The sequence below is a fragment of the Lichenostomus cassidix genome, chromosome 4 (assembly GCF_008360975.1).
Source record: "Lichenostomus cassidix isolate B80296 chromosome 4, HeHo_3.0, whole genome shotgun sequence".
Taxonomy (NCBI): Eukaryota; Metazoa; Chordata; class Aves; order Passeriformes; family Meliphagidae; genus Lichenostomus; species Lichenostomus cassidix.
The window spans coordinates 65,371,930-65,498,761 of record NC_139484.1 but is presented as its reverse complement, the minus strand read 5'-3'; the positions used below and the strand labels follow the sequence as shown (position 1 = coordinate 65,498,761).

The window sequence follows — 126,832 nt, the reverse complement described above, 5'->3', positions numbered from 1 at the left end:
TGCACACTTAGCTTTCTTTGGAGTTTTCATGCATTAAGCACTGCTGAGGCCTTACTTGGGCTCTGCTCCAACTTTTAATAATGAAAATGCATCTTGAGTAATTATCTACCACCTAATATAATTAACTTCCCAATACCATATGTGGCTAATCATAACATTAAGGGTCTATATTGTATGACTGAAAGCTCCTTTCTAGTCCTACATTCCTAATGAGTACAATGCCATTTCTCTTATGATCATGCTTTCTATTTGCAGTAAGAAACATAAAACTGGTATTTCCTGGAGAAACTGAAATCCAACTGAATCTACCAAAGCTACCAGTCAGATACAAGGAGTCTGCTGTCCTCAGCCACATCTTTCCCACTGAAGCTTGATAGTAAATGTTGGTAGCTGGTCATTTGTTACCGATGGGATCTTACTGAAACCATTTCACCTGAAGGCTTTTATTTATTTGAAGTCTGTCTTTTAAGCTCTTCTAGGTACTTGTGAGCCTCACAAAGTCAAATTATGCTGGACACCACACCTGATAAGACTTTAACAGTTCTACACATTTTGGGAGGGGATGGGTACAGAGGGGAAAATTCAGATTGAGTGCAAGCACCATAGTACTCTAAGTTGGAAGTGCCAAATCCCACGAGATCTGCTCTGATCTCACCAATAACAATCAGATTATGAATAAGAAGTAAATCTGCTATCTTTACACTCTGTACAAAGGACACCTGATGCTTTTCATGTTGTCTCCAATCCTTGGGAAAGAGCAGGCTGCAGACTGTATAAACTATCCCAATTACATGCAGCTTTACATTATTTTATACATTATCATATGAAAAATCAGACAAAAAGGCCTGCCTTACCAGATTATCAAGCATTCGCATAAGAGCTTCAAACTCCTGTTCTCCAATCTGCCATTTTGGATGGGAGACAGTACCCTCACCTGCTGGAGACTCAGGGGAACGAGACTTGGCTTTATACTTCCCAGGATCAAGAAGCACTAAGTTGTCAGGTCCACCTGCACTGGCCAGGGTACGTACCTTAAAAACAAACCATCTTTAAGCTTCTTGTGGGAGATAGGGTGAAAACAACCAGAAAACCCCCAAAAACTTGGCACAAACCCAGAAGAAATCTACTTCATTTTAAAGCTAGATAAATTAATATGCTTGTAAATTAATATGCTTGTATAAAAGTTGTCTTAAGTCTTTGAAAATACCTGTTTTAATGGGCAGCATATATAAAATTGATGGTTTTGATATAATATGGGAATATTGTCAGTGAAACCAATATTTTGGATGTACTCCCACAACACAGTGATATCACCCATCATTGTGTTAGTTTAGATCAGGTTTAACCAGTAAAGTATGCAATTATTAATCTGTTTGGAGGTTAATATAGCAGACTGTATTATTACAAAACATATTAAAGTTCTTACTTGGATCTCACAGGCAAGCACTAGGTTATGAATATAGTAGAAAGCTTCCTCAACAGTCTCTCCAACTGATACTAAACCATGGTTTCTGAGAATAAGGACCTAAAGAGACATTGAAAGAAATTTAACAGCAGTATTAATGCCAAATATTTTCTTGCTCTTGATTAAAGAACATTTGCTACTGATTAAAGAACATACCTGTCACACACACACTGCCCCCCCTCCTTTTTTTTTTAATTTTAGATGTAAATACTGACCTTGCTTTTAGGTCCCAAATTTTTCTGAATAACCACCTTTTCTTCATCATCCACTAAAATACCATGGTAGTCATGATAAGCTACTTCCCCTAGAGAAAGTGCTTCAGGTGAAATTGGCAAGAGACCACATTTCATTGCAGAAACCTGAGAAATATTAAAACAGACTTAATTTCTTGCAACAGAAAAGTGAAAAATACACTGTTGAGAATTATAATAAAAATATATTTTTATGTATTGTATTAATCAATCTCTACAGATGCATACATTGTGGTCTTATACTCCCATCCTTAAAGCCTCTATTTTTGATAACTTTTGAACTGGATACAAAAGTCACATTCATTTTGGGTTTGTCTTCACATGGCTATTTTTCTATGACAGCAACATCAATATAAAAAGACTCAGGAAAAAAACCCCAAAAAACTACCAAAACCCCAAATCAACTGCATCCTTCATTCCTTTCACTCCATTTAGTTATTACCCCCCCTGCTCCCATGTCAAAAGAAGAACTTCTGTGACATAGATAATTCTGCAGCACTGCAGGTGAAGTTAAAGAATATTTTTTAAAAGCTACTCTAGAACTCACAATTTTAGGAATTTGATCATTTATCCTTAAAATGATTGTATTAATCTGATTAATCAATTCATAAAAAAAACAAAAAACATCAGAATGTGAACACTGAGAGTCATTCTCTCAAAACTTTCCAGAGAGCTAGAACTGACTTGTAATCAGTTACGCCAAAGAGAGATATTGGGAAAGTTTCAAATATTTAATCAAAACTTGATAAACTGTACTTTACAAAACCACTAAAATATGCTCAAGCTTTTATGACTCACTGTCAAAAGATCTAGCCTTTTGTGGTAAAGGACACACATATATGAAATCCATATTTTCCATTGATAGAACTCAATTTACTATCTGATCATTCAGGTAACAACCCAATAAGGAGGATCTGACTGATTCAAACAGAGCCATATTTGAAGACAGACTTAAGGGCTTCCTGCTCTCCAAAAGGGAAGCAAATCTATGATTAAGGGGAGCCACCTATTTTCCCTTTGGGAGGGGTGGAGAAACAGGACAGATTACAAACCCAGACACAAGCTTACCGCTGCTCCTGCCGGTGTGTGGATATGGACAATGCATTTGACATCAGGTCGAGCTGCATAAATTGCAGAGTGCAATGTAAAACCAGCTTGGTTTACTCCCAAGTTAGTGCTTCCACGATCAACCACATCTCCCTGAATATTGATTTTAACCTGCGAATAAAAATAATTATTTTCATTATCAAGAGTCAAAAAATTTGATTTAATTCAGCATCTACCCCTGAGGCTCTAAAACGAGGTGTCATCATTTATATCTGAAATGCCTACATTTTCCCTCAACAAGCTGGACTCAACAGCCAGCAGCTTTCAAGAGCATGATGTGATTCACTGTCCAAATGACCCAGCTCCTCTTTACAGGTAGATCAACTGGAGGACACCTGGTGGTGAACATGGGCAAAGAAATCTCTCTGAGATACCACAGCAGTACCAAAACCTGTCATGTTCAATAAAATTATTCTAAACATATTACACAAGAGTAAAATATTCTCTAGGATAGAATTTAAAGTGACATCTATATTCATATATATATATATATATGAATATTTTACAGCTATGAAAATTAGCAATTGCTTACCAGACTAGATGCAGTGACTTCACTATAGAGGAGTCCAAAAGGTACAATAAGGAAGTGCTCTTGCTCAGAATTTACTCTGGCCTAAGGATAAAACAAGAGTAAGACTTACTAAGAAAATTTTATTAAAGCATACAAGAAGAGCCCAAACCATTAAAGTTACTTTACATCCTGATTATGGAATGAGCAAGTATGCCTACAACACACAGTATGACTTTCATATATGCTACAACAGCTAATCAATGCCCAGCACAGTTAATTAACTCATGTTGAACAGAAACAGATGGCAGGTATATGCCAGAGTCCTTCAGATTGGTGGAATTGAATAACCCCTTACAGTCTGTTATAATGACAATTCACCCTCTAAGGATAAAAGGTATAATACTGAGAGAAAGGGGGAAAAGAGGTAATTTTTTTTTAGTTGAATGAGTTTACACTTCAACTGTATTTCTAGCCTAGTAAGACATAAGGTATGAAATGGAAGGCTGTAAGAAAACACAAGAATTTGGCCCACAGATCTACAACATCTTGATGCTGCAAAGGGTTTCATCACTGGTGCTGCTTCCTGTGAGACATCTGTGAGCAGTACAGCACACTTGCAGATTTTCCACCAAGTATTCTGACCTTCACTTATGTTTTTGCTCTCTAGTCTCATTCACACAATCAGGAGTTTATTATACAAAAATAATTTTGGCTTCAAAGCATTCACATCTTGGGATGTATCTCTTAAAAGTCTTTCCAATGGAAAGTACAGGACATCTAGGTAATTAAGATGTTTCTTGATGGTGAATTAATAGGCTTCCTAAGTTTTACTGGACACATGAGACAACTCCCTACTTTGCTATGAGTCTACCCAGTGTTTGGGTAGTTTGTGTTGTGGGTTTGGGTTTTTTGTTTGGTTGTTGTTTGGGTTTTTTTAATTAAAAGTTATTTATGAGTTTTGCATTTCCCTGAGATGCAGCTACTTTATGCTGCTTCTACCTCATGTTTTCTACTAGTTGTAACATTAAATACACATATACCTTGCTATAGCTCTACTGCAGGGAAAAAAAAATTCTAAAATAAGTAGCTGTGCAGTCATGCAAAATCTTCTAGCACAGATCTAGTTTCCTTTACAACCAGCTGGGAGATGCTACAGCATAAGAGCCTTAAACTAAAGCAGTGAGTTGAAGTTAACCTATATTTTTATGAATCACCAAAGTAGCTCTCCATTACAGAAGTGTAAATTATCTACAAAAATCTCTTCCTTATTTATGCAAGACAAAGAACAGGTATTATTCAAAATGCCCCAAAAGCTAATAAGAAAGCTCACATGGAAGACAACCAAGCAGCAAGACTCACAAACCACTTTGCTTTAGGATTAGATCCAATAAACAGCTCATGCCCTCAAAGCAAAACCAAGACCTGGTGAATGATGTGTACCTTCTGTAAACCTTTAATCTCAAATTCTGCCTGACCCTGAAGGCACCCAAGTTTACTCTGTATTATTGCACTTGACATGAAAACCCTGGAGGTACCCAAGTGTACTCAACATTATTATACTTGGCATGAAAGCTCTTGATGCTCTGTAATTCTGCTTCTGCATCAGGACTGCACCAGTCTGAGCAATTCTACATACAGTAACTATCAGTGCTTGATAAAGATTCAAAAAAAGCAACAATATTCCACCCAGCTAGCTCACTGATATGCCCAGATAGGAATTGTGAGGGTATGAGAGTACATGCCATTCTCCTCTAACACACAGGCTTATGACCCTCACAGAAGGTTGATGTACCTTTTCTCTTACTTCACAAGTGCACTGGCACAAGCTTTTAACTTGAATGCAATCGCCCAGTAATTACAGCATTTACTCAAAAAAAATGAAAACCTGGAGTCAAACTCCAGCACTGCATGAAGTAGTAGCATTCACCACATTCCAAAGGGGTGTCTTTGTACTACTAAGTAAACATAACCTTGTTCTATATCAGCTTCCAAAGATAAATTATATCTTTCAGCCACCTTTCAGAATGCTGTTCACTGGAAGAGTTTGTAAAATACAGAACTGTGACTTGGGACTGCTGCATACAAACCAAGAGCTTTCCAGTACCTCTGCCATTCAGAAGTGTCTAAAACATTTTCAGAATGTCATTTTCAAAGTGCTTTGATTGTCTTCCACCTCAACTTGTACCACCTCTACTGGTGTATTCCTTGTGCTCCTCCCCAAAGAAAGCAAACTTGAGGCATTCCACCCCAACCACATGCCCTTGCCTCAACCCCTCCTCTTGATATGCTGCTCTTCATCACATATATGTTTTTATCTAAATGTACAAACCCTCCCAGGGCTGAACTTCACACTAGAAAGCCATTTCCAAACCTGCTTGCCTAGTAATCTTTTTGTTGCATTAATGTCCCTTTTACAAAATCAATTCTCCTGTCACGTCTGAAAAATCTGGGGGTGGCACAGAGTTGTTTACAAGAACCATTATGTTGGATATGTTCCCTTACAAAAGGAACCGAACGATCTAACCAATACTGCCTTGATCCTATGCCTACACATATAATTTATCATGTTCATCTGTTCACAAATAGTATGCATTGAACCTTCAAAAAGCAGTGAAAATAAGATTATCATATTTCATTCCAACTGCAACTACAAGAGCTGAAAATACATAAAGGACAACCTCTACTATGTAGAATAAAAAACAATTCAGCTCTGTTAGGACAACAATTGACAGGGCTACACACCACAGCTGTGAGTTTACTCATGAGAATCATGTTGATCATTCTTCTGGCGTATAAAACCTCCTTGATTTGACCTCCTTGTCATTATTTTTATGGATGCCAGTGATTACTCAGTCACAAGGAAAATGGTTGGCACGCTGCATTAAGCCCAGAGCTTGCTCATGTTCAGAAATACTATGGCTTCTTTATCAAAAAGGCTGGTACCTGAACTATAAAATTCAACTGAATGACTAAGATATTTTAGTACTTAGCAAAAAAAAGTAAGAAAACTAAGAAATTACCTTGTAGAATAATAAATACAATTATTCAAAGCATTTGAGACACTAAAAGACTGAGTCTTTCAGGAGTCTTAACTTCATCCTAAGAATTTTCATGTACACTCTCTTAAGACTCTATTCAGACTGTGGTAGCTGACATCCAAGCTGAGATGCAATGACAAATCTCTTCACTATTATACTGCTTTCAATACCACTTTGCTCTTCTCACACACAAAGAGAAAATGACACATAGGGGAGGGAAGCAAATCTCTTGTATGTTAAAACAATTGGTTCAGTTATCTGTTGATTCAATACTCACTGTTATATGATTGTAAATAAGCTGAGACCAGCCAAAGAGATCCGCTAATCTGTAGAAAGCTGCCAATTTACATCGTAACAACTTCTCCCCTTTTTCATAAGCGATGGAATCTGACCCTCTCAGATCATTCACTGGTGTTACCATGCCAAGACCTGAGGAGGAGAAGAGGTTAAAAAAAAGCACAAGGCAGGTTGCATTCAGCATCAGCTCAAGCCTAGCAACACACACCACTATTACACTGGTTATTCTGACTGGATTATAAGAACATATTAACCTAAGAAATAGATAGCAAATTTTCATTCCTGTAATGTAGTAATTTATATAACACAAATATGATGACAGTCTTGAGCCAGGTTATTTAGCTTTGGTAGACTCAGCATTCATTTCCTTCCCTACTATAAATTAGCACTAAGGTGAGAGTGCATTCCTTAGCAAAATATTTTTACCTCTCTCAAACTAATGACTGTTTGTAAAATACCTCTTCATTGTTAAAAGAAAAATGTAGCACCAAATACTCCACTTTTTGAGCTACAAGTTTTCCTGACAAGGAGAATTACACAGCTACAAAGATGCACACAGGTTCATTTAAGGAAAAATTAAGTACAAGCTAGAGAGAGAAAGATTATTGTAAATAATACAAATACTGTAGTTCTAGTTACAGTGCAATTAGAAATGTGGTTAAAAGTAACTGTGAAAAAGCAGAACCAGGCCATGACACAGTCAAAACTAAAGATATATTTTATAGCAAAGGCAAGGATTTATGTTATCTTAACACAAAACCTGTGTGTACATGCATTCACACATTCTGGCTTTTGTTTTCCTTCTTTGCTTGGCTTGCTGATGTTTCTTGTCTAAAGCTTCACGGTAGAAAGCTGCAAACAGTATTTCAATGACAAAAATAATTTGTTTCTAAAGACCTTCACTGTTACCAGACTACTAATGAGTGTTAATTTCCTGCAGACAAACCATGTGGTAATTAGCAATATTTAAATATTTAAGATTTTTAATAGCACTGACTTATCAGGCTTATTTTTCAATTAAGACACCATCCTTAAAATAGCTTTTGATATAAATTATATACATGAATCACATTGCATACCACTGTAGCATTTAGAAACTAATAAATTCATTTCATGTGTTCAGCGTTTGTGTGAGCAGAACAGGATAGCATTTGAACTTCATAGTACTTTTTATTTCATTCACACTGCCTTTATTTTAAACCTTTCAAGAAAAGAAAAAAGGAGTTCAGCCCTGATGACTGAAGGCACTCACTCATGTTTAACGCAGCCATTCCGCCTTGAGGTGCCGCAGGGTAGACATTTGGTACGTGTGTTGTCATGAAATCCGCAATCTGCTGTAAAGCCAATAAACCCGTGGGGTTCTTCCCCTTCTTAAACTGTTCCTGGATCATGGATTCCAATTCTTCACAAAAGGCCTAGTAACAAGACATTGCATGTTGTAATGCATGTTTAAATGAACTTCAGCCTTTCATACACAGCTTCTTTTTAGCACTTTGAGGGAACCATCCTACACCTCTACTGAAAAACACCTCAGGGCAGAATTACTGGGTGCGTAACGTAACTCCAAAATTGCTCTCTAGAGCTCTAATGATATGAGTCACTTGGGGATTTTTTATGGAAATTCCAGCATTCTCTCTTCAAGTAACACTAAAAGTCTTTGAGCCTGCTAATGTGAATTTCTGGAAGGAAGAGAATGTACAATTGACTTGAACACAAAATGTGAAAGGCAAATTAGCAGAACCAGAAAAGAAAATTTGTCACTGTGGCTCACAGTGAACAGGGAGCCAAGAAGGCATCCAGGAACACAGAAAACAATGAACAATAAATTTTTAAAACCTGTTTAGATGAGGGGCTGTTTACATTCTTTCCTGGGGTTTTTTTGTGGTTTGTTTGGTTTTTTTAAAATATATTTTAACTTGGAAGGAAGAACACAAGAGAGTTTTTACTATTGCTGATAGCTCCTGCTTTTAACAAGAACACTGGAATTTGTACCAAAAGAGAAGTACTGTAATCATTAAGTAATTACTTTCTAAACAAGTGATTTATTAATATTTTCATCAGTCAAATGGGTTGACTCAATAGAAAAATTGTGAACATACCACCACATCCCTATTTCAAATGAAGTTATGTCATGTAATGTTTTGCATCTAAAGTCACCCACTAGTTATTACAAAAGGAACAAATGTCATGAGAGAAATTTTGTTTGTGTACTTTTTGCCCAAGGGAACATCTTCAATATTAAATGTCAATCATTCATACTTCATTATTGTGCACCTTTTCAGAAAGAGATATATAAAGCTATTTCATATGCCCAAATCCCAAAAGACAAACTGAGTACAGGCCAGACCTGCCTTGCATAAGCTACTTTCTAAAAATGTTGCATTTAAATGAATACGTGAAACCAGTGAAAAAATGTCTTACAAGGACTCAATGGAAAATATGAAAAAAAATGTTGATGATTATACAGAATTCTGAAAGCCAGACTGAAGAGCTCCTTCGTGAGTAGATCATAAAAATTCAAACAGATAGCGTGAGAAAAAAAAAAAAATCAGGAAAGGCCAACAAGAAAAAAGAACTGGATCTAAGATGCCACAAACTTCTCCAATTCTGTACTGATAGTGAAAATAAAGGTATAAAATTTGTCATTTTAAAGATTAAGCATTTTCTTTTCTTACTGGGCTTTGAAGAATCATGGAGACTCTCTTCTTCTGTTCCATCATGTTAAAATCCTGGCGAAGGTCAGGTGCCATATTTCTCTCTCTCAAATATTCTGGATTATTTTCATCAACTCGATCAAAATACCTCTCTTTATGAGGAGCTGTTGTTGGAGGTGGTGAAGTCACCACCCCCACACCAGAGTCACCATTCATAGCACAGTTTTAAGGAACCTATGAAGCAGGATGGAGAAGAGAAATAATTATGACATTCATATGTGTTTCTACTTTCAGAGTAATAGTTCAAATCCATCTAAAATTAGTATGTCTTCTCAAACATAAAAACTGTGTTTGTGCAACTGGATAGCAATGTTCTAGAGTAGGAAAAAGGATTTTTATATACAAGATATACAGAAAAGCAGATTAACATATATGAAAAGTCCAATATGCTACACAAATTAATGCAACACAAAACTAATATGGGAGCTCTGATGAAAGTAATTTCTTTAAGCCGTCTGGCCAGCCTGATTTTCAGAAGCATAGAAGTCCTTCAAACCTTCTCAGAGACAATGACAGAATGTCCAGACATGAGGTCTAAACTCATTGGTCTGGGGCTTTGGCCTTTTCATTTTTCTTAAAAAGTTAAAGCAGACATACAAAAAATAATATTGAATAAATCAGAAATTAAATAATCACTGGAATTAGTATCTTACACATGTCCATTAATATGAAGAATCAGCCCCACCAAAACATGCTTGGACTGCCAACAGATTTCTGGATACAAACTCAGAAATCCTGACTTGCAACCCGAGGTGTGCTTTCCACATTTATTTTAGGTCCATTTAATAACATGCACACCACTACATTAGCATGTGGTTTTTGGAATCTGGAAAGCACAGACACACACAGCCCCCACTCCCTGGCCAGGGTTCCTTTCAGTTTTACATGTTGTAGTCAGCAACTGCCTGTATCCACCAGAAAGACTGAAAGCTCAGCCGGTATTGCTCATACACACCTCCTCCTTCCACTCACAAGAATTCCTTTGTGTAACATTATCCCAGTTTTCTGGGCACAGAATTACAACCCTCATTCCAAAATTCTTCTCAGAAGAATTCTGAAGTCTTCCACTGATAAAGACAGTTCAATAAAGCCACCCTTGCAACACTTTGAGCCTCCAGTTCCTGGTCATCTGACATATCAAATTACAACTAAGTAGAAAAGACTGTATATATATTAATTTAAGTAATCACTCATCATCCACATCTTCAATTAGTAAGCTTTTACATATGTCTCTATTCTTTTGCTGGTTTTAGATTTTAGTCTTAGGGACTCATCTCAAACTGCTTTTAATTTGCTTAGTAATTTATTTGCATGCTTATTAGCTAAAACCACTTCAGATGTGGATGCACACAGAAAAGGCAAGTTTACATAAATTTTGAAATGCAGATTATGTTAAACAAAATCGTTGTGATGAAGAAAATTATCTACTTCAAGACTTCAGAATTAGCAGATTTCATCCTCTTTAGTTCTTACATTAGGAAAGAAGCTTTAAAATCCAACCCATTTCTTATATCAGAATGAACAAACCACTGAACTGAGACAGCTGAACACAATAAGCAAAATAAAGTATTTTCCTCGACTCAGCAGAATAGTATACTACAATGAAAATCTATGTTAGCACTTAAATGCTCAATCATTTCCACCCACTGAGTTACTAAATAAACACACAAAGACACCTCTGCAGTGTTTAAAATATTTCATTTCAAAGTTTAGACTTTAAACATAGTTGATTATTTTCTTCTCCCGAGCTCATATGCACACCTTTTTTTTTTTCAATTGCTTGCTTTCCTTCACCCACGGAGAAATAGAGGGTAAAGCATGAAGAAATAATGCTTTTATCTGCAAGGAAAATCTTTTAAGGTATTATACCTAGGAAATTTTAAGCAAGTGAAGTTACAGCAAAGTAGACACCTCCCCATTGGCAGCTTCAGATGCCTAATACACTCCTTCTAAGTTCTCTTCCTCCACCCAACCTCCAGCCTGCACCATTTGCCATTTCCTTCCTTGAAAATGCTTTTGAAGGCCCACTAACACCTTTTACAACCTTCTGAGCTCTATCAGCTATACTACTGCCTCTACATCCAGGGCTTTGTTGAAAAACAAGTTTGCAGACCCAAACATGTGCCTTACTCTCTTACAGTAACAGCTCACTTGGCCCAATCAAAGTCTTAACTTCACCAGTCTCTGCTTATCAAAAAAATCAGGGAGTTTAGAAATAGCACAAGGCCAACTCCACAAATGAAGATAACTAGAATGGCTCAAGCAGTTCAGACTTTATACTGCACTCTGCTGAGCACAGCCACAAATGTGTCTTTACTTCAAAGCAAAGCATAGCAAAACTAAGAAGTTTGAGCTTACCACCAGCAGAGAACAGCAGCCCCATTCCTGCATGCTCAGGCTATGTTTAAGTGTCATGTTGTGTATGTGTATGCACAGTCTGATTTAAATTAAACTGTAGACATATCTGCAAATGTAATTTTGCATTTAATTATTTACACTAATTCCATCTTACTTTCAGAGTACCTAAACGTATTTCCAAATGAATGACACATATAATTACTTCACTGTTTCCTACTCATATTGGAGAGAAGCTGGTCCCTAACAGCCTGCACAGGCAACATTAAAATATGATCACAGTGCCTTGTTGAAGTTGCATTACTCCACCATCCAAGTACACAATGGCATTCAAGGTCTTGGGAAGATATTACGACTTCAGCACTGTGTAGTGGCAATAATCTCACATAAAAATAAATGCTTAACATTCAGTGATCATTTTACATGTAAGGTTAAATATCTGTTTCATAGCTCAGTTTTGCAGACACCCAAAATTAATGGCATCCCCCCAGCAAGGTCTAATAATTAACTGTTTTAACATAACTGTAATGGTAATTGTTTTAATGGCTGTCAGCTACTGACATTAAAGGGATTGACTTTTGAACTAGAAGCAGACATTCTTGACAACACTTTGCAAAGCCACTGAAATATATTTACGAGTTTCCTTGAAAGACCCTTTGGGAGTAAAGCATGATGAACTCTCCAGTAAGAGCTTCAGTAATATGAATACCAATAAATTAATAAAAGGAATCTGAACACACCATGGGGAATGGTCAGTGGTTCTACAAACTGGAAGGTTACACTGAAAATCATAACAGGCTGCCTAGGCAGTAAAAAAAAAAAAAAAAATTAAACAAAATTAAGACTGTCTTCACACCCACAACACTTCAGTACAGACAGTTTCTCTCTGATGCAGTGCACTACAGCCCCCACGTAAGATAAGCTGTAATGCTAAAGGACTTTCTGCCATGATAAGTGTTTCTATGAGAGAGCCTGTTCTAACACAACTGTGTCAGAAAAAGCCACACCCTTAACTGAAAAAGCCACGGCTGGAAAATGTAAGTGCACAGAAAAAAAAGCTTATGCCAGAAGCAGTTATTGTCAAATATAGACAGACAGAGCAAACAGCATCTATTACTATGGGGAGCTAAGAAAAATAAACAGCTGTGATAAAATTCAAACAGCACCTTACAGTACCAGAAACAATGACATCCATTCTTTTAACATCCATATACACAAACACTGTGGTGGCCAATGGACCAGCACACCAAACTAGAGGCAGCAGCCAACTCACAGCACAACCTATTTATCACAGGGCATGTGGATGTGTGAGCAACTGCTGTAAACAGGTTGTTTATGAAATGCTTTAAGGAAACCATGTTTATAAAATTTATAGCTCATTGACAGACACTGAGCACTGTTTACAAAAATCATTCTGAAACTGGTATTAGTATTTCAGGTTACTTTTATTATTTAAAATCCCCTTCCTCCCCATTCTTTTCTAACCCAACAGTTTCATTAAAGGATTCATCTAAGAGGAATGTAACAGAGTTTTGCTACAGAGTTTAGTTTAAACAAAAGAATAAAATTCTAGAACAGAAAGACTATAAAATTTTTCACATTAACATCTATGAAGAAGAAAAATCTCAATTTTTAAAATAAACTTGCATTCCTCAGTACTCAGATGATACAAATAGAGTCAAAGAAATTTAAACAGGTAAGACAGTGAATAATAATCAATAACAATTGACAATAAATTAAGGGTACATGAAAACCCCACCCTTAAATCTGAAAAGTTATATAATTGAAAACCCCAGTATTGATTTGGGCTGGGATCTTATTGTAGATAACAAACATATTTAAAACTTCAGTATTAACTCATTTTGGTACATGAAAGTTGGGACAGATGTAAGTACTTATGCCTTTGATAGCATATTGATTCAGTGTTTCTCACCAAACCCTCATAATGAATATTATGTGAACATTGGGAGGATTTAAAATGCCTCACAATATATACACTAACAGAAACCAGCTAACTACATTTCTTTAAAAAAAAAAAAAGTTTTGCAATCATCTAAAGATTGGTTTTGTTTTGCAATAAGTTGTAATGGGTTATTTTTTGCTGCTCCACACCCTGAGGAAATTGTTTTTAACTTGGGCTGCAGTCAATGGAATCTGAGCTAAAGGCTCCCTGCCACCAAAGGATGAGCACAGCTCTCCTCACCAACACAGCTTTAAGTCTGATGAGGCCAAGTCAGAATAAAAATACATTCTGAGAAGCAGGAAGAAGGTTGTGACAAGGTGACAAGGAAACAAAAAAGACTTCTAAAAGAATTCAAAATACACCACCACGTCACAAGACAGCAAATGCAAAAAAACCATACAACAATTTGAGGCTTGTTTTAAGTTTAGGAGAGTTATCTGATCAAAACCTTACAAGAGCAAGTTATTTGAGAAAGAAGAAAAAAAACCAAAACAAAACCCCCAAACCTGCTCACTTCCTGGTAGCATACAGTTTGTTTGTACAAAATGTCATGTGAGCAGAACACCTGTATGGGACCTTGTGCCAAATCTGTAAATTAAACGAGCGGCAAACTTTACAACTGCTGATACATTCCCAGTCACCAGCAACAAAGATCAGGAGAACTCAGTTCCAGAATATGTCACTTTTGAGACCTATTTAGACAATGATATAGTAATTTCCATATATTTCCAATAAAATCTATTTTTTTCTGACAGTTCTTTCAAAAAGTTATCTCCACTCACACCAGAACTATGCCACTAAGTCTAACAGAGGTGAAAACAGATTTGACAAGAAGTTACGGGGAAGGGACAAGGAGGTAGCAAAACAACATAACTCATTTTCTTTCCTGTTGTGCAACCAGCAGTCTTTGAGGAGTAGAAGTTACCTAAAAATCTCATGCAAGTGACAAGTCAGGCAGTATACAGGTAGGGGGAGGGAAGCGAGCTTTGTTTTGGATGCAAACACAACAGGACAGGGAAAATAATGCAAAATAGTAATTTTATGGCCCAGGAAAGACTCAGGGGACTGCAGAAAGCTACACAGCTGAAATTATTTCATGAGGAAGTTATGAAGTGATAGGAGGGAGGAAGAGGAAGGGAAAGAGTCAGGCAGTACTGGTGTGGGGCAGAAGAAACCCAAGAGGTATGTGAGCTACTGCAAATAGAGTGAAAATTAAATTGGTGTGGAGATAACTAAGGAAGTGAGGAAGCAGAACATCTATCTGCAGATAAAAAGGTTTCATTATCACTTGGTGTTTGCAAAAAATTTAAAAGATTGCACTGCTAGCACTTCACTCAATATTCTGATCTCTCCTGTATTTTTTCTGATTTTCCCTTACTTTAGAATAACATTTGCCAAACTTTCTCCTTAAAAAAAATTAATATAACTTTATAATAGGGAAATTATTTATTATTTGCACTACAATTTCCATCATCTTCAGTGACAGCATTTTGGCACCGATGACACTGGATTTGTTCTTGCCATTTCAAATGTTTCCAACTGAACTTTTAAAAGGAAAAGCTGGCTTTATCTTAGGAGGTCAAAGAACAAAGAAAGTAAATCATGACTGTACTACTTACTAGACAACGTACTCTATATAACGAACAATTATATTATTTTTTAGCAAATGTTCTCAAACTTATGCATCTTCAGAATTTCCTATGCTCTTTGTTTTCAAACAGGAAGAGACTATTTCACGAACAAAAACAGTTATTTATCTTATATTGAATGCAGGCACAATCACTTTTTAACAGAGACAAAGCAAGTTAAATATGGGACTCTAAAATTTAGCGAAATCCAACAATAAGTTTATCTGGCCAAAAGTATTGCATTTTATATTTGTAATATCATGCTTTAGTGTCTATGACAATAGTTTAAGAAGCAAATTGTGTTAGAGAACAAGAAAACAAAAATGGACCAATTCTATTTGAAATCCACAGAGTAATTATTCCGATTTTCACCTTCTCTAAAACACTGAAATCAGATGCCTAGCACAGTGGGAAGTGAGTGATCTCAAGGTTACATAAAAACCAGGCTTTCTAAACTGCATGTTAAGGGAACATTTAAGGAGCCCCCATGATAACTATGTCAGGTTGTAAAACAATGTAATTACTGTCTAGCTTTCCCAAAGTGAAATGAAGCAGGTGGCTGGGAAAAGCCACAGCAGTTTCACAGCAGACAAATCATTCCAGACCAATCCCATCACCTGCAACAAAGTAACAGCTTCTGTCCACATAGGGAGAGCAGCAGATACTGTTTAACAAACTTCAGCAAACCATTTGACACTGTTTCCCACAGCCTACTCCTGGACAAACCAGCAAGATATTGGATGGTGGCCTCCAAAATGGGCAGCAAACTGGCCCACAGGGTGCACTGCGCTTGTCAATGGCTTTAACTCAGGCTGACAGCCTGTCACAAGGAAAAGGGCCCCCAAAAATGATGATGGGACCCACACTTTTCAGCATCACCACAAAAAACCTGGATGAGAGGTCTGAGAGCACCATGACCAGGTTTGCTGATGACACCACACTGGGTGTGAGGTGGATGTGCCAGAAGGGAAAGCCATCTCACAGACCAGGACAGGCTGGAAGAGTGAGCTGGCAAGAAGAGCGTGGAGTTTGACAGAGACAAGCACAAGGTTCTGCAGCAGTGAGGACACCAAAGAGCCTGGCACAGGCTGGGATCCCTCGCTGAGGGGGACCTGGGGGTCCTGGTGCCCAACAGGCTGAACTGGAGTGAGCAGAGAAGCTGCTGCAGCAATGAAGGCAAATCAGATGCTGGGATGCTCCCACAGAGGCATCAGCAGCAGAGATGAGAGATGTGACCATCCCAAACTAGCAAGAGCTTGTCAGGCCACACCTGGAGTGCTCCTGTGTCCAGTTGTGGTCCCCAGAGTTCAAGAATACGAACAGACGGACTGAAGAGGGTCAAAACAAAAGCCATGAAGATGATCAAAGATTGTAGAACCTACTCTATGAGGAAAGGCTAAAGGAGTTAGGTACTTTCTCCCTGAAGAAGAAAATGCCTGGGAGGGCTTCGTCACACTTTTCCAGTATTTAAAGGCTGGCTACAAAATGGATGGAGGCTCTCTCTTCACAAGGAGCCACATGGAGAGGACACCAGGCAACGAGTGCAGTTTGCACCAGAAAAGGTTTCATCTTGATAATAGAAAAGACATCTTTTAAACTGAGAACAATCACTAGAATGACCTCCCTGGGAAAATGGTGGAATCCCCATCAACTGGAGGTATTCAAGAAAACAACTGGGCAGCGTATTGGATAATCCCATCTAGGCTCCATTTTCCACAACAGGTTGGTTCAGATGACCTTTTGAGATTCCTTTTAACCTGGGCTGTTGTATGCTTTATGATTCTACCTAGCATAAGCCCACCTAAGACTTACACCAGAATTTAGGTGGGTAGATTCAGCTGGGATATTTGTTAAAGATAGCTGTCTAAATTCTGCAGAAGTTTCAGTATATATGGGTCAGAATTCTTAATTCAGTCCTTGCAAACAAAAGAGGAGAAAAGCCAGCATTAAAATCAATAATAAAGCTAAAATACAGAGAGATTATTTCCCTCCTCTTAATAAAGGATTTAAAAGGCCAAAAGTATCAAACTTTTAGGAACAGTAATCATTCAACTCTCCTCCCTGACCTGGAAAAGCATTGTATCCCTGAGATCGGACACTGCAGGAAGCTGAGAATGACGCACGAGGAGGAACAAGGCAGCACACTGTGCAATTCCTCCCCTCACTGGAAAGTGCAGTGGCAGCCCATGCTCACCATTGATACAATTTTCATGTTAAACCCTAACATGATTTATTAATTAATGATGGAAAGATCAAATTTCCAACTAACAGCTCATTCCAATTAAAAATAGCTAATTAAAATTACATTAAATTAAAATAGCTAATTAAAAATTAAAAATTGGTAAGGTAACCAAATCTACAAAAAAACTAAGATTAAAAACAAACAATTGAAAAAAAAAAATCCTCTTTAAACTATTAACTTATATCTTCTATTGACAAGGCCCCTGGTTTCTTCCCAGCCTTTTAACTTCTCTTCCCCTCTTCCAATCCTTTCTCCAATTTTCCTGTGAAGCAGTTTACACAACAAAAAACTGAACTGCCATTTCTAGCCTCAAAAGATTTTGCGAAAAACTAATGGTTTCAAACCTACTTATTAACTCAACAGCAAAATTACCTTGCTTTCACTTCTTTGACTCAGTGACTTAATCTGCTAGTTCCATACACTTCTCATACAGCATTTCTGGAAGTGTTCAGTACATAAATTCATGAAGGATTAGGGGAAGTGATAATAGAAAACATAACAAAATGTCACACAGTTCATAAAACACAAAAACTCTCTACATAAACATCTTAAAACACAGACACCTTAAGCTTTTCTGCCGAAACTCTAAGAGCTTCACAAATATATCACAAAATTTGCATGTAAATGACAAAAAAGAAATTTCACCAGTGTATTTTGCATTTCTTCAGGCACAGTGTCCAAGTATGAATTCTGCCAACTCATCATATACTTTGCCATTGTTTCTTATCACAGGAGCACCAATGGTGATTACAGCAGGGGAGACACATTTCCTTTCCACTACTTCAGTGTCTATTAGCCCCAGAAATAATTTCTTTAGAGTTCAGTGAAAAAGAGGGGCTTCAGTGTTATGGTTCAGAGCAGTATCATGGTGTCAATTTATTTTCTGAAGCTATTCCAACACTGAGATTAAAACCTGCACACTGAACCTCAACTTAAAGAGCCCTCCAAATGGGCCCTCATAATTACACCACCAGATACCACTGAAGCTGATTTGCCTGCAATTTTATTTCAGAAGTATGATTCCCAATTCAAATCAGTTTCATGATACTGTGGTTTTTACTTAATAATAGCACAATATCACAAAACTCAATTTAACACAGCTAATGCAAAGGAGTACAAATGGAGACAAAAATTATGCCAGAATTCTGCTCAATGCTGAAAAGGGAAAATTAGAAGCAAATTCAAGAGCTGTCATAGATCACTACATAGGAATTGCAAAGATTATGCTATGACCAAGTTTTCTAGTGTAATAGTAAAATAAAAGAAAAACACAAGTAGAAAAATAACCTTCCCTAGCTTTAAAAATACCCCACTACTAGAATATTATTTCTGGTTTTCATTCAATAATATTCAATTTCATTCAATAATAGACATGAAATACCACAGTTCATGGAAGGGCTACAAAACGGATCTGGAGAGTAGAAGTGTAACTTGTAGGATCAGCAGCTTGACATACTCAGTGAACCAGAAAGATTATCTGTTCACAGAGGTGACAGGGCCTTTCAGTCCTGCTAACGAAAGTATGGAGACATTTAACACTAGGGAGTGAATAACATACACACTTGCCCTTGAATAGAGAGGGAAATTTCCTAACCAAGTATATACAATATTGAGTCAACAACGTTGCTTTAAAAATCTTCATAAAACACAAGTTTTAACACAACTTCCAGAATACCTTCTACTATCTGTCTGCAGTGAGATCAGAGTCTGCTCTGCCCTGCCCTTCCTTTTTAGGCTTTGGGAAAAATAAGTTCCACAAGCACAATATGTTCATGTTATTTGCAGCTTCCAATGCATTTCCAGTTTTCCAACACCTTTTTTTTTTATAGCACCTTCCTCTGCTGGTAGGTTGGTGACAGCTGGAGACTGAATTTCAGACTCAGAGACAGAACCAAAAATCCTCTTTAATCCTTCTCCTACGCTCAGGTCAAACTGATCAGACTTGCTATCAGAACAAATTTTCTGTCACAACAGGTAGAATATCTCCTACTATTTTTTAAACAATCTTCAGCAGCACAAAATGCAAAATTCTGAATCATTTAGGCATACCTTACCTGAGAAATTTCAGCTACAAAACTTACAAAATTTCTAAAATATCTTCGTGGGTCTCACTGGCTTCTTTGATGCATTTAGCAGTTCACTCCATGGAAACTGGCTTGCTCAGGTTAGTGTTTTTTAAACATAAGTTTAACAACCTGTAGAATAAAAAGGGTTGCACTGGAGATGCCCTCACTCTATGCCTTATTGTCAATTTGTTGAACAGTAAACATTGGTGCCAAGTATTTTTCCAGCCTGCTTTACAGGCAGGCTGGAATTAACAATAAAATTGTTAACAATTTTTAAATGGTGACAATAAAATTCACCATTGATGTCACAGAGGCTCAGCTACACACTGAACAGCACTGCACAAGAGTGAGTCACATCACTAATTTACACTTTTATCCTCTACTTGTGTGGAAATTAGCTGAGACCAAGACAACACAAATTTTCACACTATTACAATTCATGGATGGTGGCAGCAGTACCAGAAAATAAGTGGATATTTATTTTTGCCATTAGGGTCACAAGTCCATACAAATAAAGAGGTTTAACCCAAATACTGCTTATTTTTAGTTTTCTGTGAACCCAGATGCACTTCCCAAGCCTCACACCAAACACATCAATAAGCCACTGCCCTGAGATTTTTGAATACAGGTCAAACCAGATCACCAGCTTTCCAAGGACAGGGCCCCAGCTTTATCCAAGAAGTAAAGCTTGATCAGCATGTCTGACCCAAAAATGAACACTGGCCTTAAACTGAAGTTACAAAAGCTGCTAGACTTCTAATTCCAAGACTGGATTTATAAAAAACATGAAAGTACACGCAAGTTTCTCAAAGAAAGAGTCACCAATGTACTGAAGCAAAATTAGATGTCTAATTTTCCAGTGTAATTAATCAAGTAAGAAGTTGTCCATAATTTCCATATACACACATATGAAATCAGATTTTCCCAGGAAACAACACACTTAAAACCATGAAAGCCCCCAAATTCCATAACAGTACTCCACAGAGCCCCCAGAAGGAAAGCCATCTGCACTTACCAGAGAACAGTCAACTGCTGCTTCACAGAACAGCAGCTTCAGAGAGATGTGCAGTGGTTGCACTGGTGGCTTTAGCCAGAAATGAGAACTAGGTCAGGACCTGTGCATGAGGATAAGGTTTTACCTTGTCCACTGTAAACTTGGAGGCACTTGTGACACAGCAATTCAAGAGCAAGAGGACACAGCACAGGCTCTTCCCCACAGCAATGGGGAGGCTGCAGCACTGCATGAGAACTGTGGAGTTCATAAGCAGCTTTAGCAAAGGCAGAAGACTCCAGAGCTCCTTTGAACACAGCACACAGCAGTATCAGTTTCAAGGTGTCTAAAACATGCACTGTAGGTGCAGTCACAAAAAGCATTTTGCTTCCCTCAATATTTTCTTTTGACCTCAAGGCTCAGCAAAATAAGCAAAATGAACAAGGGCCCCCTCCACTATGAAATATGACCACAGTAGCATTGTTTCACTTTACCCACAATGTTTTACTTGTAAATTTTTCTGATGGTATTACCTATCCAGCACTCCCCTTCTTTTAAATAAAGGAGACTGGGCATTCTAAAATAAGACATGAAAGTCTAATTTTATTTAAATGTTTGTTGGATTTTTCAAAAAGGTTTTACTAGATCAGTGTCTGGGGAAAAAAGAGATCCCACACATATACCCCATGCTATTACAGATAGAAAAAACCTGAAAAACTTAAAGTTTAAAATGTAAAATAACTTTAGTGCTCACCACTCTCCAATATTTCAAAAACTGCTGTGACTAACAAAAGGTCCTACAAATGACAGAAGAACTTAAAACTAATTTTTCAACAGGAACAGATACTTCCCTGATACTTTAAAAACGCAAGAAATTTCAGTAATTTTAAGTACTCACATCTAAAATACCAGTATTATGATGTATAAAGGATCAACTGAATACAGCAGTGTATAGGCAAAGTGGCCCCATTTTGGCTAGGATCCAGTTATTTTCATGGAGACTGAATAGCAAGGGATGAGATTTCTGAAGCGTGTTGGCAACAAACAGAACAATGTCATTTAACCCTTTGAACTATTCTGCAACAATAACTTCTTCCAGAACAGCTGGATGACATTTGGTATCTTTATTTAAAGGGCAGAGAAAAGCAGCTAGACTCTTCCCCTCAGTTACATAGAAACAGTAAAAACACCATGCTAAATTTGTTAAAGCTACGATTTCACTTTATGCAAGCATGAGAGCTATTTTATGGGTTTGGATGGGGTTTTTTAAATGTTAATTTAGGTTAAACACTGAAAAAATTTCTGAATCTGGAATGAAGAATCTGTTGACTTATTTATTTGGGTACTATCCTCTGGAACAGAAGATGTCCTGGGACAAACTCATAAACTGATCAGACACAAAAACCTCAAACCAGGTCATTTTAGTTTTAAATACAATTGCACTGACAATGTTAGAGTAAATTTAAAAGTACTGTGTTCCAAAGGTTCAAGTCAGCCATAGAATTTATGACATCCTGTAAAGGACAACCCCACACATGACAGTCTGAGTATACAAACCCCACAGACCAGTTACAGTGAAGGTGGCTTGCCCAGAATCCCTCTGAACTGCCTATGGACACATAGGAACAAAGACACCAAGACCCAGCTTGTTTATCTCACCTCTAATATGGAAAATACCACACCCAAATAAAAAATTTTCCATTTATAATTATTGTTGGGCAGCTGAAGCTGGAATGTTTAAAAAAGGTGAGTAGGAAAAGATTCTGTATGGGGTTTTATCCACAAGACATCTAAAACCGAGTCTATATCTACTGGAGTTAAATAAAGAGTGAAGTTTTTGGTTTGGGTTTTCTTTTTTAAATCAAGAAAGTCTACTAAAAAAACCTGAAATTCTAGAATTCAAGCACATGGATTGTCAGATTCTGCTTTTCAGTTTACTTTGACCGTGGGTTTTATGGAAGAGTTCTGAGAAAAAGGCTGCTAAATTTAAATATTCTAGTTCAATTTCTTCATTCACCAGAAATTATTAAACCTTAATAGCTCTTACACAACCTGATTTGGAAACAAGACATTCTTATTCAAGCAAAGGCAAACTAGAAGCGCATAAGCAAATGAGTTTTGCTTTCCAGGGTAAAAAGTATTAGTATATTCCTTACATGTTTCTATAAGGAACAATGTCACTAATGTTAGATTGTACTAAATGATAGCTAATTTTGTTATGGTAAGGCATCACAATTATTAACTCTGCTTGTGTTGTTCTCTGTTCCTGCTCTGAGATATATAATCTTGGAAAAAAAGTAACTTGCCTATCCATCAACAGCGATAATTAGTTTTTAGGGAATTTGACTTACACCCCCACCTTTTATTTTTAAAGATCTTATACTTCATGAAGCGATTTTTACTTGAATCAGAGGTAGACTAAACCTGTCCTTTTTTTATATGATATGCCATTTTGTTGTTTTTGTCAGGCAAGGACATCATAAATTTGTACTCTAGCAGCATTTGTTGCTACTCAGAATTATGTAATAACCCCTCATCATCAAATTTAAGGGTTACAATAATTTCTTTGTCTTTCAGGAGATGTTAATGAAGTTATAAAGAGTTAGTGTAGCTGCTCCAAAATATTAGGAAAGCACACAGTGAAGAATGAAGAGACTAAGTAACAGAATGTGCTGCCACTTGGCACTGCCAAAAAGAAGAAATTCAAGTTTCTTGATGAATTCATGACTGATATACCCGTAACTTTGGAGATCCTAAAGCACATGCCTCACAAGTAAAAACCCTTCGTTATTATGAGACTGGTTAGTTGAGATTTTTGAGATGGAACTAACCTGAATATTCATTACTAGATGCATGAATTCTGCCATTTTTTCTGGCAGAGTACCCAAGCAACTCAGAAATTGCTACATGATTAGAGAGTGTGCAGGGATTATGCTGGAACCAGTGAGTTTGATACATAAGCAGCACAAATGTGGATGGGTGTGTTAGCAGTTCAAGCAAGAAGACAGTGAATCAAAGTACATAAGTAAGGCAGAAGCTTAATACAAAGACCAGAGATTTCAAGCAGGCTTGAATCAGGCAGATGAAGGCAGCAGAGATGTTGAATTTTTCATTACTTTCTCCTTCATGTGCACTTGGGCTTTTCAAAGTGGCACCCCCCAGTTCTTTTATAACACTTCCCAGTTTTGATGGGAAGGGAGAGAAAGATAGAAAATGACACAAATTATGACACAATTCATTCTCTTAACACAGTAGAATTGGACAGTTTAAAAAGCCTGTATGCAGGAGGAAACAAATATCTTTGGAGAATGCAAACCTAAATATTAATCCTGACATAAACCTTCCATGTGAGATTTTATACTGCACTTGCACATAAAAACAGCTTTGAAATGTGAACCTCACATATGTATTGTCATTCCATTTCCAAACAGACAGCTAACAGCCAGGTTTATTCAAATTCAAAAAAAATACATAGTGCTTAACTAGGTATTTCCTAGTTAATAGGTAAATCCTTCAGGGACCTGAAAAATTTTAGGAAGACAGTGGTTTACACCATCTTTTATCCACCTTACACTAAAAATTTCTGGAGAGTGTTTAAAATACATGCCCTATAGAAAGGATATTAACACTATCTTCATAGAAGCCTCAGAAGTGACAGTAAGCCAAAGTTCATGTCATTGCACAGCTCTCAAAGCCAAGAGCATTCTCTTTTCCATCTTGCAGAATGTTCTGATGACTTCAATCTACAGATTAAAATATACCAACGATGAATTAAAGTGTTACTGGATCTCATTCTCCTGCATTAGGTTGTTCTTCTTTCCGCATTAGGAAATAGTATGTCAAGAAACCCCTACGAGCTTCTATTTTAGGAGCAGCTTATCTATGTTTTTCTTATTCACAAGCAAGTGTAAATGTGCTCCCCACCCCAAAATTATGCAGTTTCCTACTTCTGGGTAAACCTCAAGGGTCATGTACACCCACATGGTAACAGATGAAACACCATGAGAAAACCATCTTCCTGACTGTGCCGTCTCCCTTGTCAGGCAAGTATTACCCAACTGAATATGGCTGCATAAATTAACATCATGCAAACCCAGAATTTCTCTGCCAGCTCACATTCTCATTGTTTCCACCTGACAGTGGCAAAAAGATGTTATTTACTCTGCTTGACAGGGTTTCAGAATCATATCTGGGGAGAAAAGCAGCAGTCCAGTTTTTCCAGTCACTGCAAACCATGCAAACACAGTGTTTAATGGCCACTTTAGTAAAGTCACTTTCAGAATCACAAGCAGCTCAAACTCAGGAATCTGAGCCATTCTCACACTTTCCACTAGACCTATTTCTTTATTTTTTTAAACCAGGACCTTCCAAGTCTGCAGAGGGTTACATTATTCAGCTGAAGATTGAACAGAGCAAAGCAGCATGCACAAAACACAATGGACATACACCAACCTTGGCATGGAGATTCAGTTTGTATTGCAGGAGGACAAGGAGCAGAACAGCCGTAGAGCCTCCCACACCACAGCCCAGTTAAATTGACAGAACTTATGCTGTGCTGGTACAAAGTTAGCCCATCTAATAGGCTGCCTTCCCTGAAGAGCCATTTACATTTTGGATGTGTTTTCAGCCATGACTCCAAAACCCTAGGGAATGCTCATTAGCTCTCCCTCCTCTCTTCAACACACGTGGCTTTGAGAGCACCAGTCCCAAGCATGCAAGACCCAATGTTAAAGACATAAAGACAGACACACACACCAAAGTATCTAAAGGTCACAGCAGTTTTAGGTGGCTTTAATGTTCTACAAAACTAATTTAAAACTGTTACTAAACCCAAAAGCACTGAAATCGTGCTTCTGGGCATTGTGCTGAATTCAAGTCCCAGAGTAAAATATGAAAAGTTCCTGTTCTACACATGACCCTACTTCCAGGTTATAGATGGACAGTGTTCATTTTAAAGACTGTCTTTAAGCAGAGATTATTTTAGTTGACGAACATTTGAAGATTAATAGGAAAAAAACGCAGTGTTACTACATATGCCTTGTTATTGGTTGTCTAAAAACAACTCCACTGGCTATAGTATCACATTTATTATTGGTTTTTTTTTCAGATCCCTGTCCAAGCAATAACTCCTCTATCCACAGACACTATGTACTCCCATCCTTCAACCTTACCACCACCAACACTTAGAAAACTTCTAAAAATACAGTAGCAGTACTCCTTTTTGACTAGTAGTGACCAGAGAATTTTCCCCACTGTGTTCTAAAAACCAAACCTAGCCAGCATGGGGCTTATAATTCCAGAAACAGAAATTTAAGACAAGGATCCCAAATAATTCACACAGCACTAAGTACTTTCATTCCTGACTCAAGCTGTAAAATGAACTCTTTCTAGAAACCCAACTGCCACTGTTTTAGTGCCAAAACACGTATGTGCAGTTCTTTCAAGTTCATTGAAAGGCTATTGGCATCAAAAATTGCAAAACACCGTGACATGTATGCAGCATTCAAAGCCAGAATTCTAAACCCAGCTTTCAAAGTGATTTCCCAAATAGTGTGCAGCTGGATACAGGCCAGCAGTTTCTGCCCATGTGAAGCCCAACTTCTCTCAACAAAACCTTAGAAACTGGTAAGCAGCTCTCCAAGGAGATGAGCCAAACAACTGTGTCAAATGGAAACAATAATCACTTGCATTAAAGCTGAACTGTGGTATTTGTTTTTACAACAGTAGTATTTTATATGTAGAAAAATCTACTCTAAGTCTTTCTTCCATATAGTCTAAGTACACCATTCTTTCTCCAGAGCACAGTATTCCTTGTGGGAAGCCATTCCCACACTGTGCTGGCCACAAGGCTGAGTCTACACATCTGTCTGTGTGGCCATGCTGGGAGCTGGCGGACAGAGCAGGGGAGAGAACTTGTAAACAAGCCCCACCGATCCAAACCTGCAATCACATCTGTTCAACACAAGTTCCTGCCCTCAAGGGATTTCAATAGGATCTAACATGTCCACATACTTAAATGCATATTAGGCCTCAAGCAATTCCCACTTTGTCAGAGTCACTCAGTAACAAAGCATCTAACAAAGCTTATGAAATCCAACAGAAATCTTACAAAAATGTATTCTCTAGGGCCCCATGATTAATGACATTTGCTATCCCATTTTTAAGCATATCCAGAAACCAGTATATTCTATGAAATCTGTCCCAGAAGTCCTCACACAAGATATACGTAATTTGCGTTGGCCATTCAACTTCAGCTGCTTTGAAGCTAGAAATTAGTAGATTCAGATTTTAAGGCTGTATTTTTTTTTAAACCAAAACAAGCCTGGCCATTCTAATGTTAAAATATTAAGCCTGATGCTTATTTAGCCACCTGCCCCTCATTTCATCAGGAAGAGATTATGTAGTGTTCTTTTTTGTATACAAAGACTTTCTGTAGCTGTCAGAGTCAAGACCATTTGGAGTTTTATAAGCAAATGTCAAAACTTTGTCTAAAGGGGCAAAAACTGTCAAACTCATACTAGTGGTCTGAACTTTCCAAATAACCTGATGAACTATGGCCTGTGTGCAGTTTTAAGAACAGAATAACACACACACTTGCAGCAACGTATCACCTTATGTTTTACACCATGAGAAAAGTTACATATGTTCCAACATTCCAGGCATAACTGATATAAAATGTATAATCTTATTTTGCACTGCGCTAAACTCTTGACTGTAACAATACCTCACAGCAGAAAGTCCTACAGGCTAAGACAGAATGTGACTTTTTTTAAAGTGTGTTTTAAAAATATGTGTAAAAAAATCTTAGAGAAATCCCCCATGTAATGAAATTCAGATTTTGAAACCTGTTTCTGACCTTACTGTATCAACATATTTTTCTATTTACTTCAGTTTTTCTCATCTGTCCTCCAAATTAAACCAACCTTCACTTTCTCTTGTTCCTCATACTTGCCCATTATTTTATTTTTGATTAGTACCAGACACTACAGAATTTCATGGATCTAACACCTCACAACAAATAGATAATACTTCATTTTCCCCCCTGTCATCTCCTGAACCTCTATCAACATTGATAAAATTCAGATGGTTTTATGAAGATAGTCAATGACACACAATAGCAATATATCTCACTAGCTTCTATTATTCTTACTTATGGGTCTCTTCTCAGCCTTACCCCTGAACTTTCTCTGTCACCCTCAAGTTCCCTGCTTTCCTCCAAGTCTCAAGAAAGCTATAAAAGGTTGTTAAGTTAAATATGACTTGTTTCCATGATCTAGAACTCTGATAGTGCAGGAAGAAATTCGTGGTAACAAAAGCCAAACAACCCATTATCCAGTCGTTGCACTGTGTCTCCTTGTTGCAATTTGTTCTGGGCAGATGCTGCAGACCCTACCGTCCCCACCAGCCACACCTTAACATTTTTTCACAGGGAAACTGATCTAATCCAACAAGTCTTGAAAAGGATATACACACACTCTTCTTTGGGGGCAGAGAAGGAAGTAAGATTTGTCTGATTTATCCTCCAAAGATCAAACTATGTATCAACATGTGCCTTAAAACAGTTAAGATTTTATGTGTTTGTGAAGCACAGTGTCAACATGAAAAATTACTTCTAAGAACAGTTACTTTAAAAAAAAAAGTGGCGCCACAAAACAGGACACAATATTAAAAAAAAAAAAAAAAAGTTGACATGATTCTCATGAAATAAGAGACCAAAAAGCCAGATCTGAACATGCTGCTGAAATACAAGTTATTCCAACACTGACTGTGTCCCTTTCAGAACTAGCTACAGCACAGGCCACATCTGCAGGGTATGATAATCTAGACCACACAATAAATAAAAGAGTACTTCAATTTAAGACAACTGAGCAATACTCAGCTTCAATTTTGAGAGATAAAAGAATTAAAAAGAAAAAAAAAACCCAAACCCTAAAAATTAATATACAGGCAGAAAGGTTTTCCTCCTCTCTGGTGTTTAATAGCATTTTATCAGTTAACAAACATATTACCTGGTTCACCAGATGCAGGAAAATGTTAAGTTTCCAATGTCATGTGCATCAAACAAATTAGAAAAAAATAATTGTTTGACTTTTCATTATTTATTTCCATTTCTCCAAGGCATTAACATTATTTATTTTAATCTGACACCTTTTCACTTACCATGGCAAATCCTAAACAGTCTAACTGAAAAACACACTTTGAGAATAAGAAGTCAAGATAATCACCTTGTATGGTTTTCTTATTACACACACATTGATACATTCTTTCAAAAAGCCAGTATTCATAAACATATTCTCCTCATTAGAAGAGCTTTAAGATGACATCTGCTAAGTCATCCGTGCTCTGGAGACTACTGACTAACAGTTTCAGACTTTGGATTTTTCTCTTTTAATACATGAGACTCTCTCTAGTCCACACCTGTTCCACAGTAAGTGACAAGACGGAACGTCTAAACAATAAAACAGGTTAAATGAAATTTAGTCAATACTCACATAACAATGAACACTTACTCAAGCTTTAAAGTATTAGCTATTATTTATCAGCTTTCAAAAGAATAACTGTCAATCGTTATTCTCCCAAAATTGTATTTTGTGATGTAACTTAGCTAACTCTAACACTTAAACATGTGCAAAGTGCCATTGAAGTCATTGATGCCATACCCATGTAATTATTTACCATTCATATTAATCATTATGTGTGAATACAGCAATTTAAACGAATAAGATCTGGTTCTTAGTCTTCTGCATTAATTTTGAAAACATTAAAATACTGTTAAATTTCTGAATAAAGAAAAATAATTTTAGCACACAGAGAGGGCTAGACACTGCTTTGGCAATTATTTAGACAAAAAAAATCAACAGGAAATTCAACTAACAGCTGAAGGGAAGTCAATAAAACACATTAAGCACAGTCAGGAAGGAACCTTTCAAACATCATTAAATTTCTAACCTGTCCTAACCAAACTACTTTCCATGCTTGAACTTCCTTCCTAAAATGAAGCTTTCTAGATGAACATTTAGAACAAATAAGTAACAGAGATGGAGAAGAGAAAAATACAAAGCAGCTACTGTATTTCTGCACATATAAAAAACATATCCAGTAATACAAGCTATTGATATAGATAAAACAACTGCACAAACAAGTGTTTACAAGTTCCCTCCTGGGTCTGAAATACCTCAGCAGGAATTAAATCATGATTTAACATGTCTTAATTGAATAAACGAGAAAAACATTGCAACCTCAGGCAACATTAATTTCTCAATTTGCCAATTAATGTCTTTCTATCAGGGAGAACACAGTAGAACCTTTTTCTTTGTCAAGTCTCCTTTAAAACCACCAATTTCTATAAGGCAGAGATACAGGACTGTCTCTCAGTGCAATCAAAAGCACAATGCTTCCTCAAAAAATAATATTCCAAGTTTATTAGAGGGACAGTGTCTTAGAACAATACCCAGGAACAACAGGGCAACACAAAGCAACATGGTGTAGAATGTTTTCACCACCTCAACCCTTCAGCTTGCACCAATGGGAGTTTTTTTTTAAGCAGCTCAGAGGAGAATTCTCAGAGAAATATGAAGACAATGACAGAGCTGTGCACGTGCTGTGGGCAGCTGCCTTCAGTCACACAGGATAGAACGAGAAGAAAACAATACAGGACTTATTATGAAATTTGTTGAATTACACTGTGTTGACTTGGGGTTTCCTAAGGCAAAACTCAATATATAGCCTCCAGAAAAAATACAGCATAGCATATTCTATTAAACAATATTTAAAACATCCTACTTGTCTAACATTTATTATCCCCTGATAGAAGTGTTTCTATACCTCAGAATGCAACCAGGGCACTTGTCCAAGAAACAGACCACCCATGTACCCATGGTGTCTGGGCAGTATCTGCTCAAGTTATTGTATCATCTTTGACTAACAAGACAGGAATCATGAGAACAAACAGATATTCTGGGTCAAGCAGTTCAAATCCCAAGGTAGGGTAGAAAACTACATTATATTCCCTCCCCCTTCCCCTTATATAAGCTAACCAGCTCCATCTTAAAGACAGCCTTATTCTACTACTCCTAAGGGAAGGCTGTTGCAGACTCCTATGCCTCCGTTGCTTAGGAACCATCTTTTCTAATTTCCAGATTAGGTTTATTCTTGGATAGTTGATACCCATTTGTTCTTATACCTCAAGCATAAAAAGCTCTTTTTACCCACCTGTGCTGTTTCACTCATTTTCATGAAGTCTCACTCATTTTCACTTCTTCCATACTTTGTTGCCCCAGAACAAACACACTCTCTGAGTTCCAGGAATCAGTCCCTGGACCACTTTCAGTCCAAATGTTCTTTTTCACTTCATTGTGGGTGATAGGAGTTATATGCAGTATTTCAGATAAGCTTTCACTAGTACCAGAAAAAGTCAATACCACTTCTTTAAAGAAAAATATTAGCAGGGCAATAATAGTATATTTGTTATCCTAATACTGATCTCCATTGCTAACTTTGATAGGTTTGTCATCCTGAAGTGTTAAAATTCTTTTAATGCTACTTAATTTAATACAGCTCCTTTTCCTACTGGTCATGTCTTAAGGTCTCAACTTTGTTCTGTGCACAACCTTCTTTTGTATCAATGATGCTTGACACCTGATGAAAATCATGAGAATGGCATGAGAAGTAGGAATGGATAAATGATTTTAATGAAATTACTAAATCTTGAAACTTATCCTTGACAAATTCCACTATGTACATAGTTCCAATACATCATGTTCTGGTCATCAAGTTCTACCCATACTTGACACATCCTGTCACCATTTAAAATCAATTGTCACCAAAACATCACTCTAGCTTTTAGATGGATTCATATTGCACATTATATGACTTGTGAGTGAAAAGAGTCTCTAACCATGTATCCTCTCCAAGAAGTCAGGGATCTTACAAAAAAGAGGTGTTAGATTTCTCTGACAAATCTTCCTCTGTTAAGAGCTGTATCACTTCATAGCCTTTTCATCTTACCTCCACACAGAACAGCTTTTCTTTCTAAATTTAAACAAATCTCTGTATATTAAGGTCACACTAATAATGCAATTACTATCCCAAATCACCTTTTCCTCTTAATGTTGTGAGCACTTTCACTGCTCTCCAGCCATCCAACATCCTTCTGCCTTGCCATTTAATAACAATTCTTGCAACTGAGCCTCTAATTACACAGATCAGCTACTTCAAAACTGCAGAGTAAATGTGGCATAGTTCCACTGACCCACACCCTGCAAGTTCCACTTCATCTTTACAGACATTATTTTAATAACCTCACTTCAGTATGACCTATTTGCCAGTGTGCATGTGTTCAAAATGTCCTCACCGAAAATTAAGGCAAACTTTTCATGTAGTCTTTCACAAGTATCTAAATTATTTTTAGTCTTATTTTATTATGCCCATGCTTCCTGATAAGACACGTGAAGACTCTTATGCAAGTTTTCTGCCTACTCCCAATGCTTCTTTTCAATTTGCTATCAATCCTGCTAGATCTTGTATCTCCACTTTTTTCTATATGGAAAAAAAAAAATCAAAGTTTAGTAAGAGCATAAATATTTTAAACAGTTGCCAGAATTACCTGCATTTTTAGCTGTATCAGAAGTTCAGCCATGCCAGAAGTAGCTGAAAGCACTGCATCAAATAAGCCCTGAACACTGCTGTAAAACTGGAATTGCAAGAACATTTGGATGCTAAACTACTTATGGACTTTGCAGTTTGAATGTTCACTTCTGCAATTACAATTATAAACAGCTTTTCATGATGCTCAGACACATTTGCGTCTTTTTCTGCTTTAGTTGAGCCTTTGTTTTCTTGTTTTTTCCCCTAAATGATGTTTGCCTAAGACATGAATAAAAAAAAAATAAAGCCTCAAAGTCTCTCCAGAGCTAGAAAAAGAAAAGGCAAATTAAAGCTGCTTAATTTCAGCTTCACGTCAAATGATACAGCCAAATGAAAAAAAAAACCAAAGAAAACCCACAAACCCAAGAAAACCTGTATTATCAATATTTTGGCTTGAGAACAGACAGCACAGCTATTACAAAACTTACTTGAAGAGGGAAAAAAAAGGTCTGCAGAAACAAGGTTCAAATTTAGGATTACTATAGCAACAGAGAGGAGGGAGGGAAAAATTACCAGATTACTCTCTCAGATCAAATCCTTGAAAGAATAAATTTAGATTTGAGTTTCAGTCAAATTAACTGAACTCATCCTATTCATTAATGATAAACACATCTAATTAGGACTAAATTAAACGAGCAAAAACTGTAGTACAAGAAACAAAGAAGCAGATGTGAAATTTCAGACTGAATTACTTCACCTTTTCCTTCTACCATAAAATATATATTTAGTATCACAACAGGTCTTCATACCAGTAACCAATTACAGAATTATTTAGGAAGGTGTCTAGTCCTGATTAAAGGTCTGCAAAGAAGAGCCATTTGAAATCTGCCTCATTCTTATTAAGTGACCTGAGTAGCTACACTACTGAAAATGTGCAATAATATGCCCCCATTAGATTTGGGGGTGTAATGAACTTCTGAAAATATAGTTGTTACAGAACTAACATGTTTTAGCAACATATGTGAGCACAGCAATGACTTAACACCCCAAAAATCAAGGAATGTAGAAATAATCTTAAACTCTTTTAAAAGGTGATATTCTGAAAAACAAATCCAGGATACCCTAAGTAATGGATTACTCACATGTTTTTAAATTGTGCAAACATTCATATTTCAAAGTTGTTTTAATAAATGTTTAAATACAAAATGGACACATATACTTATGTTAATGACTGATAAAAAAAGGAAGACAAATAGAAGTCCCAGTCCTTCTGGGACAGCAGCTATCTCAATGCTTTGACCTACTAACATTAGATAGGATCCCAAACCCACTGAACATGCAGTTGAAGTGGCAAATGCAGCTACAAAGGTTTATTTTTGACATTCAGAGCTTTGCTCGAGGTGCAGAGAGCTGTCTCCCCACTTCAGTGGTAAATATTGACCCATAAAGACTCTAAGCCTCAGGCAACTTTTCCACCAGCCAGAACGTTCAATTAATAAGGCTGCTCTCATAATTTGCAAGACTGCCTAAGTCCAGCTTTCCTGGCTGACATTCAGATTTTAAGCATGCTTCCCAGCCTTCTGTTCACCACTTCTGGCTTTCGTTGACCAGCTGCCAAAATGCTCTTTATTTTCTGGTGGCTGTGCAGGCCAGAGGACAGTTGGAGAGACTACCTTCTTCCAAGTTGTGCAGCAAACTGTTCACTGTGTTCCCTGCTCTTGGCTCCTTCCCAAGAGTCTGCAGTGAGGGAACACAGGAGGATACTGGAAGGACTGTCATTCCACTAGTGTGAAGCAACTGCCTAGGCATCTTCACTGGGCTTTCCTTGTCCTTAAACCAACATCTCCATTGACTGTAACCAAGCCAAATAAAGTGCCCCAGATCAAGAATAGACTATGGCAGATGTAGAAGTGGACGTTCCACCTTTCAAAATTGTTACCCAATGCTGCAATCACAAATACTCCTTCCAGGAGAGAGGCAAGAAACACAGTATCAGGTGGCCCACGTAACTCAGCAGTGTCAGGATCCATGCAATTTCCAAAACAGATTGAAAGCAAAGTGGAAAACCACACAGACAGGCAGACACTCAGTTACAAGGAGCAGCAATCAAAGAACAACAGGATGGTCCTCTCTGAGTTCAAGGCATAGAAAGCCAGCCACCAACCTTCCCTGACACATAAGAGGTGAAACAGCTTCCCCTTGGATTAAGGATAGATATCTCTCCACCCAAATCATGTATGATTCACTTGCGTTGGAAAAGCTCTAAAGAATTTACTGACTTTTTACCAAAATCCCTATATAAGCAAATAGGGAAAAAGCCATATATTTATATGTACAGCTGAGATCTAAGCAAACATCTAAGATCATAATTAATATTTTCCCTGCCTATTAATAGATTCAAAGCTATTGTAATACTGTACCATAAACATTCTACATATCCAAATAAATTTTAACAGTATACTTATGGCCACCAACATTCATGAAAAATAATTTACAAAACCAAACACCACTTTATCCTTAATTCACCTATAAAAGACATACATTTATTCTGAAATGCTTTTAAGTTATATCTTATTCTAAGTTATATCTCAGTTATCAGTTCTAACTGAAATTACCAGAATATCTCAAAAAACTCACCAGCTAATAAATTTTACTCTAAGCCCAAGAGAGTGGGGGAAAAAAAAAACCAAAACCAAAAAATCCTACACTTTGCTATGTATACTAGTAGACTTAAAAATAATATCCACAGTAAGGAAAGAAAATTCACTTTGGAATCAAAATAGAATCTTGTGCTTTACACTGAATCTGTTATTCAAATCATATGGAAATTTAAAGTGACATTTAAAAATAAAGTGACACATTAGCTGTGTAGAATTTTACCTGAAAATCATGGAAACCTTTCCAGTAAATGAAAGCAACGAGAAAAGAAGTGACAAAACTGATGAAACATTATTTCCTACTAACTGAAGTTTCATATGCTTCCCTATTTATTCTTTTGAAGTTGTCATGTTTCCCTGTACATCCTGCACGAGTCCACCTGTGCTCCCTCCTCCCCTCCTCTCAGCACTGGCTCCCCAAGCCAGGCCATGCAAGTGCAACAGTGCACTTGGACTGCAGCAGAGCTACCCACACCCTGACTGGCTGGCAAGGGTGACACCTAACAGCCACATGGCCCTGCTTCTCAGAACAAATCAGGAGCCATGTCCCCCTCTCAGTGGGGACACAAGTTTGACCATCAGATTACCTCACTACTGGCAGAAACCTTTTCTATTTGAAGTCACCGCTTTCCTGTTAAATTTAGCTGGATATAGCTTTGGATGGTGCAGAAGTTGAAAAGAAAAATAAAGTTAAGTCCCTTTAATTCTGGAATACTTTAAGCTGTGCTGATTCAAGGTCACCATGCAAAGCTTTGCTAGACAAGATCTTTTGGGGGAAAAAAGCCAAGTGCACTGCTCCTCTCAGTTAATGCACAACAGCAGCGATGACTTCTTTTGATGAATTTTAGATGGAACGGATGCTTCACAAGTACATGCTTTATAGATTTCTATCAATATTTTGCAGTGACAATACCTAAAGAAATTGCTTCATCTATTAAAACACTGAACTCACAGTATGCTTTATCCTTCATCTCTACAGTCACAATGCACTAGCAGTAACTTTATGCTCAGTTATTTCTAACACACACACACAAAACAGCCACAAAAAAACACCACCAACAACAAAACAAACAGCCAAGAGGGAAAACAGAGAAAACAATTTTCATAGGTCAAGGTTTTCTCAACACTTTCTGGCTTAATCTGGCATAAACTATAATAGAACTGAAATGGTGTATCAGACATTTCAAGATTCAAGATCTAAAACAGGACAGAAATAAATAGCATAAAAAGCAATACAAAAACCTAGAAATTTGTACATACAAATCAAAAACAACCCCAAAACCCTCTAAGTTTCTATGGCTCCAAGAAAAATTACAGTTTTTAGTCCAAAACTGCTTTTATATGTTTACTGATTCCAACCAAAAACCTATATTTTTTTAATTATTTTTTATGCTTTCTAGTCTTTGGAGCATAACTGTATCACAACATTCGTCTAGTCATTTGGTTTGAAAGTATCAAAAATACCATAAAGTGTTACTGATTAACTACATTTACTGTTTCCTGACCCTTTTACAGCAATTCAGTTAGGTATATGAAAGAAAAACAAAATCTCAAAACTCTTGAAATATTTTACTCCTTATTTTTTCAGATTTCCTGAGTCTAGATCTGAAAATCATACTTAACATATGGTGCAAAAATCAGTCATTTAAAAAAGACAAAACCCAATATATTAGTCAATTAAAAATGCAAAGGAATATTTGATTAGTCTGAAGAGCACAGACACACCAAATCCCAGTTTAAATGAGTAGCTCATAATATTGAAGGTTTAAAACTGAATCGAGATTTGCTTTCATGTATGCTAATTTGTAATTAATCTGCAGGTAAAACCATTCCAATAAGTGACAGTGAAAAATGCTTTTGATGTTCCACTTGTTAGTGCAGCTGATCTGAGTTTGAAAGGCTGATCTTTCACTGGATAACAACTGTATCCAGCAGAGCAGGCAGAGATCATTCCTCAGAATGCAATCTAATAAGCAAGGTCAAAGGGAGGAAGTTAGGAAGGGACTAAAGTTGTTACTCCTGTTTGGCTACACCTTCAAGGACAACGTTTTCAGTTCCTCTGAAAGGTCACAGAGTCAATGCAGCAACACCAGCATGCACACACTGGTCAGCCAGCCCGACGGGCAGTAGTTATTCAAATCCATCTCCGCACTAAACCTTCACTTGCCCTGAAGTGAAGAACAGTTAGACTTAGGAAATCCCCAAAGTAGCAGCAATACTTAAATTTTATTCAAGACCAGCACCATTGGTTGGGATGTTATACCTGAGTTCTCGTGGCAAATGACATCATCTCGGCTTACAGCTGATTTGAAAAGCAGTAGTTCTGAAAAGGGCATTTCCTGGAGTCTCTTCCCTTACAACATTTGCAGCTATCAACCACTAAACTTTCTGAACTGACAAGACCACAGTAAACAACATCCTCTGAGTAGTGAGGAAAGAAACCAATTACTTGCTTCAATTTAACTGATGATTATCAAGATTATTCTCAATAAACAACAGATGCTTACTGAGATGGTAACGGATGTTATCATACACTACTACAGAAACCTGTTATTGTATACATAATACCTTAAGGTGAGAGAAGAAGCAGCCATAGAAAAGGGTAATTTTAATGTAAAAATTATCACTGATCAAAATCTGTGTCACCAGTACTTTTTAAACCTTACCACCTCCAATGAGAAACTCTCCTCAGGAAATAAACTGGTTTACATCCTTTACATTTTATACCTTTCTCTACTGACAGGTTTGTACAGCTACTGCTCTCAGCCCATGCAAAACCAGAGTATTTTTGAAGAGAAATGCTGAATAAGTAGCAGGACTAGGTAATATTTTCCTACTCCCCTGAGAAGGCTGATTAAATTATATGAATGAAAACTGCCTAACTCACGTAATCTAGGAACTTCTACTATTTTAAAAATATACCTGCTTTTGAAACTATTACTATAGAAGATGCATAACTTAACAGAAGAATTTCAGACAGGTTCCTCAGATGTCAAATGACCTGCACAACGGAACCAGCAGAGTAAACTTACATTCACATCTGCTCACAATCACTTTTCAAATATAAAGCACATACCACCGTAAAACTGCCTAAAATGTATTTACTTGCAGCCTGAATTACTAATACAGTGCTATTTCACAGATCGCCTTCTGTGGTGCAGCATGATCCAAGAGTAAATTCTACATTAGCAGACACCAAAGTCAGACAATCAGCATGGTTTTTTTCTTCATGCCCTCATGCCTCAGGTGTCTCTGCTGCACAACAAAAGCAACACAGATAGGCTCTACTTCATAGAAGTACTGGACAAGTTTTATTACTATGTATTTTTCCTTCAAAGCAGGACTGGCTCATTTGCACAGCAACAGTTTGGGGTTTACAAATTATTTACTATTCACCACTGCTACAGGTCTTTAATAATTAAGAAAACTATTTCTATTTCTCCCAGTCAGAAAAGCATTGGTGCACAATTCACTGCCTAGCCTCTTCAGGAACTACTTGTGACAGAGAAATTGTATGCGTAGTAGCAATCAACACACTAAACAGCCTTCTAGTTTGAAACCTTCAGTTCTATTATTTTATTCTATTTATTAACAAAATTGGCTACTTCAAAATTCAGTTTTTTCCTCCTATGCCAAGTCATGGAATGTTGGATGAGATTTGTTAAAGGCAGTTCATGCCACAAAACTACACTTCAAAAACCTTCAAGACTTGAATGGGGCAGAAGTTTTATCCCTACTTCTGTCACAGTCTCCCAGTGCTCAAAGGGGTTTTCTCTACCTAATTTCATCAGATGATCCAATTCCATACATAGAATCATACCCTGGTTTGGGTTGGAAGGGGCCTTGAAGATCATCTAGTTGCAACGCCCCTGCCATGCACACCTTCCACTAGACCAGGTTATTTAGAGACCCATCCATACATGCAAAATAACATTCAATGTTGACAGTGAATCTCAAAGAATGGGAAGAGTTGAGTCATTTTCTGTTGGATACATCTAAAAAGAACTGTCACAGAAAAACACTGATTCAGTAAATTACCTTCTTCACTCTACAGCATTAGTGAGCCATACTCTAATGAACTTACTGGCACAACATGCCAGCAAAAATACTTCTTCAGATGAAGCACAAATATTCAGATTTCTCACATCAACCACAGAAAGAAAACATTCAGTCAACACAACAGTTTTTGGCTAGAAAGCACTATTCTCAGCATGGAACTTCATACAGAAAACACAACTCCAGTAAAACTACAAGACACTTAAACATGCAAACACAGTAATGCACACATTGTCTTGCTACAGGGGAGATGTAAAACCTTGCAAATGCCTCTTCCTCAAAACTCTCCTCAGAAAACCATCAAGTTTAAATTCTGTGAGGCAAATCATACAGATCATTACATTCACTCAAGATTATTTTTACAAGACGACATAAAATCTGTTTACTGAATATAAAGAAATACCAAAGCCACCTGCTTCAGAAGTCTAGTCCATAGTTGCATTTTTTCCTCACGTATTACACAAGTGCTCTTAAAAGAATATTTCCTAACTGAGAAACAGAATTGTTACACCATTATATTCAATTAATAAGAATGGAAGCCTACCTTATAAATAGCTTGTATTCCTTTATTTTGAAAATAAATTCTTTTGCTCTTAAAAAAAACCCCAAAACGCAACGAATTTGTGACAGTTAAGAGCTGTCAAGAATCCCATTGGCACAAATGGTCACGTTACAAGAACCAGAGCCGTAAACAGCCTGTCTGCAGGGAGATACCTGTAGCTTTCAGCAAAGCATAGAGGAATTATCCAGCAGTAGCTGCAGTTTGAGAATTCATAAGCTGAAGGTAAACATTTTTTGTAAAGCTCTGCATAAAGGCATAAGTCGTAGTGCAAGAAAACTGAATACCTTTGGTATATGATCAGGTTGCGACCAACAGCAACTTTCCAAAAAGCAAAGAATAAAACAAAACCAGCAATGAGCTTACAACACAGAGCTACAGCAGCATCTCATGAAAGACTTAAAAGCAGTGCTACTCCTAGCCCCCATCTCAACACAGCCATGGATATTTTTCCAGCTTGACTGGATTTTCCCCCTCCCTAATTGCTAGTTTTAACTAAAGCCAACACAGATTAAGAATCAACCCGAAAAGCAGCACAGAGAGTGTGCAGCAATTACGTGCAGAAAGGCATGTGACATTTTGTATCAAAAGCAGATTCCGAAAACGCTAAAATGTAGATACCCCCCCAGCAGAGGAAACAAAACAACTGCCCGTCTGCTGCTGGTGCCCCGCCAATCCCCAGCACCGCACACACGCATCCCAAATCCTCCTCCACTCCCACGTCCTCTGCGGACGATGACTCGGACTCTCCGAACCCCGCATCTCGCCCCGCACGGTCCGCAGGTCACCTCTGGGCTGGAGAGGGGCAGGTGAAGCAGACGGGCGGCGGGGGCACAGCCGGCAGACGCAGCGCTCGGTGCAATGGAGATTCCAACGCCGAGCGGCCGCTTCCTGCGGCGGCTGGAGCATCCCGGCGGGCACGGGATGGGCACGGCATCTCCTGAGGCACGGCTGGCAGCACCCTGTCCCCCAGCTCAGCCCCACCGCCCGTGCCGGCCAGCACCGCAGCCTCCCTCCTGCCCCCCGCCTCCCCGGTGACCCCGAGCCCGCCGCAGCCCCTCACCGCAGGCACCCTGCGCGCAGATGGCTTTTCCGCACACCCCGCCGCGTTCTGCAGGCAGACGCAGCCCCCTCCGCTCCCCTCCGGGCTCAACGAGTCGGTTCAGTGTCTGCGCCCCAGCCTCGCCTCGCCGCCCCCTCCTCCCCTCCCCGCAGCGCCCGGCGCTCCCCCACAGCCCGCCCGCCGCTGCCTGCGCCCCTCAGCTTCCTCCGCACCGCCGCCGCCGCGGCGCTTACCCGAGGGCAGACGAGAACGGGCGGGAGCGAAGGGGCCGCCGCGGCCGGTCCCCTGACGAGGCTGTCGCTGTCTCGGTCCCCGCCTCCCGCCGCCCCCTCAGGCACCGAGCGGCCCCCGCCCGACAGGGTGCGGCTTCACAGCCCGCAAACCCAACAACGGCGCCGCCCATTGGCGGGCGGGCGCGCGCCCGACGAGTAAGCGGCTGTCCCATTGGCGGAGGAGAGCGGGGGGCGCGGGGCGGGGCGGCCGGGCCTCCCTGGCGGATGGCGGGGCTCGGGGAGCGCAGGGGGTCCGGGGCGGCCGGGAACGGGCTGGGAAGAGCCTGCGGACACGGGGAAAGGGTTCTGTGGCGCTGGGTCCCTGCGGAAAGGAGCGGCGCGGCGCCTGGGAAGCTTATCTCAGAGCGAGCCGGGAGATAGGCGCGGGCAGCCATCGCTAATCGGCAGGGGCGCGCTGCGATAAGGGCTCGGTATCGCGCTGCGGTGGCGCGATAGGTGTCTGATCGCTGTCGGCCCAGAGCAAGGCCAGGGCGGTCCGGAGGGCAGGACACGGGCTTGAGAACTGCCTTGGCGAGCGCTAGAGACACCTGTCAGAACCGAAGGTGTTTAATCAGTGGAATATCCACCGGGTGTTAAATGCCAGGCTAACGAGAAGCCGTGCGTGTGATTCAGGAAGTGTGCAGATACATCGTAAAGCGTCGATATCAGAGGCCTGATTAGATCTTTGTAAATCACCTCCTCAGTCTTGTGAGTCCTTCGGAGAGCTGGTGTAACCCCTCGGTTTGTTACAGTCACTGCAAGTCAAGCACCAGCTGTAAAGTTAACGTCCTTTGTTACCTATTTTGTGCCCATTTTTACTACTGTTTCTGTGTCATTTTAAGACTGCTGCTCTATACTTCGTGTTGTATAGAATGCTGCCTGCCATGGGACGAATGAAGACCTGGAGGTCTCGGAACACACTCTCAGAAACACTAAACCCTTCTCCTCTGCTCTCCATAACCCTCACTCCCAAGTTATCCATATGTAGGGAAGACTCTAGCGAGCAGAACCTGATGGGTTTCAGGATCCACAAATGCTCCTGTGCAATATGGGAGGAATCTAGCCTGCTCCAACCACCTCCACTGAGGAAATACACTCCACTTACCTTGAATAGGCCATAGAGAGATACCTAAACTTATCTGTGAATTCAGCCACCAAAAATGGTGGTTTAGGTGTCAAGTGACAACACAGAATGATTACAGCACATCTGACAAGAAGGCCCTGCTGGACAGAGATCTGCCCAATCAAAACTATCCCACAACTGGACACATTAGTGTAATTACTAACGATTAGTAAATTGTGTCTGAACAATATTTTGCTGTAAGCCTAAAAGATTAAAGTCACTTCACCTGCCTGGTGCTGAAAACCCTGTAAACCCAGTGGCTGTGTGTACAAACACAGCAGCATATTCTTGTCCCTGCTCTGCACCTGCAGGCTCCAGCCACCTGCCCCATGCAGTGTCTTCTCTTTGATTACCTGTCAAAATAGTCTTTCATCTTGGCATCTCTCTTTCTTCCTTTCTTTCTTTCCTTTTCTCACCAAGGCATTTAACTCATAGAGATCTCTTCTTGTCTGGAAAAGTAAATGGGTGAATGAATTCATGTTAGAACTAACTCAGCAAAAAAATACCGTATTGTTTTAAACTGAATGGGTTTCCTCTCCAGCTCAGTGTGTGGCTCTAAGACCAGCAGTGGCAGGAAGGATGGGGATGTTGAGGGCAGCAGCAGTGCCCAGGGGCTGGGGAGGGCAGGATCATTTCTTTCTCTGGCAGTGCTGGCTCAAAGTGGTTTTGTAACTGCTGGGTGCAGTGGCACAAGCAGCTTGGGCTGATCAAAAGATGCCTTTTATCAGCCCCTGTTGGCTCTCATGCTGCAGGAGTGTGCTGTTCCTTTACCCTTCTGCTGTCCTACTTTGTGACCTGCTTAAGGGCACAGGTTCCTACTGTCCCTTCCAGCCTTCCCCCTGCCCCTTGCATCATCTCTCATAACCGTGGGGCCAGAGAAGGCACTATTTCACCTAGCTAATCTGAGGGGAAAATTGGGGGCAGGGGGGTGGTGAGGCCAGCTTTCTGCTGAATCAACCAGCTCACTCCATAGGCTGAGACTGTGACAGCTGATGCATGACTGTGTTTATTTTCCCTGTTCTGTTTGTGGCCTTACCAGGTTCCTGACGTGCCTCTACCCAGCTGCAGGAAGGGCAGTGCTGGTGCCAGGCAAAGGTAGGGTTACATGGGCAGAAACTCAAGGGAGGGCTCATAAATACTGACAGGCACTAAAGCTGTGTGCTCTGCTGCAGAAAAAAAGGCAAGACAATCTGAAAAAGCACTTCTGCATTATTTAAGACACCAAGAACTTGTCTTTGTTAACTCTTGCCAGCTGGGTTTGCAGCATTGCAGCTACAACAAAAGGCACAACATGAACTACAGTGTTTTCAACCTGTAGTATTTGATTCCCTCAAGATTTTGGACTGCTGGTGAGGGTTCTGGGAAAATGACCAAGGCAAGCTTGTTGCCAATAAGCTTCCACTTGTCATATGCACACCTGCACATGCCCTGGAGAATGGTTACTGGCTTTCAAATAATAGTGGTTGTTCCCAGCAGGCTCCAGCAGCAGCAGCAGCACTGGATGCAGTTTACATCAGAGTCTCAAATAAGAATCAATGTGGATGTACTATTTTACAAATTATTTTTGTGTGGCTTTACTAGATATCAGAAAAATAGTGCTGTACAATTATTTCTATGCAGCTGGCCTGGCATTAGCCCTTCTTGGTGCTCAAATGCTTCCAGCTACCTGAGAGAAGCACAGCACTAGGTTGATGCCACACATCTGGCCTTAGGACATTTATCTTTTCCTTTATTTGGGGTGCATTCATTCCACATAAGCAGTTCCAGGTCAGTTTTCTTACCTATAAACTGGGACTGATACTAAGGCAGCAGTAAGGTAGATCTTTCTCTTTTGACCTGCCAGAACTGTTCTGTCCTGACAGTCTTCTGACTGGGCAGGACTTGTTTCCCTACTGCCATCATTTCTGTCCATCTCACACAGACCAGCTCCATTTCCCAGAAGTTCTGGTTCCTCCAGATAAAACAATGCCAGTGTGTGAATTCTCTGTTGCTTTTCCCATGGCACTTCAAAAGGAGACTCTTAGCAGTGAAACTCCCTTGTGCCAGCAAAGTAAAAGTCATTTGCTGACGGGTCACACCAGTGCTGGGGTGTTGGGAGGGGGTGTGGGAACAAACACAAGTTGTACAAAATACTCCAAGAGCAGCCCTCTGAGCCAGCTGTGTCTCTCACTGGCACCCAGGACTGTACTGGTATTGGGACAAGGGAGCTTACACACACGCAGAATTACTATTGAAAAGCTTGTGAGGGATTTGTCTTTGAAATAATTGAATTTAATTTCCTTTGTCAAAGTTAGGTAATGGGTTATCTTAATTTTAGCTGTGTATAACAACAGTAATAATATCTCACGGCTTATTTGCAGTATTAGTAAAGTTGGTCCTTGTATGTAAGGTTATGTTTAAATTGACATAACCTTATGAATATGAATTCTTATTCTTCAGGGAGAGCTCTTTTTTGAATATTTCTGATTTATGCAAGGAAGGAAAATGTTCCCAATGGACTGAAAATGGCATGTAGAAACAATTTCTAATGTAGGTTCAATAGAAAAACTACACAGAGTAAAAAAGTGTATTCTGGTCTACTTTCATCTCTCCCCACAACCAAACAAAAACACATCTGAGGTTTGTTTGAGCTGGAAAAAAAAATTAAGAGAACCAAAACAGCAGGTGGAGGAAAGGGCAAAGCAGATGGAACAGGCCGATACTAAATGTTGCCAAATTTTATACAATCTTAATCTGAGAGGCCACTTTGGCTTTAAGTGTGAAAAATATTGACTTGATACTCAGGGGACATAGGGAAATTTTTATACATGATTGAGATGAAATGTAAATGGAGCTACGTGGTTCAAGCTGATTAACAACAGTTTCAGTTCAACACAAGCAAAGGTGCAATGATTGCTTTACACAAAGGAACTCCAGCAACCAACAGTCTCTTAACATTACAATATTTTTTTGGTGAATGTTAGGGCTTGTGTTTCCAAAATGCTTTTCCAAGTAAAGCAAATTCTTTTAATTGCAACATCTATGGCTTCCTAAGTATCATTTGCCTACTAGTAGTATGCTCTCTGCAAGTTGCTTCAATGTTAATTTCAGTGTGACTAAAGCACCTGAAATTGGTTTTAGCTGTTCTGTAATGACATCTTCATCCTTAATAGTAGGAGAAGGAAAAATGTCATTAAAAGAAGTTAGAACTTTTGAACTTACTTTAGAACTACAAGCAGATTCAAGAGAGTAAAACAGAGAAAGGAAAAAGACATCAGGGCGAGTTCAAAGTGATGAGGAAGGCTGAGAAGCCTAAGAAAAATATTTAAAGGTATTTACTATTTTAATTATTATAGACAGGAGAAAATTAATTAATCTTAAGAGAAGCTTTGTAATATTAGAATATCAAAATTTTAATTCCCTAAAGTCACATTTAATTTTTAAATGGCACATTTTCAGCAGTTAGGTTTTGGCTGTCCTTTTCTTGGAAAAATAAATCAGCATGAATGTTAGCACAGTGTAAATTAAAGCACAACATAATCAGTGAAGCCTGAAACAGACAGCTTGTGAAGCCACACCTGGTACATCTTTCCATATTTGCCCTGTAATAAAACCATTTAATAAATTTCCACAGAACAGATTCTTCTGTTTTCTGTGCAGCTGTGATGGCACTTTCACATCACTGGCCTTCAGTACAGGTGCAAAACTCCAGTCATGCCAAAGGGCTTTCCAGGTCAGAATCTCAGTGTGCATCAGCCAGTCCAAGAACCAGCTGTGCCAGGATTGTACAAGCTCCCTCTGGGTACAAAGTGGTTGTTAAAAGGCAGAGAAGGTGGTAACTCAAAGAATGGTTAAAATGCTTTTCCTTTGGTTTATATATCCAGTCATCTAATCCTGCAAATGGTTTTTATCACTGCCAGTTCTGTGCAAACCAACTCCAGCAGAGCTATGGGTGAGTAAAATGACATTAAAAATCATTCTTTGAGATCTCCAAGATTACACGCCTATCAGGACCACGTCATGAATCTGAGAGGTTGAATTACCCACTTCCTGGGAGCTAGATACTCCAAGGAGGAAGGTACAAGTGAGGGATAGTAATGATGATCCTGTAATTAAGATACAGGAATGGAAGCCCTGAAGGAATAGATTTGGAGTTGGCTGTGGTACAAGGCTGCTACTACATACCTGGAGCCTACTGAACATAATCATTTCAGCCCATCCAGTTTTAAAGTGAGCTCAAATGCTCTCTCTCTAGAAGTTTTAGTAGTTTTTGATATTTTGGTACTCTGAGAATAGTAAAAGAACTATAAGCTCTCTCACTTGGGGGATGTAATCATGGGCATCTCAAGCACTCCCACTATTAGGAAAAAACTCTGTCCTCGACTTCAAGGAGGTGAGTATTTCATAAGATAGAAACTATTGCAACATCATGCAATGTGCTTGCTGCTAGGTGAAGTATTTAATGTTCAGAACAACTGCTTAATGCTTCACAATGTGGATAAATTTAGGTGGTGCTCAGATGTCCATTATGTAAATTCTGCCTCAAAGTATATTTTAAAAATAATTTCAACACAGAAAAATAAATTAATCTCTTTGTTCTTTAGGTTAGAAGACATTCAGATGAGCAATTTTGCTAAACAATATTGCTACTTATATGAGATAGATGAGTCAAAATAGTCTTAAATTTCAAAGACCAGGCCTATTAAGTTTCCACTTGAAGTTAGCTTTGATCTCTAGCTTCTATCGGAAGTCACTTAAGATTGATTTGTCCCAAATGACTTCCACACACATGCTCAGCTGCTGGATTCCTGTTGTGTGGATCCCTGCATGGAACTGGCTAACCAGCAGATGTCCCCAGATTCTACATAATCACACTTACAGCTTCCAAAAATCTTCAGTGCCTTTCATTCCAAAGGATGCAGCCACTTGAGGCCACAAATACTCTTGCTGCTTATTCACATTCTTGTAAAAACTGAAGTTCTGAAGTGGGGAACACTTGACTGCTGACACCTTTATTGTCATAGAAAAATTGTCTGGATATCAGCTCACTTTTAATGTCATACTGCCCATTAATTGATTGTCCTTTGTTTTATTTTCAAAAGCACTCTTAATATTATTTTCCTAGAACAGCAATCCCCATCCAAATATGACCTCTAGTACTTTTGTCTGGAGGTTCAGTCACAAGAGGCAAGACTTTTTTCCAAACTAGTATCCATGATTTTGACTTGGATATTACAAAACTCATGAACTGCATTCTTTCTGTCCATCAAATGCTGCTTTTACAATTCCCCACAAACTATTTTAAAGCTAAGGAGTAGGTTGTAGATACAAAGGCTGCTTTGTGGTGAAGGACTGAGGAGAGGCAGGTTAGTGAGAAATATAGGAGACAGACTGAGCCATGTGTTCTAGTTGTGCCTTTCCTCCCTACAAACACCAGAAACGTACCTGATTTGTTATAAAACAGACTAGACTAGTATGTAGGAGCAAGAGGACTTGAGAGAAAAGAGCGTGATTGCAGATTTGTTTGGAACATGAAAATTTGCTTCTTAGGTGGGCTGAAAATTAATTCCTCTAACTTCACTATTAGAAGAAAACAACTACAAACAAAAGCATTAAAACACATCCCCATGAAATGAAAGAGAACTGCACAAATTGAGGTGAACTGGCATTGAAAGTTTATCCATTTCAGAAATCTATACATTTAGATACAAAAGGGAATCAACACAAAAATGTACATATTTGCAACTCTTGTATTACACAGGTAAAGAATGTGTTATGTTTTAAATGGATGTTTACAATTTAAAAATCTTCTGAGTGTCAGGTTGAAAAAAACCCAAAACAATCAAATAACTGAACAGGGCCCCAGAGAGACCATACTTTGACTGGCAAGACACAATGAAGTCAATTATTCCCAGACAGAGAAAATCTTACTCTGTAGACAGTATGGATGAATATTGCAAGGAACTTGAACTCTGATTGATATGCATATAAGTATTTGCCAAAAATATTGTTTAAATGCTGTCTTGGCTGAGCCTTCTTTAGAGAGGATCATGTCAGGGTAGTGAACCACAGGGATACTAATTTAAAATAAAAGGAATTAGACTTAAAATATCCAATATTCAGCCGAATCTGAATTTTAAGTTCTTCACATTTTTTACACACAAGCTCTATTACAGGGATAATAGGGAGATCAAAAGACTGATATTCTGTATGTCTGTGTCTCTTGAAAAAGATGGAGGCAGAGTTTCCTGCCTCAGTTCCTGTGTATGATCCTCATATTCCATCTGGTAAGTAAGGAAAATTCCCTAGCAATTAAATCCTCCTTTATTCTTTTCATAAAAAGCAAATTCTTATTCTATAATGGTTTTGTTATGATTTTAAAGTTGTGACCATCTAATGGTAACAAGATTAAAATGGGCATGTATAAACTTTGAAAGTAACAGAAAATAAAAAAGTTTATGGATACGGATTCAGACTGATAAAAGCTAGACACCTTCTCCTGTTTCAGGAGGGGCAGAATTTTTTTTCACTATTATTACAAGTCTTGTATACATTATTAGAGTATGAGACCATTATGATACTATTTTTGGATCAACAATTACTTAAAAGATTATTAAAATAAATTTCTCCTCCATATTAAAATTTAGGAATAGAGCAATTTTGGTGTAAATATCAAGCCCTTGGATTTAGGATACCTGTCCCTAAAATATTTAGGAACAAATGTTAAGATCACCTTGGTAATATCTATCACTGATAGTATATTAAAGCCAGATTTTGTTTTGCATGCAACTACAAACTGAGTAGAAATTTTAATATTGGAGAAATTCTTGGTAGCAGACTAGGGTAGTGTGTTTTGCCCTAGAACAAAAAAGAATGCCATGGGCAGACAATCTACTCCTAAAAGTCTGACCACAAGGATTTATGGAGTGATACTAGCACCACAATCATGGTTTAATGGGGCTTTTTTGTGCTTTGTTTTAAAAAACATTTGACAAACCTTTGACAACGTGAGAGAAAACTGCTAGTTGGAATTTGGAATATTCAAATGGTTCCCTTGCCTTCCCCCTAAATCTCAAGTAGCCTTCTCTTTTTTCTCATACCCTTTAAAAATACCAATGGCATGAACTCTTCCAGTTCAGAACTAGGTAATGGGGCTCCCATGAAAGCCAAATCAATATTGTTCCACACTTATCTGAAGTGCATGGCATTAAGGAGTATGTGGGATGCCAAAACCATATCAGCCAGATAGTACCTGATAGTGATTACTGTACTCAGAAGCTACAAGTACATATGAGGTGGCTTAAAAAAAAGCCACATTTCCTGATCCTCTTTACCTATAGTAAATCAAATAATTTGCACAGAAATCTTCATTATGTACACATTAACTATACAAGTAATACAAAATATCTCACTTGAGCACCAATGCTGACTTTAGGAGTAGTACCTCCAAGTCAGAGTTTTAGTATTCCCTGTCACAAATAAATTCTGACATACTTTTGTAAGTGTCCATTTTCTGGATCAGTTGTATTCAGATCACTTCTTTAGTCGTGTTCATCTTCGACATTCCAAGGAGATTAGTAATAGCAGCAGTTTTATAAAAGGTGTGGGTATCCTGGGCAGCTTTCACAGCATAATCAGTTCAGACCTTTGTAAAAGAAAAGACCATAAAGTCCACTGATCTGGACTGTAAGGTTTTACCGAGAGTTCATTAAATGGCATTTATACAACAATTCATGTGAGAATAAATGGTGGAAACAGATTGAGTTTGTGTGTGCAAGCAATGGGATGTCCACCAGCAGCAGGACTCCTGTCCTCAAGGGCAGTAGGGTGTCAGTGAACTGTGGCTGCTGTGTCACCTTGGCTTGGAGTAACCATAAGGACACCGAAGCATCAGGCTGTCATGACTGGGCAAGATGTGAGTGCTGTAGTATTCCACCAAACTTCCCATGTTCAAAAACATGATGTCTGAATCCAGGTAAAACTTGCCATCCTGTTGAAGAACAAAAAACATATGTAATCATTGGCAGTAACATTTCCAGCTCAAAGTCTAAAGAAAAAAAGCCCAAACATCATCATCAGAACTAAGAAGTTCTTTCAAACACACTATTGCTTTGTTAACTAGTCAATCACACAAATAAGTCCAAATTAAACTCAGGAATTTAATAGGCTTTGACTGAGCTGAAATTTATGATGATACATGATACAGCAGCTAGAAAGCCCACATCTCAGTACACAAACTCTCGTCCTAGACCAGATATTTGTAAATCAGCTGATTTTTACTCTCCAATGTGAGAACAAGTTTAGACTAACTTGTTAGTTCTGATATATACCTATATGCACACCCATTTTATACACACAGACATATATAATGTAAAGATGCATACACACTGCAGCTACTGACCTTTTCAAAGATTCTGTAGTTTCTCACTTTTCCTACAAGTTCATCCCATACAACCAATACCTTGAAGAAGAAAAATGCAACATATTCAGTCTATGCTACAAAGCTCTTCTAAGTCAAGGTATTATTAAGGAATTAATTAAAATTCAGCCTAAAAAGTTTTAAAAATCACTGACATTATGATAGAGGTTCTCTCATATTTTCTTTTTTTAAGTAAAGACCATATCTAAATTGTTAAGCACTTTGTCATATATAAGATGCAGTATGTCTCAATCAAGAAGTTTTTTCGGGGGACAGATTCAGTAATTGCAATTTACCTTTCCAGGCTTAGTAGATGAGTTCCTAATACAGTACAATCCATTTTGTGGTTGTCCTTGTGGGCTACTAGCTTTAAATATCCTAAAAAGAATAAACAATGACATATGTTAAAGTTATTCATCTGCATGACATATTACTAGAACTCAGATAAATCAAATGCCTACAGTCTTAAAATTCTTATTAGAAATCTCTGTTTTGGTTGTAATAGTTCATTGTAGATCATAGCTGAAAGTCCCTGTTCTAGCACCAGAACCAACAGTGCAGTACTGATCATCTGGCTTTCTGGTCCCATCCAGCATCCTGGCAAAACAACCTCCTCCAGGTGGAACCAAATCACACTGCATTCTCATCTATCAATTGATATGTGAGCACTGAAATAACTTTCCTAGGAAGTGATTTCCATATTAAACACTTCAGGTGTGTTTATTACACAAGCTGTGCCTATCAAAATGATCTTTGGACTACGGCTCAGTACAGGTTTCTATGGAACTTCTAAGGAACTATTTTAAAATCACATTTTACCTTTCAACTTCGAAAGATTCAGAAGTATTAAGAAATATTGAAACAGGCAGCCCAACCTGTAAAAAATATGAAGAAAATAAATCACTGTATAAGTGATTATACACAACTCAAAACACTAACAACTTGTTATGAAAATAAACCACAATCATCTGTATCGGAAATTATTAATGGTGATTTTATCTTTACTTTATGTTTCTTTCTCCTTTATATCCAGTCTTAAACTCCTTAACTTACCAAGGGATTCACTAAAGCTCAAAAAGGAATGAAAAAAAAAATTACATAGCACTGTGTTTTTGGAAAGTTACTCTTTTCCTGAAATAATGCACTTAAAATGTTCCCAAAAGTATGCACAAGCAAGGAAAGAGATATTCTTTTAGAATGCATCATCTGCTTGAACTTACTTTTTCATAATCATCATCAGAGTCATCATCAGGTTGGCTTGGCTTGGAGGGTAGTGCTGGTTTTTCAAATGAAAAGCTTCTAAAACTCTGTCCATCTGGTGGTGATCTCCTGGCAGAAACAGAATGAAAACTGAAGAATATCTCATCGAGAAAATAGAACAAATATCCAAAACACTGAAGGAATAGTAAAACTAGAACTGAAGTTTCAGTTTCGACCCCTAGTCATGGAATCCTAGAATGGTTTGGAGTGGAAGGGACCTAAAAGATCATCTTGTTCCCACTGCCTTGTCATGTGCAGGGACACCTTTCACTAGACCAGGTTGATTGGAACTCCTTCCAACCTGGCCCTTCCAAGGATGGAGCATCCACACTTGATGTGGTCAATCTGTGCCAGTGCCTCACCCTCCCAATAAATAATTGATTACCAATATCTAATCTGAACCCACACCTCCCTTCTTTCAGTTTAAAGCCAATCCCCTTGTCCTGTCACTCCATGCCCACGCCAAAAGTCCCTCCCCAGTTCTTTTGTAGCCCCTTTAGGTACTAGAAGGTGTTCTAACCCAGAGCCCTCTCTTCTCCAGGCTGAACAATCTCAACTCTCTCAGCCTGTCCTCATAGCAGAGGTGCTCCAGCCCTCAGATCAACTCAGTGGCCACCTCTGGACCAGTTTAAACAGGTCAACAACTTTCTTGTGTTGGGGGCCCCAGAGCTGGAGGCAGTATTTGCAGATTAATTTAGGTAAGGAGAGACCTCTAGAGATGATTTAGTCCAAGCTCCTGCACTAAACAGGTCCAACCAGATCAGTTAGCTCAGGAAAGCATGTCCAGTCACACTTCATGTATCTCCAAGGATGGAGATTCCACAGCAACCTGCTCCTGTGTTTCACTGTGCACATGATAAAAAGTTTATCCCAACACCTGACTGTAATTTCTCAAGTTGTGACTTCTGCCTGCTGCCTCCTATCCCAACACTGCAGATCTCTGAGGTCTTGAAATACACATCCACTAAGTAGCAGGTAGCAGTGATTCTCCTATTGGCCTTCCTGAAAGTTGGATGTATGCAGCTCTCTCTACGTGCTACAGCCCAAACATGGTGGTGGCCTGCCACTAGACACACTCCAGTCTATCTGTGCTCTCCTTGTACTGTCTCTAAAGAGTGTGTTATTTGTTCCTCAGAGCTGCTGAATGATACAACACACAAAAATACTTTCATCTCATTCGCCACCATAACTAGTTCCACATCCCTTACTAAAGCTGATCTTAATATAAAATGAAACATTTCCTATCTCCCCAGAAGCCTCAAATCGGTTTTGCAGTTTGCTGAGGTTCTGACATAAAGGCTTCTTACTCACTATGATCAAAGGCTATTAAGGCTTCAATACATACCTGAAAACAAATGAAACACAAAATTTTGGTGTCACTTTTTTCAAAGTTTGGCTTATCTACTTACCAATTTCAAAAGCTAAATTCATTGCAAATTTTTAAATAACAGGCAAGAAAAGCACAACACTGAGAAAGAGAGGGATGGTACAGGGAAGAGACACAGATGTTGATGTGAATCTGAGTATGTCAACTTGTTAACTAATACATAATTGAAAAACAATAGTGTGTTGTGTTTTCATACTTACTGTAACTGTGGACATGAAGATTTTTCTGTTCTAGGCTTGACTGCAGGGGGTTGGTGGCTTGGCACAGGTGGCTTTGGGAGCAGTAGTGGCACAAACAGTCCAGGTTTACCATGTTCTCTTGGCACTTTGGGCTCTGCTGGCTTTTCAGCAAGCTGTGACAGCTTGGGTTTATTGCCTGGCAGAGGAGGAGGAGTCCGCGGGGAAAGATTTAAGTTGTTTAGCTTCTCACATGCTTCTGGAGGAGCAAGGACTTGGGCTGGAGGCAGAGGCTCTGGAGGCAATGGGTGAGAATCTTTTCCAGTGGCAGGCTTTTTGAACACAGGTAAAGGGGGCACAGGGGGTGGCTGCTCAGACAGTCTCCGGCTCGGGGATTGAATCTTCAGATTAGGTTCAGCTCGGCCCTGTGGCTGGGGTTCTCTCACGTTCCCAAGATCCTCTAGTTTGATATCAGGCAAGCTCCTTTTAGGAGGTGGTGGTGGTACTGGTGCAGTTGGTTTGCCAGCATAGGAATGTGCCCTTGCTTCTGAGTAGGGAGATTTCCTGACGTGAGGAACGGGTGGAGGTGGGTATGCAGGGGGCAGGACCATATCTATGGAAAGAAAACCCAAAAACATGACTCACTGAGGGGGAATACAGTATGTCATCAAACAAGACTTCTCAAATTAATTTTCTGCGTGATCTGAGATATTTCACTTGTGTTGGGTCTCATAGTAGTCAACATGCTGGATAAGTATTTAACTTTCAGCACAATTCTCAAAGTTATAGGCAATAAACTCCTGCTCTTTTTATTCAGGTGTGGTTTATGATGACTTAGCAAAGACTCCTCACTTTGCTAAAAGTCATGTAATCTCTTTTTTCCTTAAAAAAGAGCTGCTTAGTGCTGCTCCAGACCGATGACCAGATACAGGTCATCCCAGGCAGGAGGCCTGCAAGAAAACATGCCCCTAAAGGCATGTAATGCTTTCTGTAAGTGGTTACTGCTGTTATTATAAACTTCTGACCCTAAATACCTCTCAAGATTAGATACCTCTGGATTACTTTAGTTATTTTATGTCAGTTGGAATAGTTATGACCAATACAAAATAATAACTTGGCATTCCACATGAATATTGCCTTCACTGGGGGCCTTTTGTGAGGGGAATCACAGAAATCACATACCGTCTTTCACTATGTCAGTAGTATCTGGCTGCAAATAAGACTCATCCTCTTCCTCCTGGTCGTAATCTGCAGATAAAAATCAGTGTGTCAGACTCTGATAAATATTCCTAGAACCAAGAAAGGGTATTGAGTACTTAGGGCTCTTTAATAACAAATATGTTTCAGGTATTTCTTCTGATGAGGTCAAAAAAATTAATAATTTTGATCCACCTCTCTGCTGTGTAGAATAGGTATTTCCTTGAATTTTTGTGTTAATTAAGAAAGCTACCACTTAAAACAGGGGCAGATTAAGTACACTGCACATGAAATTTTTTTTCAATTTACAAGTTAAAAAATTTACTTTTTGGTGACACTTTCTAGTGTTCCAGCCTGCCTGAGAAGAGTTCAAATCAGTTGCAGAGACACAATTATGTGGATGCATTGGTAAAACCACTTGGAAAAAACAGAATCCCCAGAATTTAGCCATACCACAGAAACATTTATGATTTTGCAGTATGGAAACTTAACCAAGCTTAGTGATCTACAAAATTTTAATTCTTTTGCTTTGCTCTGGCAACAAAAAAAATGCACCACAACAAATGGCTTAAGTGACTTCAGTGTTGCCTTTAACTGTAAATCAGAATAACCAAGCCATAAAAAAAAACATGTTACTTCTATGCAGTAATTTCTCATCATTGATTATAAGAGGAGCCTGAAGGACAAGATGCAGAGGGGTATGCCCTAAAAAAAAGGTAAGAATATCTGATAAAAATCAGTTATTCTAATTTTCCTAATTTAAACTCCTACTAGGCCTCTTATCATTCACCTTGCATGCAACCCTTCCCTCCCATAAACACAGAAGGACTAAACTGCAACCCCACATGAAATGCTGATGAGTCCATTCTCTATTTGCAGCAATGGAACAGGATTTCCTAACAAGACTCATTCCTGCCTTTTGTCCTAGTCAGGAAGTATAGTCAGGAATTTCCTTTCAGGAAATGAGAGTTCTTGCTCCCATCAACACTGCCCTTAGAAATCTGAAAGGGCAGATGGGGAAAGGCCTAGTAAAGGATCTCTGTTGAACCTTGAGGCAAGGCTTCTCATGTTGGTTTTCACAAACATATTTCTTGACCTGGGAACTCAGTTGCTGAAATATGCTGTGAATGCCTACCAGGCTTTCTGTCATGTCCTCACTTTTAATTAACCTCCTTGAAGGATCTGAAATTCTTTAGTTTATTTGTACCAACAGTTAATGGCACAGCATATCTGTTTCTGATTTAAAACTACAATAGAGATACATACACTTCATAAAAAACATCAGTTGCAAATTGGATCAGTTCACTTAAGCTATGGTAATAATTCCTGCCGAATTCAGAAGAAATAAATAAGCAAATTAGGAAGCCTTATTTATCAGTGTCTTAATTTGTCACCTTCATTATCTGCTGAATGATGGGAGTACTTGATGTCAATGGGACGTTCCACTGAGCCATAGAAACTGTCTGCATCAGAACCAGAGTCACTGCAAAAGGAAAGGCAGAGTTACTTCTGTTGAGCAGGACTGCAGCACTGGAAAGGAATGCTGGAAAAGCAGAAGCAATCTCTTCCTATTTCCCAATTAACAGTCAAATACGTTGCTACTGTCTTTTAAAAGATTTAAGTTGTTTTACACAAAGCTGACATTTAAAGTGCTCCTTATTTAAAGATTTGGGTTTTTTCTTCATATTCTTTAAAGTATAAATTAGGAAGGGCTTTTCTTCGTGGGTCTTACTGCGCCTGTTCTTATTTAACAGGAAGTTACTTGCAGGTGCAAAAAGCCTAAAACACCACTAGTTGACCACTGTCAAGAGCTAGTGCAAAAGTGATAAAAAGCCAGGAAAGAATAAGGGTTTATACCTGAATTCTGTTATTGTTTCTTTCTTCTCATGGTAGTGATCAATTTCCCTCCTTAAGGATAGCATCCAATTCTAAACAAAAATAAAAATACAACACATCATTCTTTAAATTATTAAACGCAGATGTATCTGTTCTCTGTCAGAACAGAGTAACTGTGCAGGAAACATCCACTGAAATAGTATTTATTCATACCTTTTTATTGAAAAGACTCATCAGTCAAATGTTTTGACTATCTAAAATGCCCTAGGAATATACTGAAATATTAAATTTTCAATTTGCAAATTTCAGGCTGTTATTCCTAAAGCCAGGTACATATTTGTAGTGCTTATGGGTGAGAGATTTTACTGAACAGTTCTCATACTTTATCAAAGGCTTAACACACCATTACTTTTTCCTTAGTGAAAAATAAATACAGAATATTTATGAAATACAGAGAAACCCATACCATCTAGTATGTCGTAGCCATTTCCTAAATTAAAAGTTGAATTAACACTAACTTAAAACTTCAGACATGATTTTCAGAGGAGCCCAAAGAACTAGGTATATAAATTTCAATGACAGCTGTGTTTCCAGTTCGTTTAGATTTTAGGGAAGTCCGAGATTCGCTTTTTGCTTCAAGGAAAATTCTACTGCAAAAGAAGAAAGTTACCTTTCTTTCATCTTCAGAAGAAGCTGAAAAAAACCACGTCCTGTGCTTCTTGCTTATGTGAACTAACTTGAAAGGAAACACATTGCTTGATGTTGTCTCCTCAGCTGCCCGCATAACCCTGAGAAACAGAACAACCAATACAGAAATGCCTTCATCTATAAAGTTAATGCTCCTGTGCAACTCATAAAGAATGACAGAAAGCAGTTTTACTGACCAGTTTTGCCTGATGAAAAATCACCCCCAAGCCCAGGAAAACACCACAGAAATCCCCCTATGTGCATTTGCAGTACTTCTCCATTATCGTGGTAGAAAGGACGATGTAAAAGGAAGAACACTTGTTAATCCACCAGCCAGACTTCTATAAACAGCTGCTCTGAGCTGTTCAGGTTGTAATGAACCACATTAATTCACAAGTGTCACACATTGTAAGTAGTACTCAGAGAGCTGGTGGTCATTGTTTCAAGTAGGGACTATTTCACAATCACAACACATTTTACCATGAAAATAAGGAAAAACTAATAATAAACTTAATTTTTACAAATTTGTCTTAAACACCTTCTTGCATGCATTTTATTATTTTAAACCAAGTATAACTTAACCTTTTTCTTTTTTGTGTGTGTAAGAAATTTCCGCATTTGGGACTCCTAGGGGCAAAAAAACAATTTAAAACTCCTTATGCAACCACACAGTCTAACAACTCTTTCAGTTAAAGTTCTTTTCCAGTAATGTTTGTCTGTGCATTATACTAATGAAAACCTGGCCCCTATTCCAAACAAGGTCAACAAGGCTGCTAGAATGAAGATACACGAAAAAGAATGAACAGTCCCTAGCATTTACAAATTCACATTGTTCACATTCATGTGGATTGCAGAAGCTGGCATCATGAGCAAATTACAGTGTGGGTTCCTTCTACAAAATAATCTTGAATTTTTAACTAGCTACAATGTTTACAAGTGCATTCCCCTAACATATGCCTTTATGGTGCTCAGTTAAAAATGCTCTCACAGTTCAAGAAAAGGTAATTCCTTATTCCACAAGTCTGAGAACATTACACAGTACAAGATATACATATAAAAATACAATAAAATTGCAATAGTTAGGATCAATACAGTGGTATTTCTCTACATTCTCTCATTGTCATTAAACCTTTCTTAGCATAAATTTCAACAGCAATTCCCTAAAGTTAGGTTGGACTTGCACTAGTAGGCCTGGTACTTATGCTGCACTCAGATTCTCAGATTCTGCACTCAGTATCGGCTAACTTGAAAGTCACATATTTTTGTCTTCAACTTGCAAAGTAAATATTAAGATTAAAAATGTGTGGTGAAATGAGTCAGGCATTTTGCACATGTATTCTCTCATTTATCACTCTGTAGCTGATATGGTTTTGACACTAACTAGAGTTGCTGCACCAGTAACTCTGTACATTTTCTCTTCTGATTCCTTTCTGGTCACTACAGAACAAAGATAATTTGTCTGAAGGAATCTACATCTATCTGCACTTGCAGTCTGCATTAATCAGTAACAAGACTAAACCCATTGCAATTCAAACAGCTTTACTGGTAAATTACAGAAGAGGAAGGCTATTCCTTTGCCAAGCACAGGAAATGTCATATATACAATTTGAAAGGAATACATCTCTTGGAATCTGAGATCAATGCTTAGCCCATGAAACAGATGTAGCTGTGTTTAACTTCTTTAGAAATGAAACCCATAGCCCCTTGCACTAAGTAAAAGGAGATTGGATGTTAAACAAGTTCACTGGCACTTACCTGTTGTAACCTTTCAAAGAAAATGCACCCTGGGGAGATGCAGATGTGCTGCTCTTAAAATAGTAGATGCATCCCTCATGGATAATCACAAATCTCAATGGCCCTGAAAAGATAAAAAGTGAGCAAAATATAAATCCAAGGGCAGTACAACAACTGGGACCTCTTAACTTGGCTTAATTGTTGAATTAGTGTTTAAGATTGTTTATGATTCCTAAAACCTTATAAATCATTATAAATGAGCACAAACTAGTTAAGTGACTATTGACAATCAGTCACACAGTGAAGCTGTCCATTTGCAGTTCAGGACTTAGGGTAAGTGATTCCCTCACTTGAGAGGCAGCTGATCTGAAAACCTCAAAAGAAGCCTCAGAAACTTCAGGGCTGACCTCCACCTGTGCTCCTTTACTCATGGGATAAGCAGGAGGAAGAAGGCAGCCACAGGCTACAAATACATATTTACATCCATCCCAAAAACCATTATCTCCTTCTCTTCTTTCACCACAAGCACACAATGCTGCCAATAAAAGGTCTTATTTTCTATTTTAGAAAGAGGCCAAGAGTCCTTCCTTTACCAAAGGGAGTAATCTTTGTCCTTAACTATATGAGTATAGTTTCATTATAAACAGCAAATGAATAGCATATAAATAAATCCAAAATCTGAACTTTCCCCCATGTAAATAAACCCTGATTTCAGAAGAAATTACTGGTATTAAGTACAGTCCCATGTTGGCAGTGAAAAAATTTCCACTTCACAACAGCAGTAGGAGGTGGGGATATTTTTCCAGTACAGAATAACCAACTGGAAAAAAAACTGAGTACTAATTTCTTTCAGAAAAGAGTATTTGAAATTGATACATATCCTGGGAATCTGTTTGTCTTGAAAATCTTACTTGTGAAGGACTTGACAAGGGATCTAAACAAGCAAAATAAAATCAACCACAACATTTATTATCTAAGATTTACAGTTGCAAAACAATTAAAGAAAAATCTTTCAATATGAGTCTTTCATACATATATTCCAGTAAAATTGTATTCCAGTACAAAGTGGAAGAACAGCTTCAACAGTCTGCTAACATGAAGTGTGTTATTGGCCCCAGAGGCAAGCATTTAAAACATTTAATTTAGTTAATACCTCATTCAACTTACACTTCAGGATCTGCAGCTGGGTGCCTCCTTTTTTATGAAGATACCCTGATTTGGTGACTCCTCCAGGCATTGTCAGAAGGTTTTGTGCTCCAATTGCCTTCATTGGGACTGGCCAGACCTGCTCCTGTGAGGCCATCATTCTGCAATTTAGAATAATTAAAAACAGTTTAAAACTCAGATTTTACTTTAAGGAATGAGTGCTGAGAAGCAAAGCTTGTTTCCTTAAACAAGCTTTCCAAACAACTAATGTGGTTCAGCACTCAAGAATGTAACACAGACAGGGTGTTCAAAGATTCCAGGAACTTTGTAATGAATAAAAGAACTTGGTGCAAAAAGCCCCGATTTATTTTTATACAGCTCTCAAAAGTGATTGACAGTTGTTGAAACAAAGGAAAAGTGCTTAGTAAATGTTACTTAAATATTTATGTTTTAAAAATACTCCAGATAACACTGTGAGGCTTAATCAGGTAGGTGGCTAGAAAGAAAACTGGCTTCTTCTCCCAAGTGCTACATGACACACATATATACAATGTCATTTTTCGTGCAATGAGGGAATCACCTCAAAGTTTAGGAACTGCAATATCCAACACTACTTGCTCCTAACATTTACATGTCTTATTCCCTAACTCTTAATTCTTTAATTTAAGGATTAGTATATTATCTCACACTGGATGTTATGGGTGACAGCATCCTGTGCAAATGAAGTTCCTCTCAGATTGCTGCAGGCTTCCATTTAATTTATATATCAATTATTAATGTCATGCTCCACCAGGCATCTCTGCAGTTGCCACTGTTTCTGCTGTCTTCTTAAACCAAACATATTCTTTTCTTAAGTAGGAAATTTTTCTGATATATTATGAGCCCTTTCTTTCTTCAACTGGTAACAGAACCAGGCTAAAAATCCTACTGTATCATGGAGAAAAGAAATCATGCATGGCTGGAATGGGAATTTTGACCTAGACATTACAGGGTCTGTTATCCTCAGGTGTAGGGCTCGAGACCTTTGCTGGTAAAAGGCAAACTAATGAAGTTCCAGTGAATTAATTTCTGATAAAGGAATGATGGTTTAGAACAGATAATCTTTCTGTGGAGGACTGAAATGGAATGGATTTTGTTTGTTTCTCCCTTAACCAAAAGGGGCAGGAAGGGAGGTCAATAGTGAGGCTCAGCACAGAACCCAAGAACCTTAGAATAACACCATACCCAAGAACTACTCCCTCCAGGCAAGATAGCTTTTCCCACACTGAAAAGGAGAAAGTGTTTCAGTTTTATTGAGGTGCAACAGCAAAATATATATCCATTGTACGGTTTAGGAAAAACAGAAATGCAAGTCAATGTATCCTTCAGTGCATCAGTTTAGGACTCAGAGCTAATTGTTTGCCTTTTGCTGATGATGCACATGTGGCAAAGGGTGAAAATTCCTAGCAATTTCTACCAGGAGAGTTTAAACTAAATTAAATACTCTAGACAGCCTAGAAGACTTAATCACAAAAATTAGGTTTTGGTCCCCAGTGTTATGGAGCAGGCAGAGCCAGAGAGGATGAGATCCAAGGCCCTAAAAAGCCTCTCACAGCAGACATATCAAGGCACTATAGTTCCTCAATTTTCCCCCAGAACCTCCCTGCTCCCCAAAAGGTAAGTTGCTTTTGTTCTACTCAGCTATAACCTTCCTTCTGTTGTTTCCTCCCTTTTCTTATAAAATGACTGAGATATTTTTCCAAGCTGAGCTGTTCTTTGCTGCTCCTCCTCCTCCACAACAAAATGTCTAGCAACAGCAATGTGTTAAGAGGTCCAAAAAGGGGCTACTCACATATTTTAGGCCTTTAGTAATAATAAAAAAAAAATAGTAGCAGAAGGTAACATCCCCCCACCCCCCTAAATCCTTCAAATTATTTCCTCCACATCTTGCAGAAAAGTTGAAATGAGGGAAACGGAGAGGGTTACCCAGCTGGCTGCTGACGCCAAACCACACTAATACTGCTAAGAGTGATTTCCTTGAAATAAGGATTGCAAAGGCAAGTCCTGGGCTAAATCCTTCTTTTAAGGCCATGCACACCAACATGCAAACTTTAGAAATTAAGTTACTTCAGTCTGTTTCTAGTTATATTCAGAAAAAAAGACTAAGTAAAAATGAAACTTTCTTATTCAGATGAATATACTCTGATTCTACTTTTCTAACTTTAGTCTCAATGCCATCCCATCCAACAGTTTCAAGTTCATCTTGGGTCTTCAAATCCTCTGTACCTTTACTCCAAAGAACAGAAGAGAGGACTTCAGCACCCAGTGTGTGGTGTGAAACTGTTTCAGTGTTCTGCACCTAGGTTGAAAACCTATCAGAAGAGGCAGAGCTAAGTGTCTTGGAGAGGTTATCCAAAACAACCAGTAAGCTGAAATTTCTAGGAAGCCAAAGTCAAACACTGGTAACAAGTACATGCTACCCTAGGTAAATACAGAATGCAGAAATATTTGTCTCAGTCATGTTGGCCTCCTCTGAGGGAGTACACCAGTCAGACTACTCACTAAAGCATGTCTGGATGGATTTTCTGGAGGCATTGTCTCTCTACCTGAAAAGCCAGAATTTAAGGCAAACAGGAAAAAAGAAAATTATGAAAGCAGAGGAGCAATTGGGAGGTGGGGGGGAAAAGAATCCAGTTCTACAGTCTGACAACTACAGGATTTAACTGACAGGAAAGGACAGCAGAGTAGGAGGTTCTGCTTCCTCTTTTCACAAGCATTTCTTACTTTTGGCTACTTACTATAAAACAGTCCCGAAAATGGAGACCAAAACTTAGAACTTCCCCAGCCCAGCTAAGTGAATAAAAGAAGTGAGTAAAAGGAGACACAGCTGAACTCCATTCCACCAAGTACACATTACTTGAACTAAAGAGCCCACCTAATGCACCAGGCTTTTCAACAGATTTAGAGGTAGCTAAGCCTATTATCTGGATTTCAATGCCTTATAACACTCCCCATCACATCTGTAAACTCCTCAAGCCCTTTCATTTGCAGGCACATTGCAGACCCTTGGGAAGACTTTGGTATTTTGAGTTGAAATCTTTGAGTTAGGCTGGTAAAATCCATTTTAGTACTTTGAACCTAGTCCCAGGCAGATTTTTCTTCTTTTCTTGACCGTAGAAAACAGCTCTGTAAGGACAGATGTTGCTATTTTGCATCACACTGCGGGGAGAAAGCTGTCAAAACAAATCTAACTGCACAATCTTTATTGTAGGGGTTTGAGAAAAGAAGGAAAAAAATGGAAGCTCCAAGATTTTTGTGGTCTTAGCATCTACAATATGGTTGCCTTTAGCTCACTGAGTGGTTCCTTCAGCTCTTGACATTCCTGTTGTAACTTCTTTAATGCATTACACCAAGAACAGATGGATGCTGCATTACCAGGTACACACCACAGCAGTCCCTGCAGAGCTTGTTACCTTCGGCTTGGCTGAGACCAGAAGGATATTCCCCAACTGTTTCTCATGCAGTTACATTCTTACACTACAAGCCAAAGGCCCTGTTACACATTCTCACCTCTGATGTGTAGGAGAGTTTCTTCCATAGGGTTGACAACCAAGTTAACAGAAAGGACTTGCTCAGTGCAGCCAAAGCTCCTTCTGACTCTGATCCCCTGTGACCAACAGAATGCAACAACTCCCATGCAGAGTCTGGGGAAAGCTTCTACTAACAGCTACTCAGTTTATTCCCACTCACCAAGCAACTAAATGTATATTTTTTAAATCAGTTTTCCACCCAAGCCCCAAACCCATTGCACGTGGCTATTGAATTAATCTTCTCCCCCACTGAATGGAACCCTCTGAACCAGAAGAGGATAGCAGCAGACAGGAAAAGGCCTTGCATCACTTTGTTTCTCAGGTGATCCTCATGGCAATCCTATGCCTGTGAGGGAGCTGAAAGACCTTGGAGTACAGTAGGAGAAACAGTAGAACAGCAGTTTCTAGGATGTGCTTCATCATTCAAGGATGTACTTTTGGAAAGACAGAACAGTGCAATCAGTGCTCTGGAGCATGATACAAAGATTTATACAATACTATTGTAACTACTTCATACATGCAAACTGATCTGTCAGACTGAAAACCAAAACCAAATACAATTTGCAGTGTATTGCTAAAGTATCAGTAACATCAGTCCAAGTCTGTCATATATACTTTGCTCAAAAACTATCTCAATGAGCCATTTTTTATTTCAAGGTACCCTGAAAGGTAAACAGCATGGAAAAAAGTGAAATTACACACTTCATCCTGGAACCAGGATATGGCCAGTCAGATGCAGAAGTATTTTCTGAATCATAGTACTGCTATCAAGCTCAAACTCTGAATGGATAGCAGACTTTTGTTATTGTGTAGCAGGCAAACATATACCTCTGTGAAGCAATTTTAACCTAACCCATCACTCAGTGTATAGGGAATGGCTTGACTGGAGGCTAGGGCATAATTTGACAGACTAAAAGTCCCTCCATGAGTAAAAGTAAAATTCTGCTACATTAAAAATCTGGATTACATTATACAAAACCACTTACCCCTCTTGGCCTTTAAGAGCTATTGGAATTCAGCCCAATTAAAGCAAATACAAGTTGATTCAATTAAGGATTGCATCCTGGAAGAGTCCTCCTTTCTTGCTTAACTTCAGCAGAATATATGGCAGATGTGATTATCTGCCATGATTGCAATATATAGGTGTAAAAAACATTACCCTCATCTCAGACTACAGCTGCCAAAACTTGTTTCAAAAATTCTCACTTGTTATAATAATATTTATGGTCTGTCCTGGAGCCCAGTTTGGTCATGCTGGAAAAAAGCAAGAAAACAGCCTCCAAAGCTGCAGAATAAAAAGTAAACCTGATCTGAATTTGTAATACAGCACTCTATGCCAATTAAGTGTGAGAACATTTAAAACTGTAATCTCATAACCTCTAGTCTTTAAATTTTATCTTGAAAGTAATGGAAGATGCTAGTTAACTTCTGATTATATAATTTACAAATAACATGACATATGTAACACATAACTTAGAGAAATTAATGTATTCCTCATTTAGAGGGAGACTGAAGTATCAGTCTCTGCAAAAGGCTTTACCAAAAATGAGGCAGCAATACACACTGCAGAACAGGAAAAGTTTCTGCTACATGTTCTCAGCAATTCTGAGCAAGAACGACTTCTCTGATTCAACTATCTAAACATTTACCATCTGCTCGTAAAACTGCTTTCTGCAGAATTATCAGGTCTCTTGTCCACTTAGTAACAATTCTCCAGAACTTTTGAAATACTTTTCCATATCACTCCCACTTTGTTGGTTACACATTCCATTTCTTAATACTTCTAACAGCCTCTTTCACAATACTCTCTCAGAAAGCTTAACAGCACAGTACAAACACTGAAGGCAAATAAGCCTTACCAGACAAAGGGAAGAGAGAAATAAGTCCGACTGAGATACACTGCTATAACTAAGTTCACTCTCCTTAACTTGCTTCAACTTGCTTTTCTTTTCTGGCAGAATTTTCAACCAACCCCCAACTCATCTCTTTCCCCTCCAATTCCTTATCCTTTAATTTTCTGCATGAGTTAAAAGCATTTTAGTCCAGATACCATATCCTACTCTTATTTGTAGTCTGCTCTCTACCTGAAGGAGAAAAGATGACAGAAATACCAGCCACAAAAAGCACTAACCTGGTGACCTTTTCTGATCGACACATAGTTTTCCTGCTGACAGTTTCACCGAATGATTGTTTCCTTTGTGATGACAAAGCCATTAACAACTTATGACCCCTCTCAGGCATGGCAGGAACATCTCTGCACTCCTTCCCGGTTTGGGTATTCCCAGGTTGAAAGCCACAGCTGTAGCTGCTGTCTGCTCGACACACAAAAGGAAAAGAAACTCTGCCCCAACTGCTTGTGCATCTGCACTGCGCTGTGGCCAAAAGTGACGCCGAGGCAATGACTTGTTTCCTTTCATACTTCCTGTTTCCCCCACTGTCAGTGGGCAGCACTGTCTTGGTCAGATTTCCCAGCTTCCCAGAGAGGTTATAAATCAATTCCCATAACTCAAACCTTTGCCAGACATCGAGCTAAAGAGCAGAGGGGATTTTCCAGTGCTCACTTTCTTCCTTCTCACCTTTCAATCAACCACTTTCCTACGGGAGAAAAAGAAAGTCGTCCTGTTTTCTCTCAGTGTGCTCCAGCTCTCACACGGGCAGGGGCAGAGCTCAGAAATGCTGCCTGTGCTCCTGACGAGCCTGTGCCTCAAGTATTTGCACTGCACCACAGAAGTGTAAGTAATTAATCTATTTTCTCACCCATAGCTGGAGCTTGCCCTTCCCTCTTCAACCCAAACCATTCAAAATAGTCACTCTGAAAAATTCTGCAGCATAGATATGCTTTAGAGCAAGTCTTGCCTGTACATTTGATGCTACACAAACCACAAAAGACAGTAAAATTCGAATTCAAGAGGCTTTCAGTGCACAGTTCTACATAACAAGTATCACCAATTGATGATGAATAAATGCCTTTGTCTTACACTTATTTTCAGCCAGAGTTCTTAAAAGGATTCAAGTGTTTCACTGACTTGTCTAGATTTAAACAACATTCCAGGCTCAAAAGTTTGAACAAGACAAAACCCACTAGCAAGTTTCAGAATGATGGAAAAACATATATAAATATGTCAAGCAAAATTTACTTCACATATTTTTGGGGAAATGGACATGAATCTGTACCCCAAAATAGAAGGGAGAAGTCTCCATCCAACATCTCCTTTTGTAAACCACCCAACAGTCAAAGCACAAAAGAAAGTAACATTTCAGGTACTGCTCATGGCTGTATGGGCTAGAAAAACAGTTCTCTCACCATAGGGCACCCACCAAGAGGGTGGGTGAAATAGGAGGGGAAATTAAACCATAAATACCACACACCTGTTAGCCAAAAGGATCAGCATATCAACACAAGATCCCAGTGCTCTTCAATAAGGATCAATACCCAGTTGTCTCAGTGGCTTAACAGATTTTTCACACTGAAGATATGTACAAAGGACTCAGCTCAGAGGTTTGTGAATTAAATTCACTTGCTTTATTTGCTACAGTATCAGTAACCCATTTAAGGCACACTGCTCTAGAGCAATCTTTTCTCTCTGAGTTCTCTGCATATTCTTCTACACCTGCATCTTTTGCATCTTTGCAAGCTTTACCTCCAACTTAGTGAAAAAAAAACTAGAATCAGAACGACAGCCCTTTAGTATATGTAACACTGGAAAAAACGCTTCAGTTCCTCTTTCCCTTTTCTGATGTGACACGCCAAATTCTTGGTTTTCCCCTCCAAACTCCACAATTTATATTACCACACTCTTTGGCATCAGCAGCCTCGTTAAACCACACCTCCTTTATCCAACCCATGTTCCTGAGGTGCTGCTTTTCCTCTCTAACCTTTCTGATGCTGTCCTCTCTGTGTCTTCACTTTAGCACTCAGAAATGCAGCAGGAATTTTCATTTCAAGTTCCAAGATCCCATTTTGACTTCTCTGGTGATTTCCAGCACTATCAAGATGGTCCAAGAATCAGAACAGAAGCCACTTCACAAACACAAGCTAGTGTTCCACCAAGGAACAGCTCAAGTTTAGATGTTTCACAGTTTTGGCAGACTGAAAATTCAGTTTAGCTTTCTAGACCAAATCCTCATCAGAAGGATTGTGTTTCAAAATTGCAAATAAGAAAACTGAAAAGACATGAAAGCTGTATGGATTTGATTGACATATTGGCCATAGAAGTGAAAAAGTATTAATTATATCCTTCTTCACAAAGCAAAATTCTATTATGCATGGACCTTTAGTATAAGGTTTTCAGACCACTAACCTTCCTTTATCCCCACAAAATCAGTGGTGAGAAGCAGCCTTGTACCAAGCTAGACTAGGCAGAATTTCACTCCAAAGGAGATACTTAACTTCTTTAATGTTATAAGATATTACTCAGATGGTCTTAAAAGGAAGAATCAAAGCATCTGGAACCAACACTTGGATTTCATTCCAGCAGGGCCACTGTCTGAGAAAGTCAGCCAATCATCTCTGCCATTGTTAGGAACAGCTCTTACTGGCAGTCAGAAGCAATCCAAACTATCATTCATTAATGGGATTTAAGGGCACAAACACATCTTGCAGAAAGCTGTCCTTGCTGGTATAAATTCACTTGTCTCACCGCAGGGCTGAGCTGTGACTGCAGCAGGAGCACTTCCTCTTGCTGACAAGTTTACAGGAAACTGCAAGAATGGACTGCAAATAAAAGCAGCACAAGAAGACCACAACAACAGGCAAGGCAGAAAAATAAAAAAAGCACTAAAAAAATGAAGATAGCATGAAACTCACTTTCTTTCAGCTGCAGCAAGTCAGCTCAGTAGTTAAGTTCCACTCAGAATAATGTAAGAATTCATATATTATATATTTCCATAAAAGCCTGCAGTATAGTAAGGCATTAAGGAAGGACATTCTGTTAATCCCTTACTGACTTTAATAAGCTTGAATAAGGAGTAGATTATTAGAAGTCTTATTTTATTAATTATACCAAACTAGTTTAATCCCAAGTTTCCAGATCACAGTGGAAACACATCCATTATATTGAGGGCTAATATATTTGCTACCTGCATGCTTCACAATGGTAGATTTTAAAAGAGCAAGTGTAAATTACTTTCCTGAATCCTTCATCTATTAAGTAAGGCAATCTTGGGAAAATACAAATAAATAACTGTGTATCAGAGTTACTTCTGCCGGGTGAACTGCAGCGTTATCATTAAAAAAAAAAAAATTCTACTTATACTACAGTGGTTCTTAGGTTCTGAACATCTACAGATGCATTGTTGGCTGGGAACTTCAAAAAAAGCCAGACAGCACTGGTCTGCAATAAATAAGCCACACCTCAGAGAAAGCGCCTATCAATTTTAAAACAAAGTTGTAACTTTTCATGACTGTTTCATCAAACAGTTTGGCACACATCGTGGAAGATGATAGAATGACTTTGGTTTTGGGATACAGTTAATGTCATATATTGCTCGAACGTCTGTAAAATAAAGCAAGCCTTTATATTAATATATTGCAGGGCCCCTCACTACTAGAATGAAAATGAGGTGCTGGAGTGTGTCCAGACTAGGGCAATGAAGCTGGTGAAGGGCCTAGAGGATAAATCCCATGAGGAGCAGCTGAGGGAGTTTAGCCTGGAGAAAAGGAGGCTCAGGGGAGACCTTCTCACTGTCTCCAGCTCCCTGCCAGGAGGCTGTAGCCAGGTGAGGGTCAGTCTCTTCTCCCAGCTAACAAGTGACAGGATGAGAGGCAACAGTCCCAAGCTGAGCCAGCTTGGGATATTTTAATGGGATATTAGATTTTAATAGGACATTAGGAGAAATTTCTTCCCAGAAAGGGCTGTCAAGCACTGGGATGGGCTGCCCAGAGAAGTGGTGGAGCCCCCATCCCCAGAGATATTTATAGAATGTGGATGTGGAACTTGGGGCATGGTTTGGTGGTGAACTGCGTGTTGGTGCTAGGCTGAAAGTTAAGACTCAATGATCTTAGAGGTCTTCTCCAACCTGAGTGGTTCTGGGAAATAAGGATTAAATTAAGATCAGTTCACCTGTTCCAGCATAATTTTCTATGTTGGCAATTTATGCGTAGCTTTTCCAGTTTAATGGATTTCTATTAAAGCAAAAGGCCCCTCAAAATTGTATAGGAGAATTCACCCAGGGAGCTAACTGGGTCAAGGCTATGCCAGTCAGACCACACCAGTAACATCTGCTTTAAACTACCCCTAAAGCAGAAGACAAGTACTGAAGATAATTTGCTGGGTTTTTTCCTCTTTTTTTTTTTTAATATAAAAATCAGACACTACCAATATTCAATTTTGATTTACTATTGAAAATTACTGTTGTTCCTTTTAATTGTTACTTATATACAAAGTCCTTGTTCAAAAGACTATAAATGCCACCATGGCTATGATTAACTGCTCTTTCATCAGTGCTTGGAGAACAATTTAAACTAGAACATAGGTTAAAAAAATCGTGTAACTGAGCAGAAGTACAAATGTGATTGCCAAGATCCTATTCTTGCAGACAGCTGCAAAGGGAGTTTCCCCAAATACACATAGATACTGAAAGTGGGAGTTTCCACATATGATTTATTTCCTTGGCAGAAGTTTTCAATTCCAATATATTACTGTTAAAACAATTTTGCTGCTAGGATGATTTGTGATTAACTGCACACAATTATATCACTAAGGTACGAAAAACTGATAAATTAGGAAGCACTGTTGGATGCCAAAATAATTTCTGTTTAGATGTCAAAACAACTTTAAGCATTTATACTGATTGTCTGTTGAACTTCAGTAAAAGCAACACCTAAACAAAAGCTTTTAGAAATGTCTAGGAAGGGGTCAAATATCCATTAGTGATTTTAAAGCATATCTGACAGACACATTTAACCAACAGACCTCTTGCCATACGAAATTAATTTTGTTGTTAGGAAACACGTTTCCTGCTTTCTTAGAATTTTACTTAAATTGATTTAAAGTACATCAAGAATCCAAGTGAAAGAAAGAAGAAAAGCAAAAAAACCAACTTTTAGCAGCCTATACTTATGTTCCCCATTTTTTCTGATACTAAGGCATTTTGGCAAGATATACAACATCCATGAGTTCATTGTGTACTGTGTTTGTACAAAACTAATGCAACTGAGGTCCAAGTCTATTGCTAGTTGGGGTATTTTGTCTGAAGGAATACGCAAATCACCAAAAAACTTACTGAATATAAGCAATTTTAAAACATTCTTGCAGTTGGATATTAAAACCAACAAAACCACATAAAACCTAAAAAGTCCTTTTGAATGTCTATCGACAAAAAACCACAATGAGTAAATTCACAAACTCGCTGACCCAAATAACAAGCTACTAATTGAATCCCAAAGAAATGCAGAAAGCCCTGGTTTAGAGGAAGCATTTGGTCATGCCATCCACGAGTCCTTCAAGCCTGTGTTTCCCTCACCTGGTGACTGCAGGAACCTAATAGTTAAGCAAATACACCTCTGTAGGCAAATGGCTGCAGCCAGCACCAAAGAGGAAGCTCAACTTCTGCTAGACCCTGGAAAAGCAAAACAAAACAAAGTTTCTATTTTGATTTTGCCTGTACAAGCAAAATAAAACTATTGATACAATTTAAGGGCACAGCATAACTGCAAAGACTCTCTCTGCACTATGCTGTTGTACAGCACTGTAGGTGGTGCTGGGTTTTAAATAATCATGCAGTGAAGCATCTCAGAGTGTGCTGTTCTCAGACTTGGAAACTCTGACTATGAACTGGAATATCCAAATAAGCTAATAACAATGCAAGTGTGATTTATAGAATTAGAAGGTCCAGCTGGGCTGTATTGCTAATGGCCTTCCCCAGCCCCAGCAGCTTTGAAGCACCTTGAGCTCAAAGCCTCATGCAAGTAAGTAGATGTACCAGAAACATGGATTCTTTATTCCACTTCCAGTTACTGTTCCCTTTTAAATCATCATACAATCTTATCCAAAGGATGTGGTAAAGCATAAGTCTTTTACCACTCCCACCACACAAAACACTGGATCAAAGGACTGAAACAGGTAGGAGCATGGTTTACAATAACCAGGATTTAAGGCTACCCTGTATTTCATCACTTAGGTAAATATTACCTTTGGGTTTTGGTGTTTTTTTGCTTTGGTTTGTTTTTTCTAATGAGCAGGAGAAAGAACAATCTCTGTAAGCTCATGCTTACTTTCTACAAAAGCTGAATTCAATTATAAACACCACATCACATGTAGTTGGGATTTTAAGTGAAGATTTTAAAATTAAAACAAATGTACACTGCAAAGCTGCTCCAGAAAGACAGCAGTAAACAAACAGTTTTAATTTGGAGGACATGAGAGGGAACAGTCAATTCATATCACTTAACCATAAAAATGTATAACCACATGCAAAGGGCTTCTTCTACAAGACAATTTGGACAATGGCCTTTTATAAGATCATTTCTTTGTGGAAATCACTAATTCCTTCAGAAGTATGACTACAAGGAAAAAAAATTCATTCTCCCTAAATCTTGTTTAAATGAACTCCAACAGCAAGGATTAGCCTGACATTGACTTAAGCCTCCAAAGCTGTAGAGCTGCATTCAAAAGTGAGTTCACACAGGGCTACTTGCAAGCACAGAAGACATTAATATGCAATACTTCATAAGACATTAACAACAGTCACATTTTACACCACAGAGCAGTTTGCCTGTCGTGGTGCCAGCTGTTTGCAGCAAGGTTTCCAAACAGGTACAAACCCCATGCAGAATATTATGAAAGTAATGAACACCTGACAGTAAGATAGACCCAAGGCAAGGAGCTAACACACAAATTCTAGATTCTTGCTTTCCATCTGACCTTGATGTCAAATTAGCTCCTTTTCTGACTTGCTCTGTATGTCAAGATGCAACCCTTTTATAAAAGTGTTTATAAGAGTATAACTCGTTCACTCTGGGAAAAGGGCTTCAGAACACTACAGATAATGGGAATGAATGCAATAGTATTGCACATGTGAATCAAAACTCTTCCTAGACTGGTGACCATTAACATATCAGAGGAAGAAAACAAAGAAAAAAAAACCCCACACCAAAAAACCCCCAACCCCCCCACCCCAAACAAAACAGAAACAAAACAAACAACCACCACCAACAAAAACCAGAACCAAAAAAACCACCCAAAAACCACCACAAAAACCAACCAAACAAATTAAAAAAAAAAAAGCTGTAACACATCTCACTTAGTGCACAGTGATTGAAAAACTGGAAATACAGAAATCCATCTCAGATTCCAAGATCTCCATGTCTGGCACTTCAAAATTACTCCAATAAACCCCTGAGCTGTAAATTCTTAAGCTGGAAGAGTATTCTATATCTGTGCCAAGCTCTTACACTCTTCTGTGAGCTTTCCCTGGATCTGACTCCATACAGCTATTCCTATTGTCCCATTACATGAGCAAAAAAAGAGTATGTAAGTGGGAACACTCATTTTAAAATATACTTTCACTTCCTTCCCATCAGCTCTTTGAAATTAAGACACAAGGACTTAGTGCACACAAAGTTTGAATCTAGCAGGAGCCTGGAATCTTTTACATCCACTCTACAGTCTAGTTGAACTATTCCCTCTCCTTTTTTAATTTGAAGATGCTTCTGGACATCACATTAGTCTATTCTAGCCTAGAGAACTTCCTTATTTCTAAATCCTTTCTCAAACATCTAATAGCACTGCCTATTCTTTCCATTCTCATGGTCACATCATAGACAGTCCAAAGTCATTTGGCTGATTCCTGACCTCATTGACTTTTCACCACCAAAACAAACTTTTCTGTATTACAGACTAAAAAGAAACATACACACACATATAGGAATACATATATATACAGTTCTTAAAGAAATTATGTATGTTATAAATGTTAGCATCCCCTCTTCTATTCTTGGCAGGATGAGCTACAAAGAACACATTGCCTTTGTGCACCATTCTTTTTTATAGTTTCCTTGGAAAGCTCTTTTAAGATGGTGCAGCCAAACTCTTTACAGAGATGACCTGGTTAGGAAGGGCTCCCTTCTCCATGACCTCCAAAATCTTACATTTATGCACTGCCTGGAACGAGCATCCATTATGCCCAAGGAGTCTGTACAGCATTCTTTCATTTCCAGGTTTTGGTTCCACACAGAATTTATATGGAGCATGTAACATTTCCAGCAAAACCTTTTACAAGATTTACAGAATCTCTTCCTGCTATACACATCCTAGATATTCTTCAGGCATTCTAAATATGAATCACTTCTTGTACACAATGAAGAGCTAAAGCTGGACTTCACTTGCACAAAGGAAATTCAGAAATTTACGTCAATGGGATTAGTCCTGTTTCAACCTAAGTAATCAAACCTGACATCTTTGTATAGTAAACACAGCAACAGTTCATCCAGACCCAAGCCAAACAACATCACAGATGCATTGATTCAGCTGTGGGCGTTACTGCCACCACAAAATAAAAGGTCTACAAAAGCTGAACTTTACAGAAGGAAAGTACTCTTCCTGCATGCTTTAAAAATATTTAATATTATTTGTGATATTTTATTTGGTATTTGAAATCATACAGACTGATCCACCTAACATCCTCTAAAAATTTAACTCTAATAATAACTCTATCAAGGTGGAGCTGCACCTCATTAATTGTTTCTCTCTACAGCCATAAAAAGAACTCTCAGCTTTGGAGGTGTACTAAAAAGCATTAAAAGTACATTACACTCTGTCCAAAAAGCCCATCTTCTTTCAGAAAGTATGTGATAATCTTTCATGCATTCTAGTCACTTATTTTTAAATAGTAAGCCGCTATATTAATGAAAGACATTTCCAAGACACAACAGAGCTAATTTCCAGTTTCTGTCAAGTACTTCTCCAATAAAACCTAACAAGCCCAACACTTCAAACCACAGTTATCCCATTACATACTTCAAAAAATTGTGTCTACAGAATTTTACGAAAAGTTTCTAAATTTGGCATCGTCACAGATTAGAAAAGATTGATAAATTCACAAAATCATTGTGGGTCACATCCATTGCTCCACTTCCTCTCCTCTGCAGCCTACCAGAGAACCAGCAGCTGGCATGGTACGATCAAGTGCAAAGACTGCACTAGTTATAGTTTAACTGGATGTGAAAAAATAAACCTTTAGTCAGCAAGGACAGCAGAATTGTTGAAGAGTTCTTTCTATGCCCTGTATACCTTGGAATTTTAAAGCTCGTGGTTTTTCTCCTTTGGAATGCTGTTTAGTTTTTCTTTGTATTTTTTCATTCCACTTTGTTGGATATTAAATTGTTCAGTTAGAAATCACATGGAATCTATTCCCCAAGACTCACTGTTCATTTGACATTTTGGCTGCTCCACAGAACACAATCATTAACCCTTTTCATTCTAATACAATCTCCCTCTTCTTTTTCTAGAAAATTTTGCTGAAATATGCAACATAAACCCATTGGACCTTAGGTCACTAGGGTTAAGTAGTGAATAGTGATACAGTTTATCTTCTTAGCACAGGATTATTAGTCACACATCAGGTTTATACTTGCTTTTTATGTGGACTAATGCCCAAGTGTCAGGTCAAGTTCATATTTGGTCTTTACCTGTGAGTTGCTCAAAAACCTAAAAACCCCACCATAAGAAGCTAGAAAAAAAAAAGAAAAGGAAGTCTGCCCAGTATCACTGCTACAGCTGGTGAGGACTGTGGGGAGACAGAGCTTTCTCACAACTTTTGTTTCTGTAAGAATGACACTTCAAACTCCTGATTCATGTGTCAGGTTTTCTTTCACATACCTTCTCAATTAACACAGACCAACAAGTGCATTTAGAGCAAAATTCCACCAGGCCATGCACTTTATTTCCTTAAGGCTATAAAAATTACAGGGCATTAGTAACATGTGGCAGGCAAATTACTCACGATGTTGACTAGAAAGGTAGAAATGGTACAGGCATAGAAACAAGGATTAATTAGAAGCATCTAACTAATATGTTTCCTATCTAAAATGGAAGAGAACACTCTAGGAAGGAAGGGAATTGTGTAAAGTTGCCAAACTAGGAGATTCAATCAAAAAGACTTCTGTTTACTAGATTGCATAGCAAAGACACTGCTGCAAAACCCTTCTGCTTGGCTTTCTCCCAATAAACAAAGCTTATCAATCAAGTGACACATTGCTTGGAAAAAGACCTCCAACTCAGAAGAAGAGACCCAACTCCCAGTTCAACTGCCCAGCAGAGAGCTTCCTGCTACCAAGTAATTATTAAATACCACGACATTGTTGCAGCCCATTAGATCAGCATTTAGTACATCTCTAGTAATTAACAGATTTGCCACTAAGCCCTTGCCACCTGCCAAGCCAACTGGGGAGCCAAATCCCTGAGTGCAAACACACAGGTGGCATCAGCAGCACCGTGACATCCTTCCCTCCCACTGCCATGTCCTTCCACCCCCAGCAGTCCTCTCATCCCTCCAGGACTGAAGAGCTAAGCAGAGGAGCCACCAGCCAGAAGAGAGGAGAAACACAACTGCTCTCCACTGGAGGAGTGGGGATGCCATGCAGAAACAGCCTGGCAGCAGAGGCACAGCAGGCACAGTGCCAACGTGACAGAGAGTTTCCAGACTTAATCACTTCAGTGTCATCTAGTACTTTGTACTTTTGGAAACATGGTATTCCATCTTATTAGCATTGTTTCCATCGTTATGAGAAAGCTTATCTGCACCTCGAAGCAAAAGATGTGACTCAACAGATCCACACATCCCTCTGATAATGCTTCAATTGGCCTCTTCAGACACTTGGATCAGTGGCATTCTGAACTACAGCCCTCCTCACAACAGCTGTGGTAATTGCCAAGGGACAGAAATAAGGGCTTTTTCTTTTTTTTCCCCTCTCTTTTGGAGGAGGGGAGAAGAAGGCAGGAGGCAGATGAGTCACCGAGGCTCTGAGTTTTGAAGGAAAAAAGAATTTCACTGTGAGTTCTTCCCAAAACAGCTCCCCACAAATACAGTAATTTCCTCTATGTGGCTAGAGAATAGTTTGGCTATCTAACTCTGTTCTCCTAGTTTAAACACGAAGAGTACATTTAAAATATTCCTCTTTCCCTTCCAAATTTCCCATCCTCCCCCACTGCACAGTCACACATCCAGTATTTATCCAGCATAATCCTAGCAGTCTGCCATGCTTAATTTACTCCTGAGTAAGAGTACCCACACAAGCTTATGGATGGTGGGAATGGAATACATTTGTGCCAGACTATGCATCATCATATTATTTGTTTGGGTTCTCCTAAACCCAGGATGACAACTCTGTTGCATATAAACTCATTATTTTTTTTCAAGGTGGTTTTCTACATCCAGCTCTTTAGGAGGAAGAAAACTACTAATCTTACAGCAAGATTTGTGTGTCCCTCCTGAAATGGGTGTTTTGTCTTCTCAGAAAAATCTTTCTGGTTAGCATTTTGATGAGTATATTCACCTATTCACCTGGTCCTAATGCAAGTCTCCAGTTAAATACTGAAGGTAAGGACTCTTTCCGAGACACCAAACAGAGACTGCAGAAGGTTGAATGTCCCACGCTCCTTTATGTGGTACACCCACTTTGACAGCAGAAATTGTATTTCCCCACCCAACATAAGTCTGTATACACAAATCCCACTTCACTCACTTCAAATGCACAGTGCTTTGGAAACATGCCTACCTGGCATCACACTGGAGTCTGATTAACTGACTGAAAAATTACAGTGGAAAGCTTGAATGTTTAAGCTTGACTGATTAAAGGCAATTAACAGCTGCAGATGCTCAGCAGCTGTGCAAGTCAGGCCACTTTTTTGCCCAAACATAGCTCAAAGTGCCTTATCTTGATTAGTCAAGCTTACAGATCAGTTTTGATTAGCTAATTACAAGCCTTTAATCTGCCACTAGAACCTGTAGGCTCATAGTCCAGGTTTCTTTGTGCTAAATTTCTCTTTACATTATTATCAGGAAAAAAAAAAAAGTAGGAAAAAAAGCTAATCCTTCCAGGAATACAGGACAGTACCAAACAGAATAAAAAGATGGGTAGCTCTTACACAAGCCTGTGTGTCTAAAGTGTTCAGTTTTATTGGTATAAGGAAATACCAGAAGCTGAATTCAGTACATATGCTTGGTGAAAACAGTGTGACTACCAGGTCTGGGTAAAAGGTTTAGGAAACATTACATTTGATGCAATGCAAACCCAGTGTTCAGTCATACCACAGTGCTCTGAGATAAGAGATGCTCCCACCTGAGGAAATAACTGTCCTGCAGTCATAACACATTGAACTGAAGTCTCTTCAGAGCTCCAGCTTGGTCTAGGAGAAACAGACAATTATGTGATATGTCGTAATACAATTACTGTTAAGCAACATCAAGGTAATGATTTACTCTTTTTAGTAGGGTTGTCACAAGATTAGAGACTAATAATTTAAGCCTCTGCTGCTTGGTTGCAGGAACTAGCTCTGAGGGTTAACTATGGTCTGGTTTGAGCACCAGCACTGGGATGCACACAACTTCTGATGAAGTTAAGGGGAACTAGGGAGACTTCGAGGTGGAATTTGTAAGGGTGTGGCATTTAAACCAAAACATGTTACTTTAGAGTAGAGTTTTAACAAGTTTTAAAAATACACCAATAGAGAGACTGTCCCTCACCCAAGCTGAGGTTAAGAAGTGTGGTAAGTCTTGCAGAATCATGTAAGAGGTAATAAAACATGAGATGAAGGACCATTTCAAAGAGATTTTGACTTGGAATAAGATCTGCATGAAGATATTGAAAGAAATCACAAAAAAATCTAGTTGCTAATTCTATGAGTATTTTAAAAAATTATATTTATAAAAATGACTGTTTCCAGAATGATGATTAATGTCTACCACTACAGTAGCTGAAGTTAAAATTAGAACAAGGAAACAAAGCTTCCTACAAAACCACTTTTTTTTGATCTTACAAGACATATTTCACCAGACAAGACCAAGGTATTCACGACACTCTACTTCCACCTCTCCTTCCTTTTTTGTCACTAAGCAGTTATTACATAAAAAATGAAAATTAGTTAAACATGCTTTTACACTTTTTAAAATCTGTTTCAGGATCTGAGATATTGTCCTGAAGTGCTGAATGAATAAAGACAAAGACAGTGACTGATTTCAGCAGAGTAAAGCTCTACTGGAGAGTAGGAAGCTTATTTGTCTGAAGATCTGAACATGGAAGTGGAAACTGACATGTTAAGTAAGATTTCCCTCCTCCAAGGGTTCCTGTTTTTTATTTTGCATATCTTTAAATGAAAAAACTCGATGATAATAAAAGATGAAGCTGTCATTTCAGCTGAAGAGCATTTAGAATTAAGCCTTGCTTTCGTATAACAATTAATTATTAAGTTGCACAGCACAGGTTCATGGTTTATCTAAACAGGAGTACTGCCAGCTAAACTAGGCCTGACCTTATTTCCCTCTGTTACAGTGGAATAACACCAAAAGATGCAGCTCAGGTGGTAGTTCAAGATTGGCTAACCTGAACAATGAAAAAGTACATTCACACTGAGTAACAATACAGTTCAGGGTGCTGAAGTCCAATCAAAATTCTCATTCCTGTCCTTTAAGAGAAAGGACCCATTCATGCAGACTACATTTCCATCACACAGTATGGCTTTGTTTCATTTTCTTGACCATACAAGTACTAAGCCTAGGGATACTAAATTCTACTTCCTTCTACAATTTGCTCTCCTCTTGTCTACTTGGCTACACCTCAAAATGAGAAATCTTTTGCCTTTAGTCATGTCTGTTATGCACAAATCACCTTTCATGACGAGTCTTGCAGCACACTTCCCATCATCTCCCTCTTGTCAACACTTAGACAAAGAAAGATCTCTGAGGTAGCAACAGCTCCAGACATGCACACTGGTGCCACTGCCTCCCAGCCTTTTCTTTCCAAGCAGTGCCAGAAGCAAGAATGAGGAACCATTCAAACTCCAAAATGCAGCTTGTTTTCCTGCAGCAAGTTGGGACTAATCACTTAATTGGAACTTGGTAACTAGTCTTACACCAGGTGCTGGAAAATGACAAATCAGTTAAGACAGGAGATGAACCAGAACATAAAATACTAACAGCCAACTCTACGAACTGCACATTTAAGTAAATTTTTGGTGTACATATTACTGCTTCTCCTCTGCTTCTTTTAAGGCTCCAGCTACTATGCTAAGGGATTTTAGTTTCTGTTTTTTTAAAGTTGTGTGTTATCCTTCCCATTAGAGGAAAGGCTTAAAACATACAATACAGGCACACAGGAGGAAAGTGAATAATAAATGCTTGCTAAAAATACAGATGTTGTCTTCTTCTTAGGGGTCTCATTCATGACCTTTGCATACTTGTGCAGTGCTTCCACCAGAAAGAACAGAATTCTAAAATTTCAGGGTTTGATACTCCCAAAAAACGGTTAAATATTACTCAGCATGGTCACCAGACTAAAAAAAAAAAAAAATTAAGACTGATACTTCATTCAGTTGTTGCTCCCATATGAGCTCAAACAGAAATTCCATTTTCATATTTAGAGGAAAACATCTGGCATGAAAGATTTCCTGTTTGAAGAGCCCTTACAAGCGAGTTCATGATTAAAGGCATAAATTGAGTTTCTCCTAGCACCCATTTATGGCAAAGCTGAAGGGTAATGAAATAAAAGCCTTGGTTAAATATGTTCAATAATTTTCTTATTTGGAGGTTGCAATACAGTCCCTGCACTGAAATAATCAAAAATATCAAAAAGTGTTTTATGCAAGTCCTTTGTGCATCCATGTGTCAAGATATTGTAAATGTAAACAAAGTTTAGTTGCAATGTCTACTACATCAAACAACAAAAACCATGATCTCTTTACATGGACCACTCTGAAGTTTTCATATAGTGGTTGTAAATATATGTGCAGGTACTAATTTTTCTAAAAGTTTCATGAGAGAGTGGAAGAATCTGTAGGCACCTAAATCCACATGGAATAATCAGGAATTAACAAAGCCACCCTTAACTGGTCACACACTGTCACACACAGTAACACTTCCTACATGAATCAGTCAGTCAAAACATAAAGAACCCCAAACTCCTGTATTCCTGCCCTAAGATATCCAAGGAAGTGGTTTAGCATGAGCAAAACAAATTTCGTGTTTTTCTAAGTTACAGCAGTGTGGTTGCATTTAACTAAGAGAAAAGTGTTTATCTTTAAAAAAAAAATTACAGATACAAAGCTATTTGAATTGGAAAGTTCCCTCTTTGACAAATTAACACTAGAAGAGCAGGGCTGAAATTAAAGACATGCATTTTCTAGAAGACAAAACAGATCTAATGATTCAAATGTACCTACTGTTCCATTAGGATGGAAGTGATTCTGGCCATTCATGATTAATGATGTACAGTTTCCCCGCTGATGTTACAATTTAGCATAAAGAAAACAAAAATCCATAAAGCTATAACTATAACCAGCTGAACAGTGAGAATTTTCAAACATTAAGAGGATGAAAACAAGCATTCCCTGGACTTCTTCAAATATTACCTGTGGCTTTTCCAGAATGAAAAGATTGTAAGGAAACAAAGGTGTACTTTCCCTGTCTCAGGCAACTACAGACATGAAAGTTCATCCAGCAACAAAATTCAGCAAGCAGCTATTCCCAAATTTAGCCAGACATACTTATTTTACACCAGCAATCTAGCTCAGCTGTTTTGGGAGAGAGATCCAGAATGTCCACTTGCCATGAAGCTAAGGTTTGTCAGAAGTACTTCAGGAAGAGTCCTAGCTACAGATTAGGTGTCCCTGACTTAGTCTGGTTAAACTAGCCTGTGACTGTAATAAAAAGACACAGCAGGAATCCTCTCAATGGGTTTGCAAGCTATTCCCTTCTCTGCTCCTAAAAACACAGTCTGCAGGAGCTGAAGCCACAAGTATTGCCAAGGTCTGATTTCAGAGTGATTAAAATTCCTTCTCTGCACTGTACATCATCCTGAAGTATCTTTCTGCCAAAGATATTCAGATATGCATAACTACTGCAGTAACACCACCTTGGAAGAGATAAGAACTTGGTCATTATAGGAAATGAGCTGGCACACAAACAAAACAAATAGATTATTTCAGTTATGCTGGTATGCTGCAATAGGGGGAGAACAACATTTAGGTTTGTTTCCATAGGGATTCATGCCCCTGCATTCTCCTCTAACTATTGCCTTGCTTCAAATTAATCCCTTATCTCAAGAAAAATTGCTTTCAAATTCCTGCATGTGTTAGATGAAATGTAGACTCCTCAACTCCCTTTCTTTTTAAGAAAAAAAGTAAGAAATTCAACATAGGAGTGTATGGAGAAGAAACAAGATTGAAAAAAACTTCAAACAGATTTTGGAGAAATACTGTGTAGGCAGTATATTGCTTTTAAAAAGCACAGTGTACAGAGAATCCAGCTGTGTGCTCTAGTCCAGTCATCTGAAGCAACCAACCCAATGATACATATGCTTGCAATATATAACATCATAAATAATTCCCTGAAGTTTACAACCATACTCAGTGTAGTTATACTGCTCAGAACTTCAGTTCTTTCCTCAACATACCACAAAAGGCATAACTCATTTAATCATTCCAGCACGAAACAAGCAGTGTTGATAGGAAGAGAGGGGTGTTGATTAACAAGAATTAGCAATGGTTCATAAATATTGGAGGAACAGACAGTGACATATGTACATGTGATAACTGTGTAAGAAATGCAGGTTCCAATTAGTACCATATTTACAGAAATGTATTGTCCCATTCAGATTATTCTGAGGCTGCCTTAAGTCCCTCTGATTTCTAGACTATCAAACTCCCTTCCTGACACTGTTCCACTACAGTTCAGGTTCAAAGGCAATTGTGAGGCAATGTTATGAGGAAATGCCTTCATGGAGTAAATTTACGTTTAAAAAAGGCCAGAAGAATGCTTAGTTACACAAGAGAGGAATAACCATCTAGGAGGTTATTTTCTCTCTTCCATTAAAAAATCCCTATTAGAAGACAAAACACATAATGGAAGAATCATTGTATCAACTAATACTTTTGAATCTAAACAAAACCAATTTATTCTGGCTGTTCCCTGGTAGCTGTTAGGAGTCCTCACCATTGCTTACAGAGCTATTCACCAATGCCACTGAGAGTCTGAGCTTCTGTGAACTTTCCTGCAAGGTCCAGTAGAAGTAGCAAGCCAGGATCCTGATCCTACAGCAATACAAACTAATAGTTTACAAACAGTAGAGTTACTTACATCTGCAAGTACTTTTAAGATCAGGGTTTAAGCCAGAAATAATTAATGGACACAATACTTGCCGGGCTGCACATTCCAAGCAACTTAGGAAACTGTTGGATAGTCTGACAAAAGCCTAAGTTACCCATTGTCTAACACCCCATGCCAAACAGACTGCAAGATGCACCAACACAAAGTCAATTAAAACACACACCTCTCTATCACTGCAATCTCGTACCACACTCAACACACCAGCAACCTAAGGGGCAAAGAGAAACACTGCAGGCTCCAGATTTGGCTGTCAGAAGCACTTTACCTACAGGAATAATGACAAATACATATGTGCCTTTTGCTCATCCATGTTTGTGTCTCAGTATTGTAAAGAACAAGCTGACACTTCCTAAGGCATTTCCACTTCTACTTACATTTTCCATTACTTCCTAAGGCATTTCCATTTCTACTTACATTTTCCATTACTTACATTGCCAAAGTGGCTGCCATGCTTGATTTTCTGTCAAAGGAGACTGCTTCACATCCCCTTAAGAAATTGCAGGAGGGTATTTTTCATGCCCCCTGTTTTGCTTTTTTTTATAGGCTAGCTAAATTTTCTAGCAGCGATATTAGATTGGAAATCTGGTCCTCGAAGTACAAGGGGTTTATCTGCCTGCAGGAGTTTACAGATCCACAGTCAGCTGGTCAGATTGGCCCCAAACACAGGAATTCTCACTCAGAGAGCTCTGCCTGAGGTTTCTGCAGGAACTTATCTTGGTCTATTCGTTCTTACTGCTTTGAAAACTTTAAACCTTTTAACCCTTTCCAGGGCTGTCATCTCTGCATCTCCCTCCTTTATAACTTTTTTTAAAAAGCTTTTTATTTTCTGGACCTTTTAGCATTAAGTTTGTCATGCTTTGTGGAGAATTTTATGGAAAGCTGAGAGGTTTTAAAACAAAAAAAAATTACAAACAGGAAACAGCATTTAACCCACCACTAAGCTGACCCAGTACTGACTCCTCAGTAATGGAATATTGGCAAGGGGTATCTATTAATCAGCTCTCCTACAACAGCAAGATGGCTCTACACTACTGCAACAGGAAAGGAAAGAAATGTTATGCCTAAAAGAAAAATGGCAAGTTAATGTTGCTTTTGCCCAAAGCGTGAAAGATGTGCATGAAGGAAATAAACTGCAGAGGTTTAGCTTTATATTTCCTGTACAAATACAGCCAAAAATAAACAGAAGAGGTGTATAATTATTCAGATCTAAATTTATTTCATAACCTGTGGGACACTAACCCTAAAAGCAGAGAAAAAGTGGAAAATTGCTTTTCACAGTAAGAAACATACCAGTTTAATGCAACTAATTTTCCAAGAGGAAACTTCAGTGCACAGCCAGACCAAGAGCACACGTGAGCAGGAAACTCTGTGATGTGCATGAAGGAACTACTGCACCTGTAATGATGAATTCAGACACAGCACGAGGCTGGTCCAGTCCCACTACTGACCTGTACTTTGCCAGCATTAAGACTCCAGGAAAAGGTCTTAGCACACAGGCCTCCCCTGCAGGAGGGGAAACATTTATCCACCATCTCAATTCATTTGGGACAGCACCATCCAATTTGCACTGGTCACTCGGGGATAAAAGCTGACAAATTAAATAAGCACATGCCAGGTGGCCTTGCTCTCTGCTGGTACAGCAGGCACAGTACACAGCTTGGACAGAGCCTACAGATGCAGATGGATGCAAACTTCATGCCTAGACTGAAGTGACAGATGTGACCCAGGTAAAGAGGGGGGCATCCAAGATTAAAGCAGATGGTAACACTAAAGAAAATGCTATCACCAATGCATTTGTACTCTGTTTCAACTCTAAAACATCTTGTTTCATCCTTTAACATATATATTATCACTGGAAACATACTAGGAAATGACTCCTCATGCTCGCAACTCAACACCAAAGTCACAGTTCAACACAAGTGGGCAACACAGCTCCTTCAACTTCCCCTTTCCAAAGGAAAGCACCTACCTTACACCTTTTTTCCGCCCCCAAAAGAGCCTTTCCTTCCCCCACGGGCGGACTCACACCGACAGCTTTACTCCATCCCACCTCCCTCGTGCAGGTGACCAAAGCAGCACCGAACTGAAGGCGTCAGCCCACGGAACAGGAGACACGAGGCGCCTTGCCGCTGCTTCCCTCAGAGCCGCGGGAATCGCACCTTCCCCAGGGACCCGGACCGCTCCCGAGCGCCTCAACGCCGGACAGCCGCTCCGGGGGCTCCGCTCGGCTCCGGGGGCTCCGCTCGGCTCCGGGGGCTCCGCTCGGCTCCGGGCCCCACCCCCGCGGCTCTCCCCGCCGGCACCGGGGCTCTGCGGGGGCCGGCACGGCACGGCACGGCGCTTCACGAGGCTCCCGTGACTCACCCGAGGAGTTTCCCGGCCCCCCCGGCACCGCGGCGGGAAGCGGGCGGGAGGCGCGGACACGCGGGGAACCCTCCCCGCCCCGTGCGCCCGTGAGCGCAGAAAGGGGCGCGGGTGGAGCGGGGCGGCGGCGGGACCGGGCTGAGGGAACGGGCAGCGAGAACTCCCCCACCGCCCCGCCGGGACCGGGGCTCGCCACCGCCGGCACAGGGCGCTCACCTCCGCCGCAGCCCGGCTCAGCTCCGCGGGCAGCCTCCACCGCCGCGCCGGCCGCTCATCCCCGCCGCGGTCAGCGCGCCCCGCGCCCGCCCCTTCCTTCACCTGCCGGGGCGGAGCTGCCGGAGCTGGCCCGCCGCCTCTCCCGCCTCCCGCTCCCGCCCCGCCGCCCCTCCCGGGCTCCGCCGGGCTCTGCCGGGCTCCGGCCCCAGCCAGGCACCGCTCGGCTCTGCCAGGGCTGCTGTGCCGAACCCTCCCGGCCGCCGCTGCCTCGGGTCTGCCTGCACCTGGCACAGCATCAAGGATCCGGATCGTCCCGTCCAACCCATGACCGAGCACCACCGTGTCAGCCAGCCCATGGCATTGAGCGCCACGCTCAGTCTTTCAACACCTCCAGGGACGGTGATTCCACCACCTCCCCGAGCTGCAGCCCCAGAGGACGTGACCTGGGGATCGGGATTTGTCTGACTGGCAGCAGGGTCTGACACAGGTGCCTGCCTGGGAGGCACCGGCGACAGGGAGAGAGCAGGTTGTAGCCTACCTGCAAACGGCGAGGTTCCTTGGCGAGTGTCCTGTGCCCATCAGGAAGCCATGGACACTGCCCGAGGTGTCCTGTGCCCATCGGGAAGCCCATGGAGGCAACTCCCCAGGCCATGGACACGGGCTCTCCGTGTCTCAGTGCCCGATGTCCTGTTCCAGGGCCACTGCAGAGGTACCCTGGGTCCAAAACAGCCAAAGGCCACACGGGCCATGTTGGCTGCAGGCTGGCCACACATAAAGCCTTGCCTTGCCTCTGCACTCTCATTTTATCCAGGTTTTCCCAGCATCAATGGTAGCTAGACCCTGTTACTCTGCAGCTTACCTGTACCCCCAAGAGATGTTACACAGTCGGAAAAGTATGTTTAGGTTCTCTAAAAAGTGACATTCAAAATTTGGTAAGATGAAGTGTTCTTCATTCTTACATGCTAAATGTTAATTTAAGATATGCTTTTATTTCACTCACTGTTTTGAATTTTATTGGGCTTTTGTTTGTTTCTCCATTTGCCTTTAATTACTCTCCAGATGTTTGGGGATGTTTCTTGCAGCTAAAAAAAAAAAAAGGGGGGTTGTTTTTTTAATTTGGTTTGATTTTTAATTATATGTGTCAGGAGAAGTTTAGGTTGGATATTAGAAAAAGCCTCTTCACCCAGAAGGTGGTTGGGCACTGGAAAAGGCTCCCCAGGGCAGTGGTCACAGCACCAAGCCTGACAGAGCTCAAGAAACCTTTGGACAATGTTCTCAGGCACATGGTGTGACTCTTGGTGATAGTCCTGTGCAGGGCTAGGAGTTGGACTTGATGATTCTTGTGGGTCCCTTCCAACTCAGCATACTCTGTGAATCTGGGATATGAGCAGAGGATTGAAAAATCAACATTACATTTAAAATTTAAAAATCAAAATAAGAAAAAATATGAAAATGCTATTTAAAAATGCTCAGCAACTTAAAATGTGGGTTTTGTCTTGTAAGAATTATCTACAAAATGGTGTTACTACTCTGAGAGGTACAAATTGTCAGTTTTAACTCCATTTACTTTTGTAACAAGAATGTAACTGAAAAGACAGAACTTAAGGCAGTATTCCCAAAATATTGATCTTCGTATCATTCTGAGGCTTGTTTGAATAAAAAGCAGGAGATTTTTTTAATGTGATTAGTCAGCTAATACTTTAACCCGGTTTTAAAGCTTTTAACCTTTACAGTGGTATCAGAGTAGTTTCTGTGGTCAGACAATAAGGTGGTGGTGCAATATTTCCTGTCATTGCCATTTATTAGTATTTCTCTTTGTCATTCACAGGACTTAGTAGTATGAAGTAGCAAAGAGAATCCCTTTTCTGAATACAATAGAGAGGGCTCTTGGTCTGTGAAACAAAAATCCCTGTGTTTAAAGTACAGTAGAGACTGACTAAAGCTGGTTGTGGGGTTTGGTGATGGCTTTGATTGATTTGTCACATAAACACAGTGCTGTTAACACCTGCTCTGGATTTATGGGAGTCTCTATGTAAACAGAAAGATCATTTTTGAGAACAAGGAAGGCATTGCACTGGCAGGGCCTAAGGAAAATGAAGTTTCTTGAGCTTTCCCACAGTGTGTACCTCAGTTGCATCCAGCAGCAGCCTCAGGTTTCTGTTGCACAAAGACTGAGATCTGTGGGCAGGCTGGGAAACACAAGTTCCATATGAAGACCACAAGCAGGAAAGCTGTTTGAATGTAGCTCTTCCACTGACTTTAGTGCAACCCCTATGTCAGAACATCCTGACTTTGTTGGTGGAAATTACAGCATTTATTTTCCTGCCTGACTAAACCCAGAACTTTCAGTCTCCAGAGAAGGCAGATTAGTGCATTAAGCTGAAGCAGGTGTGGGGAACCTTCACTTTGCTGGCTGAAATTGCCCTGTGATTTCATTTTATAGGGTACAGCCTGTGATTAAAATTACTGTGTATGTTATTACTGGATAGCAGAGCATGTTAACGGGTGGTCTGCCAAACGTGTTGGAAAGGCACACTTGGTCCTCAGCAAGGAAAACCTTCCCCACCCCAAACCAAGGGCCAAGCCCTGACACAAACTGTCTTACAGGGCAACAGGCCCTTCTCCATCTCTCTTCTGACTTGAATTTCACTTTTGTACAAGCTAAGCTTTCTGTGTGACTTAATTTGCATGCAGTGATCCAGCTGAGAGGACTTGGACATTTGCTCATTCCTCCTGGAAAAGCTGTGCTTGGTACTTTTTAGGAGCACATTTGTGCAACATCAGGAAATCACAGTTATTTTATGAGCTTGCTCATTCTCAGTTTTCTCAAACTAATAAACTCATTACTTGAATCTGAAGCTTTTACCAGCCCACATAATACATACCCTTGAAATTATAGAATCACAGAATATCCTGACTTGGAAGGGACTCACAAGCATCATGGAGTCCAGCTCCTGGCTCTGCACAGGACGATCCCAAAAATCACACCATGTGCTTGAGAGCATTGTCCAAATGCTTCTTGAACTCTGGCAGGCCTGATGGTCATTGAAGCCACTGAATTATTTTGAATTACAATAATCTGCTGTAGTGAGGAAACATTCCATCTTCATTTTATCAGTAAATATAACATTACCTTAATATAAAGACATCTATGCTCTTATCAAAGAAAATGGTCAGGTTAGTCTGATATGGACTACTTCAGGGGAAAAAAATTCTATTCTGTCTCATTTACCTCTACATCCTCATAAATGTTTTTTCTTTAGATTTGCATATAGCAAATCAGATTGAAGGGATGATTGCTCTGATGCTGCTTTCGCCTCCGTTCTTCTAAAATACAGAATTTGCATAACCCTCATTATGAAAAATAGTGTGTAATTTTTAGCTGAACTAGACGCCAAATCTAACAGACTTATGAAAATACTTATTTGTGAGTTCATTAAGCAGCTCACCCAGAATTCTGAGAAAGACACTGTCCCTCAATGTCTTGTGGCTCTGCTTCCTCCTTCTTGGTTCTCTCTCTTTTTTTCTTCATGCTTACAAAGCCTTGGTTTATTTGTTCTAATTGCCTTCCCATGTCTAATTTAGCTGACACTTGGCAAGTCTCATTTCCTGGCCTTGAGACACAGTTTACCTCTGGTCATCAGTCTTTGTTTCTTGCACAATCTCTGCTTGTACCTGATTTCCCATTTGTGATGGATCACTACACACTTTGAGCTCCAGCTGCTCCAGGAAAGTTCCTTTACTTGCTTTTTATGCAGTCATGTGGCACAAGGAGTCATAAGGAGCCCAGGGTAAGCTGTCTGCACCAAACCAGGCACCATCCAAAATGCAAACCTGGGGTGGGAAAAATAGTAGGGTGCCTGCCTTTTTTGGATTTGATTATTTGAATTCTGCCAATTTCCCTGCAAAAAATGTGCAAAACCACACTCAGCCTCAAGGAATGAAAGCATTCGTGTCAAATTTCAGATACTTGCATAGTGGTTGAAAAGCATCAGAGAATTATATAACTACAAAAATACAGAAGTGATATACTAAAAGTTGGTACTGTGATACCAACAGGACTCCTGACTTTGGGATTCAGGACTGGGTTACCTGTTTAAATATGCAACACACCTAATGCTTTAAATGTGCTCAGGTATCTCTCATTCTGTTGTTTACCCCAGAATCACAGTCACTTTTGATTTTGCTTGCTGCTCTTCCTTTTAGCTGCTCTCCCATTGGGAATGCAGACAAGTCTGGCTCCAGAGACACTATCAAGGGGCCCTAATGGGGCCTCTCAGTAACACATCAATAATGGCATGCTTCCTCCTTGCTCCAAGAGGTGAAAGGATTCTGATTGTTCTCCTCAAGAGGCATGCATTAAAATTACAATATATTTAAGTACAAAGAGGGTACTTTCCTTTCTTCATTCACTAGAATTGCCAGAGAACCAGGAAAAACACTTAAATTGAAAAACATTTAAATTCCAAAGATAAAGACATCCAAAGATAAAGTAAAAAAGAGCAAATGTTTTCATTAGAAATAGTCTGTTGTGTTTATAGGACTTTTACCAAACTTTTGGTAAAAATAAAACCTCCTTCTTGGCTTTTTTTGTTGCTGCTTTTAATGCTGACAAATACTGCAATTAATTTGTTACATAACCAATTCCAGGGCCCAACTGTATCCCTGTAGAGACAGAACAATCCATTATGGATGGAGGAAGCATGCCAGAAAAAGCAAGCCTTCGTGAAGGCATTTTGCCGATTTCTGTCACGCTTTCCTGCCGAAGCTTTAAGGAAACAAACTCACTAATACTTCTCCAACATATTTGGCTGACAGCTAGTACATCCCTCCTTGTCCTCAATATTACAGTGTTGCTGATGTGCAGGACAGGAGTAAAGTGATCTGTCTGCAGTCATTACTGTGGCTGGCAACACAGATTATTCCATCTCTTTTTTGCTGCGCTGCATTTGCAAGAAAATTGTATCATTCCTGTCTGCAGAGAACAACACTCTCTCCTGCCTGGCTCTCGTGTGCTTGTGTTGAAGCAGCTATAATTTGGGTTTGGCATCTACACAGCTGAGCTCTGTAATGGGAAACTCAGGGATGTCCATTTGGCTGATGTGTTTTGCAGTTGTATGAAATATCTAGAAAGAACACGAACATTATTTGATAAATAGGGTTTCATAAAAATTCCAAGAAAGTAATCTGTCACCTACCTGGGCTTCAGGAGGAAATAACCACACTGTGGATAGCTGGGATTGTCAATCCTCATGATTACACTTATTAAGTGGGAAAAAGGCCATTATTGAGACAAGAAGAATGTATTTTTCTTAACTTGACTGCTCTTGTCAGCAGAAAGCATCAACTTTCCCCACACAACCTCATCTGCTAACCTGTATTCTGGCAAGACAGGTGAGAAACCTCAGTTTCCATCCTACGTTCTGAAGGAATATTTCCTTAAAATCCAAAATGCTTAGTTCCACACTAAGCTTATAATTAAAATAGCAGTAAACACCAAATTTTTAGTGACAGTGAAATGCATCTGCAGGTAAAGTGCTGTTTTTTTCACTTTTGAAACTAAGTAAACAAAAGATAGCCTCAGCTGCAGGGGCAGAGAATCCCAAATAACTCACCTCTGAGCCTCCAACACACGATTCATGATTTGAGTGCTCTGTGCTGTGATCTCCTCCTACTCCTTCCAGCCTGCTGCAGCAAACTGCATGGTAACGGAAATCATAGAACAATTCCAGTCTGCTGCTAGTGACTAACAACATTTTCATCTTGTCAAAGCGATGTAACTTACATGGCTGTGAAGTTTCCAGAAGGAAATTACTACTCACATAACTACAGCCTTGTTAAGATGGCTCACACCAAGAGTGAAGGGCAAAACACAAAATGCAGCATGGGAATACAGCCTTTCAGAGCTCTTCAGCTCCAGACGTGCTCATGAAGGCATGAACACCAGCAAGCTTGGTGGCTACAGGTTTCAGTACCACGTAGGAGGATTTAGGTATAAAATCATCATTAGATGAATGTGAAAGCAGACATGTCTCAGGAGCAGGTTTTATTTTGGGCACAACAAACGGAGGAGCACCCCAGGACCAAAACCCTTCTTGTGTGAGGAAGTGTGGAGCTCTTGCAGGTGTCTGCCTGGTGGAGGGAGCTGAAGTTGCTGCTGTGGGTGGCAAGTACTGCTAGGGAAACCAGGCAGTTTCCACCTTTGCCCCCTAACAACAGAACACTGAATCACCCCCATCCTGGCCTTTGACCTTGGTGACATTCTCATTCCCTTTCTCAAATCCTTCTTCATGTGTGGGTTATGTTTGCCCTGTTGCTCCCACAGTTACTTTGAAATACTTATTAACATGAAGGCTTTAACTCTCTTTAACACTGCTTTTAGCATCTTTCTGGCAGGTATCCTCACCGCAGTCCTCCTTTTGAAATGAGCAAACCTGAGCACATATTTTACATCCTGCAAGGATGTTGAATCTATTACAGTGTCCTTTAAAACCCAATGCATATGCAAATGCGTATATAATAATAAATTTTAAAAGCTTAAAAGCACAGTAAAATAGGCCAGAACTATTGTTCAAAAGCAACTTGCAAGAAGCATAAAAAATGATAATAATTTCTTTTCCAAATGCATCAAGTGCAGAAAGCAAACCGGGGAATCAGTAGAGTCAATATGTGGTTAAAGTTTAAAGTTACCCTCAGAGAAGATAAGATCATAGGAGAGCATTACAGAGAAGCTGAATAAATATCTTACTTCTCTAAGAGGGTTAGGGAAGTTCCCATGCACGGCCCTTTTGCCTGAACAAGACTGTATTCTCCCAGAAGTTCTAAGTTAATATGGCTCAAATTGTGGTGTATAACCTTTGGCTTAAAAGCAGAATTTTATCTGAGAAGAGAAAGGTCATGATTTTTCTTTAATTGTTCTGAAAGTCAGTGATCTACAGGCGTGGCATCTGGACCAGAATGAATTAATAAAAGGTGTAATAAAACAATTAGGAGAGGCAATAAAGTATTATGAAGGAGCCAGCATAGTTCTAAGGAGGAGGACTTATGCCTCACAAGTAAATCTGCTGGAGTTCCCTGCAGGAGTCACTAGGCATGTGAAAAGGGAGATCAAACACATACAACCTATTCAGATTTCTAAAACACCTGCAGTGGAGTTACTTATCAAAGACTTTTCAAGAAATTGACCAGCCATGTACAAAAAATCTGGGGAAAGACAGGAAAAAGAAGGCAGGATTTAACAGAGAGTTTTCACTGTGAGGAAAGGCATTTTCCTTCCTTTGGATCTGTCATGGCATTAAAGCTGTTCAACATAGTCGTAAAAATTTTATTAGAAGTACTATAATGTAAATCATACTACAAGAAAGGAGACGAAAAAATGTGCTGATATTGAATTACTTGGGGTAGGAAAGATAAATGCTGAGGGTGGGGAAGGACTTAATGATATTGAGCAACAGAGCAAGCTGAAATGCAGAGAACATAATTGCAAAAATCTTCCTAACAGCAAATAAAATGGGCCCTGAGCTGGTTATTACCATGGAGGAATGAGAGCTTGGGTTGTAAGAGTTCCAAAAAGCTGGAGGTTCAATACTCAGCAACAGTAAAACTGCATATGGAACATTAGTGACTTATAAGCAGGAGAACCAAGAACAAATCTGAGAACAGTCTCATGCCATTGAGATGGACTCTCAATCCACCAAGCTTCACAGCCTAGAAAAGGCTGTGCCCCATTGCAAAAAGGGCATAGCCAAATGCCACAAAATGTGGTGATTGTGTGATTAGGCTGTAGATGATCTTGTTCCAGGATGCTGTGGATGTTAGTAGCTCAGTCATGTTTCAAGTGATCCTGAGAAAACCTAAAGCAGGAAAACCTATCATCAATTAAAAAAATATAACACTTTTCCCTCCAGAAAGTTCACCCTGTTGAAGGTTTTGGAGAAAAAATGTGCTGGGCTAGATGGACCTTTTATATGACCAATAGAAACATGCTTACATTGTCATACTTGCTCTTAAATTGTTTTATACAAATTGTTTCCCTGTTATTATGAGAGTGCCTCAGCTGATTTCTCTGTAGTCTCTTGGTGAACTGTAGCTTGGCTCTTAGCACCTGAGTCATTGTGTCATATTTCATCAGGCTCAATCCATTGCCTGGTACACTCACCATGAATTTTGCTGGGACTTCCTGCAAGACCCACGTGAATCTAGTACAAATAGCAAAAACTTGGCAGTGGTAACACCACTGATTTTTTTTTTTTTTTTTTTTTTAACCTGTTCTCCAGTTCTTAAATAAGAAATATCTGTGGATTTGGTATAACTGAATTATTGTGACACAGAAGTGCTGTCAGGATGAGGAAGAAAATTGCTGCACCCTTTGGAAAGGTGGTGGAGAGGACAGCTATTTCTCAGAAGGGCACAGACAATGAAAAGGGAGCTGAAAGCTCCTTAGAAACCAAACCTAACAACCAGAAGACCCAAAACAGTCTTGTGATTGTGACCGCTGTGGACATCTGTCCAACAACTGTGCCAAGAATTCAACTAATGAGCCAAGAACACAGCCAGAACTGAACAAAGGAGTGCTGTCTCCTTGGGGAAGCTGTCTGGTACCCTGCAGTCTAGCTCTGAAGAGCACACACTCTGTGACACACATAATACAGAGGACTCCAGACCCCAACACCCCACTTTAAATTGAAGAACTTATTCAAAATACAGCGTTTTCAAGAGAAGTTTAAACATCAAACTAATTTATCTGTTCTAATGAAAGTACATGAACCTTGAACTGAAAATAAGGAAACAGGAGAGACATGGGTGGCATTGTCTGACTCATCTCTTGACAATTTTACTAATCCATAGATGAACATGAATGTTTACAAGAAACAAAGTTATTAAAACAATAAATTATATCCATGCCCCACATAATCTTAGGGCAGAAATAGATGTAGTGTCGGATGGATCAGTATTAGCAAGCACAAGAGATGCAGTTACAGAACAGAGCTGATGCCAGGACCGTGAGTTGTGAAATGCTGAAGTAGGAATACAGGAGGAATTACACCAATCTGATCTCCGAATTCAGCTCTATTATGATATTTGTCTGCATATCAAGAACAGATAACAATGGTAAGAAAAAATGGTAGCTACAAAGTTAATCACAGTTAATTGAACAGCTGAAAGTCTATAGGAAGTCTTTTAGAAAACATGTGGACTACCCAGCCACCAGCAAAACAAGGTACCAAAAGTTTCAGTGCAGCATAAAATTGCCTTTGCCTGCAAGCTCTCGTTCCTACTGTCAAAAATCTGAAGGGCTTGAGTTGTTCTAATCTCCAGTTTGTAAACAGTCAGTGTTTATTTTGTTTCTCTCTCTATTTTTTTTTTAATATTATGGTTATTTCTGCTCTTGGTGCAATGATAAGGGAGCTCATTTATTTTTCCAAGCCCTATATTTTCCAAAATCAAGCCAACCACATATTTTCAGCATGGCATGAATTTTCCTTTACCTTGCTTTACATCACCAACTGCTCTGAAAGTCATTTTCTTACTGTTTGCAAAGCAATTTCAAATCTTCTCATGACAGATAGAACAAATCCAAATAATTATTCAACTCCATCCACAGCTGAATCTTCTTCAGTGGATCAGGGCAGAGTTATCTGGTGACATGTTGAACAGCTGAGAAAAAGAAGGCATTTCTCTGTTTCTGCTCACACAAAACTCACTGATGCCACAAAATATCTCCAGTGATTTTCTCCTCCAGGAAAGTGGAGGAAATTTTGCCTTGATCAGAACTGATGTGTTTGCAGAAGTAGAGCAACTCTCTGTTTCTGAAGTGAACAGACTGGTGCCTGAGAAAGTCTTTGCAATTTCCTCTTTCTCCTTTCACAAAACATCTCTTCACACTAGGAATGAAGGACAGCAAAACTGAGACGACCGAAGCTCTAATTTTTAAGGGACAATCATACAGTGCTGCAGCTCCTTGCTCACATAATATCAATATGCCTCCTTCACTTCAGGCCATGGTGTACATTGCTAGCTATGCTAATGCTCTTCTCTCCTCTCCCTGTCGTTGCTAATGTGCATAAATTATGTGAAGAGACTGTAGAGATTTCTGAATGACACAAAACTGCTGGTACATTCTGCTTTTACAAATAGAGCATCTGAGCCTCGGACATGTCCTGCATACACTAAAAATAAACCACTCAAAGGTGTGACCATAGCAGCTACATTTTCACCTGCAGTCTAGAAATGTTACCTAAGCACAACATTAGGCTCAGAAATAACAATTATTTTAACATATCTGAGTCCTGCATCGAACACAGCAAGTGGGATTCAGCTCCAGATTAATATACAGAAATTCAAATGTCTCTGCATGAGCTAGCTGGGTAATGTTCATTTGTAGCCAGTGGAGTTCTAGGGCTTGATTTTGGCTTTCCTGTTTCACTAATGTTATTTAAGATGTTGCATCAGCATCACCTGCACAGGGAGGGCAGCTGTGACACTGGCCCTGCACCCCAGGGGCAGCAGCCAGGGGCCAGGTGAGGTACCTGCCCAGCCACAACGTGCCCCTGTTGAGGGAAAAGTGTCCTATGCCTGGCCAATTATTTCAAAAGAGCTACTCAGCTTACACAAACACACCTCCCTATTCTTTATCAAATTACTAGGGTGCACTCCCTAGATTTCCATTGGTTATGAGGGAAGCTTTATTTGCAAATAAGGTATCTCCACTTAGCTTCCTCAATTATGGTGCATTAATCTGACTCCTGCTCAATGGGCTTAATTCAAATACCTAATTTGCATTTTTTTTGCCATTTGAGATGCCCTAAGGTGTCCTGAGCTCTCCCAAGCAGCTGAGAGCTATGAAATAGGAGCTGCATGAGGCACCCATGTCCTTGGAGCTGCAGCTGCAGACATGGCCCCACTGCTCAGAGCACCTCAATGGCACTTGGTACTCACACTGAGGCAGAAATTCCATGTGTCCACACACTCTCTATTTTTTCCCCTCTGCTACAAATCAGTATACTTGATTTATAAGAACCATACAAGCTTGGGTTCTGCCACTGTGCTGAAGGTGGGCTGTCTTAGCCATTTCCTCCCCTTCTTTTTGTCTCTGTGGTCTGTGCAAAAAGCTCCTCCTCTGCATCCTCCTCTGCCACAGTGGTCACAGAGACTGCGGTGAGTGTCACGTTCTCAGGATCTGGCAGGCTCATGCAAACCCACAGCCCAACCTCAAGGCTTTCTGGACATCAGAGACTTGGTAACCTCCTTGCTGAAGACATGTTCAGTTTATCATGGGATCAATCAGTGCATCAGCAGCACCCACAGGCAGCTCACTCCCATGAATATCCCAAACATGGCAAATTCCTTCTCCTCAAACAGGCACTGCTTATCACAGAAATGTTTTTCCAGCACAGCTAAAACCCTCCACACAGCTACAGATGGTCTCAGTGAATAATTACTGAGCCCTTGTGCCTTTTGGGTTGCAGGGAACTCAGGTGCTGCTATGTGTGAGTGACCTTTTTTCCAGGAAGCCCTTCCTGAGGGGATTGTTTAGTAGCTGCCAGAGACAGGTTTTCATAACAGGTTGCCACAGGGTGGGTGACTGCCAGCTTGTGGCAGGAATATGTTAAAAAAAGAAGCTGGGAGGGAAGTTAAGATAGCAAGTAGAAATTTCAAACATGCATTAAGAACAAAATAAACCCTAGCTGTCATAGAAGGCCCATTAGTCAAAGGAAATTATAAATCTGCTGATAACAATGCAGAAAATGCAGAAGTAGGAAAGGGTTTTAGTTTGTATTTGGAGGAAGGAATATGATATTCCCACATCACATGACGATGATGAACTGTGGTCAAGTTACCAAATAAGTCAGATGATGGCAAAAGGCACTCTTGGGATAAATACTGTTACATCAACCAACCTGAATTGATTGCACCCAGGAATGGTAAAAAAGCAGACTGTGGAGTACCTCTGGCCTACTGATACTTCTTGATAGATTTTGGCATTAACAGCATTAAATGCAGGTAGTAAGAAATTCCAAAACATTGGTGTGCCAACATTAAAAACATGCAAACACATTGTGGGGAAATCTGAAAAACAACATAAAAAAAGAATTTAAGTTTGTCTACCTCAGGTAAAATAGTGGCAAAACAGATAAAGAATCTAATGAAAGCACAAGTATGTATTCAGTGTTTCAGTCCTGACATCCTGATACAGACATGGTGGTGCAAAATACAAATAACCCCTAAAGTGCACAGATTCAGGACTAGCTGAAAGATTTCAACAAGTCCTCAGTGAGGCTCATCATGGAATGGTGTGGAAGTAAAAAGAAAATAACCATGGATAAATTTGCAGACAACACAAAGATGGAGTCCTAAATAGAGATGAGCCCAAGATACTTATACCAGTGGTATGGACCACTAACATGTACAGAGTGGAACAAGCTAGCTAAGGAAGCAAATTGTCCTTCTGTTGATATTAGAAGATTAAGACCAGTTGCCATTCTGGTAACAATGCCTCAGGGAAGCACAAAATATGCTACACTTCACTAGCATCAATCATCTTTTAAACAAACACAAGTTTTGCTTACACACCTTTCTGGCTAAGTGCTGACATTTGCATGAATATTTGCACAGCATTACAGCTACGACTGAAAAGCCTGAATAACTTCCCTAGAATATGTTTTCTTTTCCTCCCTCCAATTTTTGTTACCCTTTGTGGGGCACTGGAGGCCTCAAGAATTTCTGTGAGAATTTCCTTGCATAAATCTAAACCTGTTATCACCTCTCAGGCAGTTTGCTACAAATTGTGAGAGATTTCTCTAAACCAGATTAGGTGTCATGGTAACAAGGCTTTGGCACCAGCACATCCTTTTCACCACCACCAGATCTGAGTCTCCTGCTTCCATCTGGTGAGCAGTCTGCTGTCAGCACAGCCATGCAGCATCCTGACTCCTGGGGAGGGTACAGCACCAGTGGCAAATAAACACCCAAACGGACACATCTCCTGTTTCCTGCCAAGGCATTCTTTCTCCCAGATGGCAGATGGACAGCCTCTTCTTTGAGGACTGTTGTACAGAGTTTCTCCACCACTGCTCCTTTAGGCTTCAGGTTTATTATTTATTATGCTTTTTCATAACGATTTCAGCTCAGCTGGATATACTTCATTCTTTTCCCCAGATCTTCCTGTGCATTTTTATTCCAGTGCTCCATAATCTGTTTCTAAATTGTATTTCATGTTTTTAAAGGACAAATAGAAGTCAAAAGAAGGAGAATTATTCATAAGTATTCATCCTTCTTTGAACCTTACATAATTGATCATAGCTGTGATGAGCAGCATCGCAGTTTTTCCCTCTATGTTTTATTTCCATGTGAAGATAACCCACTTAGAAATGTCTTTCTTTAGCCTCCTTTATAGTCTGCTTTTTACACTGCTGTCTATACTGCTTAATCTTTCCACTGGAATATATGTTTGCCAACACTGGCAGCTACATTAGAAGCAATACACAAAATACCTTTTAATGTTGGTATTGCAAAATAAAAGCCATCTCTGAGCAGCATTAAGTAATTTTAACATTAGAAGTCATTAAATACACATGATCTAGATAATCTAGGGTAGGAAATACATACTCTGCCAGTAAATAACATGGGGAAAATTTGGCCCTTTTCACTTGTATATCCTATACAAGAGTCTCCAGGACACACAGCAATCTGGGTTAACAATGGCACATGCATCCAGTGAGGGTGCTATGGACTGATTTGATGTGCAGCATGAAGAATATATTTACACAGACAATGTGCTACTGTGTAGAAACAGCAGAGCTGGCTCCAAAAGCAGATGCAGAGTGACTGCACTAGTATTGCTTTCCATTTGGGCTAATTAGCCCAGATAATACCCTGGCCAAATCAGCTGGCACAGAGCTCTACAACTCTTCACATGGGTTTGTTCCTCAGCTTGCTCTCTGGGAGCCAGCTCTGATTGTGCTGCTTGAAAATCTGTTGTGCCACAAGAGCCTACATTTACTGCTGCACAGCAAGTCCCTGTGAGGTTTATAGAGTGACTACAAACCCTTTTTATTGGAGGGAATGCAGCCTGGAGGCTGCAGGAGGATGGCATGTTTTATATGCAGTGTCATACAATGAAGTGCATGGAGAATCCCATGGAGAGTCCCATGCAATCCGAGTGTCCAGCTCTTCTTCCCAGCTTCTCCTCTCATGAGCATCTATGCAACAAGGTTTTGTATCATTCCAGACACACAAAAAAAGACTTGAGCCTGGATTTCACACAGTGTCACCATGAACACTGCCACCACCACTACTGGAACAGAAAATACTGGGAAAAAAGCTGTCAGATTCATATGGAACATGGAAGAAGCTGTGTCCCAGGAAGAACTGGTGCCCAAGGACAGGTGTGTTTCAGGACATGTTCCTATTGACTGTCATAAGCAATTAATGTACTCCCAGAGCTGTAAATTTATTCCTTGGAATCAGAGCAGTGCTGAGTTTGCCAGTGAAAGCATTTCCCTACAATCTGGCATTGGGTAATGCTTTGCCTCAGGCTGATATTTCCAATCTTGCAATATCACCCAGACTGTCCCTGAAAGCTGAGAACTGCTTCATAGGAGCACCTGAGGTTCAGGTGAGGTTTGTCCTCACCTTGCCACATGCCAGAGAGCTTCCTCATTGCCATTAGCCACTGGGACACGCTGCTGCTTCTGCCAACTTCCACAGCACCAGCTTTCAAACTGGCCTGTGCAGTTCCTGTGGACAGCAGTCTCTTACCCTCTGGGTATTTCAGACCAGCTCAAAACTTGCTTGAGGTGTTCTGGTGTTGAGGATCACCATTTCTTTAAAATTAAAATTAAGATTAGGAAGCTACTTTGAAACCACCCCTGTCTCCAGAGAGATCAGGTAAACATATATACTTAGAAAACTCAAGCCAGACAGCAAAATTTAAAAATGCTGATAAGACATAAAACTTGCCTCAGGTTTATGAATTAGCTTAATCCACTGAAATTTAGATTTTGTGTCTGTGTGTAACTTAAGAAACAATACAAATATATAAATGGAATCAAAGTTGCTAATTATTTGCTTCTTTTTTCCTGACATCAGATAAAATTATTGTCTGCTGTTCTGCAACAACAATGAGTAGAGGAAACCAATTCCCCAGATTTGCCTTTGAGGGGCTTTGCAAGAACTCACTGTGTGCAGAGATGTTTGGTTTCACCCAGAAGAGAATATCACAAATAAAGCACAAAGAAGTGTTTCTATCAAGAAGAAATCAGCCTTTGGAGATTTTCAAAGTATTCTGTCTGTTGAAAATGCCACAGAACAAGATGCAGAACATCAAGTTCAGGACATACCCTCACTTCTGAGATAAGCAATTGTAAATCTGTGTTTTCTTATAGGATGGGAGATAACATGGCTGCTATACCAAGAAAAGAGCATGTCCCCTGCATGGAAGCATCTGCTTTGACTATTAAATTAGAAACTATTAAATCCTTCTCTCAGCACTACCCTTCCTGTCCATTGCAACAGCCAGTGAAATGGCAGGGAGCTGCCACCCTGACCCATGTGTGCTGTCTGGTGACAGCAGTGTGCTGAGGTGTGACACAGCCAGCTCACATCCTGCAGAGCTGGAACCCAGCTGGAACCAAGACCCCTAGAGAATGAAAATCTGAGTAAAAGTGTGAAGAAAAGCTGTAGGAGAGAATTCAGAACTAAATGTTGGTGTCTAGGCATGACTAATCCAGCTGGTGACCAGGTATGAGACATATTTACAGGATGTTAATATACATATATTGACCGCACAATGTTGGTGTCCATATTTACCAGACTGCATGAGAAACAACTTTACCTGAAATTACCAGAATTATGACCACGAGATAGGGGAAATTTACTCAGTCTACTGTCAAATTATCTGAAGGAAAAAGACATTGGGAAATGCTTTAAACAGAGTTAGAAGTGAGGGAAAAAATGTGAAGGTGTCTGCGGACAATCTGATCTTTGTAGCAGATTTAGAGACTGAATTGTCCTGAACTCTTTACAGATGATCCTGTGAAGTTATGCTTTAACAACATCATCTGGGCACTATTTCAATATGTGCTCTGTGGGCAGAGACTTGGGTGTGCACAGTGTCAGTCCAAGGCTTTTCAGAAGGCATTGCTATCATTGCAAAAAATATATTAAGGGAAAAAATCCCACTTTCATAAAACTCCCTCACACAAAAGAATGACAGGAAAACCTAGCTAAAAACACACCTCATAAAATTATTTACAGTAACTGAGGCTGAGGTCAGGGGAGTTATTCCACACTTCCACCATCACAGCTGTGATAGGAGCTCAGCCTTCAGCCTTTGGAGAGTTGAAACACTATCTTGTTTCAAAGGGAAATCACCCAAACTCAAGCTGTAGGGTTTCATATCTTGATGCAGATAGAAAGGCCAAACAAAACAAACATCAGAACAGTTCTTGAGAGTCAGCAGAAGCTACATGATATCCTTCCCTTATTAATTCATGTTTATTTTAACTGTCTTTCCTCCTGACATTTTTGCCTAAACAAAAATGCTTATAACCAGAGACTCAGAACAGCACCTTTTATTCTTACTTCTGTTTCAGATCCAGTTAAGGTCAGTAATAATCCCTGATTATTTGGTGGTCTTGAACTGCTTCCCAGAGAAAACACACACGTCTTCAAAATGGAAAGTCCTGGTTGAAGGACCTTTTCCTAGTATCCAACCTAAATCTCCCCTGACACAACTTCAGGCCATTCCCTCAGGTTCTGTCACTGGTCACTAGGGAAAAGAGATCAGTGTCTGCCCCTCCTTTTCCTCTCATGAAGAAGTTGTAACTGCAATGAGCTCTCCCCTCAGTCTGTTCTTCTCCAGGCTGAACAGACCAAGTGGCCTCAGGCATTCCTCACACAGCTTACCCTCAAGGAGCTTCACCATCTTTGTTGCCCTCCTTTGGACACTCTCTAATGGTTTCATGTCTTTCTTACACTGCAGTGACCAAAAGTGCACACAATATTCAAGGCGAGGCTGCACAAATTCTGTGTGTCTGCAGGCAGACAAATAGCCATAAAAGAGCACACACACACACAAGTGTAGTTGAAAGACCACAAAAACAATCCCACAGCCATACACAGGGAAATGCAATGGGACTGACAGTGGGAAACCCAGACTGAGGGGTCTGAGAGGCTTTAGGGGCAGTGCTGGTAGCAGCAGTCACCCACTCACCCCAACAGCAGCCTCAGCCTCCTGCCAGAAACAGCTGGAGATCACTCCATGCAAGGGCAAAAAAAACCCCATGCCAGAGAGATTCCTGCCAAGGGGCTGTGGAGCAGTGTGGCATCATGGTGCAGGACAGAACTGCTGCAAACAGGGCAAGTCATGTGGGGAGAGCAAGATGGGGACAGAAGGGAGGGAGATGCAGTGACACAGCAGCTTTGCTGGATCTGGGAGGTAGCTCTGGCTACTTCACCCTTCATGCAGTGGTAGAAGTGTCCTCATGGGGAATGAATGCAGGTAATAAGCAGATTGTAATTTCACTCCTTAATTTACCATGTACTAACTGACCATCATAAATAGTCCTTCTTGCCATCTGAAAATACATGCCATGCTAAACCACATTTTAAACAAGTGATTCAGTCAAAAGGACTAGATCCTTCTCTGGCATCTTTTATTAAGCACCCAATCTACTCTCTAAAAATATAAAATGTGGGTGTACAGTAAGTGAGTTTTACTAATATGTTCCATTCAATTGTTATTATGAAAAAGGAAATTATCAACAGCTAAAACACTTTTCATTTGTTTCCCATATCAGTCTTCCTTCTCAAAAGTGACTTGCTGAAATAATCTTCCCAGCCCACACACATCCACTTCTCAAAAAAATTAAGAAGCACCAGCCCAGATCTGACTTGTTGGCCTCACTTCTACTATTTGTAGTGACACTTTTTTATTTTTGGACTGCGGCTTTTAAATTTGAAACTAAGAATGGCAGCCGCCCCCAGAGTGCCATTTGCGTGGGGGGAATGTTTAGTACACAAAACTGTCTGTGACCCTTCCTCCTATCACTCACTCCACCTACACCTCTCATCCTCCCAGTCAGTTTTCTGTGAAGATCAGTGAGACACATAAAGCAGAAGCCCAGCTAGCTCTTGGTTAGCAGAATTAATATGAGGAAGTTCAGTCAAGCATGTTAGCTTGTGACTCCTTGTTTCACACTGCAAACAACAGGATGGTGCTTCACAGCAGGCAGGTCCTGTCCTAGAAATAGGAGTGCAAGTGAACAGCTTATTCATTTCAATAATATTATCTAAATTAAAGGAGTCATACATATATATGGGAATGTCCTGACTAGAGCATATAAATTTTCCACTGAGTTGCCTAGCAGTGCTCAGTGTTAAAAGAATTGTGAGGAAGGCACAACAAAACATCAGATGGAAAATTAAAAAATAACTTCCCCTTAAGTGAGATTTCCTTTGCTAGATACTTCTTACACACCTTGAAATAATTGTGTATCTCTTAAAAAAAAAACACTTATGCCATCTAATATCCTGGGATTTGTTTTCAGCATTGTGGACTCTGAGCACTGACTCCTGCTGCACTTTTGGCCTTAGCCAGGTCCCAAGGCACATATGAGCACAGGAATCTGAGAGCACACCTGCTCCACACTGTGTGCCTGTGCACACCAATCATTTCCATTGCCTGCTTTAGAGCTCTCTTTATGGCTTGGATTCTTTAGACATGAGTATAGCTACAAAGAACATGCCATCCCTTTGTCTGTGGCACTTTATCTTCCAGTTCCTCATGCAGCCAAGGATTTAGGTGGTTTCTCTGGCTGGTGCTCCACACTGAGACAGCATGTTCCATAGTCAATACAGGGAAACATTTGGAGTTAATTAGTAAGCGATGACAAGGAGCACAGGAACTAATGGAATGAAATAATAGTTTAAATTATTTTTTTTACTTGTTATAACCTGAGCATTTCTTTGCTTCTTGCATAGCCCATTCATCCCAAAGAGCTGGATTCCTCCACAGTTCTCCCCAATGCTCAAAATCCTGTTATATGTGAACCACAAGTTTTTCCATTTTATCTAATGTTTCTTTTCCTAAGCTGTCAGAAAAGAGAAGGTTAAAGATCCTGATCAATCTGAGCTTTGCCTAGTGCAACATTGCACCAGGAAGCACCAAGATGATCTTGCCTACTCCTTAATGATCTCCCAGCACACCTGCAATGTAGGAGTGCTCTGCTGGATCCATGGGGAAAGCATCTCCTAACTGACAAGAGACATTAGCTAAGCACCTCAGAAAGTTTCTCCATGAAAGGGGAATCCCAGGATAGCCCTTCTGATCTGGCAGAAAGAAGGAAAGGAGATATTTCAGAAAGAGCTCATTTTTCTGACATGTGTGTTTGATTTTTAGCCATGTCTCTTGTTGATGAAGGATATGGATTACCAGAAGGAACAGAACTGACACATTTCACCCTTGAGAAAAATGCTTCAACTTTACTAATTTTCTAATGAGAGCTTCCATTGTCAGCTCGAAATAAGTGATATTTTGAAAGAGAGCATCTGAGCCGTGTATCAAAACGCCCACGGTTGTCATACACAAACACTGCACTTTCACATTAAACAGAGCTTTTTCTGGCAGTGGAAATAAGACTCACTTTGTTTCTAAAGTTGTTTGTTTTGAATTTTTGAGATGTAAAGGCTCTCAGCTGGTGTTTCAAGAGTTGGGTTGGCAAGAGTCACAGTTAGGAGATTACAGGGGTTTAAGATTCAGGTTGACAAGGGTTACAGTGTAGGGTTAAGGGTGGATGTGGAAGGTTTTACCAAGGTGATGGTTGGGTTTGTGCCAATATGTAATCCCTGCCTAATTTTAGGACTTCACCTTACAGAAGTTTTGATGTCAAGATTAATTCAAAGGTTTTTGTTGTGAAAAAGCTTAGGCCAGCAGGGGCTGATGAAGAAAGATCAGTGCTGGATTGAGAAGAAGCCCTTTCTAAATTTAGGGCTGGTGCCAAGAGAAGCATGAATCCAACACCAGTGCAAATCCTTCCTTAGCTTTAACACAGTGAGGCCTTCCAGCCTCATAAAAACCAAAGAGGCCAAAACTGTGACCAAACCTTGCAGCCCTTGCCAGATCTAGAACTGACTAAAACTCACTGACTTTGCTTGCCTGTGCCCTCTTCCATCACCTAAATCCTACATCCAACTCTTTTCCAACAAACCCAGACACCTTTAGTTATTCCCAGATCCAAACCTAATTCAGTCTGGGTGGCAAATTTAACTTCAGGATATGTTTTTATCCCATCCTGAATCATAGACAAGCTTGTGATCCAAAAAGCAATTTAAGTTAATAAGAAACTTAATCTTACTGCTGTCCCAAGATCCCAATGTTAAGTGGGGTTGCTATGACACAACAAGCCCAGAAATTATGAGTCTGTCTGTTTCTGGTCATGATCATCAAAAGCCTCTTTTGTGGTGTTTGGTATGCACAACTCTATAAATAAAATTCCCTATGAAACAACCTAGGAATAAAATCTAAGTAAGAATACATCTGTTCCCTTTAATAATTACAAGATTATTTTTTAAATTACTTAGAAAAATACAAAGGTGATGAAGTCCAGGTCTCAAAAACTGGGAAACATAAATAAACATAATTAATTAAATTCATGAAGTGCACACATGCAAGTGCATTATAATTCAGCTTTAAATTGCATGACAGTGTAGTGGTTTTGCTTGTGCTATTGAATACATTTGGTGAATATTCCTCCTCAGTGTAAGGAGAAATGTATCAGGGATAGGCAGTTAAAAATGGCATTATTAGTAGGGTTCTTAATATACAAGCTGAAAAAATTGTAAAATGTCTAGTAAATGGGGAAAATGATTCCACAGAGGAGAAATATAGCCATCCCAATTAAAGAAAATAGAGAACCTGAACATACAAAGCACTGTGCTTGCTAAAGTCATCAAACCATTAAAATAATGGTCATCTGACACTTAATATGTCCAGATCACAGACCTGGGCTATAAGTCAAAAATAACAGCACTACCTGAAATCACAAGAGTATTGTGGAGATAATTAATTTCAGCTGGTGAATTTAGATATCATGAAGATGCAAGTACAAGATTGCCTGCAGAGAAATGCATCAATACTGAGTTGGACATATAAAAAATGCGTTTGCAAGAGGCATATTGAAAGAAATACTGACCAAGTACACTCTCTCATCTGATGGGGGAAAATAGCACATAAGAAAAGAATTTAAAACCCCCACCTATGTGGCTTTGTGCAGGTATTTTGATATCTTATTTTTTAAAAAAAGAAGACATAAGACTGTTCCAGGAAACATGTAAAGAATATTAAAAGAAATCTAGATGTCACAGTTAGCAACCAGTCACTCAAGCTCAACCAGGAAAAAAAAAATCAAAACTAAAAATAAAGCATTGAGACTATCTGCATGCTTAAAATAAGACAGGCTCATTTTCTGTGCTGAATTTGGACCTGAATAAGGACTCAGTGGAAATAACAAAATCTGTGGCACATTTTTACACCACAGTGACATCAGCACATTCGCAGATGAGACACTTCAGTGCCCAGCACTCGTAGCTTGATGTGCCTCACTTAATCCCTGGGTCTGGGCCAAGACACTCATGAAACCATGAGAACTCTTGGTCACAGTCCTTTCCAAAGTCATTTTCTTTGCCAAAAGATCAAACAGGATCTTCAGTCATTCATATGACCATGCCACATCAGTAGTACCTATGAGAAGCAACTATGACTGATCTAAATGAGATTTAACTTCTCTGCCTCATTGTGAGGACGAGATGTTCATGGTCCCTACTCTTAAAAGTAGTTGTTGTAAGGTCTAATTAATGTGTGCTATATAATTCTGCTAAGACTGAGAAAATTGCTTAATAAAACTGAATTCCTGGCTGGTTTATGACTATGATTTACTCAGGACTTTCTTTAAATAATAACAAAAAGCTACAGAGTGTGTTGGATATTAAACCAAGCTTTAAGGAAGGACAGGGTGTGGAAAGTATAGCATTGAGCATGGACAGCGTTTGTGAAAAATGTAGAGGTACAGCTTTCTAGCTGGACCCAGAAACTGGAGCAGATGGGAGTGTATTAGGATTTTTTACTTCCTATTACAAAGAAAACAAACTGATAAGTCCATAAATATTAAAAGTATAAATGAGAAAAAAATTATATGTTTGGTTACTGTGATAAAAAATGTTCTAGACATAGACAGCTTCTTCATCCTTCCAAGTGGCTGTAAGGATGAGGGTTGTGTACAGTCCACGGAAAATTCTTTACTATCAACCTCACAGAGGAGGCTCCAGAGCCTCATACACAAAATGCTCTGGCAATTCTGATGTGTGAGAGTATCCTCAGGCAAAAACCAAATGTTTACTATAGGGAAAAAATGGGTAAATCTTGTCACAGGATGGATGGTGGTGATGCCTCCCTCCTGCCCCCAAGCCACTCTGTGATCTGAGAAATGCTCAGAATCTTGTGTGCTTCCTTCCCCTTAAGGGTGGGTTGTCACCCTAATACACACATTTGGTGGCGCTGACTCAAAAAACTGGAAATAACTTTCAGCAGCAATCCCACCCTAATATGTTCAAACATCAGGTTCTTGAACTCAATGCACTCAGTGCAGTGTTTCACAATGCACTGGGTGGACTTTTAATCGAAAAACCAACATGGATAACAAGCAAATCTTTTAATTCTTTAATAGCAGTAATAGCAGTAGTATAGTGAACCCCAAAGAACCTAATTTTTAAACTCAGACATAATTATTCTAGATGCTGTACAATGAAAAATATTGGTTCCTGAGTCGGAGAGTTCATGTGCAAGTGCAACGTGAAACACGCAAGGATAAAGAAAGGAAATATGAGAAAATAAATAGGTAATTGGTGTGACAGCATCAGCAGGCCAGCATATGGACTGGTCTGCGTCTGGGGGGAGGCAGCACAGGAAAGGAATGTTAATGACAAACCAGCAGCAAGATGATGATGAATCTTGGTAAGTAATTACAAGATGGAAAAAGGGGAGACCAGACAAAAGCCACTCAGAAATCTAATGAGAAGGCAAAGGAGGCATCACAGGTCACTTGAAAGCAAGATTCAGTTACTAATTTTTCCCTGCCTTGAACTTGTGTGACTTCAGACAAAGCACACTGGTCAGGATTTCCAGAGGTAGCTTCAGCAACTCATTCCTTAGATGTCTAATCTAAGCCCCTTTAGAAGCACCTGACTTTCAAGGAGCACATAACTCACCTGTTTTGGAAAATCAGCTCTGTGGCCTATGTTGGACACCAACAAACTCAGCTATTCACCCCAAAATCTCAAGTCACTTCTGATATTCTTGGCTCCATATTCTTATCCCTTCAAAGGAAACAAAAATTCTTACCCGAGTGATTGTCTGACTAGTTACCAAATTCATGTGTGATGGATAAAAGGCTACCAAAAAGCAAATGATTATAAATGTGAATTAACCACTGGCTGCCAAAGGCTGGTGTACACCTCAGAACAGCTGCACTGGGAAAGGTAAGGAATGCATGGTAAGGCTACACAACATATATGGATGGATAGGAAAATAAGGTCAATGCCAGCTCGAATATTAAGGACAAATGAAATTGAGCCCAAAGATTACATATATTAAACTTCCTGACTATATCTGAGACTTTGAATCTGTTTATTTCATAAAGTAAAACATACTATATCTCAGGGAATCAGAGAACAATAGAACTGCAATTTTCCAATCACATCAGGATGCCAATACAGGTGAGGAAAGATTCACGTTTTATAGATTGCTCTCTTCCAGGGAGTCAGTGCCACGTGAACATCAAAGAAACTTCCTTCTAAGCTGTTTCTCCGTCCTGCTTTTAAATTAAGCACTGGAGAAGATTGCTGCACATTAGTTATGTTTCTCATATGAGTAATAAAGAAATAATTATACAAATTTACAACATTACCAAAGCAATCAAAGCTAAATTATAAGGGAAGTCTATTTTATTAATGACTGTGACTCAGAACAATTCCATAATCTCTTCTGTTTATAAAGCCCAACAGCTGAGCACCCTGTAGCCTGATCTCATGACACATGGAGGAATGTGTTCAGCTCTGGGGCCCCCAAAATCAGAAGTACACAGAGCCTATAGCTGTTGACAGTTCAACCATGGAGCTCTGTGTGGTGGAGCACATCTGGAGGAGGGCTATGGAAATATTCTGAGGGCTGGAGCACCTCTCCCATGGAAACAGGCTGAGACAGCTGGGGGTGTTCAGCCTGGAGAAGAGAAGGCTTGGGGGAAACCTTGCAGCACCTTCCAGGACTTAAAAGGGACCTATAAGAGAGAGACTTTTGACAAGGACATGTAGTGACAGGGCAAGGGGGAATGTCTTTACACTGAAATAGGGTAGATTTAGATTAAACACAAATTTAGGGGGAAATTCTTCACTGTGAGGGTGGTGAGGCACTGGAAGAGGTTGCTCAGAGGAGTTGTGGCTGATCCTTTTCTGGAAGTGTTCAAGGCCCAGTTTGGATGGGACTTGGAGCAACCTGGTCTAGGGGAAGGTGTCCCTGCCCATGGCAGGGGTTTGGAACCAAATGACCCTTAAACTCCCTTCCAACCTGAATCATTGTAAGATTTTATGATCTTTTTACATAAAAGATCTTATTACTGCCCACAGGTCTCCTGTGATGTGACTTGGTGCCTTTCATTACAATAACAAGTAACTCTTGGGGCTAGAAAAACTGTTTCACTTTGTTGAACTTCACAGGGTATTTTCCTACAATACTTCACAAGATTTATAAAACATGCATTTTCATTTCAGTGAACACTTGCACTTCTTTGCTGGCACAGGTTCTAATATTTCTACAAGCATTGGGGAATTCAGTTTCACAATCAGCAATGCTTGTAGGAAGAGTGGTACAAAGGGGCAAGAAGAACTAAATAGATAATGAACTGTGCTCCATGAACTTGTTGCTCTTCTGTCTCAGGAATTTCCTCAGCTTCCACCTGGGGTGACATTTACTTGAATTGCCTTAAAGAGAGAGAGGAGATGATGCATCAAATAGATGATTGACTCATAGCAACAGTGATTCAGTAAAAGGTCAGCTTTACGCCATACATAGGCAACATAAAGGCTTCATCCTACTGTTAATGAAGACATCAAAAGTCCCATGGACTTCAAAGTGCCAGGGAGGAGGTTCTTACTCCAGGATGTTTAGCAATGTCTCATGAGATATCCAGACAGCAGCTCACCCACTGAAAGCCAACTCTGCCATAGTTGTTAATAACATAGACTGCTTACAATGTAATTTTACTGCAAGCCTGTAGCTGTTGACATTTGGGCCATGGAGCTATATGTGGTGGAACATAACAGGAGGTCCAAAAGGCCCTGGTGTTCTGCAGAAGGAACAATAAAATGCCAAAGCAATAAAATAATTGTATCTACTTGCTCTATTTCATAGCAACACATTTTTAAAAAAGGTACCAAAAGGTTTGGAAAGAACACTGTGTAACATGAATTTTTTATTTCTTTAGCTATTTTTGTCTCTTTCTGATGCTTGTGTAACATATTGCATGAATCTCTGTGCAGATTTCATTTGCATCCCTCAGGCTGAATTGACTTGATCATTATCTACAAGAGGAGACGTCTGTGCAGATTTTTAAGTCTGACTGCAGGGTCTGAAACTGTTAATTAAAATATAGATGAGATAAAGAAAAACACCAGCAATTACATCACCGTCTCTAGGAACGATGGCTTAGTTCTCAGCGCTATGACCTGGGGATTTACTACGCTTTTCAAAGGGTTAGGAAGCACTTAGGATGAAATCAAGATTAGGATAAACCTCTTACCTGTTCTGCCATCCTACCAGCGCTTAGAGGGGAAAGTTTCCGTGACTGTGATTGAACCTCTCCGAGGCATCACTCGACAATTCCCTCGTTTCTCGAGGCAATTGCACCACCTGCAGACTGCGCTCGGAGCTGCGGAGGACAGGGGGTGGAGCTGGGGCCCAGCGAGCTCCTTTAGGCTTCTTGCTTTCCTCCTGTGTCCGTTTAGCCACACCGGACACAACTCCCCCCAGTTCTACTCCTTCCCGGATAATAGTTCCCCCATGTTTTTGGGCTTCTCACTCAGTTGTTTCCCAGCCCTTCCCATCTGGTCCCCCTCCTACTCCATCCTGTTCATCTGGGATGTTATTCATCTGAGATATTATTTCCTTCCTCCTGCCCCAGTTGCTCCCAGCACTATCCCACCAGGCAGCTGGAGGTGGGGGAAAGCACAGGGTGTGAGCAACTCTTTCCCCTGTGCTTTCTTGCACTTTGTCCTTCTCAGGGCCCCAAAAGGGTCAGAACATCCCATTCAGGGAAACACCACTTATCAGTTTAGCTAATTAAAAAAATTAGCATTGTTTGCTGAACCAATAAATAGCAAATTTATTACTGATTAACAGCTGTAAACTGGTGACTGATAATCAGATTTTTAGATTAAATAATTACATTAAATATTCTCAACCTATCAGCTGGGCATGCCCACACTCAGGATAAAGTGTTTCTGTCTACAACATGAAAAATCTATTGTCCATGCTAGGACATTGCAAGAGGACATCAAGCCTTGCTTTACACAACTGGCTCCCATATTCCCAAGCCACCTTTGCCTGCAGTCTTTAAGCATCATTACTATTTTTAAGGAATGCAAATGCCGCTCTTTCTTTCCTTTTGGAAAGGTGTCTACCACAAGCTTTACTGGGATCAGCATGATACATTGTGTTTGATTGTCTGAGGGGAGCGAGCTAAGAGGAACATGTGAACCTGAGTGAAATTTTTCTCCTTTTCCTAGAAGATCTGTCTTTGAGATTTTTTGATGTAGGGAGTAGAAGTGTTACCAGACTAATGTGATATCTTCCCTATACACCACAGTTGCTGTCCTATTTGCTCTTGTCCTGGCCAGAGCAGACCTGGCCTTAGTTCCCCTCTTATTCCTCCAGCTCACAGATATTTCTTCCATTTTTCCTTTGAGAAGAAATGAGCAATGAGTGACACTTCTTGGTTTTCAGTTAATTCCAACACTTCAAGCACCCACACTTTAAATTGAAAGAAGATCTTTCTATATAAAAGTTCTGGAAGAAAAGGGAAGATGTGGTCTAACTGCTTCAGTTGTGTCATTAATGTTAAAATAAAACAGGATGAGATGAAACAGTCACCAGCATCTGGACTTGTTGCCTGAGAAACCATTAAGTTACCAGAAGAAAGGAATTCCTTGGAAACAACAACTTGAGAAGCCAAAAGGAAGTTGCACAACTCTCAGTGGTGGAGGCAGCAGTTCTCATAACACAGCAACAGGCTAAAGACGTGACCTGAGTAATAACAGCTCATCAAGATGTGGCTGAAACCCTTGTTGTTACAGTTCCTGGTGACCAATCAAGCCCTCCAGGCTGCAGACAGTCGAACCACATAGCTACTAGGAATGCCATCACAGAATATTTTTTCTTTTTATAGTGCTAAAAATCCTTAAAAGGGATTAAGAACCCTACGAAGAGGGTAATTACTATTTTCTCTTCTTGGCAAACTAGGAAAATGAGATCTGGAAACTTTAACTGACATATGCAAAATGTTCCATGTTATAATTAAGAGATCAGAGCTCCTACCTTTGGGATCAGGCTGCTGAATTACTTTATGTTTATATATTATGTAAATTGGATTACTTAAAAAGAAGGTTTAGAATGAGTCTTGACTTCTAAATCTCCCTTCTGGTTCTGTCACTTTTCTGTTTAACAAAATTCAAAAGGCATATGTAAACCAAGCCACACCTGTTTCACACTTGCAGCCTTTAATCTGCTGATGACTAGGAAGCTTGCTGATGCCTACAATGAAAATATTTATCAGCAAATATCACTGCCATTATATATACTTTTATATTTATGCAGAAGTATGAACATCAAGAATTGGGAAGTTTACTCAGGAGTGACAAAGCAGAAGGAAATGGGCAAGGGACTTTACAGAGTTTCTCACTCTATTGAGATATGGTAAATGTTGGAGATGTATTTCTGATTTTGCCTGGAAACAAAGCACATCCTACACCTATTGCACGACAAGATTTGAAGCAACATCACTAAACATTCTGTTCTATGAACAGCAAGAGTTTTGGTTACTACATGTGGGGGAAAAGATTTATGCTGCTATAAACCCCATTACACCCACATGATAACATGGAATTTCTGTTCTCTTTTATTCTGTATAAAGTTTAGTATTGCTGTCTCCATGAAAAATGTCAGACCATGAAAAATATCTGCCCTTTTGTAATTTGCTCTTTCATCTTTATTAGAAGAACAAAATGAATTTTAAGCCAACATATTAAAGACAGCTGTGAGATAAATTACTGTCAGATGGTTCTAATTCTGAATGCTTGATCCAAAGATCAACAGCTTCTTCACAGACAGGAACTCTGTAGTAGCTCATTTTTTAAAAAATTCACCATGCAATTAATCAGGTTGATGCAGTCTATCAGCACCTGTACATGTTATCTTTTGATGCAGTGAAAAATGTACAGCCCATACTTTTCACAGTCTAGAGCTCCAGCTTGTCCATGTATCCTGTGACTTGAGAACTTTCAGAAACTCCAGGCTCTGAGCACTTACATCACTGTCAGCCTGGGGAAGATTTGTGAAAGGAAAAGCATTCCTCAGGCAGGCCTAGGAAGTGTTGTGCATCACCAGAGACAAGGAGAAACTTGCTATGACGTGTGCCTGGGATCAGCACAGCATGTGGGCTTGCTGCAAATCTGACATGCAGGATCACATTAGCAGATGCTGACAGGAGTCCCAGGATTTTACAGCATTAGCAAATGATTAGTGTAGAAGTAAATATTGGCTAAGGTGGTGTGCCTGTGAACTTTTGACCTAGGGCAGTGTGGCATTTTAGTGTATCCACAAAGACACACAGAATGACCTGTAAGGAACTGTGTACTCGGGTGATTGCTTCTCACCAGCCTGACACCAAGACAAGGGTAAAGAGACACTGTGTTCTAAGAAGTGGACACCACAAATAACTGCAGCGTTTGTGGTAATGACTCCTGTGGCCACAGCCAGGGTGGGAAGCATTGTACTGATGATTATGACTCATCAGGAATTGATTTTTTTTTAATGTGAGTTGGCTTGATGATAATGTAAAAGTAAATATTCTGAAGACTGAGAAAGGTGACAAAAAGACTCTTGGTGTAAGGTGTGAACCTCTGGCTGTGATGAGCATTTTAAGGAGGAATTCAAGGTGTTACAGAGAAGGAATTCTTCTTAGCAGAATAAAGCATGAAATATTTTTGGTAATTTTTTATTCCTGCCCTGTAGGCAACCTGCAATTAAAATGTAAGGACTGAGGGCCTTCCAATATTTGTGGGCTAATTTCTAATTTTCCACTGAAAGAGCCTCTAAATGCAGTTGTATTCCCCTTCCTCTAGGACTAAAGACATGGGCAGCTTTTGGGTGGCACACATACTGGTGGGACAGAAACACCTGGTGCTGCATGCCTTACTCTTGCCAAAAATTCGACTCTGTCTCATTTAGCAGGTCATCAGCATCATTCACCAGGAGAGTATAGCAGGTCATCGCTTCTCAGCAACAATACAGAATTCTGAATACCTTATCCTGAGACTTCCACTGCCAAGAAGCATAACCTGTGTCCATGCAGGGGCAGAGCTTGAGCTCCTGTCTCTGCCAGAACATGTGGCACAGCTCTCTACCAGGGGAGCATGGCTGTCCATGGGTATATGTGACTTAAAATCCAAAGCTAGGGATGACACAGGAAAATCCAGTGAAAATGAGCCTTCATCGCACAAAATAAAACCAGCAAATAAGCAATAAAAAAATTAAAAAGGCTGCAGAAAAGCTGAAATCAGCTGTGGGCTGGGATGCACTGTGGCTGGAGAGTGCTCTCATGTCCATGGTGTGAGGCTGGGCACAGCTCTGGTGAGGTCTGGACTCTCCATCCCAGCTGCCTGAGGGCATGGATGGCCATGCTGTGGGTTTGCCTGCTCAGAAAAGAACGTGCTGTACTGATATCCACTCCTCTGTGGGTGTTGGCACAGTCCAAACAGAGCAAAGACTCAAACTTCATCTAAACTGGGGCTTGTGATTCGTAAATCACAAAAATCAGCCCTGGGGCTGGTGTAGGTATAGTGGTGTAAAACTGCCGCCTAAACCAGCAGTAATGGTGGATAAATTTCAGAAATTGAGATAGCACTGTATCAGGAACAGCATTTTTGCATCCTTTTGTGACTGTCACTTGCTTCCACCCAGGCTCTTATCAGTGTACTGGGAAAGCTGTATTTGTGAAGCATTCCTAAGGGAGGCAAAAGGATAATGGGGATTTCAATTACACCTGATCTCAACTACTCACCTGCATCAGCCAGCACAACGGTATTCTTAACAGTGAAGCCATAACTGTTCCATTTTTTATTATTTCAGCAAGAATATTGTAAATAGTTAGACATAACAGAGCAGGCTGCCATCCAAACAAAAAAAGGTATCCCTTCTAAAGAGCTAGTAAATTAACGACACTAATAAAAAAGCTTATTAGAAAACATTATTTGGGATGAACACTAAAGAAGTCCAGGGGATGAGTGGTCCATGTTTGTTTAATGATTTTTACTTTTCCATTCCTCGTTGCAGGAGGAGCACCGCCAGGCTCTGTCACCTGCTCCCGGTCTGTCACTAGAGGGCAACGAAAGCTCCAACACCAGCGGCTCACTGCAAAGCCTCTGCTTCCCCGGAACAACTTCTTTTCTCTTTTAGCGTGACTCAGCCCGGACGGTCAGATAATGGTCTCACCCTTAAATCCTGACATTGCGAAATGGGCTCAGCCAGAGCCCCAGGGGAAGAGGCGCTTTGGCAGCGGGAAGTTGTGGGAGCTCAGCATCCTCTCCATCTCCAGCTACACCCTCCGTGCACAGAAAATTACCAACCCCTGTTCACCTTGGCTTCCAGCCCCCAGGTGCACCGCCTTAGCCCTCCCCTGAAGCTCTGGCAATGCTGATGCAAAGCAGGGTGAAAAAAGTGGCTGGCACACGACTACATTTTGCTGTAAGGCAACAGGGAAGTGATATCCCACTGGTAAAGGCTTCTGCTGCTGGGATGTGATACACAGCTGGGAAGGAGTAGCTGGGCTTTGTAAGACCTGGGAAAATGGCACGAATCAGATGTCCCTTTCATTACAAGCCCTGTGCACAGACACTGTGCAGCTGCTGACCTGTGATTGCTGTCAAGGCTTGGCTGAGAGGTGGAGTGGCAGGCGGATGTGGGCGTGTGTTTCCATCCTGAATCAAAACACTGGCAGCCTCACATCCCTCAGGTGCAGCCAGGGCTGCATGTCAGTCTGAAACACATGGAACACTAGGCTGCAGATTTACCTCTTGCTTTCCCTCCTCTTATCCAGCCGCTGTACTGTGGAGAGATTCCCTTCCCTTCCCTTCCCTTCCCTTCCCTTCCCTTCCCTTCCCTTCCCTTCCCTTCCCTTCCCTTCCCTTCCCTTCCCTTCCCTTCCCTTCCCTTCCCTTCCCTTCCCTTCCCTTCCCTTCCCTTCCCTTCCCTTCCCTTCACTTCCCTTCCCTTCCCTTCCCTTCCCTTCCCTTCCCTTCCCTTCCCTTCCCTTCCCTTCCCTTCCCTTCCCTTCCCTTCCCTTCCCTTCCCTTCCCTTCCCTTCCCTTCCCTTCCCTTCCCTTCCCTTCCCTTCCTTTCCCTTCCCTTCCCTTCCCTTCCCTTCCCTTCCCTTCCCTTCCCTTCCCTTCCCTTCCCTTCCCTTCCCTTCCCTCTCCTTCCCGTCTCCTTCCTTCCATCCCACTAAGAAAGTGCCTCCAGGCCAAGCTGACCCATAGATCTCACCCTTGAATTTTGCCAATGAATAAAACCCTAGGAAACAGCAAGATTCTAGCGATTACAACCCCCAGCAAAGAATCACAAGCCAAAGACTGAAAGGTCAGTTATGGATTTAGGCAAGCTCATATCAATGGGGAGGTTTGGTGGAGCCTGCTGTCACCTTCACCTCTCAGCACAGGACCTGCTGTGTGACCTCCCCTCCAGCCACAGCCACTGCTCTTTCCAAGAGATATAAGCAATTGGTATTCATTTATTACTGAGTTATTATAATTTTCTTATGCTGCAGTGAGGTCCCAGGAGAGTGTGGGGCTGGCGAGAAGGAAAGAAAAGATCATTGGTTGGTTATGTAATAAGGCTTTCGATAACAATTGGAGCAGATTAGATTAGAAGCATGGGAAATACTGGTCTTGCCTGTTCTTCTGTGTTGATTTTTCACATGGTTTCTATTTGCTGCTTTTCCCAAAGTCTCATACTGGAAAGTAAAAATGGGAAAATTATGGGTCCAGTCGCTACTTTGTTGTGTGTGTATATATGTATAGAAATATATATAAATGTGGTAAGATAAGAAAAGGCTGCAGGCAGCCTAGACCTAAATAAGCTACAGCTGTGCCCTTAAACAAGCGAGATAAACACCTATGTTAGAGAAGGAAGCAGAGAATGCGGAGTGGAGGACTAATTGGAAAGGCACCTGTGGATAATTTACTGACCAACACTAATGTAATAAGGAGCACCTGTAATGTATGTGAGGAAAGAGTATAAAAAGGGGTACCAAGGAATAATAAATTGCTGATGCCTAAGACCATCTTGTGTGTCAGTGTTTGAGTCCACCATATATAAACACATTTATATACATGTTGTGTACACACATGTGTATACACGAAATATATGTATATAAATATATACACACATTTGTTATCTATACAAATATATGTGTGCATGATGAAGTATGTGTTTACGTTAACTCATAGTTCACAAACTTGGCATTTTTCCCCAGTAATCTTCTGCACAAGTGTGGGAAAATAATGGAGAATTTGTTATCCAAAAGAGGATTATTGTAGAGCAATATGCATAGGTAAATTTAACATATGGGAAGTTTAAGTAGAAAAGAAAGTGTGGGAAAAAATCTGTAAACATACTTTCAATCTTCCTTTGCTTTTATTTCCCCTTTTCTTTATTCAGGGTAACTGAAATATAATTTCATCTGTCTAAACAATACCAGCACAAATACCAAGGCTTTATAACGTTGTAACTTTAGCTACAGAAAATATTAATTTTATATTGTGAATAGCACAAACAGATTTGGATTTATGTAGGAACCCTGCTTGTGACAGGCACGTAGCCCAGCAGGCTGTCCTGGATGTTCCCACCGAGGCACAGAGCAGTGAGGAGCAACTGAGCATGGCAGATGGACTGCAGAGGTGCCAACAGCAACCACTGGCACTCCCAGCATGTGGGAAGAAGCAGAATTACCCAGGAGGTTTGTCTATTAGCAGGGATGAGGGATCCCCAAGCCCCTAAAGAGCAAAACACAGCATTTTATAGCTCTTGAGCATGTGGTGGGTGGATCATCAATACCAGCTGAAAGAGAGTGTTGGCTTGGTGGTTCTCCTGGTAGGATTAAATTGTGAGAGTGTAAAGCATGGAAAGCTCAGTTAGCATTTAGCCACAAACAAGCAAAAGATTGATCTAAAAGGAGTTGTCTGCTCAGGATTTTATGCTTTCGTTCTCCACATTTTTTCAGTTTATTTTTGAAGGAATTTCTGCCTTTCACCTACTGAGTCATGTGGATGAGGTGGTATTTTTGTGTGAAGATGCTGCCCAGGGTCCCTTTGAGCCACAGAGGAACCAGAGCATATGTAAAGGTGATGAGATCAAGCTGCTGTTGAGCAGAAAGTCCAAAAATAGCTGTGCTCTTCCTGGGGATGCAGTTCTCACTAAAAGCAGGAGTTAATAAACTGAGTCCACTGAATACAGATACCTGACAACCTGGACAAAGACTAAAACTCCTCTACAGATCAGGAAGGAAATGAGTGATATAAGGGATCCAGGTTTTCAACACAGAAGAACAGGAAAATTCTGTGAAAAGGGAGTAGAAGAGTAAAATTTTCCACTGTTTCCCTCTGCTACCATCCATTTCCATGACACCAAACTAGGAAAGCAACAAAACTGCTAAAAATATGGAAAAGATCTGATATATCTCTTCAGTGTCAATCCTCTTACTGTACAGGACATTTTATTAAAGGTATCACAGATGCCATTTAGAAATGAAGATGGCCAGTGATTGCCAGTTTCAAAGCACTGCTCCAAGGAAGTGTCCAGTATTGTACTGGAAATGAGAAACAGCAGCTGAGATCCTTTTTAACAGCATCAATTCTCAGCTTCTTCCATCATCTGTTTGACTTCACAGCAGTCAGATGGACTCTTTTTTTTTTCCCATTCTTTTTTAAAATAAATCAATACTAAGTCTGAACACACATCAACATGTTTGGTACTATCATAATAATAGAAGGGAAGTGGCTGAGAACTAAAAATGAAAGAGTTCAGGACAGAAACAGAAACCTGAACATTTGTGAGAAAGGACATCAGACTCATGCTGTCAGTGTAAACTCAGATGAATGATAAACCTAGTTTCAATGGCCTTGCCTTGGTAAGTTTAAGTTAGCTGGCTCTGAAGCAGGGGTCAGGCTTGAAGTGACATGAGAAAAAAATCTGTGAGAGGAAGAACTGAATCTCTGGTATTGAATTTGCCTCCTTCTCTAGAACAAAAGCTGGACTTTTTTTCCTCCACTGGCCACAGTAGGCAGCGTTGCTAAAACCACAGCAGCTTTACTGGTAGCACAGAAGGAAACTGAGAGGCAGCGTGTAAACTGCAGAGTACATGATGGGAAAGCGATGACACAGACGAAACTTGTCAAAGAGCACGTTGTCCTGCTGGTGTGAAAGCGCTTTTTGGCTCTGCGTTTTTTATTCACCTTTATCTTCTTTCTAGAGAAAAGCACACTGCAGTAGCATGGAAAAATAAGTGATGATGTCAGAGCTGGCTTATGAAGCAGAACTGTGTGTCTTTTCAGGGACCAGGTATTAGATCAGATTTCATTTTGTCTCATGCTCTTTCTGACACACCCCCCCACCCATCCCCCCCATCCCCTTAAACTTCTCGGTTTGGACTCCCTTTTATATCAATATATACATCTGTTTTTTCTCTGCTTATATTTTTTGATTGTTCCTTAGTTCTGCTTCATCCAAAGTTTCCTGTCACTAAAAGGGGAATAAGAATATTGACTTATCTCTGTAAATTGTTAGCAAAGCAGATGAAGACTCTAGGCAACATTATTGCTGCTAAGGAATAGCAATTTGCAGTGTAATTTATCTGAGCCGGATAAACGTTCTATATTTTTATTAGATGTAAATCAATAATTTGAGGAAATAATAATGTTTAATAAATATTAAATGACATCTGCTACAGTTTCCTGGTAATTGGACCTGTTGTGATGGATGTTTTGCTTTATTCACCATTTTAGAGAGGGCTTTACTAAATACATTTATTAATTTGGTTACAGGGATTCTTCTTCTTCTTCTTTTTTTTTTTTTAATTGAATTAGAAAGTTCTTGTGAGAGTGTGGCTTCTAAGATGAGGCAAGTCGGTTTACTAGCCTGGGTTGACAAACTTGGTAAACTCACTGCATGCACTTCCTTTTACTTTACTGAAAACCAAACATGTCACAGTCCCCTATTTAGATCACAAAAGAACAGAGAAAAGGAACAATTGGTAATGGGAAAATGTTTACAAATCTTACTGTAAAGTATGATTTGGACCTCTTTGTATTACAGCTTTCATATGGCTGTATTATGATTCAATAAAGATGGAAATAACTTATGTTTTGAGAAAGATGTCAGTTCAACTCAAATCTATACATTACCAGAATTTGCTGCTTTCGTTTCTTGAAGCCCACTGAGAACTTTTCTTCCCTGAGAACCACTACAGAAATGCTCCTGTAAATATCAAAATCCTGTTGACTGAAATGAAATAAGACCCCATGAGGTTTCTTACTTGTGACTGATTTACTTTGAAGATTTTTCACTTGTCATTTTCCTGCTGACCCCTATAGTCACCTTCCTGTGCTAGGTTTGTTTTTCTTGGTTGAGGTTTTTGTTTGTTTGCTTGTTTCGTTTGGGTTTGTTTAATGGAGAAACATAACCAGAAAATGGAACTGAACATGGTGTTACCTTTTTATCTTGGCTTCCAGCCACGTGGGATTAGAACTTTGAGCTATGGTGCTTGAGTAACATGTCAAGAGCATCTGGAGTCCTGATCAGTCAGCAAACGATCTGGGTACTACCTAAATAAAAATTGATAAATAATACATTAACAGGAGGAATGATTTCAGTTTCCATTTTCCTCTGATGCTGTGACACACAGGATTTCTGAAGTAAATGGGTACAATCCATAACCTTTTGGTAAGAAGACTTATAAGATTAGATAATTATCAGCACATTGAAATACACTGCCTCAGGTCAAATTGCGAGGCACACAAAATCAATCCCACACCCCAAGTTCAACAACAAGGATCCAGAGTAACAAAGAAAATCATTAGTGCTCTCAGCAGAGTGAAGGACTCAAGTAAACATAATCTTTCATTTTATAACCTAAATTTCTCCAGTATGTTGTATCAGTTTTTTACTGTATTTGCCAAGGCTGTACAACATTGGCTCTGTGTGTCTACACATGCCCACAAGTGTGAACTAACAATATATAAACAGCTCCTATGTGATATCATTTCTATTTCTGTACAATATAACACCAAAACAAAAGTTTTTATTCCAGAATTTTTATATGAAAAGTTTTTTTTCTTTTAAAAGACTTTTGATTAGTTTTCAGGAAAAATCTGTATTTATATGGAAGTAACACACTGAGGCAATGGGATCTTCTGTGCCTTGCATCAACCCCAGTGGGCATGTTAGCCTATGAAAAAATGTCTCAGATGGACAGATAAAGGGGAATACAAATTAAGAACTTGTTCTCACAAAGATCCCAAGTTACAGAATCATAGGACTGGCATTACCCTGGCAAAGGAATAAGAAATGGATGGTTCCTCCATGACCCAGAAAAATAACTGAACCCACAAAAAGGAATGAGAAAAAAGAAAATGCTGAGAAAAATGCTGGAAAAAACCCCAGAATGCTGAAAACTAACTGGAAATTATCTCCCCATTCTTTTTAATCTTGCTTTCTGTTTGCTGCTGGTTATGGGAAAGAAGCACAAGGTGTTCCAGCTTTACCAGTGGCATTTTTCTGCAGTCATCAGGTGCATCTGAGTAAGCAGAGCTATTTTTACATCCGCAGCCATCTCACCCAGCAAAGCAAGCGCAGAAATGCAGAGTCATGCACAGCACCCAGGGGAATCACTCCTCTCGGTTTGCAGCGTCATACACAGGGGAAAGGCACACAAACCCTGTCCTGCAGATTTTCACGAGTTTGTGACAAAGTCTCAGTTTCAGACTCTGCCCTCACCCATAATAAGATGTTCTCAGAAATTTTCCTATAGTTACACTAAGGTGATTAAGTCCAGACTCAGTCAGATGTCTTTTGATGGCAAGAAAATGTCAGAAAGTCCCAAGTACAGCCATGACAGCCACTTTCCTGGCTGACACATCAAGGAATGAACTGGGGACCTCCAGAGAAAGAAACGTGACAGTCCTGAGCACTGAACCCTGATCACACAAACTGCAGTGTTACAACTTCTGCTTTTTCTTGTTTGGCACACAGACTTGAGTACTCACTGTGCCTTCTTAAATAGATAAAACTAGATACAAAATTCAGAACTATGCAAACAAAAAGAAATCAAATGCCACATTCTACAGCTCTAACATGCCTCCTTTTCCCAGCAGATGTCTAGGAAGCATTGTATTGATTCATTACATTGCCATTAAATGGCCTGACTGTTGTGTGTAAATCAGCATCATACAAGAAGAGATACTCAATTAAACATTACCACCACCCAGAGATGAATATTTGAGTGTATCCAAGCAGAGATGTTCTTCACAGAGGTGTCCTAAGGGGGCCTGGCATCATTTATGCCAAGATCTGCACACAGCAGAATGTCACTGCAAATATTCTGACCTCCCGACATGAGCTCACTGATGTTTGACATCACCTTGTGGAATTTTAAATGGAAACACCCGAAGAGTGACTGTGATAAATGTTGCTGAACCTTTCAGTACGTACAGGCTAACCATTTTCAAGCATATGGCAAAATTTCAACTTTCACTTCTGCCAAGTACACTGCAGCACACAGCCATTAAACAAAGAACAACAGCAGGCACGTGGCAAGTAAAATAACCCAAGCTTTTCTTGGGGAAAATAAAATAGAGCTAATGCCATAAGGTCATTTCTGTTATTCTGTGTTTCTAGCAGCAGCTCAGACACAGTAAAAAGCCAGTTCCTTATAGAGATTTGAGGATTTATTCCGTTATGAAGTTTGTTTGCCCCTGCACTCAGATCTCTGCTATCCAGAGTGTTAATGAGCTCCTGGGTGTCCTTTGGGGACAAAACAACTACATCTCTAAGAGCATAGTTAAGGGACTATTTGCTCAATGGGCAGACAATATGTACAGGACTCAGCTAAGGTTTTTCCTTGTCCAGAAGCCTCACTAGCAGCCTTCTAGGAAGGAGTAGAATGATGAAAGGAGGAGTTATATACCCAAACCCATGTGCCAGGGCATGTGCTATGTGCCTCAGGCTATCAACACAAGAATCTGGAGGATACAAAGCAGTACTTGTGTTATTTTGGATACATTAACAAAACCAGAGGGACAGCACGGCAGGCAGGGGCAGCATCCTTATCCACAAAAGCCACGATCCCACAGAAGTCATTCCAGAAGCACAGAGGAGCTCCCTGGGCAGGAAGCAGGGACAGCCAGCAGCTGGATATTTGCTAAACAAGTCCCTAGTGAGGGAGATGGGGAGCAGGGAGGGAGGGCCAGGGTCAGCAAGATCCATGGCCACTGTGCCAGGATCCCAGCAGTGCTCTGGCATGGACCAAGGCTGTTAGTTTGAGCTAAAAGCAGCAGCAGGGCTGCTTGGTCCACCCATCACAGGTTACATAAGTAATGCTGCTTGAAATACAGAAAGTTAAAAGCTCCTTGCATAAAACCTAGGATGTGAACCCAATACTGGCTGTGCATATGTACAGTTTTCAAGCTGGATGCTGAATCACATAGCCTGGGAAGTGGGATAAACTGCCAGCCTGATTCCACAGGCAAAAGATGTGTGAAGGGGGCCTATTCCAAATCACTTTTGTCATGACCCCCATCACTACAAGCCTCCACAGTGTTGCTGGGTGATTTTCTCTGCTTCAGTGAAGGATGAAAAATATGGAAAAATAATCTTTTATAACAGTTTGCTTCATGTAGGCAGCAGGATGACTTCTGCATGTTAACCAACTACATCACACTTTGGATCACCACCAGCCAAGAGTACATATTTCATAGAACCTTGGAATTGTTTAGGTTGGAAAAGACTAAGATCACTGAGTCCAACTGTTTACCCAGCATTGCCAAGTCCACCACTAAGTCATGTCCCCAAGTGCCACAGATACACGTCTTTTAAATACCTCCAGGGATGCTGATTTCACCACTGCCCTGGGCAGCCTGTTCCAGTGCTTGATAAACCTTCTGGTGAAGAAATTTTTCCTAGTATCCAGCCTAAGCTTCCCCTGCCACAACTTGCAACAAATACACATGGTGCAGGTATTTCCCTGCTTGTTCCCATACCAGTGGCTACATGCACGTGTCTTCCTATCTTCTGCAAGAATCAAGTAGCATCATATTACTTTAAAAATAGTGAGGCACATGCCAGGAAAGTGAAGGACACGTCTCACAAAAAAATGAAATAAAGAACCATAAATAGCAGACATTTGTTCAAATTACTAAGCATCACCCTTCAGAAGGAACAGTAATAATACACTTTTGCCACTCACCATCATATTGAGCATGCCACACTTTGAGAAATGTATCACTTCCCCATTCTATCACATCTCATGTTGCATTTAGCTAAACCTGTCTAGTCTACAGACAAGCCATAGGGGCATAGTCACTGCAAGACTGGCCCTGTCAGAGGGCTGGGGAGAATTATGGACATTATCCATTTCCACACATGGGAAACCCTGTGTGCACAAGGATGGGAGAAGACAGGAGGGGCCTTCTCCATTACCTGCCCTCATGGATACCAAAGACTCCAAGGTCCTTTGTAAGACTAAAGCCACAGCATGACTGATATGGACCAAATCAGTGCCAGGCTGACTCCTCTGACAAGGTATTGAGCATTTGGCCATTAGTGAGGAGCAGCCCATGAAATTCCTTGGAGCACCAACCAGCTCCATACTGAAAGTGCAGCTCAGGGTTCACAAGCTGCACAAAGATCAGGGACAGCAGCTTTCTGCTCCATGCAAAAGCATCTCTTCTTTCCAACAGGGCACAAGGCTCAAATTGCTTCCCATACAGAGCAGCTAGGAAAGCCCTTTTATCACCATAGTTTTCTCACAATGCACAGGAAGGTCAGCTTCTGAATTCCATTCGCCTCAGCCCGAGGGAATCAGATCCCTCTTGGGTAGCAATCCCATGTACAGGCTGCTGCAGGCATAAATACACAGTGATCACCCTGGGGATAACAGCACTTTGAAAGTCATGTGCTCTGTCAGAGCTACAGAAAAGCCATTGACATGACAGGTATCACAGCTCCCTTGTGGCAAAACCATCCTGTAGTTGTTATGGAGATATGCTGGGAAATTTTAGAGGTGCTGCTCTGGCAGAGACTGGTTCCATTTGGCTTTTATTGCTCTGCAGGAAATGTACTTCTGGGAATTTTGCTGAGGTTGGAGACATTATTAATAAAGATAGGAAAAGGAGAGGCTGGAAAATGTCTTTCAAATGCAGTCTTCTAGTGCAGATTGACATTAACCCATGGGTGAACCTGGGAAAGAGACATTTTGTTTTCTGACTATTCTAAACATAATTTTTTTCTATTAGCAGGAGTCAGGAATGAATTCTGATCCTATTATTATCAGACATTACATCTTGAAAATTGCCTATTCTTTTCCAAAGAATAGTTTTCAGTGTTTTTAGCTCAAGAATTTTGTGCTTCTTCATCTCATAATCTTTTGACATGATACACAACTTTGAACAAGCCTCTTGATATCACACTGCTTCATGTCTCTTCATTCCAAAATAGAGGAAAAAATTCCTTGCCTGCTTTCAGTCTGTTAAATGAAGAGCTGTGTAAATGCTACAAAATATCGGTGTCTTCTCCCACCTCTGTTTGGAGTAACACTTACTGTAATGGGTATGGTTGGGATGTAGATAATTTCAGCAACACCAGCCCGAGCAATGGTGTGTTTTGGATCTGAGACCAAAGCAGTGCTGATAACAGAGCAGTGCTTTAGCTATTGCTGAGCAGTGCTTGCACAGCCTCAAGGCTTTCCCTGCTTCTCTCTCTGCCCACAAGGAGGAGGCTGGGGAGGGCAGGAGGGAGAGGGCACAGCCAGGACAGCTGTCCCCAAATGACCAAAGAGATCGTCTGTGCTGCTGAACATCATGCTCAGCAATAAAACTGGGGGTGGGGGTCAAAACAAGCCATTACTCAGAGGTTGTCTGGCCATGGGGCTGCTGGTGGGAGGTGATGAGTGATGGCTTCGCATCAGTTGTTTGGTTTCTTTTTCTTTTCTCTGTTATTAAACTGTC

General features: G+C 39.9%; 2 protein-coding genes across 14 annotated transcripts in view; both read right to left on the bottom strand.

Moving 5' to 3' along the window:
• Positions 1–40,933, bottom strand: part of ADD1 (adducin 1) — a 61,242-nt gene extending 20,309 nt beyond the window's left edge. For 9 of the 10 annotated variants that reach the window (XM_085059673.1, XM_085059679.1, XM_085059675.1 and 6 more), the window contains exons 1-9: positions 40,783–40,933; positions 9,345–9,557; positions 7,922–8,084; positions 6,650–6,801; positions 3,356–3,436; positions 2,785–2,934; positions 1,681–1,824; positions 1,427–1,525; positions 855–1,031 (exon numbers count right to left, since the gene is read on the bottom strand). In XM_085059673.1, the coding sequence (XP_084915799.1) occupies positions 855–1,031; positions 1,427–1,525; positions 1,681–1,824; positions 2,785–2,934; positions 3,356–3,436; positions 6,650–6,801; positions 7,922–8,084; positions 9,345–9,539 (1,161 nt within the window). In that variant the 5' untranslated portion in view covers positions 9,540–9,557; positions 40,783–40,933. Of the gene's footprint in view, positions 1–854; positions 1,032–1,426; positions 1,526–1,680; positions 1,825–2,784; positions 2,935–3,355; positions 3,437–6,649; positions 6,802–7,921; positions 8,085–9,344; positions 9,558–40,549; positions 40,657–40,782 lie in introns of those variants that run through there. The other variant, XM_085059674.1, reaches the window with a different exon arrangement.
• A 6,642-nt stretch (positions 40,934–47,575) lies between these two features.
• Positions 47,576–85,380, bottom strand: SH3BP2 (SH3 domain binding protein 2). 4 transcript variants are annotated; one of them, XM_085059665.1, is made up of 13 exons: positions 85,235–85,380; positions 59,787–59,926; positions 58,641–58,743; positions 56,869–56,986; positions 56,220–56,290; positions 55,757–55,845; positions 54,348–54,413; positions 53,190–53,778; positions 51,563–51,671; positions 51,162–51,217; positions 50,639–50,720; positions 50,325–50,384; positions 47,576–49,913 (listed from the first exon to the last, which is right to left on the bottom strand). In XM_085059665.1, exons 2-13 carry the CDS (start codon positions 59,923–59,925, stop codon positions 49,776–49,778), a joined length of 1,620 nt encoding a protein of 539 aa, XP_084915791.1. In that variant the 5' UTR covers position 59,926; positions 85,235–85,380; the 3' UTR covers positions 47,576–49,775. The 4 variants fall into 4 exon arrangements, with proteins under 4 accessions (XP_084915791.1, XP_084915792.1, XP_084915793.1 ...); XM_085059666.1 differs by lacking the exon at positions 85,235–85,380 and adding an exon at positions 85,019–85,209; XM_085059667.1 differs by lacking the exon at positions 85,235–85,380 and adding an exon at positions 84,624–84,798.
• Positions 85,381–126,832: the final 41,452 nt, after the last annotated feature.

Coding starts and splice junctions, on each gene's coding strand:
- SH3BP2 (XM_085059664.1), bottom strand. CDS start 65,575: ATGCCTGAGAGGGGTCATAAGTTGTTAATGGCTTTGTCATCACAAAGG. Junction 56,291..56,868: donor CTTCTGAAGATGAAAGAAAG/GTAACTTTCTTC, acceptor ATTTTTGTTTAG/AATTGGATGCTATCCTTAAG. Junction 51,672..53,189: donor TCTTCATGTCCACAGTTACA/GTAAGTATGAAA, acceptor TGTTTCTGCCAG/GAGATCACCACCAGATGGAC.